The 144179-nt window shown below is 38.8% G+C and overlaps 1 protein-coding gene, 1 non-coding gene and 1 pseudogene across 3 annotated transcripts; 1 reads left to right on the forward strand and 2 right to left on the reverse strand.

Annotated features, from left to right (window-relative positions):
• Positions 1 to 12516: 12516 nt before the first annotated feature.
• On the reverse strand, positions 12517 to 88346 carry HEPH (hephaestin). 2 transcript variants are annotated; one of them, XM_069463036.1, is made up of 21 exons: positions 88129 to 88314; positions 82024 to 82225; positions 81063 to 81307; positions 79839 to 80051; positions 78923 to 79105; positions 77514 to 77768; positions 75221 to 75389; positions 73871 to 74007; positions 71793 to 71924; positions 68852 to 69063; positions 67770 to 67920; positions 65214 to 65426; positions 57284 to 57497; positions 55535 to 55674; positions 54569 to 54700; positions 25216 to 25322; positions 23912 to 24137; positions 21320 to 21459; positions 20258 to 20420; positions 17306 to 17350; positions 14428 to 14904 (listed from the first exon to the last, which is right to left on the reverse strand). In XM_069463036.1, exons 2-21 carry the CDS (start codon positions 82197 to 82199, stop codon positions 14672 to 14674), a joined length of 3486 nt encoding a protein of 1161 aa, XP_069319137.1. In that variant the 5' UTR covers positions 82200 to 82225; positions 88129 to 88314; the 3' UTR covers positions 14428 to 14671. The 2 variants fall into 2 exon arrangements, with proteins under 2 accessions (XP_069319138.1, XP_069319137.1); XM_069463037.1 differs by lacking the exon at positions 82024 to 82225 and having other exon boundaries at positions 12517 to 14904; positions 88129 to 88346.
• Positions 88347 to 94283: 5937 nt separating this feature from the next.
• LOC138379304 (U6 spliceosomal RNA) lies at positions 94284 to 94389 on the forward strand. The gene has a single exon (XR_011232076.1). It is a non-coding gene; the product is annotated as a U6 spliceosomal RNA (small nuclear RNA).
• Positions 94390 to 96492: 2103 nt separating this feature from the next.
• LOC138379132 (acyl-CoA-binding domain-containing protein 5 pseudogene) lies at positions 96493 to 99925 on the reverse strand (annotated as a pseudogene).
• Between the last annotated feature and the right edge of the window lie 44254 nt (positions 99926 to 144179).

Consider the following 144179-nt stretch of genomic DNA (forward strand, 5'->3'; position numbering starts at 1 on the left):
ATTAAACAATATTAAATTATTGAAGAGAACTCTGGTATCACCAGAGATTAAATATGCAGATACAAGACACTCATTGAACACTAGGAAGATTCATAGCAAATAGGACATATCTGAGACACGTAGTCATCAACCTGGCCAAAGTCAAAATGAGGAAGAAAATTCTACAAGCTCCAAGATGAAAGCAACAAGTAAACTACAAAGGAAAAACCATCAGGATAATAGCAGACTTCTCAGCAGAGACTTTACAAGCCATAAAGGATTGGGGTCCCATTTTTAATCTTCTTAAACAAAACAACTGCCAGCCAAGAATTTTGTATCCTTCAAAAGTAAGTTTCCTAAATGATGGAGAAATAAAGGCTTTACAAGACAATCAAACACAAAGGGAATTTATTACTGCTAGACCTGTCCTACAAGAAATGATCAAAAGTGCATTATGTATGCAACAGCACAATAGATACCCACCAGTGTAAAAACACTCAAAAGTGATAGTTCACAGCTCTTATAAAACAATAGCACAAGATGGTAAACAAAACAATAAAGTATCATCCAACATAATGAACAAAACAGTATCTCACATATCAATACTAACACTCAACCTGAAAGGTCTGAATGTCCCACTCAAAAGACATAGACTGGTTGAATGGATGAAATAGCACAACCCAACCATCTGCTGTCTTCAGGAAACACATCTAAACCACAAAGACTCACACAGACTCAAAGTTAATGGATGGAAAAAAATATTCCACACAAATGGAAACCAAAAGCAAGCAGGTGTAGCCATTCTGATATCAGCTAAAATAGATGATGGTAATGGTAAATCGATAATGGTAAAAAAATATAAAGATGGTCATTTTATAATGGTAAAGGGAGTAATTCAACAAGAAGTCATGATAATACTAAATATATATGCACCTAACACAGAAGTTCTCAGTTTCATAAAGCAAATTCTTCTAGACGTAAGCAATGAAATAAACAGTAGCATTGTAATTTCTGGGAATCTCAACATCCCATTGACAGAACTAGACATCAAAGCAGAGAATTAATAAAGAAACACCAGACCTAAACAAGGACTCTAGAATAAATGGATCAAACAGACATTTACAGAACATTCTACCCTAAAACTACTGAATATACATTTTTTCTCATCAACACATGGGACATTTTCTAAGATTGCTTATATCTTTGGCCACAACACAAGTCTTAGCAAATTAAAAAAATCAAAATCATAACATATATCTTCTCAGACCACAGTAGAATAAAGCTAGAAATTAATTCCAAGAGAAACACTAAAAACTACAGAAAGTCATGGAAATTAAACAACCTGCTGCTGAATGATCCCTGGGTCAATGATGAAATTAAGATGAAAATCAAAAGACTCCTTGAACTGAATGACAAAGAGAACACAAGCTTTCAAAATCCATGGGATACAGCAAAAGCAGTCATAAGGAGAAAATTCAAAGCTTTAAATACATACATCAAAAAGACAGAAAGATCACAAATTAACAACCTAATGTCTCATCTGAAGGAACTAGAAAAAGAAGAACAAACCAAACCCAAAGCCAGCAGAAGAAAAAAATAAGAAAGAACTAAACAAAGTGGAAACAAAGAAAAAGCAATACAAAGGATCTATGAAACAAAAAGTTGATTCTTTGCAAACATAAACAAAATCAATAGACCATTAGCCAGATTAACCAGAAATAGAAAAGACTCAAATAACCTCAATCAGAAATGAAAAATGAGACATTACAACTGAAACCACAGAAATACAAAATATCATTCATGAATACTACTAAAACCTCTACACAAACAAACTAGAAAACCTAGAGGAAATGGACAAATTCATAGAAACATATAACCTCCCAAGCCTGAAACAGGAAGAAATAGAAATCCTGAACAGACCAACAATGAGCACCAAGATTGAAGCAGTAAGAAAAAATCTCCTAACAAAGAAAAGCCCTGCACAGCCAAATTCTACAAGACCTACAAAGAAGAACTTATACCTATCCCACAGAAATTATTCCATAACATCTAGAAGTAGGGAATCTTCCTTAACTCATTCTATGAAGCCAGTATCTCCCTGATACCAAAGCTAGAAATGGACACACAAAAAAGAAAACTACAGACCAATATCTCTTATGAGCATACATGCAAAAATCCTCAACAATATACTAGCAAATCAAATAGCACATCAAAAAGATAATCCACCATGATGAAGTGAGTTTCATCCCAGGGATGCAAGGATGGTTTAACATACACAAATGAATAAATATGATTCACTGCATAAACAAAAACAAAGACCCTATGATAATCACACTAGATGAAGAAAAAGCATTCAATAAAGTCTAGCACACTTCCATAATAAGAAACCCTTAAAAAACTAGGCATAGAAAGAACATACTTCAAAATAATAAAAACCACATATGACAAATCCACAGACAACATCATACTGGATGGGGAAAAGTTGAAAGCATTTCCCCTAAGAACTGGAACAAGACAAGGGTCCCACTGTCATCACTTATATTCAACATAGTATTGGAAGCCCTAGCCAGAGCAATCGGGCAAGAGAAAGAAATGATGGGCATCCAAATCGGGAAAGAGGAGGTCAAATAAAGGAATAAATAGCATTCACAAAGAAAATAAAGCCACAAAGAAAATAAAATACCTAGGAATATGCTTAACCAAGGAGGTGAAAGATCTCTACAAGGAGAGGCACAAAACACTGATGAAAGAAATCACAGATGACACAAACAAATGGAAAAAAACAACCCTTGCTAATGGATTGGTAGAATCAACATTGTTAAAATCCCCATACTTCCCAAAGTGATTTACAGATTCAATGCAATCCTCATCAAAATACCATGTCATATTTCACACATCTAGTGGGAAAAAAAATCCTAAGCTTCATCTGGAACCAAAAAAGAGCCCTATTTCAGCAAAAAGAACAAATCTGGAAGAATCACATTACCTGGATTCAAATTATTCTACAAGTCTGTAGTAACCAAAAAACAAAAACAAAAACAAAAAACATGGTACTGGTATAAAAGTAGAGACATAGACCAATGGAACAGAATAGAGAACCCAGAAATAAAACTATCTACCTACAACAATCTGATCTTCGAGAAAGCAGACAACAATATACATTGGGGAAACGAATAAATAGTGCTGAAAAAATTGCATAGCCACATGCAGAAGAATCAAATAGGACCCCTATCTCTCACCATATACAAAAATTAATTCAAGATAGATAAAAGACTTAAATTTAAGGCATGAAATCTTAAAATTCTAGAAGAAAATAGGAAAAACTCTTGTAGACGTTGGCCTAGGAAAAGACTTTCTGACTAAGACCCAAAAGACAAATACAGCAACAACAAAAATAAATAAATGAGACTTAATTAAAAAGCTTCTGCACAATGAAGGAAATAGTAAACAGATTGAACAGACAACCTACAGAATGGAAGAAAATATTTGCAAACTATACATCTAACAAAGGTATAATATCCAGAATCTACAAAGAATTCATGCAAATCAGCAAAAAAGAAAAGAAAAACAAACAATCCCATCAAAAAGTAAGCAAAAGACATGAAAAGAAGTTTTTCAAAAGAAGATAGACAAATGGTCAACAAACATAAAAAAATGCTCAACATCACCAATCATCAGAGAAATGCAAATTAAGAATACAATGAGATACCACTTACCCCTATCATAATGGCCATCATTAAAAAGTCAAAAAACAAATAAATGCTGGTATGGATGCAGGGAGAAAGGTACATTAATACACTGTTGGTGGGACTGCAAAACAGTATTGATACTCCTCAATGAAATAAATGTAGACCTACCATTTAACGTAGGAATCCCACTACTGGGTATCTACCCAATGAAATGTCACTTTATCAAAGAGACACCTGCACTTGAATGTTTATTGCAGCACAATTCACAATAGCAATGATGTGGAATCAACCTTAGTGCCCATCAATTCATGAGTGGATAAAGAAAATGTGCTTTATATTATACACACACACACACACACACACACACACACACACCATGGAGTACTATTCAGCCATAAAAAAGAATGAAATAATGTCATTCACACAATTTGGATGGAACTAGAGACCATTACCCTAAGTGAAATACCTCAGGAATGGAAAACCAAACACCATAGGTTCTGACTAAGTGGGAGCTAATCAATGGGTACATTTGGGCACAAAGCAATGTAAAGCATGACAGAAAGCAAGAAAGAGGTAGGGTTAGAGTGGAGGTCTGGGATAAAAACTTAACTATTGATTACAATGAACACTATTCTGGTGACAGGCACACCAAAAGCTCTGACTTAAGCATTATACAAGGTATCCATATAACAAAAACACTTGTATCCCCTTAATTAATATTTTGAAATGAAAAAAAAAACCATCATAATGTTCAGCAATATTGTATTGAACAATATATTATATTTAATAACAATATTATATTGAACAACATATATGGAGAAAGTTTAGAACACCTGAGTTTGTTTAGAGATTCTTTTTCCATGAAGCCTCGGTCGCCAGTCACTAATTAATCCCTTCTTTATTCTACCTCCCCAGCCTCTTGTATTGGATGTGTTTCTAATTCACATTAATTGAACCTTCCTAGCTCTAGTCAAAAAATCCTGTAGCAGTGATTCTTAACCTTGGCTTTATACTAGAATTATCTGGAGCATTTTGAAAATACTGAAGCCTAGACCTGACCCCTAGAGATTTTGATTTAATTGTCTGGAGTGCAGCCTGGACATAGGAGAGTTTTAAAAAAAAATCTCCCCAGGTGAATCTAATGAATAGCCAGGGCTAAGAACCTCTTCCCTATAGGAAACTTTTCCCTCTTACTAACGGCCTTTTTTTTTATATCATGGCCACAGGTAACCTATTTACTCTTGTGACTCGGGGGGAATGGGCGGGTCATGGGCAATATATATAACCTGAACTTTTGTACCCCCATAATAAGCTGAAATAAAATAAATAAATAAAAAGGAAAAAAAGTCCCTTAAACATCCTCCAATTGTCTGTTTCCTGCCTCCCCATCTGCAGGCAGAAGCCAAGAGATGAGCCTCCATAGTATTATTGGTTTCCCTTCTCTTACCCTTGGCTTCTGAGAGTGAAATCTGCATTCTTCTTAATCTGTATTAAATGGTCCCTTACAAATTATCCCAATTATAGGGTCAGGTATAAACTTAAGCTCAAATGCAGATGACTTCTAATATATGCCAGCTTTCTAGGCAGAGTCCACAGGCTGTCAAATCAAGCTATATCCAAACTTATCTCATAAAAACAAATTATAGGCTTTAGGTTCCAGACCAAATTGGAGTAGATGCACTTCTCTATTCCCCCTGCTAAGTGCAGCTAACATTCCTGAGTATTATATATAAAACAAATATGAGAAGGCCCTAAAAGATAGAGAGAAGGTAGACTATTCAGGGGGCATGAAACCTGATGAAAAACACATGAGTTCCCTGGTTCTCTTTTTGCCTCATGCATCTCAGATTGGGTGGGAGAAAAGCCAGCAACACAGAAATGCTAACAAGTATAGAACAAAAAATCCCCAAAGAAAAGCCTGCGCTCCCCAGCCAAAAAGAAAGGAAAAGGGCAATCTAGCAAGACAGAAACCTTTTAGACAGTAACTTCCCTACTCTCAGCCAAACAGTATGGAAAAACCATGGCTCCATCCCCATCCTTGTCAGTAAAAGCAGCATGGAAAGCCAAGACTTCCACCCTTGCCCTGCTTTAATGAGGTGTCCCTTCCCCTTCTGTCATGGTGGTATCAGAGATAGACGAAATGAGTACTGGGGACTTTTATTACTACCCTGTGATAACAAGTATACCTCTATGGTAACAGTGGAGAGCTCTTGGGAGTCTGGGATTCCACTTCTACCCAGTGGTGACAGGGCACTCCTCCCACTCCCCACCCCCCAGTGTCAGTGGAGGCTGAATGAGCCCCAGAATATTCATTACCCTCCAGAAGTAACAAGGCATCTTCCCACACAAAGATGTCAGTGGAGACCACATGGGCAGCAGTAATAATGTGCTTCTTTTCCTTCTAGCCATGGTGGCATTATTAGAAGCCTAGCGAAGAGCTGAAACTTTCACTTTTGCCCAACAGTTAGAAGGCACTCCTCACCTCTGGGCTGTCAAGGAAGGTTGAATGGGAGATTGGATTTCAATCCCCCACCTGGCAGTAATGATAGGGTGACTCCCCTCCCACCCCTTAGTCCACAGCAGAGTCCCAAAAGGAAAGATCAGAGCCCCGTTCCCTGTGGATGCCTCCAGGTGATGGCTAAATTGTCTCTCTTGGCAGTGGCAGGTAGGGAAAATGAAGGTGAGAATAAAGGACTAGGCAGAACAAGGACTGCACATCAGTCATCTCTGACCCTCTCTCTGGGAGGCTGTCCAACCATAATGACTGTTCTCTGGAGTCCCGCAGATCTCCTGGGATTCACTGGACCCCCTGTGGCTCCTGCAGTCTGAGTTTGAGTTGGGAAATGTCTATATGAGGATAAGCAAGATGTACCCTGAGGAGTTGAGGCCCCCCCAGGGAGGAAAATGGAGCCCAGTGGGTAGAGACGCAATATAGCACCTGCTGACTGGCTTGGGTCTGTGGGGCAGGAGGCACTGCAATGGAGCTGGGAGCCTGGTGCCCTGTCCTCAAGAGGCTCTTCACTCACTGGCTGCAGCAGTCTCTGGGCTGGTGTCAACAGGTCTCTCTGGCAGCTCAAGAGCCCACCAGCAACCCTAGATGCAAAGGAGTGAAATTTTTACTGCTCCACCTACCCTTCTTGCTTGTCTCCAAGCCTCTTGGGGCTCAATCCCTGCTGATGCCTTTTTCCTGCCAGTTCTGCTCTGCAACCTCTTCCCATGGAGTCTCCTGTAGCTTAGGCACCCTTCCTTCCAACCCTCATTCAATCTATGTTTATCTGTCTGCTATTTCTCTTTCATCCACAATTTCTCCTTGCAGAGACACTCCGGTTGGTGATGTTTCTTGTCTGCCATCTTTTCTGGGCCACCCATAATTTTCATTAGAGTTTATTCTTGATGTTGTATAGTCTACAGGTTTTGACAAATGCATAATCACATACATCCATGATATATTATCATACAGAATAGTTTTAATGAGATAACAATTCTCTGTGCTATGCCTATTAATCTTTCCATTCTTACCAACCCCTTGCAACCTCTGATCTTTTCATTAACTCCACAGTTTTGTCTTTTGCAGAATGTCATATAGTTGGAATCATATAGTGTATAACTTTTTCAGATGGGCTTCTTTCACTTAGTAATAGCATTTAAGGTTCTTCCATGTTTTTTCATGGCTTGATAGCTGATCTCTTTTTAGTACTGAGAAATATCACTCTTCCTTGATATACCCACAGTTCATTTCCCCATTCACCCACTGAAAGACTTTTTGGTTGTTTCCAGGCTTGGGAAATTATGAATAATGCTGCTATAAACAACTGTATGCAAGTTTTTGTGTGGAAATAAATTTTCAACTCATCTGGATAAATACCGAAAAGCACAATTGCTAGATGATATGGTAAGTGTATATTTCATTTTCTTAAGAAACTTCCAAACTGTTTTACAAAGTGGCTGAGTTGGGTTGGTACCAACTTGTCCTAAAGGGTATCTGGGCCCTGAGCCCTTAGAGTTCGCAGTCTCCTGGAGTGGCTATGATCATTGTCCAAGTCCATGTTTTGGTTATGCCATGGGGGTGGTGTTGAAAGATGTGTCATGTGTGGGTGGGAGTGGGATGCCACCAATACTAATGATCTATTGGCACACAGAGACACAACTTACCAATTAAATACTGAAGTACATCCAATATGGGTGGTAAACAGGCACTGTCTTGAGCTTATCCAAGTGTCCTCCTGAGGCTTCCCCATGATCAAGAGTCAATTGGTTAATACCTGGCCTGGAAGTGATACTCCAAGACCCTGCACAGCCTCTAGCCAGCACCTTGTTAAGTATTTTTGACATCATTCAACATTTAACATCATATTCAATGTTGTATTGCCTTTGATCCTTTGTCAAAGATGTTGATATTTATGTGGGTCTATTTATGGCCTCTATATTGTGCTTCAGTGATCTATTTGTCTAGTCTTTCACCAATATCACACTGCCTTTATTACTGTAGCTTTAAAGGAAGTCTTGAAGCCAGGTAGTATCAGTTCTCCAACTATATTCTTTTCCTTTAATATTGTTTTGGCTATTCTGTGTCTTTTGCTTCTCCATATAAACTTTAAAGTCAGTTTGTTGATATCCACAACATAACTCAATGTAATTTTGAGTGGAATTGCATTAAATCTATATATAAACTTGGAAGAACAGACATCTTGACAGTACTGAGTATTCCCATCTATCTCTTTATTTATTTAGTAGTTCTTCGATTTCTTTTATCAGAGTTTTGTAGTTTTCCTCATATATATCTTGTACATATTTTGATTGATTTATACCTAAGTATTTCATTTTGTGGGGTACTAATGTAAACAGTAATGTGCTTTTAATTTATATTTCACTTGTGCATTGCCAGTTTATAGGGATGTGACTACTTTTTTCTATATTAATCTTATATCCTGCAACCCTGATATAATTGCTCATTAGTTCTAGTTTTTTTTTTTTTTTTGGTCTATTCTTTCAGATTTTCCACATAGACAATCATTTCATCTGTGAACAAAGAGTTTTATTTCATCCTCCCCAATCTGTATAACCTTTATTTCATTTTTGTTTAATTGCATTAGCTAGGACTTACAGTATGATGTTAAAAAGGAGTGGTGAGAGGATACATCTTGCCTTGCTCCTGACCTTAGTGGGAGGGTATCTATTTTCTCAGCATTGTGATGTTAGCTATAGGTTTTTATAGATTTTCTTTATCAGGTTAAGGATGTTTCTCTCTATTCCTAAATTGCTGGGAGTTGGTTTTTTTTAATCATGAGTATTGGAATTTTTCAAATGCTGTTTCTGCATTTATTTATATGATCATGTGATTTTTTTTCTTAGCCCATTGATGTGATGAATTACATTAATTGGTTTTCAAATGTTGAATGAGCTTTGCATACCTGGAATAAATTCCACTTGGTCAGGGTGTATAATATTTTTTGTATGTTGTTAGATTGATTTGGTAATATTTTGTTGAGGATTTTGCATCTATGTTCATGAGAGATAGTGAATGGTGTGTAGTTGTATTTTCTTACAATGTCTTTGTCTGGTTTTGGTACTAGGGTAATGCTGGCCACATAGAATAAGTTAAGAAGTATTCCCTCTTCAGAAAGAGATGGAGAATTGGTATAATTTCTTCCTTAAATGTTTGACAGAATTCACCAGAAAATTCATCTGGGCCTAGTGCTTTCTCTTTTAGAATGCCATTAATTATTGATTCAATTTCTTTGATATAGGCCTATTCAAATTGTCTATTTCTTCTTGTGTGAATTTTAGAAGATGTGTCTTTCAAAGAATTGGTACATTTCATCTAGGTTATCAAATTTATGGGCATAGAATTATTTATAATATTCATTAACTATCCTTTCAATACCTTTAGAAACTGCAGTGATATCCCCTCTTTAATTTTTAATATTAGTAATTTGCATATTCTCTTTTAGACTGGCTACTGATCTTTTTGAAAAACTTATTTTTGGTTTTGTTGGTTTTCTCTATTTCATTGATGTATGCTTTAATTTTTATATTCATTTTCTTTTGCTTTCTGTTGATTTAGCTGGCTCTTCTTTTTCTAGTTTGTTAAAGTGGAAGCTTAGATTATTAATTTTAAACCTTTCTTCTTTTTTTTAAAGCCAGTCAAATTTGGTGGTGGAGCATATATCAACTTTAGTGACCCTAATGTCGGTAAGTTCTGATAACTCACTACCATCATACCAACCCTTTTCTTCTTTTATAAAAGATGCTTTCAATGCTATAATTTTTTTCTGAACATTGCTTTTGCTGCATCTCACCAAACAATACATTCAGATTCAGCACTTATTAGAAGCAATATATTGTAATGGAAACAGCACTCATCAGTGCCAGAAGAGCTCAATTTAAGTCCCACCTTGGCTTTGTGTCCCAAGAGGCTTTGTGTCTCTTTGAGTCTCAGTTTCCTCATCCATAAGAATGAAATTTATTAGTAGTTACGTAACAGTTCAAAGCAGTGGATTGTAAATAATAAGTGAATACTAACCATTTTAAGACATTTTAGATCACTGTGAAATGGAATAGTCATGAGGATTTCTGGAGGGAACAAGGCTTGATCTTTTCAAATAAAAGAATTTTAGTTCTAAAAATATTCTCTTTAGCACTGCTGTGGCTACATCTCACAAGTTTTGGTATGTTATATTTTAATTTTCAATTAGTTCCATGTATTTTTAAATTTTCCTTGAGACTTCTTTGATCCATGGATTTAGAAATGTATTTTTTTGAAATTTATGATTGTTAAAGATTATCCTTCTCTCTTCTTGTTACTGATATCTAGTTTGGCTCCCTTATGGTTGGAGAACACACATTCTATGATTTCAATTCTTTTAAATTTGCTGATGTTTGTTTTATGGTCCAGGATATGATCTATCTTGATAAATGTCCCATGGTTGTTTGAAAACATGTGTACTCTGCTGTTCTTGGTGGAGTGTTTTATATATGTCAGTTAGGTCCCATTGATTGACTATATTGTGCAGATCTTATATATCCTCTTTCTCCCTTATTTTTTCTTTTTTCTGTTTCTTTTCTTGTTTTTTTCCTGATATTCCGGGACTTTTTCCTTTGTCATCTTTTCTGTTTGAAGAACTTTCTTTTAGCCATTCTTTAAGGGTAGATCTGAGAGTAAAAAAAAACGTTATCTTAGATTTCCTGAGTCTGAGAATATCTGTATGTTTTCTTCATTCTTGATGGATAGTTTCACTGGATATAGAATTTGTGATTCACAATCCTTTACTTTCAACACTTAAAAAATGTCATGCCACTTCCTTCTTCCAGGGCTTTATATAGATACCCACTGTCATTCAAATTGATGTTCCCATGTAGGTAACGTTGTTGGGGGGGATTGGTTGTTTTCAATTGTTTTCTGTTTTTACTTTTTAGAATTCAAATATGCTGTGTCTGAGTATATATTTATTTAGGTTTATCCTATTTGGGGATTACTCAGCTTCTTGAATCTGTAGGCTTACACCTTTTCTAAGTTTGGGAAGTTTTCAACCATTATTTCTTCAAATATTCTTTCAGTTGCAACCTCTTTCTCCTCTTCTGAGCCTCTTAGACTCTGTTCATTCAGCCTATGTTGCCTATTGTTTGGATTCAGTAAATTCTACTGATGTGGCCTCAAGTTCACTAATTCCATCTTCTCTTACCTCTACTATTGATCTCATCCAGTGAATTTTTTAGTTCAGTTATATTTTCCAGTTCCATACTTTTTTATACTTTACTTTTTTCTTTTTTTTTTAAACTTCTATGACTTTGTCGAGATTTTTATTTTCTCATTTGTTTCAAGAACATTTATAATTGTTTGTGGAAGCATTTTTATGATGGCTGCTGCTTTGAAATATTTTTCAGGGAATTCCAACATTTGATTTATCCTGGCATTTGTGTCTGTTGATTGCCTTTTCTCACTCAAGTTCTTGTTTTCCTTGTTCTTGGTATGATAGAACTCTGGGGCATATTTAATTAATCTATTTTAGCAGGTAATCACCCTGTTTAGGTTTGGCACACAGGTCCTGGCATAATTTTGTGCTCCAATGATGACATAATTTTCAGAGACTTTGATGTGCTGTTTTGTTTCTCTGGTGTCACCAAGGCTCCTTTTGATCCCTGCCATAGCCAGTTGGTGACTCTGGATAGGGAAAGGTATTCTCCACCTTGAAGGAACAAAGAGTGCTTCCTGGGTTGGACAGCTTGCTGTGTTGAAGTTCCTCTTGGCAGGTGCTATCTGGTGTCTTGTTGGGGGTAGGGGGTGGGGAGGCTGACTAGCAGAAATGAAGAGCAGTTGCACTGGCCACTTAGTATCATCAAGGCTCCTTCTCAATCTTCCTTTCCAGCACTGTCAGACCCACCTGGAGTTGTCACTAGGACTCCCCTGTCATCTTGGGATGCCTTTTGCTAAGCTGGGAGATGCTGGGCATGAGTCACCTTCTGTTTCTGGGTGGAGGGTCATAAGATGCCAAATTGCTGTGTTGCTCTTTCAGTCCTGTGTCCCTAGCCAATCTGCCTTCATCTTTCTACCTTTTAGAGTAATTCTATTGTTTCTTTCATGATTTATGGGGACAGACAGGGAGAGACAAGTCTATGACATTTTGTCCAAACTAAAAGCCTAATTTATATTCTCAAAACATCACTTTTCTATGTGAAGAATAAATTTTAGGGGCCAGAGAGAGAGAATGTGAGGAAAGTAAGCAGGAGGCTACTACAGTAGTCCAGATAACAAATGGTTGTGTTTTAAACTGAAGTGATAGCAATGGAGATGGAAACAAATGAATGGATTAAAGATATTTGGAGGTAAAACAAACAAGACTCACTCACATGTTGGCACTAGGAATTTCTGGCTTGAGCAATTGAATAGATGGCAGTGCCACTTAACTGTCAAAATATCTCTTTATGTTCCCACATGAAGCAAACCTACCACAAAAATACATCCCTTTCTTAAATATGCAGGTATTGAACTTTCATTCCTTGATCCGGAGGCAGGATTTCACACTAAGAAGAAATCCATCCCATCCTATCTACCACTCCTAGTCTGTCAGATTCATAACTGGAACTAAGCTAAGGACCTTCTGGTTGCATATAAATTATAACCATTAATTGATTGGAGTCATTCAAGTATACTTGGTTTTCATGAGCCTCCATGTTAACTGTAGGCCTAAAGGGCTCTGCTGATATTAAATGCATTGATTCTGCAATGGCTTAAATACTAACACTTTGATAAACTAGAAATCTAAACGCCTCCTCTACCCTCACTGTGTTTCTGAGATTTCTAATAAAACTCTCCAGAAAGCCACTGACTGTGGTAAAACAGATGAATGATAGGCTCTGGCTTGTATTTCCTCCTCCAATGTTCAACATTATATGGTAACTAAATACCAGCTCTGTGGGTTTCTACATTTGATCAGAAAGGGTTGCTAACTAGGCAGACAGGGTGCTGGGCAGACAGAAAAGTTGGAATCAATACAGGTGAGAAAAATGGGGATTAGTGGATTTTTCCATGACATAGGAGGATGAAACAGGTATTTGGAGTCAAATAGATGAATACTTAAATCCCTGGTCAACTTTCTAGCTGAGTGGTCTTGGATAAAATTACTTAATGTCTATGAGCCTTTGTTTACTCAAATGTAAACTGGGATATCACCCTAATAGAAATGAGTTAAGTCAAATGCAGTCAGGAATTAGGATGCTTTGTAAAGTGTAAAACACTATGTACTTCAGTTGTCATCTTTACCTTTCCTGTTTCTCCACTTGTCACGTGGTACAGTATTGTGGAGACTGTAGTGGGGGGATCTTCTTACTCTGTACCTAATCTATCACTTGTTTGCACTTTCTGACCGAGGTTTCACAGAGGCTCAGACTTGCAGGTCACAAAGGAATACTGCTATATGTACCCAAGAGAATGGCTCTGTCGTATAAAGAGGTTTCCAAAGTTGCAAGTAGACTTTTCATATCCCCACTACCAAAAAAGGACCACAAGCTGTGTTCCCACCTCTCCTTGCCCAGTAGACAGGTTTGAGTCTTTTCTCAGACTTCTATTTCCCTTTGGCACCTTTTCTTAGCAATCAGGAAATTTTTGTCACCTATGGGATAGCTCCTTTTCTAGGATGGTACCCATCACTCCGACTTTGAGGCTTCCTTTGGGACAGTTTCCTCATCTCCAAACCACAAACTTGCAGGCTCCAAAAAGGAGAGACAGATCCAAACTATACTTTCCCACTGTCCAGCCTCAAGTGCTTTCTGTTTTAATCCCAGTCACACCTCCCAGAAGCCACAGGTACCAGCAAAGTCACGAAACTCAGTCTTTTTGTGTTCTAACAAGTACTTTAATAGACAGATTTTGCTGCCTAAAACATGGAAAGGCCACTTAATATTCCCTTTAGTGCCACTGTGTAGTAACATGGAGGACTGGCTTTCTGAGGAGCTTCTGGCTCCAGAGGTTATAGGTGCCCATCCACCACTTCCCCAAAGTAGTTCACTGCCAAGGAGAGTCAATATTCAATTTGAATTCCCAATTCCAACCCTACCCCCAATTTCCCAACATGACTATGTTCTGAGTCCTTTGTTTAGCTCACTTGGCTTCAGTTCAAAGTGAACTTGCCTGGAAAGCAGTAGAAACCTAATCAATGAAGTTTTTTCTTAGTATTTACTTTGTGAGAAGGATCAGTTCCTAGGAATTTTCAGACCTTCCAAGTGTGAGATGGTGATATAATCTAGCCATTGAAATTTGAAATGTAGGATACTAGGGTACCCACTTAGCCCCAGGTGCCCAAATGGAATAAAGAAACTGAAGAAAAAGTAAAACCATATAATTTCCATGTAAATAAATAAATGAAGAAATACCCAGATAAGTTTGATTCCTTTCTCTGCCTCTCCACTACTCATACCCCTTTGACAGTGGGGTTAGATGCTAGTCCATGGCCTGCTGGGAGTGCATTTCAGATGTGTTTCCTGAGGATATCCCCAGGTTCCAGCTGTTACTGCTTGAGAGACAGAAGCTTGAAGCTGTCATCCAGGATGGACCTCCTATTGCGTCGTAGCTTCCTTTGCCGATGCTGGTACCAAGCTACACCACCAAGAGCCACAGCAATGAGCAGGAGGATGACACCCATGGCAAGCAAAACAGAAGTCAGCATCTCAACATTCTTTATGGGGATCTGCATGCCCAGCATCCTCACATTGCCTTCTCTAATGTCTCTGGAGATCGCTGCTGAAATGGAAAAAAAGGAAAATGGGCATCCTGGGGTAGAGAATCTTCTAAAGGGCTGCCTTTTTCAGTTATCTCCCAGAGAAAAAAATCCCATTCAAATAAGACAGCACACCTGTCCCTGTCTTTCAAACAACACTCTAATGAAGACAGATTCAGAGGTTACAGAGAATCAGAGAAACATGATGCTACAGCTGAAAAGGTCCTTGAGAATCAATGTGGTTCCAGTCCACCCATGGAAAGAGCTATGTCTCAGAGTGGGAAGGCCCTTGATATATTTCCTCAAATATCTAAAGGCCTAGATGTAGGAAAAAAGGAAGAATTGGACTTGGTCTGCATGGTTTCAGAGGGTAGAATTGAAAGCAATAAGGAAAACTCCAGAAAGAAGTTTGACTCAGTCATCCAGCTTATCAATGTTAATTTTGACCACTATATCATGACAACACTCTGACACTGTGCTGTACAGTCTCTCATATCTTTGGGTCATATTAACACTGATGTCACATAGATCTTTCCAGGTGAAATATCTGGTTGTGTTAGTTTCTGGCATACAAACTTTTGATAGTTCCCAACTAACCTACAGAGTAAAGCTCACACTCTTAAGTCAGATATTCCAATACTCATAATCAGGGTCTAGGCTACCTTTCTAGTCTTATCTATTATTCTTCAGCCATATCAACTTATTCTTTGTTCTCTAAAACAGGTGATCCTCTTTCAGGCTTTGAAGCCTTTGCTCATGTTACTCATTTTGCCTGAACACACTCTTCCTTCTCCTTAGCCTCAGCTTAAATGTTACATGTCTCTGCTAAGTTTTCTTCAACTTAGTTGGGCAATTAATGGTCCTTTCCTCTATGTTTCCAAAGTGCTGTATTTTGTACTCTCACAATTTACTTACTGTGTGACCTTTGGCCAAGTGACCTAATCTCTCACTCCCCATCTAATCTCAGTTTCTTATTTTATAAAATGGGGATAATAATCATACCTAGCACAGAGGCTTATTGTCATATTTAAGTGAGTTAATACTTATAAAATATTCGGCATAGCACCTAGAAGACAGCAAGCACACAATGTTTGCTGTTACTATTGTTTGCCCATTTTGTGCAACACATAGCATCCAGCTTTGCAATTATTGTTTTGGTGTCTCATTCCAATTTTAGACACTAGAAAGTAGCAACTATGTCTTACTTGTTTTGGTAACTGTGATACTTGACAACTGATGAATGTATAACTGGATGAATGAATGTTCTAACAGAACTGAGAAAAGGTGGAATTTAATGTGTTCAAACAGAAGCTGGAAAACATCCTGGTTCTGGTTTACATTCTACCGCTTATTCCTTTTGTGACCTTGGACAAATCACTTTCCATCTCTCAGTTTCTTGTGTAGAAAATTATTGAGTTTTATCAGACCAACAGTTTTGAGGGTTTTTTCCCCACTGTGGAAACTTTTTAACAAATGAGAGCTTATGAGGAATGTATGCATGTACACAAAATATATATGTACATATACAAATATACACACAAAGTATGTATGTGCGAACATATGTGTATATATACACATGTATATGTGTATATATACACATGTATATGTGTGTGTATATATATATATACACACACACACACACATATATATAAATAAAATAATTGAGCTGCTTGGGTTGCAGGAAACATGGCCTGAAGCTCCATCCATTCAACTTCACCTTACCTCTCCCCATCCCCTCAAGGACATACCTTGGACCCCTGCTTAACAGTTAATTAGTTACTTACATCATTAGGACTTCTCCAAACATAGCTGAAAAACCTCCAGACTAAACTGATGATTTCTAATGTCCCATTTAGCTCTCATAAATTTCTGAATCTTTCCTAGTCCAGTTATAAATGCGGTGGAGAATAAAAACACTATTTAGACCTAGGCTGGATAAGATAATAATCACTATTTTCTTGAAAGGGAAAAATGGCTGGTTCAACTGTGTGATATCCCATAAATGAAGGAGAAAGAGGCAAGAATAAAAATAGCTATTGAAGACCGTCTGGTATTTGTTCTAGTCTCACACTGTCCCTGTGGGGAATCCATGTCTGTGCTACAACCCTTTGATGCCCAACCCAGCAGGGCCTAGGATATTCCTCCACTTTATACATTAGGTGGGAGGCTAAGACAGCAGCCTCCAACTGAGGATGAGACTGTTTTGCCCAACTCAGGAGGTTGGGGTTGGGAGCCAGAGAGAATAAACCTGCTAAGGAAAGCTGAACCTTGGTTCCCTGGCTTCTAAAGTCTTACAGAAATCTCAGATTCTTTCTGCTAGTATGGTGATGCTCACATTTCAGTCATGTGAGTCCCATCTGCTAGAGGTACCCTCCCCCACACACACCACATCTAACTACCCAGTCTGTGCATCATTCTACCTACCTTTTTCAACCTCTTTGGTGATGGTGGTGATAGTGCTTAAGTATTCTGGGGGGAAAAAAGACAAGAGGTTAGTTAGCCCTTTTATTCTTCCTGCCAATCCGTGGGTTCCCTGTGGGAGGTCAGCATCGGTTGGAGAAATTTCTCTGTGATATAGTAAACAAAATGAAGTTGGAATCAACTACTTTATGATCAAAGTCAGTATTGGTATGTTCATTTGATTTTTAGCAGTGACATAATGTATGGGCTTAGGAGTCCAAGATTTAAGTCACCCCTCTGCAATTATTTATATATTTCTTGGCACTTCTTCTCCATCCTCCCTTCAGGAAGCCTCTGCTCCTTGTTGAATGTACTCCTTGTCAAATGTACCTAGCTATGCCTTCAACCTCTTTTCAGAAACACTTCTTTTTCTCCTTCTTTCAATGAGACTGATCTCTTCCGAGGACTGTGCTTTATTTCACCCTCTTACAACTGCTTTGAGAGCATTGTTCCTCCTTTTTTGTAAAGAGCTATTTTGAGGCTTATATTATTTGGCTAGAAAAATCACAACCACTTTTTGTTACTGTTACCTAGCAGATCTCTTCATTCATGGAAGTCTTTGGACCTGGCACAGTCTTCTTCTTCCTCAATTCCCACCATGGGTGTTGATTCATCTAATACTGAAGCCTCACAGTTTCTGGACCTCTTAACTCCAATGACTTTCATGTCTACCCCAATTTTATCAACTACTCCCATGGTCACATTGGACTTATTATCCAGAATCGTTCCATCTCAGAAATCTAAAATCTAACAACCTCCTATCCTTTCAGTGCCTTAATACTCTTTATTTCAAAGTCCTGTTATTTCCCCCTTCATGATATCTCTAGATTTTAAACTTTTTAACTTTTTCCCAACTTACTAGCTTCATCCTACCTTTTCTGCCATTCCTGGCCAGGTTAGACTCCAGGGTCTATCACTTCAACTACTAACTTACCAAGAGTGCCGCAATCATCTACTGAAACCCTAGTAACTGTACTGTCCCTGCATTTTGTCTGGTATGCTGAATGCTGACGGAGAAAAATCACACAATTTTAAAGATTAATATTCTTTGTGTCCAACTTCAACTAAGTCCTCAATGCTGCCTGGTAATAATTAACTGTTTCCCACCCCCAAGAGTGGCTATTTCAAACTTTTGCCTACTTTCCTTAAGCCTATCACCTTCCTGTAACTGTCAGCACATGACTCTGTCTGCCCCATCACAGAGGAAACAGTGACCATAAGGCTAAAATTCTTTGTCTGTCAAGCTCTTGCCTGCAAACCTACACAATGATCTTAATCTTTTCAGTCTTCTCTCTTCTTATGGTAGAAGGATGACTTTCCTCCAGTCTTTCACTAATCTTTCATCTTAGCTCTGACTCTCACCCCCTGCTGCCTCATCAGAAACCTTGTTCTAACAATTAGCCATTTCCTCCCTATCAATCTACAACTCTTCCTTCTTGTTGGACTGTTAGCAAATATGGGGTTAAAGCAATATGAAATTAGACCATAATGAGGTATGATAAACAAAAAGGCAAATTTTTAAGATTTATGGGCTGCCTCATTGTTATAGAGAGATATGAGCTATCCTTGCTCATGGAAATGCCCTGTGAGATGGTCTCATATATTGGATGGCCTATAATTGGGATGATCCCTCATACAATATGAAGACAACCTATTGTCTTGGATCTATAGCACCCTGATGACACATCAATTGATCACTTGACTTTTATTCTAAAGACTGACAGAACACAACAAAGAATTCTGTACAACTATCTGGGTGCTAGGAAATAGTACTTGAATAGTAGAAATCACATTCTAGCAGTATGTGTTGCCAGAGAAGAAATCCGTTTAATGATACAGGAAATCATAATAAACAACCATTTGTCTCCTTCTTTAAAGGTAAACAGCATAGTTGTATTCGCTCCCTTGGTTTTCTGAATCTGTTTGAATGGTCAAAGACATTTTCCCACTCTTTCTTCCTGTTGATGGAGTGCCAGTGGCTGACAACCCCAGAATATCCACTTCAATAGTACACATTAAATGGTGGCAGTATGATATAGGAAATGCACAGGAGGAAAAAAAAACAAGCTTTATTCCTGAGGACTCCAGGAGACTCTGTAGAGCTTCTTGGAAGGGAGATAATGCTGGGGGCTGGACTCAGTTAAAGAGGCTTAAGAAGTGAGACATTTAATTCTTTAATGACTCAAGGACAAAAAAGCCAACACAGCCTATGCTTCTACATTCTTAGTGAAGAACAAAGAGTTATTGGTAAAGAAACAGCACCAGCTATTCCCTCTCCATATAAAAAATGAAAAGAAAAAAGTTTTTACACCCTTGGTAGCAACTCTGAAGGCCAATATGTCTTTCTAGCCTTAGATGGAGTTATTCTCAGGACAGAAAGAACTGTCTTTCATGATCCTCACAAAACAAATCAATTAAGGGGTGATTGTTAGAAGTATCTTTTTATCTTTAAAAAGAGACTCATTAACAATATTCTTTGAAATAGTCCTTCTAATGTATTCTAAATAATACATTTATATGTGTGTGTGTGTGTGTGTGTGTATAAATCAGTGCAGGTTTGCTTCCTTTGAAATTTTATATTATATTTATTTACATATATATTTATGTATATATGTATAAAATTTCAAAGGAAGCAAATCTGCACTAAGCATTGATGCATAGAGCCCAATCAGTTTCAGGCTGGGTCAAAAAAGTGAACTCAACAAGTATCAAAGTAATTAGGAAGGGACAGTTGTCGGGGGGCAATGGAAACTGAGAAATATTGGTTGGGGGAATATTTATAGGGGGACCGTGCTCTGTCTTAAGACCTGGTTCTTCTGGGATCAGAAGAGATAAAGAGGTTTCTTGTTATTACATTGTTCCTATAGGCTAGATAAAGTGTTAGAAGATGATCCATCTTGGGTAGTTAGGCTTTACCTGTTTGGGACAAAACAGTGAAGAGCGTCTCCATGCCAGCATGAACATGGTCAGTCACATGACAGTGCATCAGCCATGTCCCAGGGTTGCTGGCCACCATCTCCACAACCTCAAAGGTCCCTGGGAACAGATCCACCACATCTGCCCGGTAGCTCTCTCCATTCTGCAAGAGAAATTAGGAGTGGAAGAGAAGAAGTGAAGGGTATAGAGCTTGTAGGAACTAAAAGTTTGTGATGTCTACATCAAGGATATAGGACTCTAAGATTCCTAGACCAAAGAGCAGCTTTAAAATTCTACTTTATCCATCTCCCCTATGAACCCACCCACACAAACTAAATCAACAGGAGACTAAGACTGATTCTCTCCTCCTTTTTCTTAAAGTGTCTCAAAGTAAAAGACATTTCAAATTCTGTAGATGGCTCAAAACTAGGATCTCCATACTTTCCTGCAGGCTATAATCTTGGGAATTTGGCTTAAGCCTTGACCCCTAGGAATGAGCCACATATTTCCTTAAGAAATGCATTCAAATTATGTTCTCTTCCTTTATCAGCACTTCTAGATATCTATGTCTATTTCAATGCCTCCATATCTGCCCCCTTTTCCTAGGACTAAATCTCAAGCGCTCTCTCTCTATATATATATCTATATATAGATAGATAGATATTTCCATGCATATTCAATTCCTGAATTGAATTTCTTCTTATAATGTATTAAGGACTTTCAGAGATTCTAAGAAGCCACTCTGAAATTCCTTGCTCTTAGGATTTATCCTCATTGAGTCTCAAGTTGTTGACCTGATTACATTGGTTCCTTCAATCTTCTTACCCCACAAATGAGCCAATTCTTCTCTTCCATATCAGGAGGAAAAACTAAGGCCTAGAGAGAATTGACTTATCCTAGGATATAAAACCAGACCAGAATTCCCCACTAATGCTCCATGTACTAGACCTTTGCTCTTTTAACTGATCATTATCTTGTTTCTTGCTATCCCCCTCTTTCTCAATGACTGTCAAGGCACCCCTGTAATCACCCTTGAGGGACTCAGCCCTTTTTCCATCTCACCCGATAGAGGAAGCTCTCTGCATGAAAGTGGACAGTGTGTAGGTCAATATCTTGGCCCATGGCCAGCATGTACCAGGCCACTCGTTCTCCTTGATACATGGTAAGACCCCTGAGGTTGGCATAGAGCTTCCCATTGATGGCTGTAAAAGAAGAAGAAGTCTCTTACACCTCTCCTTTTGACTCCCAATCACCACTGTCCAGATCTGGTCCCTATCATCTATGATAGCAATAGGTTTCTAACTTGTCTCAACTTTATTGATCTGTCCCTTTCCAGTATATCTTCCACATTGATGTTATCAGAATGATCTCTCTAAATAACTATCCTACCATGTCATTCTGCTGCTTAAAATATTTTAATAGCTCCCTCCTACCCAATAGAGTAGGTCCATGTCTCCTTAGCTCAGCCAACAAGGTCCTTCAAAATATAGCTCCAAATCACCTTCCCAGAGACATCTCCCACTATCCAACACATCTACTCCAATTAGGGTGATTTCTTCACCATTCCCTATATGGTCCACACATGTTCTTTGTGTCTTTATGTTTATATGCTTCCCTCCCAGTAATCCTGCCTCCTTTAATCTATCTTTTCAAAGCCAAGTTAAATATTTTACCTTCTCCAAGATTTTCCTGATTTCCTATCTCCTCTCCATACCACTCATTCCTTGCATCCCCTTCTATCTCTGTATTCCCCCAGTACTATTTGTATGACTCATTGGAACTCACCAGAAACTGTTTTCTACATTTACCTATCTTTTAATGTATGAAAGCTTACATCCCAACTAGACTATAGGTTATTAGTAAGCAGGAAACAAATGTATATACTACAGTACTATAGCTTCCTGGTATTTTTTTAGAACACCCATCAGACATCTGAGCCTACAATAAATGTTTAAAAGATTTGTCATATTAGTAGAATTAATAATGACATTAATGCATGGGCCTCATGATCTATTTTTTCCTGAGCCACATCCTATGCTCCAAGGACACCAAACTACTCATTGCCATATCAATTCACACTGTTAGGACTTTGCCCAGGACAATTTCCACCTGCTTCTTGTGTTCTCACAGAGGAAAGGTAATTTCCACTTTACTCCTTAAGAGGGGAAACAATCATTTATAGTCTGTCTCTATGTGTACCCCCACCAAATTGTGAATTTAAGAGAAGAAACTAAACATGATCAACTCATCCTTTTCTGGATCTTCTCTCTCTCTGCTCAATCCAACCACTGAAAGGGGTGAAAACTGATCCATTATTTCATTGTAAGATTCTGCCTCTGTCAAGGGGGAGAGCTATTATTCATCTAAGTCAATGACAAGGTGGAAAAATCTATACATGGCAAGAAGAGTATTAGCAAGCCCATTTAGTTGTAGAACTGAATGCAGTTTTTCAATTAGCCTTCTCTGTAATAAAGCTCACATTTGATCTTAAGTATCTCTCTTTCTCAGTTGGTTCAGGAATCTTAAAGGGAAGGGAGGAATATTATTTATTTATCCCCTCAGATCCCAACATTATTTATATCTCCAGTGCTAGCATTTCAGAAATGCTCAACAAACACCTGCTATATGGATAGGAAGATGGACTGATACCTGAAGAGTTTGGATGAATAGATATATAAACAAACAGATGAATGTGGGCATTAGTCAAACTCCTGCATTAACAGGACCTAACTCTGCCCTCATTCCCTTTGTGTCCTGAGCCATTTCTCCAATCTGACAAGAGCTTAAAAGTTCACCTTGTAAAGTTTGAATTATCTGTTCTAATGTGAATCACTCATCTCTCCATAAAGGAGAAAGAGCTAAAATCTGTGGGACAATGAAATACTACTTTTGAGTTCTGTTAGAGTCACCATCAAAGCTACACTTCATCCTCAGACCAAAGAAATCTTGGGCTAGAAGGGATGGTGAGAGATCACTTCGTACATTCTACTGCACCAAAGCTCTCTCTTTCTCTTGTTTTTGAAAAGCTACAGCTACAGAGATCACAGATCTCTAGAGCAAAGGAAGGCTTGATGCATAATTTCCCTCCAAAATCTATTCAAGCATCAAAAAATTTTCTCTTGCATGTCACATAAATCTAGTATGCTACTCTCTGAGGCTCTCTTCCCCAGTTCCTCAATCTGTAAATTGAACCTTTGTATTAAAAACAGAATAAAAGATAAGCTATCTTCATCTTTCTATATAGGAATCCAGTGAGAAAGCAGATCCCAAATCCTGAGTGGTAAAAAGAATATATATATGATATTGGGAGACTAATATTACTAGGTACATTAAGGGTCATAAATGTCCATCTTGCCTTCTCTAATACATTAAAATTTGCAGTGTTACCACAGCAACTTTATTACATCAGCTTCCTGCTTTCTGGGGAACTGATCTAATCTGGACCATATATCCGCTTTGTGTGTGCATGTATGTGTGTGTATGTATGTGTTTGTGTGTATAAAATAATAGTAAATATTTCTTCCAATTTGTCCCCATTCCACCTTCTCATCTTTTTTTGAATTATGCTCCCTTAGGTGGTAATGGGCCTATTAAATATCCCCATGCAACCAGCAGGGACTTCATTGGAAGAGGAGTAGGTTCATTTCTACAGACCATGCATTTTATTGCTCTCCAAGAAATTTTCATCCTGTAGGTTAACACGGCTTCGCTCCCGGGGCCCATGGGTTGCCACGTTTTCCTCCAGATACCAAGACTGGTTCTCATCAAAGATCAAAAATAACAATGCAAATTCCCGGTCCATGTCTCTCCGTCTTCCATGGGGCTCCAGGATTCCCTTTCGGCAGATGGCTAAGGGCCCCACCAGGCCACTATACATGTCCTGAAGAAGGGAGGAAGTGGCAGAGAAAGAAAGAGATAGGGTTGGTACTAGGTAGCAGCTCTTTGCAGGGAGCCAGGCTCTTATACAAGCCCATTGTACCCCTCATCATTTCATAATTTCTCATATTTACAAGCACCCCGCTATGTTATATGAATTTAGCCTCATAACCATCTTTGGACTTTGGTAGGATATGTTATCTAAACTATGCCTTAGCTAGGCTGAACTACCCATTGATCTCCAAATCAACTAAGCACTTCCACAACCCAGTGTCATACTGTTTTCTCTGCCTGCAATGCCCTCCCCTTCACCATATCCTTTATTTGATATCATACTGTTATACATTTCAAGGCCCAGAGTACGTATACCTTCTATTGTGATGCCTTTTCCAGTTTCCCTCTTCCTCAAGTAGACCATGCTTTTTGAAGGTGGAAAATTTTTTTTATGTTTTCTTCATTTAAGCACATTACAGGAGCACAAAGGTTTAGGTTATACATATTTCCCTTGCCCCATCCGAGTCAGAGCTTTAAGCATGTCCATTTCCCAGATGGTGTGCACTGCACCCGTTAGATGTACATATACCCTTCCCCCCTCCTCCTCTTGAAGGTGGGAAATGTTATCTTACATCTGTACCATCTAAAGCACCAAGTAAAATACCTAAAATGTAGTAGGCACTCAATAAATGATTGCTGATGGCTGGCTGTAGATGGGTGGCTAGATAAATAGATAGATTTACTTTCCAGATGAGTAAATACAGGCAGAATGACTTGTCTGAAGTCACTCCAAAGGCATGCTAGAACGAAATTTGGGACTAGAACCCCAATCTCAAGACAACAAACCCTAGGCTTTTTTTAGTGAGACCATATTGCTTTACAGTATGCAAAAAGAAGAGACAAGGAAGAAAATCATCAGGACAAATATCCAGTGCTACCCATTCCCTTCATTTCTCCATTTGAAGAATTTTCCCCAAACCTTAGGCTCTAAGGGGTGGGCTTCTTACTACATCTCGTTAATAGCTTCTTTTTGCCAGGCAGTTTGCCCATTTCTGAGACTCAACTCCAAGAACAAACTTTGTCTTTACCTTGATTGGATCCACTGCAGAATAATAGATCCAGGAAACACAAGCAGAGTCATTAGGACCAGGGCCAGATCTCTCTGGTATGTTCCATTGATAAGTGAGCACTTCACCTAGGAAAGGTAACAGGAGACCTCCAGTTGGACCAGATCAGAAATTTCTCTCAACTCCCAGGTCTCCCCAAAGGGCTGTTGTGGATAGATCCCAGCACTTTTATAATCTTTCTCCATCATTCCTATAATAGTCTACATTTTATTTTTGTGGTCTTGCTCTTCTCCCTCCTAGGATAACCTGAACCTCTCAACCATTCTCTTCTTCTCTCCCAATCCTTAAAGGCTCAGGTCTAATCCTCCGGTAAGGCAGCCCTGCTATTGTTTTCTCTACTTTTAATGTCCTCATTTTTGGCTCTATTTTGGTCTATTTTTCCTGCTGCTGCCTTCTAAATGCAGTTGTTTCCACAAAGCCCTGTCTTGTTTTCTTATTTTCAGTCACTTTCTGATGTAAATTATGATCTATGCATTAATGACTCTTAAATATTTAGCTCTAGCCAAACATCTTTTGTTACTAAGCTCCAATCCCATATTTTCAACTAGATACTAGGCATCTTTTAAAGATTGTCCTGGCAACACCTCAAAAGCTGAAAGTGTTATGAATTCACCTTCCTCCTTTGAAAAACAACCCTGTTTCTTAATCTGTGCTCCCAGTATCTAGAAATAACATTATCACTCTCCTACTTACCCAGTCTCAAAATTTTAGTCTTCTTTGCCTCCTCACCTTCATACATTCAACATCCAACCAAACGACAAGTCTTATTGATTCTACTTCTATAATATAGTTTATAGCCATCCTCTCCTCCTCCTAAATCCCATTACTCCTGTCCTAGTTTAGACCCTTTATTCTCAACTGGGCTATTACAAAACCTCCTAAACATGTGTCTCTGCTTCTAGCCTTGCCCTCTCCAATCTATCTTTCAATTGATGCTATATTAATCTTTTTTATATCAACTTGATTGAGATATAATTCACATACCATACAATTCACCCATTTAAAGTGTATAATTCAGTGTTTTTAGTATATTCACAGAATTTTGTAACCACAATCCATTTTAAAATATCTTGTTACCACCAATAAAAACCCCTTTACCTTTCTCACTCCCTAATCTACCTACTCACACCAAGGTAATCTCTAATCTACTTTCTGTCTCTATAGATTTGCTCATGCTGAACATTTCATAAAAATTGAATTATACAGTACATTTTCTTTTGTGACTGGATTATTTCATTTAGCATAATCTTTTCATGGTCCACCCATATCATAGCATGTATCAGTACTGAATTGCTTTTTATTGCCAAACAATATTCCATTGTATGAATATATTAACACTATAATATTTTAGTCATTCATTATTCAGTTGATGGACATTTGGGTCATTTCCACATTTTGGCCATTATGAATAATGCCGCTATCAACATCTGTGTCCAAGTTTTTGTGTGGATATATGTTTTCCTTTATCTTGGATATATATCTAGGAGTGGAATTCCTGATTTATATGGCAATTCTGTTTAACCATCCAGGAATTGACAAACTGCTTTCCAAAGCAACTGTATCAGTTTGTATTCTCATCAGCAATACTGTGAGGGTTCCAATGTCTCAACATCCTCATGAAAACTAGTTATTGTCTGCTTTTTAATTTATTTATTTCAAGATATTATGAGGGTACAAACGTTTTGGTTACATTCTATGTCTTTGCCTCACCCAAGTGAGGTTTAGAGGCTTGCCCTTCCCCTCTACTATGCACACCATGTCCATTAGTTGTGAGTTTACCCCCCTCAACCCCCTAATCCATGGAGAATATTACTACCATGTGAGCACCATAGTGTTGATCAGTTAGTGCCAATTTGATGGCGAGTACATGTAGAGGCTATTCCTCCGATCTTGTGGTACCTCACTGCGGATAATGGGCTCAAGCTCAATCCAGGAAAATATAAGAGGTGCTAGATCACTGTCGTTTCTTATAATTGAGTAATATTCCATTGTAAACATATACCAAATTTTAGTAATCCACTCATGGATTGACGGGCACTTGGGTTGTTTCCACATCCTTGAAATAGTGAATTGTGCTGCCATAAACATTCGGGTGCAGATGTCTTTATTATAGAATGTCTTTTGCTCTTTTGGGTAGAGTGTTATTGCTAGATCGAACGGTATTTCTATTTTTAGCTCTTTGAGGTATTTCCAAATTCTTTTCCACAGAGGTTGCACCAATTTGCAGTCACACCAGCAGTGAAGAGTGTTCCCATCTCTCCAGATCCTCGCCAGCATTTGTTGTTTTGGGATTTTTTGATAGAGGCCAATCTCACTGGTGTTAGGTGATATCTCATTGTGATTTCCATTTGCATTTCTCTAATGATTAGAGATGTTGAGCAGTTTTTTTATATGTTTGATGGCCATTACTCTGTCTTCTTTTGAAAAGTTTCTGTTCATTTCCTTTGCCCATTTATTGAAAACTAGTTATTGTCTGCTTTTTAAAAAATTTTATTTTAGTTATCCTAGCAAGTGAGAAGTGTTATCTCATTGCAGTTTTGATTTACATTTCTCTGATGGCTAATGATGTTGAGCATCTTCTCTTATACTTATTGGCCATTTTTAATATTTTATTAGGAGAAATATTTATTCAGATACTTTGCCCATTTTTAATTGAGTTATATTTTTGACAGTAAAACTGTCAAATAACAATGACATTGAGCTATAGTTCCTTACATATTCTGGATACAAGTCCCTTATCAGATATATGAATGCCAAGTTTTCTCACATGCTCTGTGTTGTCCTTTCACGTTCTTTATGGTGTCCATTGAAGTACTAAAGTTTTTAATTTTGAAGTAGCTCAATTTATCTATTTTTTATTTGGTCAATTGTGTTTTTGGTGTTGAATCTAAGAAACCATTGCTTAATCCAAAGTTATGAAGATTTACTCCTTTGTTATCTTCTAAGAGTTTTATAGTCTTAGCTTTCACATTTAGGCCTTGTTCTATTGGAGTTTATTTTTTTATATGTTGTGAGGTAGCAGTCTAATTCCAGTGTTTTGAAATATGGATATCCAGTTGCCCAAGCCTCATTTGTTGAAAATATTATTCTTTCACCACTGAATGGTCTTGGCATCCTGGTTGAAAATCAATTGACCATAAATGTGAGCATTTATTTCTGGACTCTCAAGTCTATTCCAGTGATCTATGTCTATCTTTATGCCAATACCACACAGTCTTCATTATACTGTGCTTTGTAGTAAGTTTAGAAAATACTAAGTCTGAGTTCTCCAAATTTGTTTTTCTCTTTTTAATTATTTTGGCTATGCTATATTAACTCTTCCAAACCTTTCTTTGCTCATGTCATTCTTCTGTTCAAAAATTTTGATGACTTCCTAATATTTAAAGAATAAACTCCAAACACTTCCCCCAAGCATCTAAGTCCTTCCTAACTCAGCCCTGAGCTACCTTTTCAACCATGTCTCTTACTCTTCCTATTCCTGTAAAATATACACTGACGGAGAGATAAGATCGAGATGGCTGACTAGATACAGGTAGTATGTGCCTCCTCCAGAAAAGGAAATCAGAATAGTAAGCAGATTCTCACATTTTAAACAGATCGTCTAGGACAGAATACTGAGATTCACCAGGGAAGTGATAGGAAGCACCAAAGTGGGTAAGGAGAGGGTTCACAGAAACTTGCCCAGCTGGGGACTGGCTCACAGCTGGGAGAAGCTCCTGGACAGAGGCAAACAGTAAGAAATCCCAAGGGCTCCACTCACTGAGATGGGCTTTTATGATCTTGGCTACAAGAGAATCCCCTGACCCACACAGGTCTCAAGCCTAATATGGGAAGCTGCTTGGATATTGCACAGAGATGTTTTTACAGAAAGGGAACTCACGTAGAATCCCACAGGCACCTGAGCCTAGAGCAGCTTGAGCAAGGTGCCATTCTGAGAGCATAGAAACTGGGGAACTGTAGACACACTTGCAGCCACTGTGTGGCACTGAGGAAGGATAGAGGAGCCCAGACACTCCCATGCATCTCTGGGAAGGACCACACTGCCTTGATGTGGGGTACTATCGAGGCTGAAACATGAATGGACAACATTTTCCACAGTATCTCACCCATGCTGCCTGCCTGGGTAGGGCCCCAGCCTTTCCAGTTTCAAGCCCAAGGTACCATTTTGAAAGTTTGACACTGGTCTGTGTGCCCCACCCTAAAGACTAAGTTTGGGCTTGATATGGCTGCAGCTCCTGCCTGCCTGGGAAGGGACAGGGAAATCAGGCTTTCCAGCAAACATCTGGGACAGTGTCCACCATCCTGCAGCCAGTTGCTGTGGGACCAAGTCTCAAGAAAACCGTGCTCCTCACAGTTTCTTGCCAGTGCAGCCACCTGAGAAGGGCCCCACCCTTTCTAGTCAGAGGCCCAGGGCACGATTTTGGGAGTTTCAAGCCTGACACCATCCCATCCTTGGGATGAATTTGGGCTGATGCAGCCATAACCCCACCCAGACGATGAGGGACAGGGAGCCCAAGCTCTCTATCTACTCCCAGGAAAATTCTGACTGCCCAGCTACAAGCTGCAGTGAGACTGAGATATGAGCAGATGGCACTCCATCCAGCATCTTTTCCATGCTGTTGGCCTAGAAGTGGCCTCATACTTTCTGGTCACACGTCTAAAGACACCATTTGGGGAGTTTATATCTGGGCAGCACCCCATTCTCAGGCTGATGCAACTGAAGCCCCACACAGCTGAAGAGGAGCGGGGAAGCCTACCCTCTCTTATACACACCTAGGACAATTTCTACCATCCTGTTACAGGGACCTGTGAAACAGAAGTGAGCAGACAGGACTCCCCACAGTTTCATTCCCATGCAACTTACTTAAAAGGGGCCCTGCCCTATTTGATTGCAAGCCCACACCTGGCAACATTTTGAGACTTTAACACTGGGCCATGCCCTGCTCTTGGGCTGAGTTCAAGGTAATGTGACTGTAGCTGCCACCTGGCCAGGAAGAGACAGGAAGACCAACTTATCCTATGCACACTTATAAAAATACCCTCTACCCTGTTACAGGCAGCTGTGGGACTGGGGAGTAGAGAACCTGCCCATACACTTGGTAATCTGCTCCAAATGCTAGCTTCTGCAAGCCACTTTAAGACCCAAGAAATGTCCCCCTAGGAAAAACTAACACTGCTGCCAGTATAAGTGCTCTGAGGGCTAAAATCAGGCATATTCAGCCCACTGCTTCCACCACTGGGGTCCAAAGACTGGCTCAGCTGCTTTTCAAGTCCCCAGCAAAACTTCACCGCAGCCTCAACAAATAACCATTCCCTAAACCACCAAGGAAATCACAGATGCCACTGATCCTTGTGTACTGCCCAAGAAGTCACACTACTACAGGCACCCAGAATCAAAGCCAAAGTTTCCTACTCAACCAACAACATATATACACCTTCAGGAAAATATTCTTCCCTTTGAAAACAATTCCAAAAAATTAGAATAGGCAAGCGCTACATCAAATGTGCAGATTTCAAAGGAAGGACACGGGAAATGTGAAAAAGCAAGAAAATATGATACCACCAAAGGATCACAACAATTGCCCAGCAATGCATCCCAATCAAACTGAATTCCTCTCTGGGCGCAGTGGCTCATGCCTGTAATCCTAGCACTCTGGGAGGCCGAGGCAGGAGAATCGCTCGAGGTCAGGAGTTCAAGACCAGCCTGAGCAAGAGCGAGACCCTGTCTCTACTAAAAATAAAATGAAATCAGCTGGACAACTAAAAATATATAGAGAAAATTAGCCAGGCTTGGTGGCGAGCACATGTTGTCCCAGCTACTTGGGAGACTGAGGCAGGAAGATCACCGGAGCCCAGGAGTTTGAGGTTGTTTTGAGCTAGGCTGATGCCACGGCACTCTAGCCTGGGCAACAGAGCAAGACTCTGTCTCCAAAAAAAAATGAATTCCTCATAATGCCAGACAAATAATTCCAAATATTAATTCTAAATAAGCTCAATGAGAAAGACTGAAAGCTTCAAGAATAGACTAGATCAATTCTCCCAGCACCATTTATTGAATAGAGACTCTTGTCCCCAGAGTATATTCTTTCCTGCTTTGTCAAAAATTAGGTGACTATATGAGGATGGTTCTATATTTGGATTTTCTGTTGTGTTCCACTGGTCTGTGTCCCTGTACTTGTGCCAATACCAGGCTGTTTTAAGAACCACGGCCTTGTAGTATAGTTTGAGGTCTGGCAAATTAATACCTCTAATTTTGTTTTTGTTGCTTAAAATTGCTTTTGCTATACGGGGTCTTCTCTGATTCCATACAAAGTGTATAATTATTTTCTCTACGTCTGTGAAGAATGATGTTGGTGATTTAATAGGGATTGCATTGAATCTGTAGATCACTTTGGGTAGTATAGACATTTTAACAATGTTGGAAGACTGAAACAGGACCCACAGCTTTCACTTCTCACAAAAATCAAATCACGGTGGATAACAGACTTAAACCTTAGGCGTGATACAATCAGAATTCTAGAAGAAAATGTAGGAAAGACTCTTACAGACATTGGCCTAGGCAAAGAATTTATGAAGAAGACCCCCAAGGCAATCACAGCAGCAACAAAAATAAATGAATGAGATATGATTAAATTAAAAACCTTCTGCACAGCCAAAGACACAGTCACCAGAATAAACAGACCACCTACAGAATGGGAAAAAATTTTTGCATACTACACATCAGATAAAGGACTGATAACAAGAATCTATTTAGAACTCAGGAAAATCAGCAAGAAAAAATCAAACAACCCTATCAAAAAGTGGGCAAATGACATGAATAGAAATTTCTCAAAAGAAGATATAAGAATGGCTAACAAACATATGAAAAAATGCTCACCATCCCTAATCATCAGGGAAATGCAAATCAAAACCACAATGAGATATCACTTAACCCCAGTGAGAATGGCCTTTATCAAAAAATCCCAAAACAACACATGTTGGCATGGATGCGGAGAGACAGGAACACTCATACACTGCTGGTGGGACTGCAAACTAGTGCAACCCCTGTGGAAAGCATTATGGAGGTATCTTAAACAGATTCAAGTAGACCTGCTATTCGATCCAGCAATCCCATTATTGGGCATATACCCAAAGGAAAAAAGGTCATTCTGTAACAAAGACACATGTACCCGAATGTTTATAGCAGCACAATTCACAATAGCAAAGATGTGGAAACAATCCAAATGCCCATCAATACATGATTGGATTAGTAAGCTGTGGTATATGTATACCATGGAATATTACTCAGCTATAAGCAATAATGAAGATACGACATCTCTATGGTTCTCCTGGAGAGTTGGAACCCATTATATTAAGTGAAGTATCCCAAGAATGGAAAAACAAGCATCACATGTACTCACCAGAAAATTGGTTTCCCTGATCATCACCTAAATACACATCTGGGAACGACACCAATCGGATATCAGACTGAGGTGGGGGGTGGGGGAGGGGGTGGGGGTATGTCTACACAATGAGTGCATTGTGCACCGTTTGGGGAATGGTAACGCTTGAAGGTGCTGACTCGGGAAGGGGGGTGGGGAAGGGAGGGATATATACCTACATGATGGGTGCAACGCGCACTATCTGGGGAACAGACACGCCTGGAGCTCTGACTTGGGGGGAAAGGCGGTACATGGGCAACGTATGTAACCTGCAATTCTGTATCCCCCATAACAATAAGATGAAATAAAAAAAAAAAAGAATAGATTAGATCAAACAGAAGAACGAATCTCAGAACTTGAAGACAGGTCTTTTGAAATAATCTGGTCAGGTAAAAATAAGGAATAAAGATTTAAAAAGAATGAGCAAAGCCCTTGAGATGTCTGGGGCTACATAAAGTGACTGAAGTTACAAATTATTGGTGTTTCTGAGGGTAAAGAGAGATCAAAAAGTTTAGAAGAACTATTTCAGGAAATAATTGATGAAAAATTCCCTGGGCAACCAAGAGATATAGACACTCAGATGCAGAAGGCCAAATCCCAAGGCAAATACATTGCGGAAAGGACTTCACCAGGGCATACTGTAGCCAGAATGACAAAAGTCAAAGTGAAAGAGAGAATTTTAAGGTTAGCAAGAGAGAAGCATATAATCATATATAAAGGAAACTCCATCAGGCTAATAGGAGACCTCTCAGCAGAAACCTTAGAGATCAAAAGAGAATGGGATGGCATTTTCAATGTGCTGAAAAAAAAAAGTCAACCAAGAATTTTATATCCTGTGAGAATAAGGTTCATAAATGAAGGAGAAATAAAATCTTTCCCAGACAAGCAAGTGCTGAGAGAATTCATCATCACTAGACCAGCCTTACAGAATATACTCAAAGAAGTCTTAAATATGGAAATGAAAGGTCAATATTCACTATGATTAAAACACACAAAAACATAAAACCGACAGGTCTTATAAAACAATCACAGAAAGGAAGAAGAGAAAAGAATTAAATGGTAACATGCCAGAAGCTCAGCAAACTGCAAAGACAAAGAGAAAAAGAAAGAAAGAAACTATAAAACAACTAAAAATCACCTAACAATATGACAAGAACAAAGCTTCCCATATCAATATTAACCTTAAATGTAAATGGATTAAATGCTCTACTTAAAAGATACAGATTGGCAGGAAAGATAAAAAAACATGATCCAACTATATGCTGCCCACAAGAAACTCAGCTAACCCATAAAGACACATACAGACTGAAAGTAAAGAAGTGGAAAAAGATATTCCATGCAAATGGAAACCAAAAGTAAGCAGGAGTAGTAACACTTATATCACATAAAACAGTATATAATCAAAAATAGTAAAAAAAAAAAAGACATAGAAGTTTATTATATAATGATAAAAGGATCAATTTGACAAGAGGATATAATGATCTTAAGTATATATGCACCCACCATCAAAGCACCCAGATTCAGAAAACAAATATTATTAGACCTAAAGTAAGAGATAGATAGCAACACAATAATAGTGGGAGACTTCAATACCCCACTCACAGCACTAGACAGATCACCAAGACAGAAAATCAACAAAGAAACATTGGACTTAATTTGGACATTAGCCCAAACAGATTTAACAGACATTTACAGAACATTCAATCCAACAACTACACAGCATAACTCTTTCCAACAACACATGGAACATTCTCCAAGAAGACCACATTTTAGGCCACAAAACAAGTCTTAACAAACTTAAGAAAAGCAAAAACAAAATAATATTAAGTATCTTCTCAGAATAAAGCTAGAAATCAAAATGAAAGAAACTTCAGAAACTACACAAACACGTGAAAATTAATCAACATCCTCCTAAATGATCACTAGGTCAAAAAAGAAATAAAAATATAAATTAAATATTTTTTTGAAATTATTCTACCAATCCATGAGCATGATACGGATTTCCATCTGTGCACACCTTCTACAATTTCTTTTCTCAGTGTTTTGTAGTTCTCCCTGTAAATATCTCACCTCCTTCATTAAATATATTCCTAAATATTTAATTTTCTTTGATGCTATTGTGAAAAGTGTTTCGTGTTTGATTTGATTTTTGGCTTCACTGTTATTGGCACATATGAATGCCACTGATTTGTATGCATTAATTTTGTATCGTGAGACTTTACTGAATTTGTTTATCAATTCCAAGAGTCTCTTGGTTGAATCCTTGGGATTTTCTAGGTATAACAGCACATCATCAGCAAAGAGTGAGAGTTTGACCTCTTCTGCCCCCATTCGCACACCCTTAATTCCCTTCTCTTGTCTGATTTCTCTGGCAAGGACTTCCAGCACTATGTTGAATAGAAGTGGAGATAGTGGACAAAGTTGTCAGGTTCCAGTTCTAAGCAGGAATGCTTTCAATTTTTCCCATTCAATATGATATTGGCTGTGGGTTTATCATATATGGCCTTAATAATTTTAGGGAATCTATGCCTATTTTATTAAGAGTTTTTATCATACAAATGTGCTAGATTTTATCAAATGCTTTTTCTGCATTTATTGAGAGAATCGTATGGTTTTTGTTCTTGCTTTTATTTACGTGGTGAATTACATTTATAGATTTGTGTATGTTGAACCAGCCTTGCATCCCTGAGATAAAGCCCACCTGGTCGTGGTGAATTATTTTTTTGATGTGCTGTTGGATTCAATTTGCTAAAATATGGTTGAGGATTTTTGCATCTATATTCATAAGGGATGTTGGTCTGTAGTTTTCTTTCTTTTTGTTGTGTCCTTTCCTGGCTTTGGTATCAAGGTGATATTGGCTTCATAGAATGAGTCGGGGAGGATACTATCCTTCTCAATGTTTTGGAATGATCTCTACAGTAAACGTATAAGTTCTTCTTTGTAGGTTTGGTAAAATTCAGGTGTGAACCCATCTGGTCTGGGACTTTTTTTTGGAACATTATTGCTGCTCCAATTTCTGTACTTGCTATTGGTCTGTTCAGGAATTCTATTTCCTCCTGATTGAGCTTAGGGAGGTTGTGTGTTTCCAAGAATTTGTCCATTTCCTCCACATTTTAGTGTTTTGGGGCATATAGATTTTTACAGTATTCAAAGATAATGTTTTGTATTTCCATGATGTCTGTAGTGACCTCTCCTTTTTCATTTTTGATTAAGTTTATTAAATTCCTTTACTTTTTAGTTCTTGTCAATATGGAAAGAGGGCTATAAATTTTGTTTATCTTTTTTAAAAAATGGCTTTTGGTTTTATTGATCTTCTGTATAGTTATTATGTTCTCAATTTCATTTAATTTTGCTCTGATATAAGTTATTTCCTTTCTTCTGCTAGGATTAATTTGTTCTTCCTTGGTAAATCAATATTGTTCAAATGCCCATGCTAGCTAAAGTGATCTACAGAATTAATGCAATCCCTATCAAAATTCCACCATCATTCTTTACAGATTTAGAAAAATAATTCTACACTTCATATGGAACCAGAGAAGACCTCATATAGCCAAATCAATCTTAAGCAAAAAGAATCCATTGGGAGGCACCAGTCTGCCAGACTTCAAACTTTACTACAAGTCTATAGTAACCAAAACAGCATGCTATGGCACAAGAACAGAGATACAGACCTTTGGAATAGGACGGAGATCCCAGACATAAAACCATCCTCATATTGTCATCTAATCTTCGACAAAGCAGACAAAAGAATACGTTGGGGAAAAGACTCTCTATTCAATGAGTGGTGCTGGCTGGGGAAAAGAATCTATTTTTAATAAATGGTGCTGGGAAAACTGGATAGCTCCATACAGAAGATTGAAACTAGATCCTCACCTCTCACAAAAATCAATTCAAGATGGATAACAGACTTAAACCTAAGGCATGAAACCTTAAGAATTCTAGAAGAAGATGTTCGGAAGACCCTTTCAGACATCGGGCTAGGAAAAGAAGTTTTGAAAAAGACCCCCAAAGCAATCACAGTAGCAACAAAAATAAATAAATGGGATCTGATCAAATTAAAAAACTTCTGCACAGCCAAGGAAACTATCATTAGAGTGAATAGACAGCCTACAGAATGGGAGAAAATATTTGCTCTCACACATCCGATAAAGGGCTGATAACAAGAATCTATCTAGAACTTAAAAAATCAACAAGAAAAAAATCAAACAATCCCATCAATAAATGGGCAAAGGGAATGAACAGAAACTTTTCAAAAGAAGATAGAATAATGGCCAGCAAACATGTAAAAAAAAATGCTCAACATCTCTAATCATTAGAGAAATGCAAATCAAAACCACAATGAAATATCACCTAACCCCAGTGAGATTGGCCTCTATCAAAAAATCCCAAATCAACAAATGCTGGCGAGGATGTGGAGAGATGGGAACACACTTATACTGCTGGTGGGACTGCAAATTGGTGCAACCTCTGTGGAAAAGAATTTGGAGATACCTCAAAGAGCTAAAAATAGAAATACCATTCCATCCAGCAATAACACTATTAGGCATCTACCCAAAAGATCAAAAGACATTCTATAATAAAGACATCTGCACCTGAATGTTTATGGCAGCACAATTCACTATTTCAAGGATGTGGAAACAACCCAAGTACCCATCAATTCATAGTGGATTATTAAAATTTGGTACATGTATATGATGGAATATTACTCAATTATAAGAAACAACAGTGATCTAGCACCTCTTATATTTTCCTGGATTGGGCTTGAGCCCATTATCCGCAGTGAGGTATCACAAGATCAGAGGAACAGCCTCCACATGTACTCACCGTCAAATTGGCACTAACTGATCAACACTATGGTGCTCACATGGTAGTAATATTCTCCATGGATTAGGGGTTGAGGGGGGTAAATTCACAACTAATGGTCACAGACATGATGAGCATTGTAGAGGGGAAGGGCATGCCTCTAAACCTCACTTGGGTGAGGCAAAGACATAAAATGTAACCAGAAGATATTTGCACTTCAGTGCTTATTACAGCATTATTCAAAATGGCTAAAATGTGGAATCAGCTTAAGTGTTTATCAAGGAACGAATGGATAAAGAAGATGTGGTATATGTACACAATGGAATATTTAGCCATGAAAAAAGAAGGAAATTTTGTCATTTGCAGAAACATGGATGGAACTGGAGAACATTATATTACGTGAAATAAACCAGGCACAGAAAGACAAATATTGCATTTTCACACTGCTATATGGGTCCTAAAAAAATTGATCTCATGGAGGTAGTGAATAGAATGGTGGCTACTAGAGGTTGGTAAGGGTGGTGGGAAGGGGTAATGAAGAAGTGTTGGTTAATGGGTAATACTGCTAAACAGAAGGAAAAAGTTCTAGTGTTCAATAGTGCAATAGGGCAACTATAGTTAACAATAATTTATCATATTTCAAAATAGCTAGAAGTTTTCAAATGTTCCCAACATAAAGCAATGATAAATATTTCAGTTGAATCATATCCCAATTACCCTGATTTGATCATTCTATGTTATATGCTTGTACCAAAATATAACATGTACCCCATGAATATGTACAGTTATTATGTATCAATAAAAAATAAATAAATAAATAAATAAAATGACTGGTGCTGGGAAAAATGGATAACTGCATGTAGAAGATTGAAACTGTATCCCCTCCTCTCACCTCTCACAAAAATCAACTTAGTTACATTGGATAACAGACTTAAATCTAAGGTGTGAAACCTTAAGAATTCTGGAAAAAAATGTTGGGAAGACTCTTTTAGACATTGGCCTAGGTAAAGAATTTATGAAGAAGACCCCTGCAAAGCAGTCACAGCAGCAACAAAAATACACAAATGGGACCTGATCAAATTTAAAAGTTTCTGCATAGCCAAGGAAACTGTCATTAGAGTGAATAGACAACCTACAGAATGAAAGAAAATGTTTACTTTCTACACATCCAATAAAGGGCTGATAACAAGCATCTATATAGGACTTAAGAAAATCAACGAGAAAAAATCAAACAACTCCATCAATAAATGGGCAAAGGACATGAACAGATACTTTTACAAAGAAGATATAATAATGGCTAGCAAACCTATAAAAAAGTGCTCAACATCTCTAATCATTAGGGAAATGCAAATCAAAACCACAGTGAGATATCACCTAACTCCAGTGAGAATGGCCTCTATCAAAAAGTCCCAAAATAACAAATGCTGGTGTGGATGTGGAGAGATTGGAACCCTCTTACACTGCTGGTGGGACTGCAAATTAGTACAACCCCTGTGGAAAGTAATTTGGAGCTACCTCAAAGAGCTAAAAATAGAACTACCATTTGATCCAGCAATCCCACTACTAGGCATCTATCCAAAGGAAAAAAAGACATTCTACAATAAAGACATCTGCACTCGAATGTTTATGGCAGCACAATTCACAATTGCAAAGATGTGGAAACAACCCAAGTGCCCATCAATACCTGAGTGGATTAATGAAATGTGGTATATATAGACACCACAGAATGCTACTCAGCTACAAAAAACAATGGTCATCTAGCACCTCTTATATTATCCTGGATAGAGATTGAGCCCATCCTTCAAAGTGAGGTATCACAAGGATGGAAAAACATGGACCACATGTACTCACCATCAAATTGGTACTAACTGATCAACACTAAGGTGTTCACATGATAGTAATACTCATTGGGTGCCAGTCAGGTAGCGGTGGGCTGGGGGCAGTAAACCCACAGCTAATGGAAATGGGGCACACTGTATAGGGGAAGGACATGCATGTAGCCCTGGCTTGGGCAAGGCAAACACATTTCATATAACCAAAATGTTTGTACCCCCATAATATCTTGAGTTAAAAAAAACAAATTTGCATCCAAAATCTTTGAGGAAAAACTACAATTGGAAAGCTTCCATGGCCTTTGGGACACCTCTATTCTTCAAAGAGAATGAACCAGAAATGCCTATATTAATATGCTTCAGAATGACATATATAGACCTCAACCTGAATTCAGTACAGTAAAGGAAGAGATAATGGTAAAGAAGAGAGAAAGTGCCCAGGATTTTAACTATATAGTCTGCAGTATGTGACCATTCCTATTGCCAAATATCTGGAGATCATTGTGCCAGTTCCCACTGACTGACATCATCAGAGCCAGAGGATTCTGCATGGAGAAATCCAGTGAGGGCTACATTTGTATCAACAAAATCCAGCATTCTCACTGAGAAATATTTATTTACTTAAGGTTTATTTTTTAAGAGACTTTCTAGAATTGAATGTACAAACTTTAAAAACTACTTAAAATATATGAATCACTGCTATAATGCTTTATTTATGGTACCTTCCTTGATTTTCAGAACTATATGATGTGAACACTAGCATTATTTTGATTGTAAAGACATAGAGATCATAAAAACAAAGATGTTAACTGATCTTGTCTCAATTCACATGCTGGGTAGGGGCAGTGTGAAGACTTAAACTTGGGTTGGCTGGATACAAACAGAGTACCGTTAGAATTACACTACAATAACAGCTATGTTTTCAAATAATTTATACCTATATTTAATTTGTTTTTATCACTTGTCATTTTATGTTTTTTGTATTTTATAATGTCATTTTTGTGGTAAGCAGTTTCTATATTGGTGTAAAATTTTCTATAGACCAATATTAAGTATGAATAAAGTTTCAGAGATCTTAATAAAATGTAATACACTCATGTAAGGGTGGGGAACCTATGACCTTGTAGGTCCTTAAGTGAGGCCTTTTGAGTGAATCCAAATTTTACAGAATAAATTTTTTTATTAGATGCTGTGCCCCAGAGAAAGATGAAGCTTTTCTTGCCTCCTTTGGTGTTTATAAAAGAGCAATCTTGAAATCAGAAGGCCTCAGTTTCCCCACCCTTGACTGGCAGAAGGATCCATTTGCTGTCATTTTAGGAACAAAAATATAATGGCATCTACCAAAGAAATTATTGGGACATATTACTTTGTCCCTGACCTATGAAACATGAAACATTTTCTGTGATAAAATAGTGTAGCATAGAAGGTAAGTTATTATTAATTTCAGGCTAAATGCTTATCTCTTACTAATGACTAGGTTAGGTGCAACTGTTAGTAATGAAGTGGGATCTATGAAAGATATTAAAATGCAAGAGACTAAGATACATGGAATCTGGAAAATATGAAACCTTGTGTAATGTATATAATCAAATAACAGGAAAATGTATTGTGAGCTTGGGATTTATGTTAGTACCTAATGAAACCAGAGGAAATAACACAAAATACATTTGGTCCTGATAACTTTTTTCTAATATCCATAATTATAATATTACCTTTCCCTCCAGTGTGTTCCTAACTTCGAGAGAAAATGCAGTCTCACCACAATCATCAGATCACAGACAGACATTTCAGTAGAGATAACAATTACTAGCTCCATTAAGTGGATCACAGACCTATATTTAAATAAAAATATTTTATTCCAGATGCAAAAAATAAAAAAATAATACAAGCAAAATGAGAATCAAAGTACCGCTTTTTTAACAGGTGAGCCAGTGTCCACTAATCCCTATTGTAAAACCCTGATAACAGAAAAGTTGAAAAACAAAGTTTAGACTTAAAGGCATAAGCGAGGCTTTCTCTTCCCAGCCCCATTAAACTAAGATGGCTAGATCTGCAGTATAGGCCCTATCCTGACTCAGAAATCCAGCTCACCCAGCTGCAGGCACAGGTAACTTAACACATGGAAGTAGGTAGTGAAATAGGGAGTGGTGAAGTAAGAAAAACAGTAACCCTTCCCACTACTAAGACACTGCCCAGCAAACATCTTAGGTTCTGACTAATCAGATTAACATCTCCCTTGCGAGGAACTGGTAAGGAAGGAGGTGGAAGGCAGAAGTGTGGAGATAGTAATGGAGTAGTAGTACCTGTATTCCCACTGCTCTTGAAAAAGGTAGAAGCTTGGGTCTATTTCAGGAATTTTTATTTTGTTCTACTGATTTTTTTTTTACAGTACTATGTTTCTTTAATTATTGTACCCTCATAAAATGTTATTTGGTTGTGCTAATCTTCTTTCATTAATCTTTTAAAATATCTTCTTGGCTCTTCTTTCCCAGGTATTATTTATTTTTCCAAATGAACTTTATATACAATCATTTCATTTCAGTACAAAAATATCCAATTGTAATTTCAATTAGAAGTCCTTTAAGTCTATAAATCATTTAGGGTAGATTACCTCCTCTTAAATAATGGTATATTCCAAAGTGTCACTATTAGCTCAATGTTATTGTCACTCTACACATAATCTTACAAAGTGATCATATATATTAATCATGATTTCAACTATCATCTGCTGTAGCTACCAATGATTGTTAAAGCTCTATATCTATCCCAGATGTCTCTTCCAAGCTAAATACCCATATTTTGAACTGAGTATAATCTTCTATCCTTATGGCTCTCTTATTTCCACCTGGATGTCTTGCAGGTACCTCACACTCAAGACATTTAAAAATAAACTTAAAAAATAAAATAAAATAAATTAAAAATAAACTTAATATTTCCCCCCTAAATAAAAAACAAAAAACTGCCCCCTTCTTCCTACATTTCTTATCTTGTTTGTGAGTGGCATGAACATCCAGGTGCTTAATCCAAAAACCTGCTCATGAACCGTGACTCTACCATCTCTATTAATACCTTCAACATCTATTCAATCATCAGGTTCTATTGATTCTACCCTAACATCTCTCAAATGCATCTAATTCTCTCCATACTCATTTCCTACCACCTTTATTAAAGGCATTATCATCACTTGTATAGATCATAATAACTTTTTAACTGGTTTCACTACTTCCAATGTATCTCTTCTCTCCTTTTTGGTCACTGGTTGATGATTTTAGTACCTGGATCATCATCTTCCATCCCACTCAGTTCCCTCTATTCTTCTGAGTGACTACAAGGTGAATGTGGATTATTAATCCAACATTCTGGCCTATCAGTCCTTAGATCTCCTTAACTAAAATGTCCTCCTCCTCCACTTTACTTTGGCCTTTCCACACCCCCAAACTTCTCATTACCTGAAATTGCTCTGCCTAAGTCTTAAAATTAAACCACACTAACTGTTCCCATTCCCACATCTCCCAATTACTTTTTAATACATTACAATATAGCTTTACCTACCAATTTATCAGAGCCATCAGCCACTCCCCTGTTGCTATATCCCATGGGCAATTTTCTGTTCTTATTTTAACCTCTCTGAAGCCGCTGAAACTTTTGACTACTTCATCCTTAAAATGCCATTGTTTTTAACAACTGTAGTACTATATTCTCTTGGTTTTCCTCTATCTTGCTCAATTTTTCTCAGGCCCACTTTTCAATCAGTGCCTCCCTTAAAAATTGGTCTTCCTTCTTCAAAAGCACAGGTAATAAAGGCAAACACACACACACACAAATGGAGTTATATCAAACTAAAAATCTTTTACACAGCAAAGAAAATAATTAGCAGAGTGAAAGACAACCTAGAGAATGGGAGAAAATGTTTTTAAACTACTCATGTGACAGGAGATTAATATCCAGAATATACAAGGAACTGAAGTCACTCAGCAAAAAAGAGCAATCCAATTAAAACATGGGCAAATGATCTGAACAGACATTTCTCAAAAGACATAAACATGGTCAACAAATATACATTACAAATATATATTTAAAATGCTAACATCACTAATTATCAGGGAAATGCAAGTAAAACCACACAATGAGGTATCGTCTCATTCTAGTTAGGATGGCCATTATTATCAAAAAGACAAAAAATAACAGATACTGGCAAGGAAGTAGAGAAAAGGGAACTAATACACTGTTGGTGGGAATGAAAACTACTATAGCCCCTATGGATAACTGTATGGAGGTCCTTCAATAAACTACAAATAGAACTATCTATCGTATGAACTGTAAGTCCCACTACTGGTCATTTATCCAAAGGAAAGGAAATCATTATATGGGAGAGATATTTGCACCTCCATGCTTACTGCAGCACTACTCACAGTAGCCAAGATATGAAGTCAACCTAGGTGTTCAACAACAGATAAAAGGATAAAGAAAATATGGTATAGATGGAGGAAAAAAATGGCAGATGGTAGGTGGCCTGCCAGCTCACTCCTCCCCAGGGAAGGAGGTGAAGAGTACAGACAACTGCCTATGTATGGATCGCTTGCTCCAAAGGCAGTGTTGTGAATTCCCAGAGAAGCAACATGGGACACTAGGTGTGGGAAAAAAGATGATGGGGAAATACATATACAAAGATCAGAGAACAACAGAGAACAAAGCGCAGGAGGACCACGCTGGCCTTGCTGGTGCAGTGTGATCTGACATGCAGGAGGACACCTACCACCTGCATAGACTTTCTACCCACTCAGATGGGGACAAGCCTGGAGTTGGTGCAGAGCCATTGATCTAGACAACAGGATCTATGGAGAGGAGACAACTATGGGGGCCATCCTGAACTCTCAGGTATACCCTGCCTGGACTACACTGGACTGGGGAGGGACTAGAGTGATTTTCAGCTTCCCTGAGCTGTATCCTGACATTTGGAGCCATGCATTTACCTCTTGGAGCTCAGTGGGACCACCGCACAGAGACTGACGGTAGAGTGGCAGGCGTCGACCTAAGAGGCTCTAGGTGACCACTTGGGCAGGTCCTGGGACCCTTGTGCCTCAGAAGTAGACTGTAGCCTATTCATCTGAGCCCACCCTCCAGGTCCTAGCCGCCTCTTGCCTGCCTGGCCCTGACTCCACCCTCAACGTCAGGGTGGCCCGCCAGGCTCTGGGTTGGGGGAGGAGAGCTGCGTCCTCTATGCATCTGACCAGCATCTGGGGGACCCTTAGTGCCTAAGAAGCAGCCTGCAACCTATTCACCCGATCCTACCCTCCAGGTCCTAGCCACCTCCTGCCTGCCTGGCCCTGACCCCACTCTCCAGGTCTGGCTAGTCACCATCTGCAGGGATATTTGCTTGGAGGCCCTGATTGGAAGCCTGGTTTCTGGCTCCAGCCCCATCCCAGCTGGGGGCCTCTCATACTAGGGCACAGCAGGCTCTGCCCTGAGAGACCTCAGGCAGCTGCTTCAGTGGGCTCTAGGAGGGGCAAGGAGAGCTGTATCCTCTAGGTGAGTGACCTGCACCTGCAGGACACCTGTGCCTAAGAAGTAGACTGCAGCCTGTTTACCCCAAGCCTGCCCTCCAGACACCAGACACCTCCGGCCTCCTGGGCCCTAAACCCGCTCTCCATGTTGAGTTGGACCAACCATGTGCACCCTCCTGATCAGCTGGAGAGTCCTTCTACCTACAAGAGTCCAGAGACTGCTGCTGCCAGTGAGTGAGGAACTTTTTGCGGATAGAACAGACAGAACACCAGGTTCCCAGCCCCGCTAAGGCACCTCCCCCCCCACATCCCAGAGCCAGACAGCAGGTGCCATATTGCTTCTCTACCTACCAGGCAGCTTTGTCCTTCCCAGGAGGCTTCAACTACCCAAGTTCCATCTTGCTCATTCCCACATAGACATTTCTCAACTTTGGTGCAGACTGCAGGAGCCACAGGGGTCCAGTGGGTCCTGGGGTATTCTGCATGACTCCAGAGCCCAGACATTCTGGGCAGACTGTCTCCCAGAGAAAGGGTTGGACATAACCAGAGGGTGGTCTTTCCTCTACCCGGACTCTTTCTCCCCTTTCCCCACCCCTCCTACAGCTGCAGAGAGAGACAATTGAGCTGCCACATGAAGGCTCCTACAGGGAGCAGGGCTCAAACCTTTCCTACTAGAGTCCTGCAGCAGACTGAGGGGTGTCTGGACTGTGAGCTCCCTGCCCACCAGCCCTTCCAACTGCTGCTTCCCTGGCAGCCCCATTAGAGCAAGACAGGCCCCATGGCAAAGGGACATAGAAACACTGGGGCACCCAGTGGGTGATGTGGGACCAGCATCCTTATTCCTGGCCTAGTCAGGGATTGATCTCCGGGGCCCCACAGGCCAGATCCCGTACACCCAGGTCTCAAGTGCAGTGCCCGGTGGCACAGAGGGGATATTTGTGAACTAGTCTTGGGAGGTATGGTTGCCTGTGGAGGCAGATCAGGGGGGAGAGTGCAGTGTGGGTCCTAGCTGCGGTGTGTTAGTGGGGCACTGCTCCTCCCAAGGGAGGGCTGTGCTCCCAGCTCAGGCTGGGATCCTGGGCAGGGAACCTCCCTGCCTGCACAACAGTCATGGCAGAGTTCGGCTGACTTGAGGTACAGCCAGGAGGCAGAGGCCTGAGAGAAACGGAGACATAGGGGAGGGTTGAAAGGAGTGAGGCCTGCTCTAAACTGTCAGATTGCAGGTCTCAGATGGCCCAGCCTCAACATGAAGACTTTTGGAGTCACTTCAGTTTCTCCCAGGCAGATTTACCCAGAGGCAGGGAATGGACTTTTGACCCCTGCATATTCCTTGCAAGGATTTGTGGAGCTTGAGGGCAGGCACACCCAACCTAACCCTGCCCAGCCTCATTCCCCCACATGCCTCTGCTGTAGTGGAGAATAAAGGACTCACCTGGAAGTTCCAGGACCCCAACCACCACCTGATGCATTAGAGGGCTTCTCATGAGGAACTAGAGCCAGTCACAGGATCCAAAAACAACACTGCAGCTTGTTCCCTCCTGAAAACACCACCAACTAATAGGGAGGCCAATGTGCACACTGTAACAGCATTTACTGACCCAGTCATAGAGGATGTGTTTGATTCTCACCCACAAGCAACACCTACTGACTCAGAAATTAAACTGGGAATGTCCTGGCATGGGTGGGGCAAATGCATTTCATGTAACCAAAATGTTTGTACCCCCATAATATCCTGAATTTAAAAAAAAACTGGGCATGTCATTATCTAAACAAAAGAAAATTCAAAAGTAAAAAGCTACAGCTGTACCATATGAGAAATAATCAGTGAAAGAACTCTGGAAGTATGAAGAATCAGAAAGAAAGGAAACAACAGCTCCCTAGCAACGAATACCATCCAAAACCAGAATATTGAAATGACAAATGAAGAATTTCAAACGTGGATTGTAAGGAAGCTGAATGAAATGCAAGATAAAATAGAAACCCAACTCAAAGAAACCATAAAAACAATGTAGGAAATGAATGAAAAAATCACTAAAGAAATTGAATTATTAAAGAAAAATCAAACAGAACTTCTGGGAATGAAAAATTCATTCAAGGAATTACAAAACACAGTGGATAGCCTTAAGAGCAGGTTAGATCAGGCAGAAGAAAGAAGCTCAGGCCGGGCGTGGTGGCTCACGCCTGTAATCCTAGCACTCTGGGAGGCCGAGGCGGGAGGATCGCTCCAGGTCAGGAGTTCGAGACCAGTCTAACCAAGAGCGAGACCCCGTCTCTACTAAAAATAGACAGAAATGATCTGGACAGCTAAAAATATATACAAAAAAAAATTAGCCGGGCATGGTGGTGCATGCCTGTAGTCCCAGCTACTCAGGAGGCTGAGGCAGAAGGATTGCTTAAGCCCAGGAGTTTGAGGATGCTGTGAGCTTGACACCACGGCACTCTAGCCTGGGCAACAGAGCGAGACTCTGTCTCAAAAAAAAAAAAAAGAAAAAAGAAAAGAAAGAAGCTCAGAGCTTGAAGACAGCACCTTTCAATTAAACAAATCAGTCACAGAGATAGAGCACAGTAAAAAGAGGAACTAGCAAGGTCTACAAGAAATATTGGATTACATAAAGAGGCCTAACATAAGTATCATGGGCATCCCTGAGGCTGAAGAAGAAAATACACAAGGGTTGGATGATTTATTTGAGAAAATAATTGAGGAAAATTTGCCTGGTCTTGCTAGAAATCTAAATATTCAGATACAAGAATCTCAAAGGATTCCTTGGAGATTCATTGCAAAGAGGCAAACAACATGATACATAGTTATCAGACTGGCCAAAATAAACACAAAAGAGGCATTCTATTCCATGAAACAAAAGCATCAGGTGACTTACAAAGGAAAACCCATTAGACTAACTGCAAACTTCTCAACTGAGACCTTACAAGCCAGAAGAGTTTGGTGCCCCACTTTTAGTCTTCTTAAACAGTATAATAGCCACCGGCCTAGAATGCTGTATCCTGCAAAACTAAGTTTCACATATGAGGGGGAAATAAAGTCTTTCTCAGACAAGCAAACACTGAGGAAATTCATCAAGACAAGACCTGCCCTGCAGGAATTACTCAGAACTGCATTATTCATGAATCAACAGAATAAACACTCACCAGTGTAAAATCACCCAAAAGCTAAAGGTTAAAGAGCAGATACCACAATGGCTCAAGAGATAAAACAAAGCCACAAAGTTCAACTCAACAGAATAAACAGAAATCCACCCCACTTATCAATTCTTTCAATAAACTGTCCACTGAAGAGACATGGGCTGGTCAAATGGATAAATATACAAAGGCTAAGTACCTGCTATCTTCAGGAAATACATCTAACCCACAAGGATTCATGCAGACAAAAGGCATATGGATGTAAATAATATTCCACTCAAATGGAAATCAAAAGAAACCTGTATAGCAGTTCTCATACCAGATTTCTTGGTCTTCAAATCAACAAAAGTAATGAATGACAAAGATGGTCATTACATAATAATAAAGGGAACAATTCACAAGAAGGCATAGCAATCCTAAATACTTATGTACCTAACACAGGCTTGCACAGATTCATAAAGGAAATCCTACTTGATCAAAACAAAATAATAGACAGCAGCTCCATAATTGCTGGCGACATCAATACACCACTGACAGAACTGGACAGATCCTCCAAACATAAAAAAATCAATAAAAAAACAATGGACTTAAACAGAACTCTAGAACAATTGGGCCTAACAGATATTTATAGAACATTATACCCCAAAACCACCAAAAATATAGTCTTCTCATCATCTCATGGGACTTTTTTTAAGATTGATCAAATCCTAGGATACAAAATATGTCTCAACAAATTTTTAAAAACAGAGATTATACCACACAACTTCTCAGACCACAGTGGTATAAAATTAGTAATCAACTCCAACAGAAACACTCATCTCTATGCAAAGTCACGGAAACTAAAGAACCTACTGCTGAATGACAGGTCAAGTAGGAAATTAAGATGGAAATCAAAAGATTCTTTGAAATAAATAATAATTGGGACAAAAATATATCAAAATCTTTGGAATACAGCTAAAACAGTCCTGAGAGGAAAATTCATAGCCATAAATGCCTACATCCAAAAAACAGAAAGATCACAAATCAACAACATAATGAATTGTCTCAAAGAACTGGAAGAGGATGAGCAAACTGATCCCAAACTCAGGAGAAGAAAATAAATAACCAAGAGCAGAGCAGAACTAAATGAAATCTATAAAAAAGAATTATACAGAAGATCAAAGAAACAAAAAGTTGGTCTTTGAAAAGATGAACAAAATTGTCAGACCTCTTGCTAGGTTAATTAAGAGCAGAAAAGAAAGGACTCTAGTAAGTTTAACCGGAAATGAAAAATTACAGCTTATAACAGAGAAATGCAAAATATCATCTCTGAACACTATATAAATCTCTTTGCACATAAACTTGAAAACATGGAGGAAATGGACAAATTCTTAGAAACATAAAGCCTCCCTAGGCTCAATCAGGAAGAAATAGAATTCCTGAACAGACCAATATCAAGTACCAAAATTGAAGCAATAGAAAAAAAAAAAACTTCTTTAAAAAAAAAAGTCCTGGACGAGATTGTTTCACACCCACATTCTACAAGACCTACAAAGAGGAACTAGTGCCTATCCTGCAGAAATTATTCTACCACATTGAGAAGAAAGGAATCCTCCTCAACATGTTTTATGAAGCCAACATCACTCTGATACCAAAGCTAGGAAAGAACTCAACGAAAAAGAAAACTACAGACCAATATTCCTTATGAATACAGATGCAAAAATTCTCAATAAAATCCTAGCAAATCAAATTCAACTGTTCATCAAAAAAATAATCTATCATGACCAAGTGGGCTTCATCCCAGGAGATGCAGCGATGGTTCAACATAAGCAAATCTATAAATGTAATTCACTACATAAATAGAAGTAAAACCAAAGACCACATGATACTATCAATAGATGCAGAAAAAGTATTTAACAAAATTCAACACCCTTTTATGATAAGAACGCCTAACAAAATAGGCATAGATGGGACTTACCTCAAAATGATAAATGCCACACATAACAAACCCACAGTCAGCATGATACTGAATGAGAAAAAATTGAAAGCATTCCTGCTTAGAACTGGTACCAGACAAGGTTGCCCTCTATCACCACTTCTATTCAATATAGTGCTTGAAGTCCTAGCCAGAGCAATCAGACAAGAGAAGGAAATCAAGGGTATCCAAATGGGGGCAGAAGATGTCAAACTATCACTCTTTGCTGATGATATGATCTTATATCTAAAAAACCCCAAAGATTCTGCCAAGAGACTACTGGGATAGATAAATAAGTTCACCAAAGTCTCAGGTTACAAAATCAATTTACACAAATTAGTAGCATTCATATAAACTAACAATAGTCAATATGAGAACTGACTCAAAGACTCAATATCTTTCACAACAGCAACAAAGAAAATAAAATACCTAGGAATATATTTAACTAAGGAGGTGAAGGATCTCTACAGGCAGAATGATGAAACACTGAGGAAGGAAATAGCAGAGGAGGCAAACAGATGGAAAATCATACCATGCTCTTGGATTGGCAGAATCAACATTGTTAAAATGTCTATGCTACTCAAAGTGATCTACAGATTCAATGAAATCCTTATTAAAATACCAACATCATTTTTCACAGATCTAGAAAAAATAATCCTATGCTTCGTATGGAAATAGAGAAGACCCCGTATAGCTAAGGCAACCTTAAGCAAAAAGAACAAACTGGGAGGCATCAATTTACCAGACTACAAGCTATACTACAAGGCTATAGTAACCAAAACAGCATGGTACTAGCTCAAGAACAGAGACATAGACCAATGTAACAGGACTGAAAACCCAGATATAAAACCATCCTCATATGGTCATCTAATCTTTGACATGGCAGACAAAAACGTTCATTGGGACATAATCCCTTCAATAAATGGTGCTGGGAAAATTGGATAGTTATATTTAGAAGACTGAAAGAGGATACAGACCTCTCACCTCTCACAAAAATCAACTCACAGTGGATAACAGACTTAAACCTAAAGCATGATAACCTAAGAATTCTAGAAGAAAATGTTGGAAAAACTCTTATAGACATCGTCTAGGTAAAGAATTTATAAAGAAGATCCCAAAGGCTGTCATAGCATCAAGAAAAATAAATAAATGGGACCTGATCAAAATAAAAAGCTTCTGCAAAGCCAAAGAAACTCTCACTAGAGGAAATAGACAATCTACAGTATGGGAGAAAATATCCGCATGTTACACATTCGATAAAGGGCTAATAACTAGAATTGGTATAGAACTCAGGAAAATCAGAAAGAAAAAAATCAAACAACCCCATTAGGAAGTGGGCAAAGGACATGAACAGAAACTTTTCAAAAGAAGATACACTAATGACTAAGAAACATATGAAAAAATTCTCAACATCTCTAATCATCAGGGAAATGCAAATCAAAATCACAATGAAATATCACCTAACTCCAGTGAGAATGGATTTTATCAAAAAGTCCCAAAACAATAAATGTTGGCATGGATGTGGAGAGATAGAAACACTCATACACTTCTGGTGAGACTGCAAACTAGTACAACCTCTATGGAAAGTTATATGGAGATACCTCAAAGAGCTACAAGTAGAACTACCATTTGATCCAGCAATCCTATTACTGGGCATCTACCCAGAGGAAAAAAACGCATTCTATAAAAAAGACACCTGTACTAGAATATTCATAGCAGCACAATTCACAATTGTAAAGATGTGGAAACAATCCAGGTGCCCATCAATACATGAGTAGGTTAACAAAATGTGGTATATGTATACCATGGAGTACTATTCAACCATAAAGAAAAATGATGAACTACCTGTTGTATTACCCTGAATGGATCTAGAGCCCATTCTTCTAAGTGAAGTATCACAAGAATGGAAAAACAAACACCACATGTACTCACCATTAAGTTTGTACTATTTGATCAACACTGATGTGCACATATGGGAAGCACCATTAATAGGGTGTTGGGCAGGTTGGAGCAGGGAGGAGGGGGTGGATAAATCCACACCTAATGGATGTGGTGTGTGCTGTCTGGGGTATGGGCACGCTTATTTGGTAGTGCAAAGGAAATTTATGTAATTTATGTTTGTACTCCCGTAATACTCTGAAATCTAAAAAAAAAAAAAAAATGGATTAGGCTTAAAAAAAAAAAAAGAAAATGTGTTATGTATACACCATGGAATACTATTCAGCCATAAAAAGAATGAAATCCCTGTCATTCACAGCAACATGGATGGAACTAGAGGACATTATATAAAGTGCAATAAACCAGGAACAAAAAGTTAAACACTACATGTTTTCACTCATATGTAGAAGCTAAAAAGAAGGTTGATCTCATAGAAGTAAAAAGCAGAGTAGAGGATACTAGAGGCTGGGAAGGTGGGGGGAAGGGAGGGACAGGGAGAGATTTGTTAAAGAACACAAAATGACAGCTAGATAGGAGGAAAAAGTTCTAGTGTTCTATACCAGAGGTCCCCAATCATTTTGGCACCAGAGACCCATTTCATGGAAGACAATTTTTTCATCGACTGGGGAGGGGGGATAGTTTGGGGATAATTCAGGTACATTACATTTACTGTACAGTCAAACCCTCTCTGCTAATGATAATCTATATTTGTAGCCACTCCCTAGCACTAGCATCAGCACCTCAGCTCCACCTCAGATCATCAGGCGTTAGATTCTCATAAGGAGTACATGACCTAGATCCCTCACATGCGCAGTTTACAGTGGGATTCATGCTCCTATGAGAATCTAATGCTGCTGCTGATCTGACAGGAGGTGGAGCTTATGCGGTGATGTGAGCCATGGAGAGCAGTTGTAAATACATTTGAAGTTTCACTCACTGGCCTGCTGCTCACCTCCTGCTGTTCATCCTGGTTCCTAACAGGCCATGGACCAGTACCAGTCCATGGTCCAGGTGTTGGGGACCATTGTCCCATACCACATAGGATGACAATAGTTAACGATAATGTATTACATAGTTTCAAATAGCTAGGAGGAAGATATTAAATGTTCCCAATGCAAAGAAACAAATGTTTGAGATGATGGATATACTAATTACCCTGATCTGGTCACTGTACATTCCATGTATCAAAACATTACCATGTACAATTTTTGTCAATTAAAAAAATAAAATAAATTCTAAAAAAATTGGTCTTGTTCAGGGTCTCATCTTAGGACTCTTACTGTCTCATTTAATATACTTTTCTGGGGTGGATATGTTCATTCCTATGTTTTTAAGTACTATCTGCGGATGCTTCCCACATCTATTCCTTCAGAGTATACCTTTCTCCTGAGCTCCAGATATTTATGTCTAAGAGATACCTGTATTTGGTCATCTTAGAGATATCCCAAATCCAACAACTTCAAAAGTGTACTTATCATCATCCAATCCCCCCATTTCAAGTCAGCTTCCTCCTACGTTCCCTATCTTGATGAACATTATCACTATTTACCTGCTTGTCTAAGCCAAAAATCTAGATATTATTAAAGAATTTTCCTGCAAAAACATGGGTGTCATTCAAGAATCCTTATCTCTCTCACCTTCAATATCCAATTAATGACCAAATCCTATTTATGTTACCTCATTGATCTTTTTAGAATCATTCCTTTTCCTCTACTTCAACTTTCATCTCTTTTATCACTGGGCCTTTATGCATTGCATTGCCTGCATCTAGAATTTCTTTTTCCCTGCATTTCTTCTACACTACCCTTCATTCACATGCCTCCTTCTCATCCTTTAGGTCAGTTGTTCTCAAAGTGTAGTTCCTGAACTAGCAGCATGAGCAACACCTGGATACCTGTTTGAACTAACAAATTCTTGAGCCCTATCATAGACCTACTGAATCAGAGACTTTGGGGGTTGATCCCAGCAACCTGTATTTTAGCAAGCCTTCTGGGTGATCCCAATGCATGCTAACATTTGAAAACTACTTTACTAAATTGATTTAGGTCTCAGCTGAGATATCTCCTAATCTGGAAAGCCATTCTTGATGTTAGATTAGGTACCCTCTTCTACATCTTTCTATCACACTATAAGAAGTCCTATTTAAAACATATCACACTGCATTGGAATTTCCAATTTACTTGTCTGTATCAGAATAGCACAAGTTCCTTAAGGGTAGGAACAAGTATTCGCCACTGCATGTATAGCTTCTAAAGTTGTCCGTGTCAACCAATAGGACTCCAGTAAAGTATTTATTCAATGAATAAATTAATTAATAGAAGAGAATGTAGCCAACATAGGGTCACTCTACATTTAGTATTAGGAGCTTAGTATGTGAGTGGGGTTAGAATTAAGTTTGTACTAAGGAGACAAGAACTTTATCTGTGGCAGGGGTTAATGATCAGTCTGGGGTCTGGGCCAGATCACTCTCTAGCCAAGATTAGGTGCTTAGACTACAGCCAAGGGTATGCTCTTAGACATCTGAAACAGGAATATTAGCCAAGACTAAGCCACAGCGTATTCTGGGAATGAGAGAATGAGTATTTCATATAAACTCAGGCTATAGCTTAGTTTTGCTAATATTCCTGTTTCAGGTTTCTAAGAATATACTTTTTTAAGGAGCAAGCCAGAAGACTGAAGCAGAGGTACTGCATATCCTTCATCCTTTTACTAAGTGTCCCCACTCACCAGGCTCAGCAGCCAGTGGCCAGCCAGTACTAGATTCTAGCACACCATGAGCATGCACAGAGTAGGGGCGGCTGGCATTATTCTTGAACACCACAGTCAGGATATCACCAACTTCTCCTCTGATAAGTGGACCTAATATAAGCAAAAGAAGTAAAAGTCTCATTAGTAGAAGAGTGGAACAGGAGGCATTAAAGAAAGGGACATACATGGCAGCCCCATAGTATTAGGAGTTTGCCCTGAGAAAGGATCCTATGAAGACTGAAAGTCATGGCTAGCTCCACTTTTAGATTCAGAAGCCCTTAAAGTGACACTGCTACCCACAGGATGAAAGTAGTTCAATAACAGGCTTATGCCTTCAATTACCCCCACTTTTCCCATCTTGACCCTCTATCTATAATAGCCCAAGGCTGTAGAGAATCAGGGCTCTGTGGAATCATTGATGATAAGGAGAATTTGGCACAGAATACAGAATAGCTGGGATCTCTTCAGGATCCAGTCAGGCCCTTCTGTGCCAGGATGAGAATGAAGAATCCCATTGGTCCCTACAATGGTGAAAAAATCTACAACAATATCTGAAGGGTATATCCCAGGAAAAACATAAACTACAGCAATAATTAAACTGGGGTGCAGCAGTAAAACTGTTTCCCTATGTCATTTTTTTTCTACTTTTGTCTGCTCCTAAGTTCTCCTGCCTCTAGTACCTATTAAAATCTATCATGCTCAGAGACCTCCATACTTCAAAGGTATAAAAAACCTAGAAAAACCTCATTTAAGTTGCAGCAGAATTCATGATTCACTTCTTCCCTTTTCAGTGCTTATTTTCATGGCTGTTTTATAAAATATGACCATAATTCCAGTACATCATAAGGTTGAGAATGGGGAATGGGAGGCTTTCCTAATATGACATAGCTGCCCTACAAACAACTCAGGCTGCTAGACAATAGGAGGGAAGTAGAATTCCCTTACCCAAGATTCCCAAGTGTTCCTCTGGTCCAGTCCTTGGCCGAGGGATCCTGAATGTACCATCAGTGTATTCCCTGAATACAGCTTTCTTGTATCTGGAACCCAGGAGCCCATCCTCGTTGCTCAGGAAAATGTGACCATAACTAGAGGAATCCAAAGAATGGTATCAGTACCCAGCCATCAACCCCTCATTTTCAGATATGAGGAAGCTAAGTCAGAACCACCTTCCTGTTACTGATAAAAGAAGAAGGGGACCTATTCTTTCTAATGTCAGATTGCTCATACATTGGCTGCATAACTACAATTAAAGATAGCAGGGTTCAGTATCTAATTATGTTTCTTGTTTGCCATCATTCAGATAGGAATTTGTTATACAATTAATATGGCAAGATCACTGGGCTAAGAATCAGAAGCCCTGGGCTCCAGCTCCAGCCTTAATGATGTCTTAGATGGAATTAATTTGATGAAAGGACAAGGTACAAGGTGGCAGGAAAGTATTAATTTCTGCTGCAGCTGGAGGATAAAGAATAGTGAGCAGTAGGGAGGAAATGAAATGTTACAGATTTCTCCTTATGGGATGCTTTCCAGTTTACAAGCAGCTTTATCATTTATTTTATCATTTGACATTCCCAATTGACCCATGAGGTAGGTAGGTAGGTAGGTAGGTCCCAGAGGTATACTCAGTGGTCCAGAGGTGTCAAGATTTATTGACAGTGACACCCTCAGCCAGAAAGGGAGCCAGGACTTAGATTCAAGCCTGCTGCTCCTTCCCTCCCTCCTCTCTATTCCTGTTCTTTCAACTATACCACATCACTTTAAAGATGACTAAACCCAGGCTCAGAGAGGGGAAGTCATTTTCCCTAACTTCCAGAGCAAGTTAGCAAGAAGACTTCAACCTTCAACTAATATAAAGGGCAAGAATTGGCAAAGGACAATAAAAGCACTGAAAACAAACTAGTGGAAACTGCTAATCTGCACCTCAGTTTCCATTTTCTCCTCCTTCCTCTTTAGTAATAGAATCACCTAAGTTTTAGCTGAGCACATGGCTACCTAACCAGAGATTACATTTCCCAGATTTTTTTTGTAGCTAAGCATAGCCATATAAGTTCAGGATAATAAGTTATGTGATAAAGTGATGAATACAACTTCCAGGTCATCTCCTTACAGACAACAATGCTTTCCCTGGACTTCTTTCTCCCTTGATAGCTTGGAGTGCCTACAACAGGAATACGCATCTTCGTCCCAGAGATAAATGTAAGTGTTGAGGGTGACACAGTTCACCTACCAGCCCTGGGCTGCTCGTGTCTGTACTATTATGTGAATAAGAAATAAAATTCTATCTTACTTAAACTATGCCATTTTGGAGTTTTTCTGCTACACAGCTTAGTCTGCTTAATGAAGGCAATGCCATTTTGTCAAGGGACAGGTGAGTTTGGGGCATTCAGTCCCTTGAGTAAATTTTTTATGAAATTTACTCCCAAGGTAGGTACTTCCAGCTAACTCAAGGAAGAGAGGCACATATTAAGAGGATGAAGGTGTGGGCAAGGTCTTTTACTTCAGCCCCACATTATACCAATATAGAAGAAGCACTGAGCTAGAATTCAGAAGACCTGCATTCTAGTCCCTGCTCCCAGATCTGTTGGTATCATATTAGGCGACCTTAGATAAGTGCCTCCTCATTTCAGGGTTTTAGTATCCTCATCTGTAAAATGATTCTCTGAAAACGGGATCTCTCCTTTTCTGAAGACGTACCTGCCCTTCTCAGACTGGTTGTGCCATTCCAGTTCCCAGCTCCTGTCAGGGCAATAGTCCCACTCCACCTCTTCTGCCATGATGTAGTAGATTCTTGCAGCTTGGTAGCGTTGGCGAGGGGTGGCTTGGCGTCCAGGACACTGGGAGACATTATAAATTGCCCTCATCCCTGCTTCTCGATGGCTGCCTGCCTGACAGTAAATTTCAAATGTCCCTGAGGGAGGATCAGAGAGCAAAAGCTGAGTCAGAACACCCCTGGGCAGTGCCTGGGGGATTTCCTGCCTCTCCCCAGGCATGCTGCAGAGAATGGATAGTCTCAGATAAGGCTTTTCTATTCACTAGATAAAAAGAGTATAACAAGTTTATTAAGACTAATGAACACAGACGTTAAGAGCTCCAGATCCAAAGATGCATTGTTTATAATAATCTACTGTACATTTCAAAATAGCTAGAAGAGGAAAATTTGAATGGTTCTAACCTAAAGAAAAGACAGATACTAAAGGTAATGGATATCCCAAGTACACTAATTTGATATTTACAAATTATATGAATGTATCAAATTATCATGTACCCTGAAACTATGTATGTTTACTATACATCAATAAAATAAAAAATTAAACTCTACCACTGGAATGATCAACTCCTTTCTGTTTGTCCAGGGCATTTCTAATTTTAGCACTATAAGTACTATTTCCCTGGTAACTCCTCAGTGCTGGGCAAAGTGGGATGGGGTAACCCTATCTGTCACTTATCACTGATATATATATAAAACCTCATGACAATTTCTAAACCTGTGTATGTTTCAATTCCCTCATCAGTAAAACGAGGATCATTTTACTCACTTCATTTGGTTGTTTTAGAATCAAATACAATTATGTGTGTACAATGCTTAGCACAGTACATAGTAAATGTTCAATAAGTGAAGCTATAAATAATAAAGCTGTAATAATTTTTCCAAAAAAGGCAGTGACCTGTTGTGTCCCTTTTTTTTACCAAGTACCAAAGAAATAAAAGTGGGATTAAATAGGTAGTTTTTAAAAAGAAAAAAGAACTTCTTAATGTAAGACGTGACACCATAAAAATTCTAGAAGAAAACAGGACAAACTCTTCTGGACATTGGCCTAGGCAAATAATTTATGACAAAGACCCTAAAAACAAATACAACAAAAATAAAAATATATAAATGAGACTTAAACTAAAATGTTTCTGCACACCAAAAGAAATAATCAACAGTGTACATAAACAACCTACAGAATGGGAAAAAATATTCACAAACTATACATCTGACAAAGGACTAATATCCAGAATTTACAAGGAATTCAAATCATCAAGAAAAAACAAATAACCCCATTAAAAAGCAGGCAAAAGACTTGAACATTTTTAAAAGAAGATATACAAATGGCCAACACATCTATGAAAATGTAAATTATTAATAAAACCACAATGAAATACCACCTTACCCCTGTCAGAATGGCCATTATTAAAAAGTCAAAAAGCAATAGATTTTGGCATGGATGTGGTGAAAAGGGAACACTTATACACTGTTGATGGGAATGCAAATTAGTACAACCTCTATTGAAAACAGCATGGAGATTTCTCGAAGAAGTAAAAGTAGATCTATCATTCAATCTAACAATCCCACTTCTGGGGAATCTACCCAAAGGTAAAGAAGGCATTTTATTAAAAAAAAAAAAAGACATCTTCACCCATATGTTTATTGTGGCACAATTCACAATTGCAAAGATATAAAACCAATAAAGAAAATGTGAGATATATATACACACACCATGGAATACTATTCAGCCATTAAAAAGAATGAAATAATGTCTTTTGCAGCAACTTGAATGTAACTGGAGGTCATTATTATAAGTGAAGTAACCCAGAAACAAAACACAAAATACTGCGTGTTCTCACTTATAAGTGGGAGCTAAGCAGTGGGTATGTATGGTCACACAGAGTGGCTTAATGGACACTGGAGACTCAGAAGAGGGGAGATAGGAGGGGATTCAGGTGACAGGTATATTAAAAGTCTTTCCTTCTCCACTATGCAATTCATCCATATAATGACAAACCACTGTACTACTTCTTGATCACAAGGATGCTTACATAAGAGAGCTTTAGAAGTGACTTTGCTCATTTCTTTACATTAGAATGTTCAGGTATCAGTCTTGAATGTCTGTACTGTGTAGCTGCCTGGACTAGGTCTCAAGCTCCAGGTGTTTATGCCAAGGACACTCAGACTCAAAGAATGTTGATCAAGAGAAGCTAATTTTCTTAGAACACTACTCTCATTGTTCCCTTATCTTTGCTGCCTATTGCCTATCCCAGCACTACAATTCTTTTTCCTGGCTTTCAAAGCCTTCTACCAGCTGGCCTCAAACTCAGTCCCACTTCTCACATATTATCTCAAACTCAACCAGTGCTCCAACTAAATCTACCTCTAACTACTTCTCTCAAACATCTCATTTCTACCTTGGCATTTTTACTCATGTTGTTACCCTCTGTCTGGAAAGTACCTGCCCACTCTACCCCCATATATATCTATGAGAGCTCACTCATTATCCAAGACCCAATTCATTGCTTCTTCTCTTCCAGAAAGCCCTCCATGACTATTATGGCCCAAATTGACCTCTACATTCTTAGCTTCTCCACTCCTAATGCACTTTACTGAATTGCATCACATGGTTAAGAACTAAGTGTTCCTCTCTTCTAAAATGGTCCCTTCTACTAGTTTATGGACACCTTGAAAGAAGAAGGCAACTCCTTTCTTTCCATATCTACTTCATAACTTTTCTATTTCCCTTACCCCACCACATCTATTCCATCAGTAAATCCTATCAGCAATTCCTTCAAAATTAGTTTTCATTTCTACTGCCACTTCTCTAGTTCAAGCCACCATCTCTTACTTGGAAAATTGCAATAGACCCCCCAACTGTCCTTTCTGCTTCTTCAATTATTATCTACACAGGATACAGGATGCTCTTTAACAGATATAATCCAGAGCACATTGCTCCCTTGCTTTAAGTGTTCCACTCATACCCAAAATAAAATTCAAACTCCTGACTATGGTCTACAAGGCCCTACATAAATGACTGTTACCAACCTCTATGACCTCATGTCATGTCAGTCTTCCCCTACCTCATAACACTCTAACCGTACAGGCTTTCTTTCTTTTTTTTTTTCTTTTTTATTTCAGCATATTATGGGGGTACAAATGTTTGGGTTACGTATATTTCCCTTGCCCCACATGAGTCAGAGCTTCAAGTATATCCATCCCCCAGCTGGCACACACTGCACCGATTACATGTGTATATACCCATCCCCTCCACCATTCGGCCACAAAAAACAATGGTGATATAGCACCTCTTGTATTATCCAGGCTTTCTTTCTGATCCTTGAACAAACCATGCTTGTTCCCACCGTAGGGTATTTGCTCCTGCTGGTGGTCCCTCTGCTTAGAATGCTCTGCTCAGAGATTTTCATATAGCTCCCACTTCATTATTTAAATATCAGTTTAAATGCCACATTCTTAGAGAGACCTTCCTGGAAAACCTTGTCTAAAGTAATACCTCCATTATTTTACCACATTTCTGTATTTTACTTCATTCATAACATGTATCACTATCTGAAATTATCTTATTTATGTGTTTATTGAGGCTATCCAGAGAGCAAAGAACATGTCTGTTTACCTTGCTACCTGTCTTTGTACCTAAAAGATGAGCAATAGATACGTGTTGAGTAAATTAATGTGCATTTGAAGGGATGGTTGTATACACTGTCCAAAAGTCATGGCTCAGGGTCTGGTGTGAAGAAAGTCTGATGATCACTTGAGGGGATGGGTATAAGTTGAAGACATTCTGAGAGAGTCATGTAAACTTGGGCTAGTCATATTACTTGAATTTTCTCATAAAGACACTATTGTCCAAGCCACTTCTTTTTCAACATGACCTCTTTGACCAATCCTTTGCTTTCTCTTTATTCTAGATTCTCCTTTCCTTCCTACCTCTTAAATGTTGATTTCTGCCTTAAATTTTCTTTCCTATCACTCTACATGGTTATGGACTTGAACTATGAGAACACCTAAATATCTCTCTTTCTCTCTAGCCTGGGAGTCTCCTCCAAGCTTTAGATTTCTACCCACAACTACCTACCGTGAACTTCCCACCAGCTGGATTTCACTAGGAACTTAAAATGCCCCCAGATGAATACTTTTTTATCCAAACCTTACCATCCTGCCCCTGCTTCTGTATTTGCTTATTTGGTTGATGGCACCACCATCCACCTAACATACAAGCTGGAAACCTCAGGCTTCTTTTTGCTCAGCCCCTCAGCAACAACTTGTCACTTCTCTCCCAAATATCTTTTAACTCTGTCCTTCTCTCTATTCCCACTGCCTCCACTCATTGGCAGGCTCTTATAATCTCTTTTGAGAAGCTTCTGCTGTGCCTTCCTGGTTCTGGTTCCTTTTGACTCAGGGCCATTATCCATACTATCCTGTAGTAAACTTACAAAAATGAAAATCACATCCTGTCACTCATCATCTTAATAAAAGAAACAAAATCTTTTCTGGCTTCTTATGACCTAGAAGATAAAGTCCTAACTCCTTAGCAAGGCCTTTCCTCTTTTCCTAACTCATTTCCTATGTCCCTTAAACACTACATCTTGGTGTTCCTTAACAAGGGTACAATTAGCAATTTGAGTGGGATTATCCTTTGTTACGTAGGGCTGTCCTACATATTGCAGAAAAGTTTTAGCATCTTTGATTCCTACCCTCTAAATGTCAGTATCATCCTCTCCACACCCCCGGTCATTGTGACAACTAAAGTTCACAGGCCTATCTCCCTTTCACATGAACCGTGGCTGCCTCATTGACCCTTACATTCCCCAACACCTAAGCCAACAAGTGGAAGAGAACAGGTATCTACTATGTTTTGAGAAAATGTAATAGAAAAAGAAAATTTTAAAAAATGAGGAAGAAAAAAGGAGAAAAACAGAGGAATACAAGGAGAGAGGAAAGAAAAAGTACAGAAATAAGGAAAAGGAAAAAGAAGAAAATAAAATGAGAGAAAGGTAAAGGCAAAAGAAGTAAATGTTAAAAAGAAAATGGATAAAAGAAGATAAAGAAAAGAAATAGAAAGAAAGGAGGGAGGGGATGGAGAGAAGGGAAGCAAAAAGGAGGGAAAGACAAAAAAGAAAGAAAATAAGGAAAGGAGAAAAGAGAGAGAAGGGAACAAAAAGAAATAAGGTAAAATAAGAAATGGAAGATAAGAGAGAGAAAAAGAACTGAAGGAGGAAATGACAAGAAATGAAAGATAAAGAGCAATATGGGAATCAAATGGATGGAAGAAAAAGAATGAAGGAAGGAAGGAAAGAAGAGGAGGAAGAATAAATATGAGAAGTATAAAAGGGGAAAGAAAAAAGAAAAAAAAGAATGAAAGAGGAAGGGGAAAAATAAAAGAAGGGAGGAAAAAGGAATGGAAAGAAAAGGGGAAAGGGGGAAAAAGAGGACAATAATAAAGAGCTCCAAGAGCAAAATAGAGGGAAAAAAAACCCTAATAAGGGGCCAGGAAAGTAATACATATTGTCTTTCCACCTAACATGAATTAGGTGGAAAATAACATGTTAGAAGCTTTAGCCTTTTTATCTACCACTTTCCCTGGCTAGTAAAGATCTAGTACCAGTAGTGCTATTGGAAGAGCTGAGGCATATTATGCAGGGTGACATTTTAAAATATGTCATTTTCTGTTATATATAATACAGGACTATTAAAATTTATAGCAAAGAAAAAAAGAGGTGAGGATTAAAACATTACCAAGAGACCTACACAACTCAAACTCTTAACATTTTGCTGAATTTTTTCTGGGAATTTTTTCTATTTTTTAAAAACATAATTATAAGTATCCAACACTTAGCACACTGAATCTCCACGGTGATGTTTTCAAACCATCTGCATAGCTGCTCAAGCACATATGTATATTTACTATTGCCCATCACTACCCCTCTCTCCAGAATTCCAAAGCCAGATTCTGGTCCTGACTCTTCCATTAACTCAGGTACCTTTGCTCTGTCTTTGGAGAGGTGGTCACATTGGTTTCTCTCAATCTTAATCAGAGAGCAAGTCCCCAGGGGCAGAATGTAGAGTTTAGATTCAAGAAATCATCTCGGAATAAGAATCAATAGAATTTGATAAAGAAGGAGCAAAAGAGAGAAGTGAAAAAACAGAGCCAATATTTCTAACTGACCTAATCATTTTCCCTCTCCTGGTCTCTGTCCCTTCCCTCCATTAGTAAAACAAGCGAATTGAGATTATCTCAAAGGAAATCTACCAGTTTCAATGTTTTATGACTCAGATCTCTTCAGAAAAAGGAAAGAATTTTAAAGGTCTGGAAATGCAAAAGTAATGAAGGGTTTGTGCTTTTGCTAGTAAGAAAACTTGGGAATCTTCACCAAGGGTAACCTTTGAAGCCTTTACTTTTATAAACCTATTCTCCTCCTTTCTCTCCAGACTACACATCAGAATGTTTTTAAGTCATCCACTGCCACCCTACTTGAGCCTTAGTATGGCACAAAAATAATTTCATTCATCCAAAGTAAGAGTGAGCCCTGGGGAGGCATATAGACCTGGCTGGGGAGTCTGGCTGGTTTTGCAGGAAAAAGATTATAACTGGGATTTTGCTTTGGGGCTAAGGCTACAGAGTAGGGTCTTTCTTATTCAGAAGTTCCTGACAGCACATAGAAAGAACTTGTTCCTCTTGTTTCTTTCAGCTCCATTAACTGATGTTTGTAATTTGCTAACAACTCTCCCTGACCAAGAAAGTATCCTGGGTAGATGGGCAGAAATGAGGACCTAAAGAAATCTAGGGAGACTCCAGCTTTATGTCCACTAATTGTCAAACTCAGGGACAGGCTGAAATGATTAAATTATCAAAAAGGTTTGTTTTAAGGATTTTTTCCCTAAATATGAATGGAATTTACAAACCAAGATAATAGTTTAGCAGGAACTGCATGGAACTGACAGATTTTTCTTACAAACACTATTGCCACCTACTGTCTGGAAAAAGAATACACCTTAGGGACCGAAGAAAAAATAATGCATTATTAAATGCCAGAAATAGATGGCATCTGAAGAAGTATTCTCAAATATCTTGCAAGGGTAGGGAACCTGCAGCCCTATAATTTCAAGATTCTTCTTTTCTAAGCACCAAAGGAGGGAAGAAAAGCTTCATCTTTCTCTGCTGCACCCCTTTTAATAAAAGAATTTGTTCACAAAATTTGGGTTCGGTCAAAAGGCCGCACTTAAAGACCTAGAAGGCCACATTTTGCCTTAAGGCCATAGGTTCCCCACCCCACTAGACCAATGTTACAGAGCAAGTTAATGAAAGCCTGGACCAGGGCTCCTGTGTTCTGATTCCTGGACTGAAACTGTGATAGCAACACACACACACACACACACACACACACACCTGTGTGCACACCCACACATACCAGAAGAGAGTTTGCAGAAATCTTTACAGAATATCAGAGTTGAGAGTGCTCATAAGTACATCCCATCAACCTCCCTCCCAGTATAAGGAATGCATCTATAAAATCTCTATGTGGTCAAGGGGCTATGTGGCCAAGTCTACTCTCTGCCACATTAGAACTGCCCTGAAGCTGAGCAGCATCCCTACTTCTCTCCTGTTGTTTCAGAAAAGAGCTTCCTCACTCTTCTACTCACTCTATTGTGCTTCCATATGAGGAGAAAATCCAAATAAACAGAACATGGAGAGCACATTGAAGAGGGAAAAGACAAGAGTGTTTTGAAAACTTCCCCAGCACTCTCAACATGCCTCTTCTTTTCTCTGTACCATCCCTCCCTCTTCCCCACCCCATCCCCAGCCCCATACCCAAGGAAGCCTCTGAGCCTAGGGCCAGCTGCTAAGGTACTTACCAAGGTTGTCGGGCTGCATGATGGCCATGACAAAGGTGTGAGGAAAGAGCATGGCTGCACTCTTCCTCATGCCCTGAAGCTGCACGGTGTTGCCCTCAAACATGACCCCATGCACATCAGTCTCTGTACCTAGGCTGAGCAGGTGCCAGGCCACCGTGTCACCCTTGCACATGTCCAGCCTGGGCAGGTTAGAGAACAGAAACCCATTAATGGCTGGAAAACAAAAACACAAGACAAGATAGGGAGATGAGACCAGACTACTCAGGCACCAGCCAGCAGCATGGCATCAGCACTGTACTGTGGTTGTACAAAACTTGAACCTGTTGAGTCATCCTCAACTCTACTGCCTTCTTCTTTAAACCACTTTAGTTCTACTTGTGAAGATCTGTGTCTTTAGGATGAGGGCTCAACTGGCCTTTCTGGCCTCACCACCTACGCCTCCCCTCCTCTACCATGCTCCATATCCTGACAACACTGAACTACTCTCCACTACCGTAACACCTCCCTACCCACCAATCTCCACACACATACACAACACATACCAATCTCTCCTATCCCCACTCTCTTGAAACTCTTCTCCCTTGGTTTCTGTGGCACTACACTTTCTGGTTCTCTTATAACCTCTCTGATTGTTCCTTCATCTTGTTCTCATTTTCCACCCATCCATAAAGTGTTGGGGTTCCCTAAAGTTCCATCCTCAGCTCTCAATCTGTCTCCTCTTCTTCATCTTCACTGATACCGCCCTGGTTCTTGCCTGAACTGCCATAGCCTCCTCCCTGGTATCCCTACCTACAGTTTGTCCTCCCACCCGCTTTCACACACACACCATTATCCTATGAGCTCTGTCTGTGCATCCCCAAGGCTTTAAACATAGTATATGCTTAGAAAACATCCATTGACTTTTCATATACTGTTTGCTCTTCCTGGAATAAACTTCCCTTCTAGTCTCTCTCTATGGCAACCTACTACTCATCCATCATGTCCCAGCTCAAATATCACCTCTTCTGTGAAGCAGAGTTATTGCCTCCTCTTTGATTTCCATGAACTTTTACCCTAGAAATTCTACAATATCACTTACCACAGAGTCTAATGATTTACTTAGAAATCTTATTTCCTGCACTAGATTGACCTAGCAGGAAGCATATCGTTTTTTTCTGTATCTACATGACTGCCTGAACACCTAACACATTACCTGATATCAATTAGATGCTCAGTAAAATTTAAACTGAAGTGAACCTGGTTCACAAGACTGTCTTACTTTTATTCCAAATAATAGAACTAACTGGTGATGGGAACGAAGAGATGGAGCCAAAATACAACACATTCATTCTTGTCCTCCTCCCACTTTCCATGCTCTCCCCTCCCTTCCCCCAAATACAGGAAGACATGCTTGATGCTGACCTCTTTTCAATGCCCTCACATCCACTGGAATCAACTTTAATGAGGCACCCAGTTTGATAAGCTCCTGGAAAGCTGATGCAAACATTGCTAAGCCCTGATTCTGCTTCCCCTGTCTATAATGTCTTGGTTGCAAACCTATTCACTCTTCAAGCCCTAGCTCAAGCACTCCCTTCTTCCAAGAATCTTTTAATTTGATTGCTCCTCATCAATTTTCTCCTCTTATGTCTCTTGAAAGCTGCTCCACACAATTCAGTGCTTAATTATAGTCTATCTTGGATTATTCTATAATTATTTTCATGGGTGCTATTAGTCTCATCTCATTGCAAATTGCTGGGAGCTCCTTGCAAACGGGGACCATGTCTTCCCCTTCATTCACCTACCACTCATCCACCAATTCATCTGGTAGTTCCCTAATTCAATAAACATTATGTATTAGACAGTGTAGAGGATACAGAGATAAACAACATACTATACTCATCTTTAAAGAGACTATACTGTAGCAGAAGTCAAAAGCCATATAACAACTATAGTATTGAGAAGTATATGGATCTTTCTATTAAAATGGTCTGATCAAAATGCAATGGCAGTTCAGAAGAGGGTGTCATCACCCTGGGTATGGATGACAAAAAGATGGTCACATGAAGGAGATCTGAGTAGGACCTTAGAGAATGGGCAGAATTTCCACAGCCCGAAGACAAAGATGTAAGGAGTGACATTTCAAGTGAAGGGCATAGCATTGCAAAAGCATGAAATCAGCAAAGTATAAGATATGTTCATAGAGAGAAAAATAGCCCCACTTGGCTGGAGTTTGAGGTTGGGAATCAAGGGTGGTAGGAGCAAGGGGAGAGGGAAATAAGTCTGGAAAAGTATCACCCAGTTTATTCTTCATACTCTCTAGTAAATCTACTTGTACACAGTTCTTCTCTCAAAGTACTTTCTTCCAGTGCCCCCTGTAGTGTGTAACACAGGACACAGCAAAAGAAGGTACTAAGCATAAGATCTATTGTCTTAGGTTGAATACCTCAGTCTAGCTTGTATCTTGGACAGAGCTGATCAATGAAATCAGTGTTTTCAGGATTGGTCATGATTATGGTTAGGGTTAGATTTTACTTGGGACCTCTCAGTTGTAGCCCAGGGAAAAAGTACTCCCCATACCATGCATCCGATTGGAGTCTTGGAAGCCCTTGACATCCTCTGAGAGCAGTCGGAAATCCAACATAGCGGCAGCTTGATTGGCATTGCTGTACCAGCTTTTGTTCTCATCCAACACAGTGAAGAGGAGAAAAAATTCTTTATCCACCCCTTTCTGCAGACCCAGTGGAAGAAAGTAGGAGGAGGAATAACAATGGTTTCAACAGTTTCAGACTGTGTAGCTGTAGACCCAAGGATCCCTGGTTCTTTCCCATTTCCTTTTCCAGACTCAGAGCCAAGCCCATACCTCCTGCCCAAAGTTTTCATTGTCACTAGGCAGTTTTTCCTCGGGTAACCACAAATTACAGACGGAAGAAAGAGTTCAGAATAAAATGGCAAAACTGGAGGGGAGGAATTTATGAAAGGGGGTATGGATAAAGCACAGAATGAGGGCTGTAAGAGGTACAGAATTTGATAGAGAGCCTGGAGTCACTCGGGGAGAAGAGTAGAGAGGAAGGTGGCCAGAGAGTAGGGGAGGGCTCTAGAGGGAAATTAGAAAATAAAAGTAATAATACTAATAATAATTATTATTATAGGTAACATTTACTGAGTGCTTACTATGTGCCAAACACTGTGCTAAGCACTGGATTATTTAAATTAATCTTCACAGAAACCCAAGGTACCTTCTTACACTGTAAACCCTTTTTACACAGATGAGAAAACCAAGTCAAAAAGAGGTTAACTAGCCTTGCCCAAGGTTACACAGCTAGAAATGGTGGACTGAGTACAAAAGTAGACAAGCAAATACAAGGGTTAGGGGCCACTGAGGTGAGAAGAAAAGAAAAGAAAGAAGAGAAAGAAAGAAAGAAGGGGAGAGAGAGAAGGAAGGAAGGAAGGAAGGAAGATAGACGATGATGGGAGGATATGAAATAGAAAGAAATAGAGGTTAAGAAAGATGTTTACGGTCACCAACTATTAATTTCTGATGCAACAGCTTGATTATTTTTTCTTCTATTCCCTCACCCAGTTCCATGCTTAACTCCCACCCAGCAACACAGCTTCATCCTCCTCTCAGTAGGCTTCCCAGCTAGACATCCTGGCACTACCTGCTTGCCATCTGCACCCAAAGCACCAGCCTTGCACACCAGCAGGGGGCCCACCAGGCCAGAATTTGTATCTCTTATGGGATCCGTGGCAGAAAAGTACATCCAGGTAAGACAAGCAGGATCCTGAGCAGTGGGACCAGCATGAGGGGGGACTGTCCAGCGGTATGTTACTTTCTCAAACGGCTTGGCCACCAAGCCAGGGTGGGATGATCCTGCCGGGAAAACATGAAACTCATTACTTACATTAACTAGAGTGAAGACTATCAGCTCTAAACAATGGGATAAAGATTATAAACTACAAAGGCATTTTGGAGCACCAGCAGCAACATGGAATATTGAATATTGTAGAGAACACTGGTCTAGGAGTCAAGGGACCAGAATTTGGATTCTGGTTTTTCCATTGCTTGCTATATAAACTAGGGCAATTTAACCTTCTCTGTTTCAATTTTCCAAAATCATAGGATCACAGGACTAAAAGGAATGTTAAGATTTATTTGGAATACCCCTCACTTAAAAAATACATCGATCTGCTCTTATTTCCCCACTTCTGCTTAAAACTCTCCAGTGATGGTAGATTTGCTACCTGCCATTACAATCTACTTCATCTTTCAGCAGCTATGATTGTTGAGTACTTTTTCCTTTCTATATGTATGAATGTATGTATGGGTGCATATAGGTTATATATGTCTATGTGTATATATATGAAAAAACACTAAGGCTATAATTTCTAAAATGGATGCAGGACATTGTCAAGCAATTCACAGAAATATATTTTCTTTTTAATTTTCAAGCCATCAGTAAACAAAGAAATGCAAATAAAAATATCTAGATAACTTTTATCTATTCAATTAGCCAAGATTTTATAAATTATAATAATCAATGACGGTGAAGAGTGGTTCAGATGGCATCTACCCCTCTCACTCACCTATAAAAATGGTAAGTATAAATGAGAATAACCCTTTTGGAAATAATGTTGACAAAATTTATCAAAAGCTATTTATTTTAAAAGTTCATGTCCACAAATAAAGATATGCACTAAATATTGAAAAGAATGTTCAACCTAAAGTAATCAAACAAATGCAAATCAAAACAACAGTGACTTTTATTGATATTATTCTTTCCTTACAAGACTATCATTTTGATAAGATCAAAAAGACTGCCCCAGTGCCGGTGAGGTTGTGAGAAAAAGGGTCCTCAATGATTCCAAAACCAAATTGATAACACTACAAATCTCTCCTGAGAGCAATTTGAATGTAGGTACCAAAAATTTTAATGTGTGTACCCTCTAACACAGCAATTCCTTCTCTTTTTTTTTTAATAGAGATGGGGTCTGGCACCATTGCCCAGGCTGGAGTACAGTGGTGCAATCACAACTCACTGCAACCTCACACTCTTGGGCTCAGGTGATTCTCCTCCCTCAGCTTCCTGAGTAGCTGGGACTATAGGCATGCACCACCATGACTGGCTAATTTTTCTTATATTTTATAGAGATGCAGGTCTCACTCTGTTGCCCAGGCTGGTCTCAAACTCCTGGCCTCAAGTGATCCTCCCACCTCAGCCTCCCAAGGTTCTGGGATTACAGGTTTGAGCCACTGTGCCCAGCCAATTCCAAATCTTAAAAATATATTGTGAAGAAATAATCATAAAAGTATGCAAAGAAGCATATACAAGAATATATTTTATAATGTAGATTAAAACAAAGGGGGGTATAATTTGGGATGGTTTTAACCTGTCTTTTCTATTCTATTCTTTTCTATTTCTAACTCCTTAAAGTTTCAAACATACAGAAAACTTTAAAGAATAGTACAATGATCATCCTACCATCCAGAGTCTATTGTTAACATTTTTCCATCTTTAATTTATCTACATCTGTGTATGTATATCTACACACACACCCATTTTTGTTTGTTTGCTTTTGTTGAATCATTTGGAAGTAAAATGCAAACATCGTGACATTTTACTGCCAAATACATCAGCAAGCATCTACTATGTTACTATAAATACCATTATGACTAAGAAAATTCCCATCATCATCTAATATCCAGTCTACATAAAACATTTTCTAATTATCTTCAAAATGTCTCATAAAGCTATTTCTTATCACCAGAATCAGTTAAGGTTTGTAGGTTGCATTTGGTTGTTATGTCTCTAATCCCCTCCACTCTGATTTCTTGAAGAGACTAGACCAGTTGCCTTGTAGAATGTTCTTTCATTTAGGATTTGTCTGCAAGTTAGCCCTTTATGCTTTCAGTATTTTTTATATTTTTGGCTTAGAATTAACATGTGTTAATAGTCTCGGAGAAAACAAGAAAGAATTACTCAATAATTCCACTTCTAGCATTCTTTCCTGAAATAATAATCTGAAATGTGAACTAGGATGTATGCATTCATTCATTGCAACCTGATTTACAATATTCAAAAATACTGAAAAAACTCACATGTCCAAACAATAGAGGATAAAGTAAATAAACTATGGCAAATCCATGTGATAGAGTATTATATAGTCATTAAAATGTTTATAAGATTTTAATGGCATGGGAAAACAAACACAATAGAATGGTGAGAATAGTAGGATGCAAAACTGTACAAAGCATATGATCTCATATCTATCTATACTTTATAAGCATGGAAAAACATTAATAGGTATATCAAAATGTACATGGCAATTTATCTGTAAATGATATTTATTTTGTAATTTTCTATATTTCAAAATTCCATAATATACATATTTTATAATTAGAATATATTTAAATATATTTAAAAGAAGTTTTATTATTGATCCCAGCTCTGCTTTGCTATTATTTCACTCATTCATTCAACAATGTCCACATGTAGCAACTAAGTCTACCTCCTTCTCCCTCCCCATCCCTCATTTATTTGTCCTCTAGAGACACCTGCTACCACCTGGAACCCACATTTGTTAGGAACCCTGCTGGCTCACCATCATTGTACACGGTGCCCTCATAATCTTTCTTATAAAAGACCCCATGAGGCTGCATGCTGAATGGCTGGGAGGCACGGTTGTAGAAGACCACCTGGATAGTGTCACCCACCTCTGCCCGGATCACTGGCCCTGGAAAAAGGGAAGGAGAGTCAATGAGAATGAAGATAGAGATGAACAGGGAGGAAGGAAATAGAAGAGGGAGAGAGAAAAAAAGGAAGTGAAAAAGATAGAAAACTTTTCTTTACAATAAAAATAATAATACCTTACAAATACATTTCAATTTATAGTTATAAAAAGGACCATAAAATCCATTATCTCATTTTGACCATCAAATATCATTCTAAGGCATACAGGGCTGGGGTTATTATTTCCAGTTTACAGATGAGGAAACTTCAGCTCAAAGAGCTACAATTTATCTACCCAAATTTAAATGGCTTATTAGCTGCAGAACCAGGACCTGAGGCCACAACTTTCTCTCATTCTACTCACTGTCAGGTCCAATCCCATGTCCCCTAACTTTATTGTCCCAGATCCCATAGATGCATCTCCTACTGGGACCCACCTAAGATCTGAGCTCACCTCAATCTGAAACTAATTCTGAGCAAAGAAAATTATTATATCCTCTATCCAGGCCCTAGACTAGGCAATCTAGCCACAAACAACAACTCCTGGACATTTCTATGCTTCACTACCCACCACCTCTAACCTAGCTTGAGATACCTTTGATGCCAACCAAAAGTACCAAGACTGAGCATTTATGCTGGTTCTAACCCTAGGTCAGAGTTTCTAGCTTGGTTTCCTACTCAATTTCCATATCTAATGCTCACCTCTGCTCAAAGACTAGAGACCCATATGGAATCTCGGCCAATGATAACTCCTTCATAATCGCCACCATCCCTCTTTCCTAAGGTAGTTTGCTCCTCCTAATATCTTTCTATCCAGCTGATATAGGTCCTATTCTCCATTTTCAGATCTAGAATCAACTGACATATATCTATCCCTAGAATATGGTCCATTATGTTACTTTCATTTCCAAATCTTTTTTCCCATCTCATCTATTTTATTTCCTGGTTCCACCATGTTACTAAAACACATGTAACCTTGCTATACTTTTTTTTTTTAATTTCAGCATATTATGGGGGCACAAAAGTTTAGGTTACGTATATTGCCCTTCCCCACCCACCCAAATCAGAGCTTCAAGCATGGCCATCCCCCAGATGGTGCGCACCACACCCATTATGTATGTATACACCCATCCCCTCCCCCCCATATCTGCCCGACACCCGATTAATGTTATTCCTAAATGTGCTCTTAGGTGATGATCAGTGAAACCAATTTGATGGTGAGTACATGTGGTGCTTATTTTTCCATTCTTGGGATACTTCACTTAGTAGAATGCGTTCCAGCTCTATCCAGGAAAATACAAGAGGTGCTATATCACCATTGTTTCTTATAGCTGAGTAGTACTCCATGGTATACATATACCACATTTTATTAATCCACTCATGTATTAATGGGCACTTGGGTTGTTTCCACATCTTTTGCTATACTCTTTTAATACTGTGCTTTAGACCTTCTGGATACTGTCTCCAAGGTCAAACTTTAAGTCTGGCTCTGCTTTGCTCACCATAGCAACCATGTCTGTATGTCATGCCAATCTGCTCCTGGCTCCAGAGTGTCAAGAACCTGGGAAGTCTTGCTTCCTTATATAGTCCTTCAAGAATACTCCTAGAGAAGCAATTTTAGAAGTATGAACTTTACAACAATGGTACTGGAAGATGTTCACCAAAAAAAAAAAAAAAAAGGTTCAACGGGGATTCATGACGCATAAAAATAAATCCAAGGCTCTCAGAAGCCCTACAGCAAAGAAACACTATTTGACTATTTTTAATCTAATGTTTTTCAAACACATTCAGACCCATAACTTTTTTTTCACAAAACACTTATCTCTTGGGACTCACTTTGAAGATGCTGTTCTACAGTGTGCCCCTAAGCCATGTCTCAGCTCCAATTTCTAAGTCCTCCTCATTCTTCTGGCTCTAGTCAATGAATTTTATAAGTTAAAGATTCCTCACCCAGGATTCCAAGATGCTTATCTTCTTCCAGCTGCACCTTCTCTTGGAATGTCTCATCTTGGAAGGCTTCATATCGGACTTTCCAGTAAGTGCCTCCAATTCGGCTGGAACTCTTCTGGAAGAACTTATCTGAGTCGCTGGTATATAAGGAGGCAAATGTCATATGATTTTATTGGTTATCAAGTAGACTCCCATATCACCCTCAGTCTCATCAAGTTATGGATCTTTATGGTCAGGAAGGACCTCAGAGATCACCCTGGTTAACACTCATCAGTGAAGATACATCCTTTGTTGACACTACTAGTAAGTGATATACAGCTTCTGCTTGAGCCTTTCCAAAGGCAGAGAACTCATTTTCAGAGGAGGAAATTGCTATTACTGTTGAATAGTTTTAATTATTGAAGTTCTTCTTTATAGTATGCTGTAATATTCTTGCTTGAAATTTCCAGACACTGGGACCAGTTCTGCCCTCCAGAATTATACAGTGTATATCTGTCCTTAAACATCCTTAGTTATTAATGATCTTAATGAAAGCCCACTAAGTTAACAAGCCCAGTTGGAGATTCTAGAAGCTATGCTGGGACTCAAGAGTCAACTTTCCTAAGTTTTCTGTAGATTCATTCCATTATGTCCTGCTGCAAGGATAAACATAATGAGTGCCCTAGTATCTTCCCCTCTCCTAGTCATTTACTAATGGCCTCTTCTGTAAAAGACCCAGCATCACTGATAGCCCAGTGAGTTAGTATAACTTAACACCTAGCAAATGAGCAGGGCACTAACCTCCTGCTCTATCCTGTCCACATCTGGGTCACGGATGAGGCAGGAGAACTTGGAGAAATTCCTTCTAAAGGATGAGCATGGAATAGCCACAGGGCAGGTTGCTTCTATTCTTCCTACATTTCTCAGAGTGGTTTTTCTTTCAGAGTGATTTTTAATACCCCCGCTCAAATGCTTCATTCAGGCTATGGAAAAGAAAGGAAGGAACAAGGATGTAAATGGGTAAAATGAAGAAAAGATGGAGAAAAGCCAGTTCAACTGATGCAAGAACTGGTCCCACCTGGGATTTCCTTTCTGAACATGGCCAGTAATTATAGCAGGACCAACCAACCTCAAACTCTGCTTAGACACTTTGCTGGGGATATGACAAACCCTACAAAAAGTTTTGCTCCTTATAGCTCCCCAAGAGCAAGCCCTCTAAGGGGCCACATGAACTTGGCTAACACTTGTCATGTAACACCAGCCAGAAAATGATTCAGACCCCCAAGTGAGGTGAGAGATTTCTGGGAGGGAGATAATAAGGTGTTTGGACCTGGGCCCAGGAATAGGGATAGGGAGTCCACTGCCTCTTACCTGCCCGGTTCTCTCAAACTCTTCCCAGTACTCCCATCATGCCCCATTGGGCCATAGTCCCACTGAATCTCATGGGCCTCAATGAAGTATTGCCGAATGTTGCCTGTGAGCAGGTCCACAGAAGGGGCCGTGGAGCAAGACGTGACTTTGTAGAGTGCCTGCATGCCATCTGAAGGAATAAAATAATGGCTGGCCCCATTGTACCCAATAGGATTTCTACCCAGAGGACTCACCTTCCTCCTTCTTCTAGTGTTTCCTCCTCCCACTCTCCACTAGTCCTTTTATCCCTGCCCCGAAATTGGCTACTTTCTCTCACTCCTAAAGAGCCTGACTGGGAAAGACAGGGAATTCAAGTGGGAATTCAAGTACCTCCACCTGTTCATCACTGACTGGTTATCCTAATTCCTGCCATTGCAAAAGGCTCACATTGTAGCAATACCACAGAAAATGACGACAGGAGACCTGATTTCAAGCCCAAGCTTTACCACTACCTGTAGGACCTTAGGCAAGTCACTTCCTCAGAGTGAGCTTCCTTCTTTTGTAAATGGGGAGAATAGGAAAATCCACTTCATGGGGCTGGTAGGAGTATCAAATTAAAGATGAGTAAGTTATTTAGAAACTGGGAAGGTCCCAAAATAATGGAAAATCTTCTATCAATGAAGATGAAGTTTCAGACTTCTGACTGTCAGGAAAATGTAGATTCTAAGTAATGTCTTCAAATGTGGAAGATACTACATTGAGGCATAATGACAATAGATGAGTGTTTTATATTTGTTTTGCAACTTACAGAGGTCATTCAGCTACATTATCTCATTAGAGTCCCACAACACCACGGGGAGATTCAAAATTTATAAATTAGAAATCTGAGGTATGAAAGAGGAGGGAACATGTGTTATATCATATGCCAGGCCCTGTGTTGGGTGCTTTACATATGTTATTTCTATCAATATTCACAACCATTGCATGAAATAGACTTTTAATGGCCTCTTTTGTAGATGAAGAAAACTAAGGATCAGAGAGGTTAAGTTGCCCAAGATCACACAAGTAGTCAGCAGTGGATTTGAGACTTAAGCTCCCATCTTTAAACTACAGATAAGTGATCATTTTCTTCTCTTATATCCACTATCTTGGTCACATCATCCCCCTAGTCTCTAAGATTCAAAATCACATTATCTCTTTAAATCCTCATTAGAATTTTATGAGGTAGGCATTACTATTGCTATCATCAGATGAGGAAACAGAGACTCAGAGAAAAATGACATGATTTACCAAAGGTGACTAAGCAAGTGGTGGAACCAGGATTTGAATCCAGGCTTGTCTGGCTCTAAGGTCCGTGCTTGTTACACTATCAAGCTACATCCCTGACCCTAATCCATATTCATACTCACTTACCTGGAAGCTTGGTGGCTGAGGACAGATCCTGGATGATGGAGCATAAGTAACTGTCCCCTATTAGGTCAAACCTAACATACATGACTCATTGTCCCGCCAGTCTATAACTCCTCACCCATTGAAATCTACTTACACATATATATCACTTTTCTTACACCCTTCTACATACATCAAATAATTCTACAAAGTGAGAGCTAAAGAGGATTTTAGAGACTATCTAGACCAACTCCCTATTTTATAGACGTGGCAAATGAGGCCTAGAAATGGGAAGAGACTTGCCTGAAGTCATTATAGTGAGTTTTTCACAAAGCTGAGACCACAACTCAAACCATCCAGTCACTTATCTAGTGCTCTTTCCATTGCCTCATATGTTCCTTCTCCCCTCTGCTGCTCCTCAATGCATTGCTCTGCAATGCCATTACTTTAACTTTTTTCCCCCTGAAAAAAAACCTTCTACTCCTACTGCTGTTGAATTCCAACTAGAGTGTCACTACTTACCCACAATACTCAATGATCTCCTGCAGAAACCATACTCTCCTTTAACTAATCTCTCCTTCACTCCTTGTTCAATAAGATGAAAATACCTCCAGGTCTTAATTCCTTAGAATTCTGAGCAAAAAAAAGGCAGCTTAAAAGTCTACCTATTCATCTCTAGGCCATTTTATGTTTGAAATGGGAAGATTAAACCCAGAGAGACACACCTAAGGTTACCCAGCAAGTTGATGGCAGAGCCAGGAAAGAACCTGGGCCCCCAACTTCTAGTCTAGTGTTTCATCCTTTATACCAAGATTCCTCACCTGGAAAACCTATATTATGGCTCTAGGCCAGAAGTCCAGGCTCCTGGTGACCATTATTGACACCTCTCTCCTACACCCCAAAAATCAGAAATGTTGGACCTCACCTTGAAAGTGACTGTTCACTTGACAGCTAATTAACCAGGTGCCCAGTTCCTGGGGCACCATCTCAGCAGTCACAAAGGTGGCTGGAAAGATGTGAGCCACATCAGTGCGGTGTCCACGGGTGGTCAGTATCTGTCCATGGAAAAAAGCTGTGTGGACATCCACTTCATTGCCCATGCCAAACAAGTGCCAGGCCACACGCTTCCGTGCACACATGTTCAGCTCTGGTAAATTCCCAAAGACAAAGCCATTGATCGCTGCAAAAGAAAACCCAAAGAAAATATCAGAGTTAGGAAAGTGCATCCCAAAGGGAGAAGCCTTACCATCGGACAAAAATAACAGGTAACATTTAGATGAGGCTTTAGGAGCACACTGTGCTGACCCATATGCATTATCTCATTTAAATCTCACAAACAGCCCTGGGAAATAGGCAGATATCATTAGTCTCATTAAAAAAAAATGAGAAAACTAATGCTCAGAGAGGTGAAGTTACTTCTCTCCCAAGTCCACAGAACTATTAAGTAGTTAAAGCCAATATTCCAAACCAATAATCTGAGGAAGCTCTCTAAGGAATGAGGTTACTTTGTAGGCTATTATTTCCTTTTAGGCAGGTTTCTTCTGAAATTTCCATGGGACAATTGTCAAATTAGCTGAAATAATTAATGTAGCTATTATAATCAATTGGTATAAAACTCAAGGGAAATTTGAGCTGTCCAAGCCATTCTTTACATCTTACCTCTGAATGTTCATCTCCCCTTGGGACAATGTGGCTTTGAGCCCACCCCTGTCACCAAAGGTAAATAAATCACTTCCTTAATTAAACAAAAACAAAATCAACTTGTTTCTATTCCCAAAATTAATTCTCCACTAATGCCTCAGGGCCTCCACTCATGCCTTTAGTTTGTTTTTAATTTAATTATTATGGTCAATTCCATAATGGATATAAGCCCAGAGTAGGCAAGGGGATATAAACAAGGTAGCTTGAAAGCAATGATTTTTCTTCACAAAGTGAATAATTCTTCCAACTTACCTCCTTTTTAAAACAAAGCAGTGTTAATTAATTATATCAGTGGACAACCCTCACCAAAGTGATTGAGCATATAATGTATAACTCTGGAGTCATCAGCTGTGTTACTCCATATTATGAGATAGGATAGCCTAATGACAAGGGCACAACCTACATAGTTAGGGAGATCAAGGTTGGAATTTTACCTGTGCCATTTATCTGCTGCATTGTGTTAGGAGCCTCAGTGTCCTCACAGGTAAAACAGGGGAAAGCCATCTACTACTCTTGGTCCTTATAAATATTAAAAAGGACCAGGTATGTGAAAGCACCCACCAAATAGTAGGACCAGTGGAGACCCTCCATCAGTGTACACTGTCACAATGTGGCCGCCTCCTCCCAGCTCACCATGCATCCTGTTGCTCTCCTGAAAGGCCTCATCTTCTTTGTCCACTGAGGCAGGATCTGAGCAGTAAGTGGCAATGTTTTCATCAAGATGCCAGCTAAGGTTCTCATCTATCACACTGAAGAGCAGAAAGAAATCGTGGTCCACATCCTGCCGCTGAGGAGGGGAGTTCCCATTGAGGGCTCCTGGGGCAAGGAAGAAAGATGTTCTTGAGAACCTCCCTTCCTTAGCAACAGTAAGCTGAAAGGGGTACTCATAAGAAAGGACTAGGAAGAGAAGGGGCCTTAAGAATCCATCAGCAACAGAAAAGCAGATATAGCCTTCTGGTGCTAATTTCTATTTCCAAACCCCCTAGATAAAATAATCAATTCAGTTAAACCTAGGACTTAAAGGTGGGACACACAGGATCCAGAACAATTCCCTTCCACCACCACTGCCTATGTATTCAATCCAGGGCCTAAACCTGACCACATTCCTGCAACACCCTGGTGTTATAGGCCACCCTGGTGGCCTGACTATTCCTTGAACATATTCTATTCCTAAGTCCTCAATCCTCACCAAACCCTTATGGCCACACTTTCCATCTTGTCCATACCTAAACTCATACCGCACACCTTACTTCAATGTGTCCTGACTCCCATCCTGACTAATTTGAGATTTAAAGGTGAAATAATAAAAAAAAGAAAGAAGAAATATTGTTTTGTTTTTTGTCAGGTTTTTTTTAGGAATAAAAGTAATGAAATAGAAAAAAAAGTAGTGGAAAGGGAGTTTGGTAAGGTCTATTCCTGCTAATAAAGAAGGTTGCTGAATTAACACTCCTTGGGCTGCTTCCCGATATGTAGGTGGTTCAATCAACCACATCACTGCTTCCCCAGATATCCCAAACTGTATCTCATAGCTCATTCCTCGGGCCTTTACCTCTTTTACAGGTGATAAGGGGTCCAATCAGGCCAGTTGCAATGTCTCGTGGAGCATCTACATGAGAATGGTAGATCCAGGTGAGGCACGCTGGGTCAGCATTGGTAGGTGCATGGCCTTCTGGAATGGTCCAGTTGTAGATATGGCTGCCCCCCGGGGGAACAGAGTCATCAGCTTTCAGCTGTCCAGAGGAGCCATCTGGGTATAGAGAGCCTAGAAAATGAAATTGCACATGCCCAGTCCTAGAATGAGTGAGAGGGAGCATGGCAGATATAGAAGCCAAGAGAGGGGTAATATAGGGGACATCTAGGCCCAGTCTCATAAAACATAGTGTTCTAAGGTCCAGCACAACATTCCTCACAATGTGAGAATACAAATTCAGCAAATATTTAGCCAAAACAAACAAACAAAAACCCAGTCCTCACATCAACCATAGGTGGAGGTAGGTTGCAGCCACGGGGAAAGAGCTGAGGCCAGGGAAAGTGCTGCTTGGCCTGATCTGGTAGTATGCTAGTGCAAAGCTGGTAGCATAGAAGCAAGGGAGAAGACAGGATTCCCTCCCTTCAAGCACTTGCTTTGGAAAACAAAAAGCAGAAAATCAGAATTGCAGTCTAAAGTGAACTTAATGATTAGTTGATCTACTTCCCCCATTGTATGAAAGAAAAAACTGAGGAAAAGTAACTTGTCCAGTGAAGGTCATACAGGGAGTTAATGGCCAAGCTAGAATCTTCTGACTTCCCTCTCTATTCTCCTCACTCACTGTCATCAGTATTATAGACCATTGGGCCAGGGATAATGGGAGTTACACATAAATAAGCTGAACTCCCTCTTAGGAAAAAATATGGAACTTTCTAAAGACTGTGACATTAGAATAAACAATCCTTTCCATTCACTACACTCTCTTTTCTTTTCAAAGCATATTAAAATATCCTATGGAAATGTCATTCAAGTAGCTCCTTGTGATAAAAGGCAGATTGTATCTTCACATTCCTGATAAGGAATCTGAGGCCCAGAGAGAGGCAATGACTTGCCCAAGTCATGCAGTATATGAATAGCAGAAGTAATACCAGGACCCAGCCATGTTTACTCTAAGCAGAGTCTTTGTCACCTCAGATCAATAAAGAAGAAAAGACAATCCTTTCTCCCAGCTCTTCTCTCTCAGATACAGTAAAGGAAACATGATGTTTGTTGGGAATTGGAGAAAGAAGAAGTAGAATGGTTTACCTTCAGAGTCTTTCTCATAGAAAACACCATGGGGGTGGATGGTATAGGGACGAGTGGCAAAATTCTTCAGATGGATAAGGATGACATCCCCCACCTCAGCCTGCAACACTGGCCCCAGGAAGCCCAACCACGCAGGCTGGGCCACTTCATCATTGTACGAGTCATCCCTGTATTCTTTATAGATGGTCTTCTTGTAGCTTCTCCCTATTCGGTTCTTGTCAGACTTTAGGAAGCTGGAAGCTACTCTGGGAAAGACAAAAAGAGAGCATCACAATTTTGCTACCATCTTCAAACCTCTGGAAGTTTCTTTTCCAGAGGAGGTTGACCAAAAGTACCCTTTTTAAAGACAAAACAAGAAGAAATGGGATTGTACTAATCAAAACATGAAATCTTTAGTTTTAACTGTTAGAAAATGAGAAGCATAAGAAATTGCTAATATTTGAACATTTTTAGCCTACAAAAAATAAAGGCAATTTCACATGGTGCAATGCAATATATAGTAATGGGAAGGCAACCAATTGTGGACTCTTTTTAAGTGGTCAACTCCCCATTGATGTGGCCTGACTTAGCATTGTCCTGTTATATATGGGAGGCCTTTGAGCATAGTGGTTATGACCATAAGCTCTAGAGCAAGGCCCCTTGGATTAAATGCTGACTCTGCCACTTCCAAATTTGTGGCATATTGAACAAATTACTTAACTTCTCTGTGTACAATTTTCCCATCTGTAAAATGGAGATAATCATAGTTCCTAACTCAGACAGTTGTTATTGGTGATGAAAAGAATTAAAATACATAAAGAGCTTAGGACAGAGCCTGGCAAATAGTAAAAGCTCAATAAATGTTGACTATCATTTCAAAATATTAGGAATAATTTCATTATCCCCTCAAGGACAATTTTAATAAAAGGACTCTGTGACTCTAACACTAGATAGATTAAACCTAACTAGAGATTAAACCTACGTGTCATTGTCCAGAGGCTGGTTTGTGATGACATTCCTTCCCTTGGGAGCATAATTCCATTGCACATCCCGGATGCCCAGGTAGTAAACTCGAGTGGTACCATCAGTCACTTGGGGCCACAAGGATTGCATGAATAGGAGAGCCCAGAGGAGGTGGCCTGGTTCCATGGCCCACATTACTCCGGGAAACAGGCAAATGAAAGCTGATGATGTGGAAGAAAGAGAACAAAGGGGTTTTGCATGTGTCTAGAAAACTGAAAAGGCAAGAGCCACATAAGTAACTGAGAAAGCAAATCCCAATTAGTTCAGTTTCTTTAACTTACCTGATTCCTTTCAGTTCAATAAGTGTTAAATGATCTCTGTATATCAGACTTTGGAGGGCAAAGTTAAAAAGTCAGCTGTGCTGATAATTGTATATCACTTCCTCCAGAAGAGAAATCTAGATCCAGTTCCTCCAGCAGTGTAGAAGGAAGAATGTGCTCTGGTCCAAGAATCAGGAAATGGACACCAGAAGCCTGATTGGGCCGCTGACTCACTCTGTGCCTAAATCAAGTCACTAATTCTCCCTTTGCCTCTATTTTTCCATAGGCAAAAAGGGAAGACTCATTTTTGCAACTTCTCCCCCTTTATAAATTGTATTTTCAAACAAATGAGAATTCAACAAAAGACATTTACTAGAATATTCATAAACCCAAAATGCAAATAGCCAAAATGTCCATGAATACTCAAATGAATGAGTAAATTGTATTTTATTCATATAATGTAATTCTATATTGCAATAATAATGAACAAGCTACAACTACACACAATATGGGTGCCTCTCACAAATGTAATGTTGCAGAAAGAAACCAGACACAAAGGAGTACATAATGTATGATTTCATTGATGTAAAGCACAAAATCAGCCAAGGTAATCTATGCTCTCAGAAGTAAGGATAGTGTTTGCCCTTGAAGTAGGGCTCAGTGACTGGGAAGAGAAGAGGAAGAAGACTTCTAGGTGATGTTTTATTTCTTGATCTACATGCTGGTTATGTAAGTGTATTCAGTTTGTGAAAATACATTAAACTATAAATTTAGAATTTGTGCTTTTCTAAATGTGCATTATATTTCAAAAGTTAAAAGTGAAATAAAAACAAATGAGAATATTAGAGGGAAATATTTTGAACTTCTCAGAAGAAATGTCCTCTGATTCCTAAAGCTATGCACAAACTCATTTCACAGGTCTAATCCTGAGTCAGAAACAGACCCAAGACCTTAGCCTCTCATTTCAGTACATAAGCCAGGAGGTTAGACTTCATGGGGCTGGGCTGAAATAGTCATGCCACACACAGCTACAGTCAAACCCAGAAACACAGACTATATCATGTAAGCACACATATGCATATGCTTGCATACACAGGCACCCACAGTCTTACCTAAAAGCAGAGATGTACACACTTTCATTTGCACATAGAACCACTCTATCACACAGATCTTTAGTCATTTCAGAATAATATTAATAAATTTATATTTATTGTGTGTGCGTGGTGCACCCATTCTAAGTGTTTTACATAGATTAAATCATCTATGTAAAACATCTATCATCTCACAAGCACCCTATGAAGTAGATGCCATTTTTATCCCCATATTACAGGGGAGAAACTGCAGAACAGACGTGTAAAGTAATTTACCCAAGGCCATTTAGTTAACAATTGGTAGAGTTGGGATTTGAGCCCAGGAAGTATAGCTCCAGCATCTATGATCTTAATCACTGTGCTATACTACCTTCTACAAAAACATATTTGCCTCTTCGCATGTATATACACAGACAACATGTATATGCCCATAGCTACGGCCATATTTAGGAAAAAACACATACACTCTGAAACATGAAATTACATATGGTTATGATCACTTTAAAAGCAGACATACATGCTCAGATAGGCAGAGATATACCTAATGGATTACATTTATGATGATCATGATGATCATGATAGCTACCATTCATTGAGAGATTACTACATACTAAACACCATGTTCAGTGCTTTATATAAATTGTTTCACTAAATCTTCAACCCAAGCACATTAAATAGGCACTATTAATCAAAAATAGAGAATCAAACTATGTGCACATTCACATATAGATGGGAAATCCTCAGATATTTACACCAACTAGGCTCAGATATTTACCCTGATTAAGAAACAGACCCATAAACTTCCTTACAAACTCTCAGGCCCTTCCATACACAGAGGTGACTCAAATGCTAATCCCCAGTTTCCATATTACATTTGGCAGAAAGCCCTTGATGTAAGGAAGGACCTGTTTCTGTGTTCTTGTTTCCAAAACCTGGCTCTCCCACTGACTGGTTGTATAGCCCCAGGTATTACTTAACCACTCTGAACTGAACTACTCTGAACTTGTTTTCTTAAGTGGGTATGATAATATTAGGCTTGGAGAAATAAATCAGAAAGTTTACATTAAAGAGTCCCAGTATAATCAGTGTTTGGAACATAACAAACAGTAACTTTTAGTTTCCTTTCTCCTCCTTCTCCCTCCTAGCTACAGTTTATTAATTTATTTTTATAGTCTCCCGCACACCATACTTTCTATATTTCTAGTCAAAGGGAAAACTTAAATCTCAACTGCTCCAAAAAGGCCAGCTCTAGCCTCTCCATATCACTGTCCTCTGAAGAACTGCTTATTCCCTATAGCACCCAATTAGATTATGTCAGACTTTGTATTATTGTTATCTTTCTGTCTCATGAGCTGCCTTGTGAACTGCATTTATTTCCTGGATTGGACTATAGACTCTTTGAGAGGATATCATGTCTTAGGGGTCTCTGTGTATCTATTACCAGATGCGGTGATGAGAGTCTGGTGGGTGGGCCATAACAGATACTGTTAAAGTGACATAAAGAGGCACAAGCATACATTTTCCCACCTGTTGGCTCTAGTTCAAGTTCTGCCACTGATTCAGAGTGACTTTAGGAAAGTTTATTAACGTTAGTGAGCCTTAGTTTCCTCATCTATAAACTAATGGACTATATAGTTCTTGCCATTTGGGGTCACAGAAGTTTGATAATCTAATGAAATGCACAAGTGCAGAACTACAAAATGTGGTATATAAAGAGCTCTCAAAGAGTCCTTCCTGTTCTCACATGCTGCCAATATGCATATTCACTGATGAATCACAGGTACAATCATATGCACCTACATACAATACTATATATGGTCACACAAATAGCCATCCATGTCTTGGAACCCTCAGCAGGGAAGGAGTGTCCTTGGTTCATTTCAAGTCTGAATGCAACATAAACTTCTTTCAAGCTTCCTTCTCAGAGAGGTGTCAGCAAGGCAGTTGTACCTTGAACTCATCTATCTAGATAAAAAATTGTCCCAGGTAAGAGTTCCACAATTAGAGAAGCACATGGTAAACTTGGAAATGTTCCTGGGAGAGACTAGAACAGTCCTTCAGTATACAATGAGCAAGTATTCAAAGGTGGTGACTAGTGGCCCAAAGGGTCTTAGACTATAGAATATGGGAGGTGGGAGGAGCTACTTAGTATTCTCCTAGCAGAAAAGCATTTATCAATGTGTTTTTCCTATCCATCATCTTATTTAATTCTCAAGATCTTGAGAGATAAGGATTGTTTTCTCCATTTTGCATCCACGGCACAGGCTTTGGAATTAGGCTATCTAAATGAATCCTGGATCCAGTTTTCCTAACTGTGTAACTTGGAAAACTTCTTCATTTCTCTAGCTTTAGTATCTCCATCTTTAAAATGGAACTAATACTATTAACTACCTTATAGAGTTGTCGTGAGGATTAAATAAATTCAGATCTATAAGTGCATAAAACACAAATGAGTGCTTAAGTGCACAAGTGATCAAAAAGTATTAGTGGCTATAATTATTACAGATGAGAAAATGGGTTAGAAATGAAACATCTTAGGGTCATAAACATTTTCCATTTTATGTATAGCCACAAACATATATAACACTCATAAGTTTCCATATACAGTGACACAGACTATGTATACAGACATATGTACATGGGTATGAGAATGAACACATCCCAGGCTGAGATTATTCTCTCATTGGAAACAACATGGTATAACATAAAGAACCAGAACTTTTGAGTCAGACAAATTTAGGTTTGAGTGCTGTATTAAGCTGTGCTTAAATGAAATAAATTTACATAGCATCTGGGGACTTAGTAGCACCTGATAAACATTAGTTTCCCTGCCTTCTAATTACTGACCTTCTTTCTTTCCTCTTCAAAGCTGAATTTGTGATTGCTATTGCTGTTGTTATTGCTGAATTTGATTTTAGCATACACCATAAGAGCAGAAGAAAAGGAGAATCCATGAAATTTCTTTATAACCACTTAGATATTTCATGGCAAAGCAGAAAGAGTTCAGGCACCAGAAAAAATAGATTCTAGCTCTGGATTCATCATTTATTGGTTATATGACCTTAAACAAGTCACCTAAATTCATGAGCCTCAGTTTCCTCATCTTTAAATGGGGATTATCTCTAGGCCCCTCATTAGTTTATTGTGATCAAATGAGATGAAAGATGTCAAAGCCCTGTGTAAATGTTTCACTTGGGCAAGGATATTTGTTTCTCAGCTGAGCCCACAGAGAAGAGCAAGACTGAAAAGGAAATGTAAAGAGAAAGGTAGGGAAAAGAAAAGGAAATGTAAAGGATAAATAAAATAGGTAAGATGAGCAAGAACCCTGGGGAAAAGTAAAAAGGAAATTTTTTAAAAAGTAAAAAGGAAGGCAGAAGGATGAGACACTCAAAGGAAGGAAAAAAAGAAAATTTCTGGACTACTTGGAATTAGACAGTTTAGTTAATGTACACTGAGACCTTTCTCCAACCTGGAGAGAAGGTTGGCCAGCATTAAGTCAAGCCTCCCCTGCCTTTACCTTACTTTTCTGTCTTCCCAATGTAACCTGGACCTGGTCACCATCATCAATGACAATTTGCCTCGCTGTTTCTGCTAGAATTTGCAAGTAGTACATTTAAGGTGACAATGCTATTTTCTCTCCCTCCATCTTCCTTCTTTCTGAGTTAGGCTACATTGGACTAGACAGGTTCATACTAGACAAAGGACTATTCAATGCAATAAAGGAATGCTGAGCTATCCTTTGGGCCCTGTCTCCAATCTCTCAGCAGCTTTCCTAATAGAACCCTCCATCGAGATTCACCTTTTGGTCCTCTGCTTTATTAACTCTGTGATACAAAACATACTGGTGTGAAGTTAAAGACCTTGATTCAAATCCTATCTCTTGCCTGTAATAGTTGTATGGCCTTTCAATAAATCATTTTGCCTGAGCCTCAGTTTTCTCATCCAAAAAAATGGGGATGATATTTATTTCACAGGATCATTTTGAGGCACAAACAAAATAATGGATGTTTAAGCCCCTAGCAAAGGGCTTGCTTGGCATATAATAGATGATCAGTAATGAAAAAATGAATGCGTTATAGATTCACATATCCACAAAACCTTTAGAAACCATCTTTTCCACCACCCTGATGTGATATACAGAAAACTGAGATGAGAGAGGTGCAGGGGTTTGCTCAAAGTCAGGAGGACCTTTACTGGCAAAGCCGGAATTTGAACCCATGTTTTCTAAAGGATCCCTGCTATTTAGATACAGAGTGAAAAAAAATAACTCAGATGTTTAGCTTGATTCAGCTAGCATTTATTGGCTTTCTCTATACCAATCTAGTCTCAAAATATGAAACAAAACATGGCTGTTTTTAAGTGTTTGAGCCTCCCATTTATGTAGTCCTCAGATCCATTACCTCAATAAACTCCTTAACCTGTGAAACAGAAGATGAGCAAGCTGTTTCAACAGGAAATGAGCTATTCTCCATGACTCCAGGATTGGCCCTGAAATAATCAAGCCACTGTGGTCCTGGCCATTTTGGGGAGAGAAACAAAAGGAGGCTATTGTTTCACTTAACTTTCCTGCACCCCAGCCAAACTTGCTTTAACTTCTTGGCCACTGGCTTTCTCTCCCAGTGTCCAGGACTCCCCTAAACCCAGCTGAATAAAGTTATTTTTACACAGGAAGGTATGTGAGGTAGGTTTGAAAAAAGAGGAAACAAAGCTTACCTTTGCTAGAGAAAACCCTTCCATATTCATGTCAGAGGTCCATTGATGCTGAACTGCAGACCCCAGCCTGAGCCTTCCAGCCCTGCTCAGTCAGTATCCTGGATTACAGGGCCTTTCTCATAAATTAAGTCCGGGACTCAAATTTGGTGGGGGTTAATGTGGTGGGTGAGTGGGGGAAGGGTAAGTGCCCTCTTTTCCAGAAACTAAACTACAGGAATGTCTTGTTCCTTCCAGGACCTGGTTTGGTACAAAACCCGGGACGGGACGGTTCTTTGACCATATCCGGGTGTTTTCTAAATCCTGGTTAGGATCTCAGGAGGAATTACAACGGGGTGGGTTTCACTTCTGTTATCGCAGCTTGCTAGTTGGTCTGTGCTGAGATCCGGAGGAGAATGCACTGTCAACGTGGCCAACCAAAGCTCACAGGCAGATTTCAACAGCCCCATTTAAGAAATGGGGCCCTTTGCAAGAATTACTAGAAGTAGGAAGAGCTTTCATCCCCACCAACTCTTTCCCTTCTTTCTCTGAAGTATAATTATCAGCCCTGCCTGTTTTTCGTAGGTCATGGCTGCTTGGTGATAGATAAAAAATAAAACTGGCAATAAAGCAAGCAGCTTTTTTTCCTACATGCTAGCCAGGCCCCATGTTAACCACTTTACATGCATTCTATCATTTAAGTCTCACAACTATCCTCTGAGATGGATACTCTAATTCTCTCTATTTTATAACTAAGGAAAAAAGGGCTCTGAGAGGGGTGGTAACTTGTTTAAGGTCACACAGGAAGTAAAAGAGGGGAGAATTGTGCTGGGTCTGTCTAGACTTTTAGCCACAAAACTACCACACTGTTCTGCTTAGGAGAGAAACCCAGAGAGCCCTTTTGAGGTAGGGGAAGGGACTTCACAATTACTGAGTTGCTACTGTCCACTAGTCAGTGCTAGATTTTTTAAATATACATTAACTCTGCCTCTGTAACTTCTAGCAGATTCTACAGTAAAACCCTGGGCCTGTATTAACATTTTCCATCTGAAGAAACAGGATGCAGCTAGAAGATGGTCTATATTAACACAGGTCAACAGCCTAAAATCTAAGAAGACACAGAAGAATAGGAAATACAAAGAAAAAAAAAAAAGCAAAATGGGCCCTCAAAATACAGGGAGAAATTGGCATCTGTATTTTTTTTTAAAAGCCAGAGGTCATCCCTGTTCCTGCTGTAAAGACAGGGTAGTGAAAAGTCACTGACCTGAGTCAAGTGACCTAGGTTCCCACTCCAATTGCTCTGGCAGTAATTGGCTGTGTGGCTTTGGCTCAGGCCCTTCCCTTCTCTGGGCCTCTCTAGATTTGTAAATGAAGACCTTGAACTAGATGTGGGACCTCTCATCTCTGTAAATTTACATATATAGAACCCATGAAGAAAGTACATTCTACAGATTAAGGGTAGATGAGAAAGAGGTTTTAAAGACACAAGTATAAGGGAAGAACAGTTGGAGAGTAATTAATGGTGATAAGGCTGAGAAAGCTATGCCTCTTTGAAAAGGACTGTATCTACCCACCAGACCCAGGTATAGGAAGAGAACAGGTTTGATGGCAGTTCTGCCGCCTGATATCCTTACTTTGCGACGAGGAGATCTTGGCTAGGAGTGGATGCTGTTCTCCAGGCAGGCTCGACACATTTTTCTCTCCTTGATTTAAAGCATCTGAAGCAGACTCCAGGGAAGAAAACTTTCAGAAGACTGAGCTGGTGGGGCAAAGTCTAGGTCATAAACAATGAGAGGTTCTTTAGGGTACTCAGACACTTAGGAGCTGCCCCACAGACTACAGCCCAGGCCAAGCCAAGTAGAAGCACGAGTAAGGAGAAGGGAGGAGCCACCAGCCCTGGCTCCCTCAGAAATGGTCAGTGGTCAAAGAAAGCTAGATCAGACCATGGCAACTCCTGGGGAAATCTGCCTGGCACAGATGTGAACCTTGAAGCTAGAGGAAGAAGGTGGGGACCAAACTCATTAAGCTGGGATCCAAGTCCAGGCTCTAAGTCATTTATGACAGGGAGGGGAAGAGATAAGGCCTCTGCTCTGACTCATGAAAGACAACAAGAAACAGGTCATTATAGACTCATGTGAGGCAACATTGTGAAGACTACAGGAGGCCAGCTAGGCCATGTTTCCAGGCTTGTATTATTTATTCACCAATTTCACTAAGAGGATACACATTCACCACCTCTTCATCAAATTCTGGGCACATTTCTGGTGCCTTCTCCCAGGGGTCACTTGGAAAACATTTTAAAGTTGATGCCTATAGACCAGGGTTGGCAAATTTTTTTCTGTGAAGGGCCAGTTAGTAAATATTTTATTTGCAGGATATACAGTTTCTGTCTGTCATAACTACTCAAATCTGCCATTGTAACTTACAAGGTCTATCTATATTCCAATAAAAATTAATTTATAGCCAGGCACGGTGGCTCACGCTTGTAATCCTAGCACTCTGGGAGGCCGAGGCGGGCGGATCTTTTGAACTCAAGAGTTCGAGACCAGCCTGAGTAAGAGCGAGACCCCGTCTCTACTAAAAAAAATAGAAAGAAATTAGCTGGACAACTAAAAATATATATGAAAAATGAGCTGGGCATGGTGGCGCATGCCTGTAGTCCCAGCTACTCAGGAGGCTGAGGCAGGAGGATTGCTTGAGCCCAGGAGTTTGAGGTTGCTGTGAACTAGGCTGATGCCACAGCACTCTAGCCTGGGCAACAGAGTGAGACCCTGTCTCAAAAAAAAAAATTAATTTACACAAACAAGCAGCAGGTCAGATTATAGAGTTTTTTTGTAATATAGACATTTTTAAATATAGTATCATTATTAAGAGTGTGGAAACTGGAATCAGACACCACGGATTGAAATCCTACCTCTGCCATTTCCTGATTCTGTGACTACAGTACTTTTATCTTTCTAAACCTCAGCTTTCACCTCTGTAAAATGGGGTTAATAAAACTACCCATTTCATAAGGCTGTTATGAAGACTTAAGGTTATAAAAATAACTATTTAGCACGGTCACTGGAACATGGTAAAGATAACAAGAGAGTCATTTTTTTAATTTTAATGAAAAAATCTAAACTATTGTTTTCTTATTCTTATAAGTTGTATTAATTCATGGCAAAAAAGAAGAATGTTTCAAGAGTTCTGGCTTTACATTCTAGTTATGCCACTAAAGAGCACCTAATGATCCTGAACACATCTTTTTGCCTTTCTGGGCCTCAATTTCTTCACCTGTAACTTGGAAAATATTGTCTAGGTTTGCCCTTTTCAAAAATTAATTTTGACAGCAGAACCCTTCCCCTGAACAGTATCTTAGTAAACACCTACTATCTATGGAAGATGAAAATAGAGCTGTTCTAGATAAGGCTGGGAAGGAGACAGGAAATAGGCAAGGCTGAAGGGACCCAGGGAACTGTGAACTGGACATGCCTACCCTCACAGAAAATGTGGTTAATGCTGGAGCACCAGCAAAGAACCTCTAGGGCACTAAAAACAAGTTTGAGAAGCACAAAACCAGAATGTCCTTAATGGGGCTTCAAGTCTTAAATTCTGTCACTAACCCATTCTTTCATTCATTCATTTAGTCAATCAGTATTTCCAGGTTACCCGTGTATTCACTATCACAAGGGCATGGCCCTGTGATGGCTAAAAGGATGAGAGAATCCCAGGGACCCTCATATTAGGGGCAACATAGTCTAGTATGAGACGTATGGGATTTGGAGTCAGGAAGAACAGAGTTTGCATCCTGGCTGGCTTTTTCTGAGCTGTGTGACCTTGGGCAAGTCACTTAACCTTTCTGAGCCTCTGCTCTGGTTCCTCATCTGTAAAATGGAAACAATAATACTTCTACAATTGGAATATTGTGAGGATTAAATAAGCTGGCATTTGTGTGAACCCTTAGTAATCAGCATGTTGGAGATATTCAATAAGTGTTCTTTTCCTTCTCATCTTCCCTACAGTAGAATTTTGTGACAGTATCAGATACCTGATGAAAATAAAAAGCCAGGGACAGTGCCCTGGCATAGCCAATCTAACTGATTTATCTCAGGATCTTCTGATGAGTTTGCCCTTAGCCATTTTTAAAAAGGGCTCTAGGAAAAGGTGGAGGGGTGAAGGGAAGAAGGGGATGTATCCCTGAGACCACACTTCTAAATCCACAGCCCTCCCTTTTCACTCCCCAGACTGCCACTTCTGATCAGCAGACTCCCTCATGCTTTGAAAAGGTTACTCTGCATTGCTGTAATGTGTGACTATCCTGGGCTCACTCTGGGGATATTGGTTCTTGAACTCTGGTTCCTGAATTGCACTTGCTGCCTTCTCCAGTCCTCCAAGGTAATAGGGCTCAAACTTGAGCATGTGCTAGAATCCCTTGGACAGTTTGTTAAGACACTGAGTTTCCGTTTCCATAAATCTTGGGTGAGGCACAGGAAATTGCATTTCTGACAAGTTCCCAGGTGATGCTAATGCTGCTGGTCTGAGGACCACACTTTGAGGGCCACTGCTCTAAGGCACTGTTGCTCTGAAGTTCACCCCCACCAACTCACTTGCATCTGCAGATTGATCCTTGAGCTCCCAACTCCCCTAGTCTTGAGGCATCCACTCACAGGCTCTAGCTCAAAAATATATTTTCTTCATCCTCCTGGTACCTCATTCATGAGGAGTCTCCCTGAGAGTCCTCCCAACACCTTTGCCCCAGACCCTTCCTGCCTGCCTGGGGGAAGCTACCTCTCCTCTCCCTGTTCAGTGAACATGTCTTCCTTTCCAGCTACCTGCCCAAAGCAGGTCTATAAATGTTGTCAGCTCCTTCTTCCAACCGTTCTCTACTTTCTCATTTGGCTTCCTGATAATGGATTCTGGGCATGGACAAGCCTGGTTTAACTCTTGGCTCTGCCTCGCCCTAAAATATGTAATCTTGAGGAAGTCACTTGAGTTCTTCAAGCCTCAGTTTTGTCATCTGTAAAATTAGAGTGTGAAAAGAAAATGGAAGAATGTTTGTAAAAGTGCCTAGCACAGCACCTGTCACATACTAAGCAATCAGTGCATGTTAGTCTTATTTTTTTCTTGTTCTGCCTTCCTCACACATGCCTACCCATACCCACACTACTAAGGAGGTCACAGCAAATAAGAAGGATAAAACAATGCATGAATAAAATACTTCATTAGTATCAAAAGACATGGTAAATGAGAGAATATAGGTCTATATAAAATGGTATAACATTTCAGATGGGAGAGAGGTTATTATAAATAGGTGGGTATCAGAATAAGTTTCATGAATGACTAAATAACATCATTATCACAAAGACTCCACTCTTTTTCATTTGTTAATTTTTGGGTTTTTTTTTAAATTTTACTTTTGAAAATTTTTAAAATGTTTTAATTGTTATGGGAAGATAATAGTTGTGTATCTTTATAGGTATATGTGATGTTTTGATACAGGCATACATACAATGTGAATTAATCAAAACAGGGTAATTGGGGTATTTATCATTTCTTTGTGTTAGGAACATTCCAACTGCACTCTTTTAGTTATCTTAAAGTATACCATAACTTACTGTTTATTATAGTCACTTGTGCTATCAAATATTGTTCATTCAATCTAACTATATTTTTGCACCCATTAACCATCCCCACTTTATCCCCCAGTCCCCACTACCCTTCCCAGCCTCTGGTAACCGTCATTCTACTCTCTATCTCCATGAGATCAATTGGTTTTAATATTTAGCTCCCACATATGAGTGAGAACATGTGAGATTTGTCTTTCTGGGCTTGGCTTATTTCACTTAACATAATGTATCCAATTCCATCCATGTTGTTGCAAATGGCAGGATTTCATTCTTTTTGTGGTGATATAATATTACATTGTATATGTGTACTACAATTTCTTTACCTATTTATTTGTTGACGGACACTTAGGCTGATTACAAATCCTGGCTATTATGCCTAATGCTGAAATAACCATGGAAGTGCAGATATCTTTTTTAATATACTGAATTCCCTTCTTTTGAATATATACCCAGCAATGGGATTGCTAGGTATGACTCTACTCTTGTCCTCCATAATCTGCTCTTCAAATAACAGCCAAAGCTATTTTTGCCAAAAACACAAATGTGATTGTAAATCCTCTTTGCTTAAAATAGTCCAGTAGTGTTTGCCTTATTGACTGAAATTGGAATAATAGAGAGATTAGTATTGCCCCTGGGTCAGGATGACATTCATACTAATGAAATATTCCTTTTTTGTGCATGTGTGAGTGCACATATGGAAATATCTCAGAGATATTTCATTAAGTAAAAAGCAAGGTGCAGAAGTGAGCAAGTTGTGATTGTTTATATGTATATAGATAATATAGGTAGATATCTTCTTATACATATCCTTATATAGATGGATAAAGAATTTTTCTTCTGGAAATGTCATAAAATATTCTTAATAGTGGTTTCCCTTGGGGAAAGTGACCTGGTTTGCGGGGGAGCATGACTTTCATTTTTCGTTTTGAACTGTTTGGATTTTCAAACCTCATTCATTAGTTACTTTATTTTTTTAAAAAAGGAAAGGTTAGCTGGAAAGTATGAACTCACTTTTGTTTTCTTCTTTGTATTTCTACTCGTGAGAAAGAAACTCATAACTGTTATATTAAGAAAATTAATGGCTTGTCATTTCACTGGGGTAAAGATCAAACTCCTTAACATGGCCTGTAAGGCCCTTTGTGGCCCGGCCCCTCCTAATCTTTCTAGCTCACTTCTTCTGCCCTTCCTCATCTCACACTCTAGCTCCACCTATGCCAGAGTTCTGTCAGTTCATCAATTTCCAAGGTGCTACATGCCCTCTCTTCCCTCCAAAACTTCTTTTATGTTTGAGCCATCTGGATCAAACACTTTTCCCCCCTATTCCTCAATCCACTTATCTTTTGTGTCTCAATTTAGAAGTCCTTCCTCTAAGAGGTCTTTTCTGGCTTTCTGTTGCTTCTCGGTAGGGTGCTCCTATAATGTGCTGTTAAGTCACCCTGTACATCTAACCACAATTTATTGAAATTGCTTGTTTAACTGCTTCTCTCCACAGCTAACAATGGAGGCTCTGTGAGGTCAGGGATTATATCTTTCTTGCACCTACTGTAGTCTCAGAGTCTAGTACAGTCCTGGATACAGAGTTGGTGCTCAATAAATATTTGCTGGATGAATTCGTGAATAATGAGTGAAAGAATGAATAAGACAGGTTTCATGGTCAACAAGATCTTACTAGGAAAAGAAAAAGCTGCATTCATGACCTTCACGTTTGAAATGACTTAGGTGGGCTTTTCCAGTTTTAAGGTTGGTTTTATTGTACCTGACAGTTTCACTGTTTGACCAGCAAGTCTGTTTCCAAAAGGTCTGTGTGCAGGTCACTGACAGCCCCTGTGCTATTCCAATTGAGTCATTATAACTAGCCCAGCCCTATTCCTCTAAGCCTTTAATCCTCAAATTCTCTTTGGCCACCTTGGGTTAGAATAATAGCAAGCAAAAAGAGGCTTCAGATGGCATTGAGAGTATTTGCTTTCAGATTAGGTTACTTCACAAAGCTCTTACAGGGGCTGAATTTACCTGTTTTATATTCTTTTTTATTTATTTCAGGATATTATGAGGGTACAAACATTTTGTTTACATTTTATGTCTTTGCCTCACCCAAGTGAGGTTTAGAGGCATGCCCTTCCCCTCTACAATGCACACCATGTCCATTAGTTGTGAGTTTATCCCCTCAACCCCCTAATCCCTGGAGAATATTATTACTGTGTGAGCACCATAGTGTTGATCATTTAGTGCCAATTTGGCAGCGAGTACATGTGGAGGCTATTCCTCCAATCTTGTGATATCTCACTGTGGATAATGGGCTCAAGCTCAATCCAGGAAAATATAAGAGGTGCTAGATCACTGTCGTTTCTTATAATTGAGTAATATTCCATTGTATACATATACCAAATTTTAATAATCCACTCATGAATTGACGGGCACTTGGGTTGTTTTCACATTCTTGCAATAGTTAATTGTGCTGCCATAAACATTTGGGTGCAGATGTCTTTATTATAGAATGTCTTTTGATCTTTTGGGTAGATGCCTAATAGTGCTATTGCTGGATAGAACGGTATTTCTATTTTTAACTCTTTGAGGTATCTCCAAATTCTTTTCCACAGAGGTTGTACCAATTTGCAGTCCCACCAGCAGTGAAGTGTGTTCTCATCTCTCCACATCCTTGCCAGCATTTGTTGTTTTGGGATTTTTTTTTTTCATTTCTCATTAACCTTTTATTTTTAACTTAGTTTTACAATAAAGAAACAGAAAATAAGTCGATCATTAAAAACATACCATAGCTGTCACTTTAAAATTTAAAATGAGGTTCTTGTTAAACAAAGCAGAACACTATACCCTATAATTACATCTTTACTTTTATATACAAGAACTGTGTGCAAAGTGCTTTTCAAACTGCAAAATAAGACTTTGGAACAGGATACAAATGGTTATCCCTAGGATTTAGTTACCTCTTCCTGCTCGTAATGATTCACAACTGCTTACATTCTTAATTTGCATTTGATGTATTTATACATTAAGAGAAAAGCCAGCTTTTCTGACAGCAGATTTATATCTAATTTTTGAAAATATCTGTGATCCACAGGTCTAAACTTTATTTTTACATAAGTCAGTTACTTCCTTCATTTTTTTTCTAAATAGAGGACCGTTACTTAAAAACAAATATTGGGAGATCCCTTTAGACAGACTAATTTTAATCAATATGGGATGCAAAAGTAAAAACCACCAAGTTACATGAAAGAAAAAAAAAGGAAAAAAGTCTGGGAAAAGCAAATTATATTCTTATACTTTTTTTTTCAGGCAAACAAAGAACCATCCCGTAATATTAGAGACGGGTAATTCTTTCCCTCTTATTTAAAACACTCTGAATACATGATGCTAAACCCAACATCATACATACCAAGACTGCTTAAAAATTATTTGTTACAAGCATCTGAATCAAAGAAATCTTCGAAGCACAAGGTACATCTATCTAAGTGAGCAGGGAGTTTTAGAAGATATACAAGAATGATTTTCCAAACAAAGTCTTCAAGGATCTAAATTATAGCCTTCCTTTTGGTTTAAATGTGAGAGGTGGGGTAGAGGGACTTACACTTCCATCAGTTGGTCAGGCCTTATTCATGTGGAAGCACGTGGCCTACGAGCTTGCGAATCCTTCCAATACCCCTGCAAAGTAGGTATATCTAAAATATTGTAACCCGAAGGAGAAACTGAGGCACTAAGAGGTTAAGAGTCCAGTCTATATAGTTCACCAGTTGCAGAAAAGTGATTTTCTTCTGTTTCTTTTTTGACCTTTGTAAAAACAGTATAAATAGGTTTTCATTTTATATTTCAAAGCACCCTAGGAAGCAGACACTAGAGATCCTCAGTTAAAGAAAAATGATTACAAAGGAATAAATGTACATGTTTGAATAAAAATCATATCAATCATTTGCAGGCTCAGAATATACTTTTAAACCTACATAACGCCCAGTCTTCAACATTTCCATCAGCAGGTTATGTGACTTCCGTGAATCATTTGTAAAAACTAAGCCTACTACAGAGGGCTCTGCTTGTTAGTAACGATGCCCGAACACCAAACTCAGGGCTGCGAATGCCCAAAAAAGGTCTTGGGCAGCCCACAAAATGAAGAAGATTCTTCCAGCAGTTTTCTACTACTTGGCATGGCAATTGAGTGACTAAGATATAAAGTTGATTTAATGTCATTTGAAATACACTCCTGGTTTGCATTCTTTCTTGTATTTAATTTAGAAAATTAAAAATACCCACTTATAAATCTGATCTCATTATCACAACTGTGCCTTGGAAAAGCAGCTTATATTTCTCTATGGGTGATAATCAGGTAAACGTGTTACCAAACGATAATTAATAATTTAATGTCCTTCAAGTTCAAGGGTAGGGTAAATCTATGTATGCGACTTATAACCTAGTTGAAATTGATTATTCAAGTATCAGTGATATTAGTCCTTAAAATGTTATCATTTGTGTAGTGCAAAATATGTATGTATTTATGTACACAAACCAAACTACTGGACAAGAAAAAGCAATGTAATCATCACAAACTAAGATTTTCTTGTGAACGCCACAATCCAATTCATTCTGAGGTCATCCGGGCCCAGCACTCTTCTTGAGTAAAACACCGTTTTCTTCAGTTCAGTTTTCTTCTCCTTCTTTGATAATATAAATGCACCAGCCACTGGGCAATAAAAGGCCATACGATAGCAAAAGTTAGTGCACCAGGAGATATCTCAAAGGGCCACCAAGATGGTCTCTGTGAGGAGGACTGATTACTAGTCTGCAATGTTGATGACTTTGCCTGCGAAGCGGTCAGTGTTTCCAGTTTGTGGAGTCTCTGGAGGACGCTCTGCATGTCCTCCTGCAGTCGCAGGAGCACCAGGGCGATCTGCTCGTTGAGGCTCCCTCTGGACCCTCGGTCCGAGCCCCAGCGCTCCCCGTCCCCTCCGCTCCCCACCTGCCGACCCTTGGCTTCTTCGCTGAAGTGTTGCATCCGGTGCCCTCTCCCCCTTCTGACGTTGGAGAATTCCTCACTTTCTCCGCCTCATTTCTCTCGGTGAGGTGCCCCACTGTTATTCCTGCCATCCTCTCCTCCGTGCTTAACTTCACCTTTTCCTTCCACTGCTCCCACCGGCATACTCCCAACATCGCCATTTCCAGGAGGTACTTGAACATCTTCAGGAAAACCAGAATTTTCCATGGGCTGACTGAGATCACCTCCCAAGTAACACTGAAATGGTCCATTGTTTGATGCAAAGCTGTCCAAAGACTCTTCTTGTCCAAACTGCTCCATAGAATCACAGTAAACTTCACTGTCTGAATCACTTGTCAAATGCTGAATTCCTGTAACATCTTCAACATGATCATCATTTATATCTTGGTGAATGCAGACAGCAGTTTTTCCAGTTTGCTCCAAGTGTTGATCTATAGGTTTTACTTCTTCAGGGCTTGTGCCACTCAGGGAAGAACTGGCATGAATGTCATTCTGTATATCCTGAACAAAGCCATCTTTATCATAGCCATTAGTGACAATGATTTCCAAATTCTTATGATCTGCTGATTTCTTCATCATTTTCTTATCATTGTCACTTTGTTCTGCTCCTTTCCCTTCTTCTTGGGCCTCCTCTTCCTCAGACTCAGCCCCACTGTCGCTGCTCTCGGCTTTGCCATTAACCGTTTTGGCATTTGGAGAAGTCGTCAGAACACTACCAAGATCTGAGGTTACATCAGAACTCCTGCCACTCTTTTTGTCCTCTACAATTTCATAAAATGGACCTATGACATGCAGCAATTCTTCAACTTTCTCAGTCATTGGCATAGTCTCAAGAATCTTTTTCATTTCTTCAACATAGGCAATCACGGCTTCCTCTTTGGTCATATCACCCAATGAATTCCAAGCATCCCATTTATATCTTCCAATAGGATCCCAGAATGCAGGCCTTGAAAGTTTACAGGGTCCTTCAGTTGCCTGTTTATAGAAGCTATAGAACTTAAGCATCATTTCATTTGTTGGCTGGAACGAACCATTTTTCGGCAAACTCTGGATCACCTTCACGGCCGCCTCGAACCTGGTTTCGTGCACGGATCTCTTGTCCGCCATCTCCAGCTGCCAGCGCCGGCCCCGGTCCCCAGGTCTGTCGGCGGGAATCAGGCAGCAGCAGCACCAGCTTTCCCAGGAGCCTGCATGAAACTTGGTATTGCCGGGCAAGGCCCGTCCGGTAAGGTCCCCGACGCCCGCCCCTCGCCCTGCCCCGCGGGCTTGTTTTGGGATTTTTTGATAGAGGCCAATCTCACTGGGGTTAGGTGATATCTCATTGTGGTTTTGATTTGCATTTCTCTAATGATTAGAGATGTTGAGCTTTTTTTTTTTTTTAATATGTTTGCTGGCCATTATTCTGTCTTCTTTTGAAAAGTTTCTGTTCATTTCCTTTGCCCATTTATTGATGGGGTTGTTTGATTTTTTTCTTGTTGATTTTTTTAAGTTCTAGATAGATTCTTGTTATCACCCTTTATCGGATGTGTAGAGAGCAAATATTTTCTCCCATTCTGTAGGCTGTCTATTTGCTCTAATGATAGTTTCCTTGGCTGTGCAGAAGTTTTTTAATTTGATCAGGTCCCATTTATTTATTTTTGTTGCTGCGGTGATTGCTTTAGGGGTCTTCTTCAAAAATTCTTTGCCTAGGCTGATGTCTGAAAGGGTCTTCCGAACATCTTCTTCTAGAACTCTTAAGGTTTCATGCCTTAGGTTTAAGTCTGTTATCCATCTTGAATTGATTTTTGTGAGAGGTGAGAGGTATGGATCCAGTTTCAATCTCCTGCATGTAGCTATCCACTTTTCGCAGCAACATTTATTGAAAAGAGATTCTTTTCCCCAGTGTATATTTTTGTCTGCTTTGTCAAAGATTAGGTTACCATATGTGGATGGTTTCATCTCTGGATTCTCAGTCCTGTTCCAAAGGTCTATGTCTCTATTCTTGTGCCAGTACCATGCTGTTTTAGTTACTATAGCCTTGTAGTACAACTTGAAGTCTGGTAGACTGATACCTCCCTGTTTGTTCTTTTTACTTAAGATTGCTTTGGCTATACGAGGTCTTCTCTGGTTCCATAGAAAGCGTAGAATTATTTTTTCTAGATCTGTAAAGAATGATGACGTGTACCAAAATTTCTTTATCCATTCATTTGTTTATGGACACTTAGGTTGATTCCAAATCTTGGCTATCGTGAATAGTGCTGCAATAACCATGTGAGTGCAGATGTCTTTTTGATACACTGAATTTTCTTTGGGATATATACCTTGTAGTGGGATTGCTGGGTCATATGTTATTTCTATTTTCAGGTTTTAAGGAAACTCCATATTGTTCTCCACAGTGGTTGCACAAATTCACATTCCCACCAACAGTGTCTGAGCGTTCCCCTTTCTCCACATCCTTGCCAGCATTTGTTATTGCCTGTCTTTCTGATAAAAGCCATTTTAACTGGGGTGAGAGCGTTCCCCTTTCTCCACATCCTTGCCAGCATTTGTTATTGCCTGTCTTTCTGATAAAAGCCATTTTAACTGGGGTGAGATGATATCTCATTGTAGTTTGATTTGCATTTCTCTAATGACTAATGATGCTGACCATTTTTTCATATACCTATTGGCCATTTGTATGTCTTCTTTTGAGAAATGTTTATTCAAACATTTTTTAATCAGATTATTTGATTTGTTTCCTATCAAGTTGTTGAAGCTCCTTATATATTCTAGTTATTAATCCCTTGTCAGATAGGTAGTTTGAAAATATTTTCTCCCATTTTGTGGGTTGTCTCTTCATTTTTTTGATTGTTTCCTTTGCTGTGCAGAAGGCTTTTAGCTTGATGTGATCCCTTTTGTCCAATTTTGCTTTGGTTGCCTATCCTTTGAGGGTATTACTCAAGAAGTCTTTGCCCAGACCAATGTCCTGAAGTGTTTCCACCAATATTTTCTTTTAGTAGTTTCATAGTTGTAGGTCTTAGATTTAAGTGTTTAATTCATTTTTATTTGATTTTTGTATATGGCAAGAAATAAAGGTCTAGTTTCATTCTTCTGCATGTGGATATCCGGTTTTCCCAACACCATTTATTAAAGAGATTGTCTTTTCTCCACTGTATGTTCTTCATAACTTTGTCAAAGATAATTTCACTGTAGATGTGTGGATTTATTTCTGGGTTCTCTATTCTGTCCCTTGGTCTATATGTCTGTTTTTATGCCAGTATTATGCTGTTTTGGTTACTACAGCTCTGTTGTATAATTTGAAGTCAGGTAATCTGATTTTTCCAGTCTTGTTCTTTTTGCTCAGGATGGCTTTGACTATTCTGAGTCTTTTGTGGTTCCATATAAATTTTAGGATTATTTTTTTCTATTTCTGAGAAGAATATCATTGGTATTCTGATGGGGATTGCATTGTATCTGTAGTTTTGGGTAGTATGGACATTTTAACAATATTGATCTTCCAATCCATGAGATGGAATATCTCTCCATTTTTTTATGCACTCTTCAATTTCTTTCATCAATGTTTTATAGTTTTCATTATAGAGATCTTTCACTTCTTTGGTTAAGTTTATTCATAGATATTTTATTTTATTTGTAGCTATTATAAGTAGGATTACTTTCTTGGTTTCTTTTTCAGATTGTTTACTGTTGGCATATAGAAATGCTACTGATTTTTATATATTGATTTTGTATTCTGCAACTTTACTAAATTTGTTTATCAGTTCAGTAAAGTTTTTCTGTGAAATCTTTAGTTTTCTCCAGATATAAGATTATATCCTCTGCAAACAAGGATAATTTAACTTCTTCCTTTCCAATTTTGATGTCTTTCTTTCTTTCTTTTGTCCGATTGCTCTAGCTAGCACTTCCAATACTATGCTGAATAACAGTGGTGCAATTGGGCAACCTTGTCTTGTTCCAAATCTTAAAGAAAAGGCTTTCAGTTTTTCCCCAATTCAATATGATACTAGCTGTGAATCTGTCATTTATGGCTTTTATCATGTTGCACTAAGTTCCTTCTATACACAGTTTTTTGAGAGTTTTTATCATGAAGGATGTTGAATTTTATCAAATACTTTTTCAGCATCAATTGAAATGATCATATGGTTTTTGTGTTTCCTTCTGTTGATATGATGTATCACATTGAATGATTTGCATATATTGAACCATCCTTTGCATCCCTGGCATGAATCCCACTTGATCATGATGAATAATCTTTTTAATGTGTTGTTGAATTCAGTTTGCTAGAATTTTGTCGATGATTTTTCCATCCATGTTTGTCAGGAATATTGGTTTATGGTTTTCTTTTCCTGTTGTGTCTTTTTCTGGTTTTGGTATCAGGGTGATATAGGCCTTGTAGAATGAGTTTGGGAGTATTCCCCCCTCCTTGATTTCTTGGTATAGTTTAAGTAGGATTGGCATTAGTTCTTTGAATGTTTGGTAGAATTGAGCAATAATGCCATCGGGTCCTGGGCTTTTCTTTGATGAGAGATTTTTTATTACCGCCTCTATCTTATTACTTGTTATTGGTTTATTCAGGTTTTAGATTTCTTTCTGGTTCAATCTTGGTAAGCTGTATGTGTCTAGGAATTTATCCATTTCTTCTAGGTTTTCTAATTTATTGGCATACAGTTGCTCATAGTAGTCTCTTATTACTAAGTATTTAATTTTTATTGCTATTGTAAATGTGATTGTTTTCTTAATTTCCTTTTTAAATTGTTCATTACTAATATATACAACCATTACTGTTTTTTACGTTTATTTTGTATCCTGCAACGTTACTGAATTTATCAGTTCTAAAAGTTTTTTTATGGAGTCTTTAGAGTTTTCTATATATAAAATCATGTCATTAGCAAAGAGACAATTTTACTTCATCCTTTCTTATTAGGATATCTTTTAGTTCTTTTTCTTGCCTAATTGCTCTGTCTAGGACTTCTAATACTATGTTGAAAAGAAGTCGTGAGAGTGGACATCCTTATCTTGTCCCTGATCTTAGGGAAAAAACTTTCAACATTTCACCATTGAGAATGGTTTTATCTATGGGTTTGTCATATATAGTCTTTATTGTGTTGACGTAAATTCTCTGTATACCTAATCTTCTGAGTATTTTTATCATGAAAAGGTGTTGGATTTTGTCAAATGCTTTCTCTGCATCTATTGAGATGGCCATGTGATTTTTAGCCTTCATTTTGTTGATGTGGTATATCACATTTATTGATTAGCATATGTTGAACCATACTTACATCTAAGGGATAAATCTCATTTGATTATGGTGGATAATTCATTTAATGTGTTCTTGAATTTAGTTTGCTAATATTTTGTTGATCACTTTTGCATCTATGTTTATCAGGAATATTGGCCTATAATTTTCTTTTCTTATAGTGTCTTTGTCTGGTTTTGGTATCAGAGTAATGATAGCATTGTAAAGTGAGTTTGGAAGTATTCCCTCTAATTTGATTTTGTGGCAGAGTTTGAGAAGAATTGGTATTAGTTCTTCTTTAAATGTTTAGTAGACTTCAGCAGTGAAGCTGTCCAGTCCTGGGCTTTTCTTTCGTGGGAGACTTTTTATTACTGATTCAATCTCCTTACTCATTTTTCGTCTGTTCAGATTTTTCTATTTCTTCATGATTCAGTCCTTGTGGTTTGTATGTGTTTAAGAATTTATCTATTTTTGTCTAGATAAGCTAATTAATATTGTGAAAATGTACATATGAGTCAAAATGATCTGCAGATTAAATGCAATCTCTATCAAAATTCCAATGTCATTTTTTTACAGAAATGGAAAAAACAATCCTCAAGTGTGTATGGAACCACAAAAAACACTGAATAGCTAAAATATCCTTGAGCAAAAAGAACAAAGCTGAATGTATCACACTCCCTGATTTCAAAACATGTTATTAAGTGATTGTAATCAAAACAGCATAGTACTGACATAAAAATAGATACATCAACCAATGGCATAGACCAGAAAACCCAGTAATAAACCCACTCATTTACTGTCAATTGATTTGAACAAAGATGCCAAGAACACCCAGTGGGGAAAGGACAGTATCTTTAATAAATGGTTCTGGGAAAACAGGATATCCACATCCAGAAGAATAAATTGGACTCTTATCATACACCACATACAAAAATCAACTCAGAATGGATTCATACAAAAATCAACTCAGAATGGATTAAAGCCTTAAATGTAAGATGCAAAATATAAAATTACTGAAGAAAACATGGGGGAAATCTCCACAACATTTGTCTGGGAAATAATTCTTTGTATATGACCCCAAAAACACAGGCAATAAAAACAAAAATAGACAAATGATATGGCATCAAACTAAAAAGCTTCTGCACAGCAAAAGAAATAATTAATAAAGTGAAGAGACAACCTACAGAATGGGAGAAAATATTTTCAAAGCATGTATCTTATAAATGGTTAATACCCAAAATATATAAGAAACTTGAACAGCTCAATGGCAAGAAATATAACCTGATTAAAACATGGGCAAAGGACCTGAGCAGAATTTTCTCAAAAGAAGACATACAAACGACCAATAGGCACATGAAAAAAATTCTCAACATCACTATCATTAAAGAAATGCAAATTAAAACCACAATGAGCTATTATCTCTCATTTGTTAGAATGACTTTTAGCAAAATGATGAAAGGTAAGTGTTGGAAAAGATACAGAGAAAAGGAAATTCTTATACACTGTAGGTGAGAATATTAATTAGTACAGCCATTATGGAAAATGATGTGATGTTTCCTCAAACAAATAAAGATAAAACTACCATATGACCCAGTAATCCTACTTCTGGCTATATATCCAAAGGAACTGAAATAAATATGTCAAAGGGACATCTGCACTCCCACATTCATTCCAGCATTATTCACAATAGCAAAGATATGGAAACAATCTAAGTGTCCATCAGTGGATGAATGAATAAAGAAAATGTGATATATATGCATGATGAAATATTACATAGCCTTTAAAAAGGGGGAAATCCTGTCATTTGCATGAACATGGGTGAATATGTAGGACGTTATACTGAGTGAAATAAGCCAGGCAGAGAAAGATAAATATGGCATGATCTCACTTATATGTGGAATCTAATAAATTGGAACTCATAGAAGTAGCGAGGAGAACGATGGTTCCCAAACACTGGGAGCAGGAGAGAGGAAATGAGGTGTTGTTGATCAAAAGGTACTGCGGGGAGTTAGCTATGCTCCCTGCAAAGAGGTTTTTCTCTTTCTTCCGATCAGGTCTCTAAGTTGACTATGCCAGTTTGCAGGGAGTTAGCTACGCTCCCCGCAAAGAGGTTTTTTTCTCTTCCCGGTCAGGTCTCTCAGGCAGGCATCATCGCAAAGGATGAAAGAATAGTAGGAAACAGAAATAATAATAATAATACACAGAGCCAAAGATATAGTTTATAAAGTAAAGGTTTATGAAAATAGACAAAGGAGGAGTCTGGATGGATATATTTCTTCCCACAAAAATATATCAAAGACTGAAACTCCACACAGGTATTTTATAGGGTAGATACAGGCTCCCATTGTCAAGGGCAATGGGATTTATATACTAACAGGCAGTTTGGTTTAGGGTCAAAGTCTTCTAAAAGGCTGCTACAGATTCTTTAACTAACTCTATCTAGGGGAACAATGAGTTACAAAATCTTCTTAGGGCAAACTTCTAAGTTTTATGATAAGGCTATTACTTTAGCAAAAAACAGAGACATCTTGGCTCTGGTGATTGTGTTCTTGGAAACAGAGAGGATCTCAGAAGCCAACATGAGCTGTGCCTTGTGTTAATTACTTTAACCGCATGGTTCTGTCTGGGCCCGGCTTGGGCATTAGCATATCTATTTGATCAGCTCTCATCTCTGGGGGTCTTTGGGTCCTTGTTGGTCAGCTCTAGCAACCTTTTGGTCCTAGGTGAGGCCTGTCTTGTCTTTCAAAACAGGTGAGAACCATAGGCTCAGTTTACAGCTGTCTCTTTGAAGTGCAGCTGTTACTGACCAATGAGACGCCCTCCTGAGGTGAGGCAGCTTTTGAACTAACACATTTATTTTTTTTCTTTAAGGCAAAGCCTTATTTGACTTCTGAAATCAAATATTGTCTCCAGAAATACAGGGGGCATTTCTATAACTCAGTATTCTTAGGCTCAACAAGGTACAAAGTTTCAGATAGATAGGAAGAATAGGTTTTGAGATGTATTGAATAGTATGGTGACTATAGTCAATAATAATGTTATTGTGAGTTTTAAAACAACTAAGAGTAAATTTCAAATGTCTCATCATAAAAAATCATAGGTAAGGACTATGATGGATACACTAATTGGCTTGATTTAATCATGCTACATTTTATGCATATATCAAAATATTGCATGGTACCCCAGAAATGTATATGATTTATCAATCAAAATTTTTAAATAAATAAAACCTAAAAATATTAAAATTATATGTTACATATATGTGTATGTATATGTATGTGTGTGTATATATATAGAGAGAGAAAGAAAGAGATAGAGACAGACAGATATATAAAATCATTCTCTCCATTAAGAACCCACACTATCTGTGGCAGGCATGATCTGTGAGTATTTACTGCTCCTTACCACCAACCCTTCCCCAAAGGATCCCTTTCATAATACTTGGGCTAATACTTGGTATCTAGCCCTCAGAAGACAAGAAAGTGTCCCTTTTATCTCTAATCAAACCTATGAAATGATTAAGTGTTAAGGCTCTGGAGACAGCCAACCTGGAATTCAATCTTTCACTTATACTTCAATTTTCTGTCACTTCCTAGGTGTGGACATTAGGAAGTTATTTAAACCTCATTGTGCTTCAGTTCCCTAATTTATAAAATGGAGATAACAGTAGTACCCACCTCAGAACGTTGTGAAGATTACATGAATAGTACATGGTAGGCATGTAAAAGAACTCCTAGCACATAGAAGCTTCTCAATAAAGGTCATCTGGCATTATCTGTGAAGTCTGCATAACTTTGACCAGTAGTTCTGACTGCTATGTTTTAGTCAAAGGAAGCCATCATTTCTACTCTTCTGATTCATTTCAGTTTTTACAAGAAATCTTTAGGATACTTTTCATTCTTAGGCAATGGTCAGATATAAAAATAACGTAAGGCAAAAGAACATTATAGATGCCAAAAAGCAATGTCAGTTTATACCGAGAGCCTAGTTTAGGAGGATAAACATGTTTGCCCACCATCCCTATCCCACTTAAAATGTTCTTCTCCTCAATTTCCACTAATCTAAATCCTTCCTATCCTTCAAGGATAAATTGAAGTCCCACTTTGTTCAGAAAGTTTTCCCTGACTCCAGCTTTCATGAACTGCTTTATCCTCCAAATTCCTAGAGCATTTTTTACTAATGCCAAGTAGCATAGCTTTTAGTCCAATAACATTTCATAAGTAATTCAGTTTGGGAGTTTTGTCTTAAACGTGAGGGTGATCTAGCCATCTACCACCTCCCTAATCACCAGAACTGAGATACGTAATTCACATAAATGTTTACCTTTCCTTCCTTAGTACCCCTGGTGGTAGAAAGAAGAACAGTGGCCATTGCATACATACAGAAGTCTGATTTCTAAGCCCAATGTGAATGAGAATATATGAATATTATTTAAAAACAGGATTACTGGGATCTCTTAAAATCTGGCATAATGTTCTAAAGAGGGTAAACATCTGTTGGATGGATGGACCAAGGAATAGTAATGCTGGCACACAATACAAAACATATAAAGTAGATCCACTCAAATCTAATGGTCTAATGAATGCTTAAATTAAAATGGCTATGACAGCAAAAGGCATGGTTTTAGGGAATGCAAAGACTTTGTCTCAGTTTTTAAAAACAAAACGTTTTACTAGATAAATATTGATCAAGAGAGAAGTTTTTGATGGATACAGTAAAATTTCTAGAAGTGGGGCTGAGCCCCTTTTATGTAGTATTTTTGACCAACCAGGGAACTTTCTAGAAAGAAGAGTCCTGTTATGTGATCTGAAATATGAAGGGTAATCAGTGTAAAATACAAAATCAAAATTCACATCATTCATAGAAATGACTTAGTACTAAGCAACACATTCCATTCCATTAGTAGGCTAGAGAGAAAAACAGTGATGTAATACTTAAATACATGTAACCATGACTTGAATTTTTATACTAGTTTCCTTTCAAGTCCACTGTAAATTCACAAGCCCCCTGTAAATTTTCCTTTCAGAGCTCTCAGGCATAAAAAAATTAAAGAAAAAGGTTGTAAACTCTGAGCATCCTAAATAAGTCATTTCTGTGAGATAATGTGTTTAAAGGGCTTTGTATATTTAAAAGTGGTAACTTAGAGGACTTCTGTTAAAATTCTTCCACTGCTCACCATCCCCAGTCACCTATATTACCATTCTATAGCCATGGTTATGACCACAACTTAGTGTCTGATTACACAGTTCTATGTCTGAAATGCATTAAAAAATAAAAATAAAAATGACCAAGATTACCTCTTTTTGTGTGTTCCATAGTTCTCCTACTTAAAAAAAATATTTTCTTCCTTCTCCATCTGTCTTCTCTCCTTTTTCTCATTCATTCCTCTCTCCTACTAATTTCATTTCTTTGCATTACTTTCTACCCACTTTTTCTTTTCTGTCTTTTTCTTTCTCTGCTCCCTCATTCCTAAATCACATTTTCTCTTTCTTCTTCAACTTTGTATGTTATCTCACTCCCTTCTCTATCATCTCTCATCACTCTTTCCTTTTTCTATCACTAGTTTCTGCATATGTCTCTGCCTCTGTTTCTCTATATCTTTGCTGGCCTCTCTGTCTCTGTCTTTCTTTATTTGTCATTGACTTTCTCTTTAACACAACTCCAACTGAGCTCAAATGCTAGGCTACTCACTGTAAACTACGATCTCCCAACCTTTCTAAAATATAACTTTTCATCAGTTTGTAGTGTTTAATGGCAATCTCCATTCCTCATAGAGCTACATCCTCTTATTTATGGTGATTTTTAAAGGATTTCTCCCTAAAAAATTAATTTTGTATTTTTGCAAAATTGGTGACACTAAAGGAATTGCTCTGGATGTCACAATAGCCGGGCAGGAAATAGCTGCCCAGGATGAACCAAGTCATCGAGGAAGATTGCTTCAAAAGACTGAGCAAACACTAAGAAATTATTATTCTGTGGATTTTCTGCTTCATTTCTCTTCTCTGTGACATGACACTATAGTGGGAAGTCAGGAGGCCTGGATTTAGTCCTGGCTTTGGCACTATTTTCTTCTCTTTATGACTTTAGAACTTTCATTTAATAGTAATATAGCCTTGCAATCCTCATCTGCTAAATAAGGAATAAAAAATCTTGACCACCAGATCCACATCCTAGAGTCTCTCAAGATCAAATGAGATAATTTGAATATGAAAGTGTTATAATGCACAAGACTTTTATATAGAGGTTCAGGTTCTTCTGAACTCTGATAACTCACTCAGCTGAGAAAGGATATAGGATCCTTACTTAAAAGCTTAAGTTTTACCATCATAAAGAGTGAAAGGATTTGGAGATGGAGCCAATGTTGAACTGTAAGTTGAACATATTTTTCAAGCCTGAATCCACGCCCAAAGCTGGAATGCTGAAATTCTTTCTGATGACTTTGCCTTTGATGAATTGGCTGTGGTTGACAAATGCTTCCTTAAACAGTTATTAGAAAGTAAATAAGCCTTTGGTCTTTTTTCTTCCTTACCCCTAATGTGTGTTAACATCATCATCATTAAAAAGTAACAATTAAACACTTTGCTCTTCCTGGTACTATGTCAAGCCTGGTACAGATGTAAGTGCCCTCTGATCATTTACAATCTAAGACAAACAACAAAAATGAGTTTTAAAAAATAATATATTGGCCAGGCGTGGTGGCTCATGCCTATAATCCTAGCACTTGGGAGGCTGAGGTGGGAGGATCGTTTAAGCTCAAGAGTTTGAGACCAGCCTGAGCAAGAGCAAGGCCCCATCTCTACTAAAAAAAAAAAAGAAAGAAAAGAAAGAAATTATATGTATAACTAAAAAAAAAACATATAGAAAAAACTAGCTGGGCTTGGTGGCACATGCCTATAGCCCCAGCTACTGGGGAGGCTGAGGAAGTAGGATTGCTTGAGCCCAGCAGTTTGAGGTTGCTGTGAGCTAGGCTGACGCCACGGCACTCTAGCCCAGCCAACAGAGTGAGACTCTGTCTCAAAATAAATAAATAAATAAAATAAAAAATATTGACATTTGAAGATATTAAGTAATGTAGATGAGAGAGGCAAAATGGATTAGTCAGAAGGGCTAAGAGTTCAGATGCCTAGTTTCTAGTCCTGATGCCATTTCTGATTTGTTGTATGATTTAGAGCAAGTCTTATTATCTTTTTGAGCCTTGGTCTTCCCTCTTTAAAATTAAAGAGTGAGGCTAGATTATGTAAGAGCCTCTTCTGCTCTGGAGTTCTATGAGTTAATGACAAGATGAGACATTTTAGTTGAACTGTTTTTTGGTTTTCCTTTCAGATCTTGATGCCTACCAATTATAAAGGTATAATGGAACAATTTTTCCTAGAAAATAGTGAATATAACTTCCTGTTCTGCCAAGATGGAATAACCTATTCCTCCTAGGCCCTCCCATTTACAACTAAAAAATCCTTACCATAACAACAACAAAAAAAAAACCATAGGAAGTCTCTGAAATGTTGTAACAAAGAAGACAGGCTACCTAGGGACCTCAGGACTTGAGGAACAACAAGGCAATGAGTTCCCTGCGTTTACTTATTGCCCCCCATACATATATCCCACACAAGACACTCCAAAATCCTCCTACTTAGAACTATCAATAGGCAGACTAAAAAAAGCTCCAAGAAAAGTCCATTTCCTATATCCAAAGGCCTGAGGAAAGAATGGCCTAACAACGGAAAGTCTTTCTGGCAATTCCTACCCCACTCTAGCCAAACACTGATGGAAAAAAAACACAGCCACACTTCTAGCTGATATTCAAACTCAATGCACCCCCCCCAATTCCTGCCCCAAAGAAGCAAGTGACATTAGTGAAGCCAAACAGCGAGCTAGCTAATCTTCTATCTTCCACCAGACAGAGGCAGAGGAACTTGGATTCCCCCCAACAGTGCTCTAGTGCTGTCAGTAGGGCCCAGCAGCGAGCTGATCGTCCATTCCTGCCTGAAAGAAGCAGTCAGTGGTCTGATTGCCTCAGGAAGGTAGTGTCAATATCACCCAGAATCAAGGAGGCAGAATGAGACAGGGGAAGTTGAGTAGCAGTAAACAAGCTGAAAATTAGATTAGAGAACAATTCCATCTACAATAGCATTTTAAAAATCCCTTAGGAATTAATTTAACAAAAGAAGTATAAAACTTATACTCTGAAAGAACAAAATTTTGTTTAAAAAATTAACCAATACTTCAATAAACAGAAAGACACCCATGCTCATGGATCACAATCCTTAATGTTTTAAGATGATAATATTACCCAGAGTTGACCTACAGATTTAACTTAGTCCATTTGTGCTACTATAACAAAATACTTAAGACTGGATAATTTATAAAGAACAGAAATTTATTTCTTACAGTTCTGGAAGCTGGGAGTCCAAGATCAAGGCACCAACAGGTTTGATATCTAGTGACAGACTGGTCCCCACTTCCAAGACAGTGCTTTATTACTGCACCGTTATTACTCCAGAGGGGAGGAATTCTGTGTCCTCTCATGGTGAAGGGATAGAAGGGGCAAAATGGGATGAGAGGCCCTCAATCAAGCCTTTTTATACACACACACACACACACACAAACATATATATATATATATATATATATATACACATACATACATACACATATATATATATATCTCCGGTTGATTTTTGACTGGTGCCAAGAAATTTCAACAGGGAGAGAAATGTCTTCACAATGAAGGTTTCTGGGACAACTGGATATTCACATGCAAAAGAAATAATATGAACCCCTACCTTATACCAAGTACAAAAATTAACACAAAATGAATCAAAGGCCTAAAGATATGAACTAAAATTAAAACACCTATAAAAGAAAATATAGGTTTAAATATTCATGACTTTGGGTCAGTCAGACATTTCTTAAATATGACAATAAAAGCACAAGAGGCAAAAGAAAAAAATAGATAAATTGGACTTCATCAAAACTAAAACATTCTGTGCTTCAAAGGACACCATCAAGAAAGTGAAATGACAACCCACAGAATGGAAGAAAATTTTTACATATTTGACATTTTAAGATCTGATAAGAGACTTGTATCTAGAATATATAAAGAACTATTACAACTCAATAATAAAAAGACAGAAAAATAATGCAGTTGAAAGATAAGCAAACGACATGAATGGACATTTCTCCATAGAATATATACAAATGACATTACATATATTAGTATGCAAATCAAAACCACAATGCTATGAGATATTACTTTACACCCACTAGCATGACTATAAATAAATGAAACATAACAAATGTTGGGAAGCATATGGAGAAATTGGAACCCTCATACATTGCTGGTGGAAATGCAAAATGGTGCGGCCACTGTGAAAAATAGTTCAGGAGTTATTGGAATAGTTAAAGATAGAGTTATCATATAACCTAAAAATTTCACTAATAGGTATTTACCCAAAAAAGGAGAAAACATATGTCCACATAAAAATTTTTGTGTGAATATTTACAGAAGCATTATTATTAATAGCAAAAAGGTAGAAGACACTCAAATATCTTTTACTTGATGAATGAATAAACAAAAGGAGGTATACTCACACAATGGAATATTCATGCACTATATTCATACAATGAAGAGCTGTACAACAATGAAAACAAACAAAATATAACTACTTCCAACAATATAAAAATTCTTAATAACTTATGTTAAGCCAAATAAACCAGACACAGGAGTACATACATTTTTATTAATCTATTTATATAAAATACAAAAACAGGCAAAATAATGCATGGTGTTAGAAGTAAGGATAGTAGTTACCCTACAGGGCAGTAGTTATTATAATGGCACACAAGGAGGACTTCTGGGGTTCTGGAAATGCTGGAAGTATTCTGTTTCTTGATATGGTGGCAGTTATACACGTTTGCTTTGTGAAAATTTATTGAGCTTCACACTTATGATACACACCATGCATTTTTCTGAATGTATATGTCAATACATTATTTTGTTACAAACAACCAAAAACAAAAGAATAAGTGTTTTCTCAGTCCAATAAAATAAACTCTGATCCTCCGAAGTAAGGAACACAGGAAATTCCACTTAGGTCAGTATCTAACATCTCCCCAGTCTGGCCTACTCTCAGAACACCTGATTTTAGTTGGTTTGTCAATTGTATTCATCATATTGAATTGAGTCCTCTGGATACAACTCTCCTAAAGATTCCATAGTACTTTTTTCCAAGTAACTTAGATATTTCCTGGCTTTATAATAGTTAAATGTAGTATATGTATATCAGGGAGTTCTACTCAGCCACAAAAAACAATGGTGATATAGCACCTCTTTTATTATCCTGGATAGAGCTGGAACCCATTCTCTTAAATGTACTATCACAAGAATGAAAAATAAGCACCATGTGTACTCACCATCAAATTGTCATTAACTGATCAACACTTAAGTGCACATATAGTAATAACATTCATCGGGTGTTGGGCAGATGGGAGTGGAAAGGAGGGGATAGCTATATACACACCTAATGGGTGTGGTGCACACCATCTGGGGGATGGACACGCTTGAAGCTCTGACTTGGGTGGGGCAAAGGCAATATACATAACCTAAACATTTGTACCCCAGTAATATGCTGAAATAAAAAAATTAAAAAATATATATAATAGCTATTGAGGTTGGATTAGGGAAAATATGAAGCTAGAAGTTGTTTGACTTCCTGTAGAGCTCCAATTTAATCTTGAGTCACCCTTGGAGTTTCCAGTCCACATTAAAGAGAACTCAGTCTTCTAGGTTAGGAACTCAGGCTTTGGAGTCAAAAAGATCTAGAGTAGAATCTGCTTTCTATATTGCTGTGATCTTGGCCTAAAAATTCTTTCTGAGCCTCAAAATTTTCACTTAGAAAGTGAAAATAAGGGAGTAAAGTCAACAAGATGGTAGTATAGGAGCTTTATGTGTTGTCCTCTCACAGAAATACCAATTTAAACAACCATCCTTATATGAAAACACCTTCACAAGAGATAAGGAGTGACACCTGGGTGGAGCACAGAACTAAGAATTGATGTGTTGAAGAGATAGGGAGGATAGTTTCACATTACCCATTTCACCCTTCCCCCAAGCCCATGCAGCACACTGCAGAGAGAGATACACTCCCCCTGGGGGAAGAAGAGGAAACTGAACACCCAGCTTCACCATGGATGCCTGCACCAGGAAGGCAAGCCCCAGAGAACTGCAGCACCAGGTCAGCCCCCACAATCACAGGCTCCAGACCTACCTCAGTGCCAGGCCAGCTTCTGTGGACCTAGCCTCTAGGCTGGCCCCCATGGATCCAGGATCCAGGCCCACCCCAGATCCAGGCCAGCCCCCATAGTTCTAGGCTCCAGGACAGCCTCTGCAGACCCAGGCTCCAGATTGAACCTAGCACAAGGCAGGTACCCATGGCTCCAGGTAATAGGTTGACAGTGTGGACCCAGGACCCAGTTCTACCCCTGTGGACCCACATATGAGGCCAGTTGCTGTGCTGTGGAATCAGGCCCCAGTCCTTCCCCTGTGGACCCAGACACCAGACTTACCCACTATTGACACAGGTACCAGACATCCTGAAGATCCCAGCAGGAAGCCCTCTTATGGACTCCACCAACCAGCCCACACATAATGTCTGGATAGGCTGACTAGTAAAGTTATTTCACTGCCACAGCCAGTCTGTAAAAACTGGAAAAGGTGCCTATTTTCTCAAATGTGCAGAGAATACCACAAAGATCACAAAAATCAGGAAATATGACACTGCCAAAGGAACAAAGTAAAGCACTAGTAATGAACCCTAAAGAAATGGAGATCTATGAACCTCCTGACAAAGAATTCAGAATAATCATCTTAAGAAGCTAAATGAGATACAAGACAACACAGATAGAAAGTTAATAAAATCAGGAAAGCACTCGATAGAAAAATAAAAAGTTCAACAGAGAGATAAAAACCATAAAAATGCAAACAAATTTTGTACCTAAAGAACACAATGACTGAAATAAAAAATTCCTTAAAGAACTTCAATAGCAGACTCAACTAAGCAGAAAAAAAACAATCAGAGATCAAAGATAGGTCATTTTAAGTTACTCAGAGGGACAAAAAGTAAAAACTATTTTATTTTATTTATTTTTATTTTTGTTGACAGACTCTTGCTCTGTCACCCCAGGTAGAATGCAGTGGTGTCATCATAACTCACTGTAACTTCCAACTCCTGGGCTCAAGTGATCCTCCTGTCTCAGCCTCCCAAGAAGCTGGGATTACAGGTGTATACCACAATGCCTGGCTAATTTTTCTATTTTTTGTAGATACAGGGAGGGTCTCACTCTTGCTCAGGCTGGTCTTGAACTCCTGAGTTCACGCAATCTTCCCACCTCAGCCTCCCAGAGTGCTAGGATCACAGGCATGAGCCACTGCACCTGGACATAAGGATTATGAAAGAGTGAATAAAGCCTACAGGACTTATGGGACACCATCAAGTGAACCAATTTATACATTATGTGTGTCACAGAAGAAAAAGAGAAAGAGAAAGTGGCAGAAAAATTATTGAAACAGGTAAGGACAAAAATCTTCCCAAACTTGTAGAAGGAAATGTACATCCAGATTCATGAGGCCAAAATAATTCTAAATAGATTAAATATAAAGAGATCTTCACCAAGACGTTATAATTAAATTCTTAAAAGTTAAGACAAAGAGAAAATCTTGAAAGCAGTAAAGGAAAAGTGACTTAACCACATACAAGGAAACATCCATAAGATTATCAGTGAATTTCTCAGTAGAAACCTGGTATTCCAGAAGGGAATGGAATGATATATTCAAATTTCTGGAAGAAAAAAAAACTACCCAGTAAGAATACTATATTTAGCAAAGATGTCCTTCAGAAATGAAGGAGAAAGAGAGATTTATGAGACAAATAAAAGCAGGAGTTTACCACCACCAGACCTGTTTTTATAAGAAATGCTTAAGGGAGTGCTGTAAGTTGAAACAAAAGAACCCTAACTAAAAACATAAACACACATGAAAGTATAAAACTCACTTAAGATAACAATATAAATAAATTGAGAATAATACTGTAAGAGTGGTACATAAATCACATTTAACTCTATTGCAATACTTAAAAAACAAAAGTATTAAATTAAATTATTAATAACTACAATAATTTAATTGATTTGCTATATAAAGATGTAAATTACAACATCAACAATATCAGATGTTGAGAGAGAAGATGGTATAGAGTTTTTGTACACAGTTGAAGTTAAGTTGTTATCAGTTTAAAATACACTGTTATAAGATGTTTTATGTAAGCCTCATGGTAACTTCAGAGCAAAAACCTGTAGTGGATACATAAAAGTAAAGAGAAAAACCAAAGCATACCACTGCAAAAGAAATCATCAAATCACAAAGGAAGACAAAAAAAAGTAAAACAAAGGATTAAAAGAACTACAAAACTATCAGAAAACAATTCTTAAAATGGTAATAGTAAAACTTTATATAAGAATAATTATTTTAAGTATAAATGGATTAAATTTTCCAATATAAACATAGGAGTGACTGAATGAAATAGAAAGCAACATCCAACTATTTGCTGCCTATAAGACTTGCTTTAGCCTTAAGGACACACATAACCTGATAGTGAAGGGATGGAAAAATACATTTCAGGTTAGGCGATGCAGCAATCTGGGCCTATGGCTCTCACCTGTTTTGAAAGACAAAGCAGGTCTTGCCTAGGCTCTCACCTGTTTTAAAAGACAAAGCAGGTCTTGCCTAGAGCCACAGGATGCCGGAGCTGATCAACAAAGACAGGCCACCTGAGATGAGAGCTGATCATAAGATATGCTGCCTGAGCCGGGCCCAGAAGGAACAATGCGGTTAAAGTAAATAGCATAAGAGAAAGCTCATTCTTGACTTCTAAAATCTCTGTTTTAATACACAATAACCAGAGCCATGATGTCTCTGTTTTTGTTAAAGTAACAGCCTTATCATAAAACTTAGAAGTTTTCCCTAAGAAGATTTTATAACTCATTGTTCACCTAGATAGAGTTAGTTGAAGGATCTGTAGTAGCCTTTTAGAAGACTTTGACCCTAAACCAAACTACCTATCATTATGTAAATCCTGTTGCCCTTGGCAACCAAGAACCTGTATCTGCCCTATAAGTATCTGTGTAAAACTTCAGTCTGCATTGCATTTCCATGGAAAGAGATGTAACCTTCCAGGCACCCTGCTATGTCTAGCTTCATAAATCTTTACTTTATAAACTATATCTTTGGCTCTGTGTATTATTTTTATTTCTGTTTTCTACTATTTTTTCATCCTTTGCAATGACCCCTGTCTGAACTTTTGCGGGGAGCATAGCTAACTCCCCACATTATATAATGATAAAAGGGTAAACTAATCAAGAGGATAAAAGCAATTGTAAATATATATGCACTCAACATCAGATACCTAAATATGTAAAGCAAATATTAACAGAACTGAAGAAATAAATAGACAGCAACATATATAGTAGGAGACTTCTATATCCTACTTTCAACAATGACAGAAAATCAATAGGGAAACAATGGACTTGAATACTACAGACCAAATGGACATAACAGACATATATAAAACATTCCTTCCAGAAGCAGCAGATCACACATTCTTTTCCAGTGCACACAGAACGTTTTCCAAGATAGAGCATATGTTAAACCACAAAGCAAGTATTTTCCTTGACCACAATGAGACTAAAAATCAATAAAAGAAGGAAAATCGAAAATTTCAAATATGTAGAAACTAAACAATCTACTTCTGAATAACCAGGAGGTAAAAAAGAAATCAAAAGAGAATAAAAAATATATTGAGACAAATGAAAATTATAACACAACATACTAAAACTTATGAGATGTCGCAAAAGCAGTCTTAAAAAGAGAAGTTTATAGCATTAAACAACTACATTAAGAAAAAAAAGAAAGATCTCAAATAAACAACTTAACTTTATATCTCAAGGAACAACAATCACAAAAGAACAAACTAAGCCCAAAGTTAGAATGAAGAAAATAATAAAGCTCATGGCAGAAATAAATTAAATAGAGACTAGAAAAACAATAGCAATTAAATGAAACTGAGTTGGGTTTTTTTTAAGAAAAATAAAATTGAAAATCCTTTATCTAGACTAAGGAAAAAGATAAAATATTCAAATAAAATCAGAAATTAAAGTGCATATATTAGAACTGATACCATAGAAATATAAAGAATCATAAGAGACTACTATGAGCAATTATATGCCAACAAATTGGATGACCTAGAAGAAATGGATAAATTCCTAGACACATACAACCTACCAAGACTTAATCATGAAGAAATAGAAAATCTGAGCAGATCAGTAATGAGTAAGGAGATTTGAACAGTAATCAAAAACTTGCCATCAAAGTAAAGCCCAATACCTGATGGCTTCACTGTGTGAATTCTAACAAACTTTTAAAGAAAAATTAATGCCAATCTTTCTCAAAGTCTTCCAAATTACTTAAGAGGAGAAAATGCTTTGAAACTCACTTTACAAGGCCAGCATTCCCTGGTACTCTAGCCAGACAAGGACACTACAAGAAAAGAAAATTCCAGTACAATATAAGTGATAAATATAGATGAAAAATCCTTAATAAAATATTTTTTTCTTAATAAAATATTAGCAAACCAAATTCAATAGGACATTAAAAGAATCATTCACTGTGATGAAGTGGGATTTATCCCAGGGATATAAGGGTGGTTCAACATATGCAAGTCAATAAATGTGATACACCATATTAAGAGAATGAATGATGAAACTCATATGATCATCTCAATAGATGCAGAAAATCATTTGACAAAATTCAATATCATTTCATGATTAAAAACTCTCAACAATTAGGTACACAAGTAAAATATTTCAACATAATAAAGGAATTTATATGAGAAAAGCACAGCTAACATCATAGTCAATAATGAAAATCTCAAAGTTTTCTTCTAACATCAGGGAATAGACAAGGATGGCCATTCTTGCTAGTTTTAATCAATATATCAATAGTACAGGAAGTTCTAGCCAGAGAAATTAGGCAAGAAGAAGAAATAAAAAGTGTCTAAATCAGAAAAAAGTAAAATTATCTGTTTGCATAAGACATGATTTTATATATAGAAAGCCCTAGAGATGTCACCAAAAATCTATTAGAACTAATAAAAAAAATTCAATGAAGTTGCAGGATACAAAGTCAAAATACAAAAATCAGTTGCATTTCTATACACAATAAACTATCCAAAAAAATAAGAATATGATCATATTACAATAGCATCAAAATCAATAAAATATTTAGAAATTTAACCAAAAATGTGAAAGATCTGTATACTGAAAACTACAAAATATTGATGAAATGTTGTAGAACACATAAATAAATGGAAACATATTTCCATGTTCATTGATTGGAAAAATTAACATTTTGAAAATATCTATACTACTCAAAGCAGTCTGCAGGTGTGGTGTAATTCCTACCAATATTCTAATGGCATTTTCAAAGAAAGAGAAAAAAATCCTAAAATTCATATAGAACCACAAAAGACCCAGAATAACCAAAGTGATCTTGATCAAGTAGAACAAAGCTGGAAGAATCATACATACAGATTTTAAAAATATATTACCAAGCTATAGTAATCAAAACTGTGGTGCTCACATAAAAATAGGCATATAGACCCATAGAACAGAATAGAGAGCCCAGAAATAAATTCACACATTTATGCTAATTGGTCTTTGACAAAGCTGTCAAAAATACACAAAGGAGAAAAGATAGTTTCATCAATAAATGATACAGGGAAAATTGTATAACCACATACAGAAAAATCAAATTGGACACTTATCTTATACCATATATAAAAAATCAACTCAAAATGGATTAAAGGCTTAAACATAAGATCTGAAAATATAAACCTACTAGAAGAAAACATAAGAGAAAACTGCTTGACATTGGTCTTGGCAATGATATTTTGGATATGATTCCAAAAGCATAGGCAACAAAAGGAATAATAGACATGTGGAATTACATCAAACTAAAAAGCTTATGTACAGCAAAGGAAAAAATCAACAGAGTGAAGAAACAATCTACAGAATTAGAAAAAACATTTGTAAACTGTATATGTCATAAGCAGCTAATATCAAAAAAACTAAGGAACTCAACTCAATAGCAAGGAAACAAATAACAAAAGCCCTAACTTCAGTATTACTCAATTCATCCATGTAACAAAAACACTTTTACTCTATTAATATTTTGAAATTGAAAAAATATTGGCAGAGGACTTGAATAGACATTTCTCAAAAGAAAACTTACAAATGGCCAACAGGTATATAAAAAAATTCTCAACATCACTAATCATCAGGGAAATATAAAGTAAAACGACAATGATACATAACCTCAAAACTGTTAGAATGGTTATTATCAAAAAGACAAAATACAATGGGAGACATGATGGCGGAGTGGTGGTGACAGCCTGGATTCACGCTCCCGGTGAGGAAGACATGGATCTGGACCTACCACAACGCTAGAGGACCACTCCCACACAAGAACAGCGGTGTGAATCCACGGAAAATCAACGTGGGACAAACAGAGCGAGTGAGGTCTGAGGTGAACGGAAAATAAGATCGCGAAATTCTGCAGAGTGTGGGACAGACAATAGACAGCGGAGCGTGGGTCGGCTACACCCGCCTCACCTTCGAGTGGGGTGGGGGCAGCCTCCTAGGAAAGCGGCTTGCTCTCCTCACTGACCTCCACACCCAATTATTTAGAGACCTGCCTCAAGCCAGTGCAGAATCACCGAGGGAGACGTGGGGCATTGCAGACAGGAGGCTTTTTCAGGAAAACAGCGTAGACCCTGAGGGTTCTCAGCTGAGACCGCACTTAGTGAGGAGGGATGGATCTGTGCCAAGGCGGAAAACTGCAAAGGGTTCCCGAACAACGAATTTCATTGTACCTCCTTGCTGCCTTTTTCGGCGGTTCTCCAGCCGGTGGCCCCCGGTGAGCGTCTTTGCCCGCCAAACCCCTGGCAGCAGCGGTGTCTGCCTGCTGAAATGCCAATCCCCTCCAGCCCTGGAGCTCTATGGGCGCGTGGGCGCCATCTTGAAATCCAAAGTGAAACCGCTCGGGAGCCATAAGGTGCCAAGCGGCTCTCTGCCGGGCGCCCTCCGCTAGTCTCTGAACCCACACCAAGAGCGTGGGATATACATAAGCACAGTGGGCAAAAGACAATACCGGGTAAACAGCTTGGACCCTGGGAGAATCTCCGCCAGGCCGCACTCGGCGTGAAGGGGCGGAGCTGCGCTAAGGCGTAAAAAAAAAAAAAAAAATAGGGTCGCCGAACTATATATTTTATTTTTGGTGTATTTTTTCTGGGTTTTTTTTGCAGCGGCTCACGAGCTGGACAGCCTCAGTGGCCATCTTTGCCCTCCAGACCTCCGGCTGCCGTGTCTATTGAATGTGGAATGTAAATCCCCTCCAGCCCCGGAGCTCTGTGGGCGTGCGGGCGCCATCTTGAAATCGAAAGCGAAACCACTTGGGACCCAAAAGGTGCCGAGCGGCTCACTGTGCGGTGCCCCCCGCTAGTCTCTGAACCCACGCCAAGAGCGCGGGATATACATAAGCACGGTGGGTAAGAGACAATACCAGGAAAACAGCGTGGACCCTGGGAGAATCAACGCCGGGGGCCGCGCTCGGTGTGAAGGGGCGGAGCAGCGCTAGGGCGTAAAAACAAAAACATAGAGTCGCCGAACTATATACTTCCTTTTTGTGTATCTTTCCATTTTGCGGTGTGGTGTGGTGTTGTGTAGTTGTGTAGTTTTGTTTTTGTTCTTTTTTGTTTGTGTTTTTGGTGGTTTTGGTTTTTTTTTTTCTTCTTCTTTTCTTTCCTTTCTGTTCTTTTCTTTTCTTTTCTTTTCTTTCTTTCATCTCTCTTTTTGCCTTCTAGCTGGGGAGCCATGGTGAGCTTCGGAACTGGCCAGGCCCCTGGCTCTGGTACATACCGGAACCTGAGCAGTCACCCCCAGCGCCGGCGATCTACGGGCGTGCAATCGCCATCTTGGGGCCCACAGCCAAGTTACTGCAGAGCAATAGGGTGCCAAGAGGCTCCCTGGATGGCCCCCTCCCCTGGTCCATGGACCTTATATAGGGGCCCCGCCCATGTGTAAACACTGAATACTTCTCCAGAAGCCAGAGTGTGGAGCCTGGTCCCTGGGGACATTGGGCCAAGACAGACTTTTGCCCGTGGGAGCTGCAGCAACTGGGGCGCTGAGCGAGCGAGGACACCATCCACTCCCCATAGCTAGTATCTTTCCTGCGGATAGAGACAGAAACCACCCCTATAGAGGAAGAACCAAAGGGAAACAAACAAACAAAGAGAATTTCAGTCTACTACTAGTGTGGACCCTGCCTGCCTACTGAAAGACCACAACACAGTGTTCTAACTCGCCAAAGCAGTCTTGGATCACTCCAATCCTCTAGGGATGGACCCACCAGAAGCAGTCCCCCAACCGAAATAGAAAAAAAACTCTAAACAATACACAACAGTCTCCTCCTCTTGCAAAAGGAAGCAACATACCTAGACTGATTCACAGCCTAAGAACAGAGTACAAAGAGTGCTGTTAACCAGACTAAATCTATAAGAAAAGATCCAATGATAAATCTAGATGGGAAGGGCCCAGCGAAAAAACACAGGGAGCACAAAGAATCAAACAGAAATCTCACCCCCAAAGAGAAATACCAGCTCTCAACCATTTGACACAAACCAGACTCAAAATACCAACATGTTACAGGAAGAATTCCAATTATGGATTATAGACAAGCTGAATAATATACAAGAAACAATGGATAACCAACACAAAGAAACCACAAAAAAAAAAATACAGGATTTGGAGGAAAAATTCACTAAAGAAATTGAAATATTGAAGAAAAACCAAACTGAACTCCTAGAAATGAAAAATTCACTCAGAGAGCTACAAAACACTGTGGAAAGTCTCAAGAGCAGGGTAGATCAAACAGAGGAAAGAATCTCAGAGATTGAAGATAACTCTTTCCAACTAAATAAGTCAGTCACAGAGATAGATCAAAGAAGTAAGAGAAACGATCAGAGTCTTCAAGACATGTGGGACTATGTGAAGAAACCTAACTTGAGAGTTATTGGCATTCCTGAGGGTGAAGAAGCTACTAAGCAAGGGTTGGACAAGCTATTTGAAGACATAATTGAGGAAAATTTTCCAGGCCTTGCTAATACCCTAGACATACAGATTGAAGAAGCTCAAAGGACCCCTGGGAGATTCATAGCAAATAGGAAAACACCACGCCACGTAGTCATCAGGCTGACCAAAATATCCACTAAAGAGTCCCTTCTCCGAGCTGTAAGGAGAAAGAAACAAGTAACATACAAAGGAAAACCCACCATAATTACGCCAGATTTCTCCGCTGAAACCTTACAAGCAAGAAGAGGTTGGGGCCCCATTTTCACTCTTCTGAAACAGAATAATGCCCAGCCTAGAATCTTGTACCCAGCTAAGCTAAGTTTTCTATATGAAGGAGAAATTAAGACAGTCTCAGATAAACAAAGGTTGAGGGAATTCACCAAGACAAGACCAGCCCTCCAAGAAGTACTCAAAAGAGAGTTACACACGGATCAGCACAAGAAAGACCCACGAATGTAAAACTACTCAAGAGCTAAAGATCAAATTCCAGATACCACAATGGCTCAGGAGAGAAAACATCGCAATGAAGTTCTACCCAACAAGCTGAACAAAAAACTCTCTCACTTATCAGTTTTCTCAATAAATGTGAATGGCTTGAATTCCCCGCTCAAGAGACATAGACTGGCCCAATGGATAAAAAAACACAAACCAAGTATCTGCTGTCTTCAGAAAACTCACCTAACCTGCAAAGATGCATTTAGACTGAAAATAGAAGGATGGAAATTGATATTTCAAGCAAACGGTAGCCAAAAGAAAGCTGGTGTGGCAGTCTTAATTTCCAATAACTTAGCTTTCAAACCAACAAAAGTAATAACAGACAAAGATGGTTACTATATACTGGTTAAAGGCACAATTCAACAAGAAGACATGACTATACCCAATATATATGCACCCAACCTAGGTGCACCCAGATTCATAAAGCAAACCCTACTTGATCTGAACCAAATGATAGATAACAATACTGTAATAGCTGGAGACTTTAACACCCCACTGACAGTACAGGACAGATCCTCTAAACAGAAAATAAACAAAGACATAATGGACCTAAATAGAATGCTAGAACAAATGGGCATGGCTGACATCTATAGGACATTCTACCCAAAGTCCACAGAATATACATTCTTCTCATCAGCTCACGGGACATTCTCTAAGATTGACGATATCCTAGGACATAAAGCATGTCTTAAAAAATTCAAAAAAACAGAAATTATACCATGCATCTTCTCAGATTACAGCGGAATAAAAGTAACAATGAACACAAACAGAAACCCTCACTCTTACTCAAAGTCATGGAAGCTAAATAACTTTCTCCTGAATAATTATTCTATAAAGGAAGAAATCAAGATGGAAATCAAAAGTTTCTTTGAATTAAATGACAATGGAGATACAACTTAACAAAATCTATGGGACACAGCTAAAGCAATCCTGAGAGGAAAATTCATATCCATAAATGCCTATATCAAAAAGACAGAAAACCTGCAAATAGACAACCTAATGAATAGACTCAAAGAGCTGGAGAAAGAAGAACAGACCGACACCAAACCCAGCAGAAGGCGAGAAATTACTAAGATCAAATCAGAATTAAATGAAAAGGACAACAAAGAAACTAGAAGGGAAATTAATAAAACAAAAAGTTAGTTCTTTGAAAAGATAAACAAAATAGACACACTTCTGGCTAGACTAACCAAGAGCACAAAAGAAAAATCTCTAATAACCACCATTAGGAACATGAAAGGAGAAATCACAACCGATGCCACAGAGATACATGATATCATCTATGAATTCTACAAAAATCCTTATGCACACAAACTGGAGAATGCGGAGGAAATGGACAAACTTTTAGAAACACATAGTCTTCCCAGGCTCAACCAGGAAGAAATAGAGTACCTGAACAGACCAATATCAAGAACTGAAATCGAAACAGCAATAAAAAACCTTCCCAAAAAGAAAAGCCCTGGTCCAGATGGGTTCACACCCGAATTTTACCATACATACAAAGAAGAACTGGTGCCCATCCTACATAATCTATTCTCCAATATTGAGAAGGATGGAATTCTCCCCAACACGTTCTACCAAGCCAATATAACATTGATACCAAAACCAGGAAAGGACGCAACAAAAATAGAGAACTACAGACCAATTTCTCTCATGAATATAGATGCAAAAATTTTCAAGAAAATACTAGCAAATTGAATCCAAGTACTTATCAAAAAAATAATCCACCACGACCAAGTGGGCTTCATCCCAGAGATGCAGGGGTGGTTCAACATACGTAAATCTATAAATGTAATTCACCACATAAATGGAAGCAAAAATAAAAACCATATGATCCTCTCAATAGATTGAAGAAAAAGCATTTGACAAAATTCAACACCCTTTTATGATAAGAACGCTTAACAAAATAGGCATAGATGGAACCTACCTAAAAATGATACAAGCCATATATGACAAACCCACAGCCAACATCATTCTGAATGGGGAAAAATTGAAAGCACTCCCACTTAGGACTGGAACCAGACAGGGCTGCCCACTGTCCCCATTACTTTTCAACATAGTATTGGAAGTCCTTGTGAGAGCTATCAGGCAAGAGAGCAAAATCAAGGGAGTCCAAATAGGGAAAGAAGAGATCAAACTCTCATTTTTTGCTGATGATATGATGCTATATCTGGAAAACCCCCAGAATTCAACCATGAGACTCCTGGAATTGATTAACGAATATAGCAAAGTCTCAGGCTACAAAATTAATATACACAAATCAGAGGCATTTATATATGCCAATAACAGTCAATCAGAAAAGAAAATTAAAGACTCAATACCCTTCAAAATAGCAACAAAGAAAATAAAATATCTAGGTATATATCTAACTAAAGAGGTAAAGGACCTCTATAAGGAAAACTATGAAACACTGAGAAAAGAAATAGCAGAACTTGCAAATAGATGGAAAAATATACCATGCTTGTGGATCGGAAGAATCAACATTGTTAAAATGTCTGTACTACCCAAAGTGATCTACAGATTCAATGCAATCCCTATTAAATTACCAACATCATTCTTTACAGACATAGAGAAAATAATTATACACTTTGTATGGAATCAAAGAAGACCCCATATAGCAAAAGCAATTTTAAGCAACAAAAACAAAATGGGAGGTATTAATTTGCCAGACCTCAAACAATACTACAAGGCCGTGGTTCTTAAAACAGCCTGGTATTGGCACAAGTGCAGGGACACAGACCAGTGGAACACAACAGAAAATCCAAATATAGAACCATCCTCATATAGTCACCTAATTTTTGACAAAGCAGGAAAGAATATACTCTGGGGACAAGAATCCCTATTCAACAAATGGTGCTGGGAGAATTGGTTAGCCACTTGTAGAAGACTGAAACAGGACCCACAGCTTTCACCTCTCACAAAAATCAAATCACGGTGGATAACAGACTTAAACCTTAGGCGTGATACAATCAGAATTCTAGAAGAAAATGTAGGAAAGACTCTTACAGACATTGGCCTAGGCAAAGAATTTATGAAGAAGACCCCCAAATGTTTATAGCAGCACAATTCACAATAGCAAAGTTGTGGAAACAACCCAAATGCCCATCAATACATGATTGGATTAGTAAACTGTGGTATATGTATACCATGGAATATTACTCAGCTATAAGGAATGATGAAGATACGACATCTCTATGGTTCTCCTGGAGAGAGTTGGAACCCATTATATTAAGTGAAGTATCCCAAGAATGGAAAAACAAGCATCACATGTACTCACCAGAAAATTGGTTTCCCTGATCATCACCTAAATACAAATCTGGGAACGACACCAATTGGACATCAGACTGAGGTGGGGGGTGGGGGAGGGGATGGGGGTATGCCTACACAATGAGTGCATTGCGCACCGTTTGGGGAGTGGTAACACTTGAAGGTGCTGACTTGGGAAAGGGGGGGTGGGGAAAAATATGAAACTATTGTTTTTAACTTGCACTGTTCACTTAATAATTTATCATGAATATTTCCCATATTATTTCATATCATTGTACAAGAAATAATGTATACATTATGAGAAAAAAAATATGTAAGGAAGCAGCTTTAGACTAAACTTAACTTGATACCACTAAACTAGTGTATTGGTCTAAACTTCCTCATCTCAAGCAAAAGGTTAAACTATTTTTTTCCCAATGTCCTTTGTGTCCTCATTAATAAAATATTAGTTTTTTATTTATATGTACCTCAAACTCAATATATTCAAAAGCAAATGTCCCAGCCTCTCTTCCACCCCCTGTCCTGTGGCTCAGTTGTTGACTTAGGGGCATCTGGGACTTCTCCCTCCCATTCTCTCTGGTCAGGAGCCACATTCTGCCAAATCCAAGTCTCTGATGCTCCCCACACCTGCTGAATGCTTGTGCCCAGACCCTCATTGCCACTGGCTGGGATTGCTGAGACTGTCATTAATTAGCCTTCCTGCTGCTGGCTTGTGTCATTTTTCTGTCCTTGCTATTCACTGCTGTCAAAGGTCTCACTCTAAAATGCCCTCAGAAAACTAACACCAAATATGGAATATAATCACAAATCAACAATTAATCACTGAAGACCATCTACAACCTGGCCCAGCATTCCCACCTTGTTGACATTTCTCCCTGGGCCCCACACACTGCCCACTTTGGCCACAGCGGGCATGCGCTGCACTTCTCTCATTTGTGCTCTGGCCACTCCCTACGATGCCTCTCCTGCTGTCTTCTTTACTGCACTTGAGCAGCCACTGCTCAAACACCATGTCCTCCAAGAGAATTTTCCAGAGCCCTCGATTTCAAAATAACCCTTTCCAACCCTTTCATTTGATTATGTTTTAGTTGCAACCATTCTATAGACCTATCTAGTACAGTAGCAACTAATCACATGTTGCTATTGAGCACTTATAATGTGGCTATTCCAAATTGAAATGTACTACAAGTGCAAAACGCAGCCTGGATTTTCAAGACATATTATTTAAAAAATTAAAATATCTCAATAATTTTGTATTGATTACATATCAAAATGATAATATTTTGGACAATATTTGGAATAAATTTGCCTACATAAAATATAAAAAAAAACGAAATAGCAGAACTTGCAAATAGATGGAAAAATATACCATGCTCATGGATCGGAAGAATCAACATTGTTAAAATGTCTATACTACCCAAAGTGATTTACAGGTTCAATGCAATCCCTATTAAACTACCAACATCATTCTTCACAGACGTAGAGAAAATAATTATACACTTTGTATGGAATTAGAGAAGACCCCATATAGCAAAAGCAATTTTAAGCAACAAAAACAAAATGGGAGGTATTAATTTGCCAGACCTCAAACTATACTACAAGGCCGTGGTTCTTAAAACAGCCTGGTACTGGCACAAGTACAGGGACACAGACCAGTGGAACACAACAGAAAATCCAAATATAGAACCATCCTCATATAGTCACCTAATTTTTGACAAAGCAGGAAAGAATATACTCTGGGGACAAGAATCCCTATTCAATAAATGGTGCTGGGAGAATTGGTTAGCCACATGTAGAAGACTGAAACAGGACCCACAGCTTTCACCTCTCACAAAAATCAAATCACAGTGGATAACAGACTTAAACCTTAGGCGTGATACAATTAGAATTCTAGAAGAAAATGTAGGAAAGACTCTTACAGACATTGGCCTAGGCAAAGAATTTATGAAGAAGACCCCCAAGGCAATCACAGCAGCAACAAAAATAAATGAATGGGACCTGATTAAACTAAAAAGCTTCTGCACAGCCAAAGAAACAGTCACGAGAATAAACAGACCACCTACAGAATGGGAAAAAATTTTTGCATACTACACATCAGATAAAGGACTGATAACAAGAATCTATTTAGAACTCAGGAAAATCAGCAAGAAAAAATCAAACAACCCTATCAAAAAGTGGGCAAATGACATGAATAGAAATTTCTCAAAAGAAGATATAAGAATGGCTAACAAACATATGAAAAAATGCTCAACATCCCTAATCATCAGAGAAATGCAAATCAAAACCACAATGAGATATCACTTAACCCCAGTGAGAATGGCCTTTATCAAAAAATCCCAAAACAACACATGTTGGCGTGGATGCGGAGAGACAGGAACACTCATACACTGCTGGTGGGACTGCAAACCAGTGCAACCCCTGTGGAAAGCATTATGGAGGTATCTTAAACAGATTCAAGTAGACCTGCTATTTGATCCAGCAATCCCATTATTGGGCATATACCCAAAGGAAAAAAGGTCATTCTGTAACAAAGACACATGTACCCGAATGTTTATAGCAGCACAATTCACAATAGCAAAGATGTGGAAACAACCCAAATGCCCATCAATACATGATTGGATTAGTAAGCTGTGGTATATGTATACCATGGAATATTACTCACCTATAAGATAATGAAGATACGACATCTCTATGGTTCTCCTGGAGAGTTAGAACCCATTATATTAAGTGAAGTATCCCAAGAATGGAAAAACAAGCATCACATGTACTCACCAGAAAATTGGTTTCCCTGATCATCACCTAAATACACATCTGGGAACGACACCAATCGGATATCAGACTGAGGTGGGGGTGGGGGAGGGGATGGGTGTATGCCTACATAATGAGTGCATTGCGCACCGTTTGGGGAATGGTCACGCTTGAAGGTGCTGACTCGGGAAGAGGGGGGTGGGGAAGGGAGGGATATATACCTACATGATGGGTGCGACGCGCACTGTCTGGGGAACAGACATGCCTGGCACTTTGACTTGGGGGGAAAGGCGGTACATGGGCAACGTATGTAACCTGCAATTCTGTATCCCCCATAATAATAAGATGAAATAAAAAATAAATAAATAAATAAAGACAAAATATAACAAAAGTTAGTGAGGGTGTAGTAAAAATGGAACCCTTGTACACTATTGGTGGGAATGTAAATTATTAAAGCCATTATGGAAAACAGTAAGGAGGTTCCTCAAAAAATTAAAAATATAACTACCATATAATTCAGCAATCCCATTTCTGGGTATATATCCGAAGGTAATGAAATCTGGATCCCAAAGACATATCTACATGATGATGTTCATTGCAGCATTATTCACAATAGCCAAGATATAGAATCAGCCTAGGTGTCCATTGATAAATAAATGGACAAAATATGGTGTATGTTAGGCAGGGATCAAATCTGCAGGTGGCGGATACAGGGCAGGAGAGCAGTTCCTAGGGGAAGAGAAGGAGGAGACCAATTAGGGGAAGGGACTGAAGGAAAACACAGAACACCTGACAATCATAGATATCAATCATCTGGTAACATCCCACACCCCCATAACCTACCCCCGACCAGGCCAATAAAAAGATACCACCTGGGAGTCCTTAACATCTTTCTCCACTTGTGGATATTGACCCGTTCCTCTCTCTGGAACATATTTTCACTTTGTATAGCTTCCTTCTTTCTTTTCTACAATTGTGTAGCTTTTTTCTTTCTTCCTTCTTTTTTTTACGATGAAAACTGTGTGGAATTGCTTCCTATCTGTGTTCACTCTATCACACCAGCCCTGCTTGGAATTCTTCTAAGCAAGGAGCCAAAGAATCAGGACAACATTTCTCTTTCAAAAACCAACCTTGACATTTTGGTACTGAAACCTGGGAGAAATATTCACGTTTCTCTCTCACTGTTTTCACTTCCTTCTTTCGGCTTCCCTGCCCCCGCTCCTCATCATTTTCATCTCTGCCACAACTTCCCAAGCCAGCCAAACTCCTACCCCGCCTGTGCACCCACTTTCTCACTTGGAGGCTGCTAGGTCAGAAGGCATCATAAATTACTCAGCCTTTAATGCTTGCCTCAAGCTTTTCACCTCTTTATTGCTTAGATCCTGGCACTAAGGAGGGGCAATCCATCCTGGCATTGCACTTCATCTCCCAGTCAGCCCCCAATACTTGTCACAAACTCCAAAAACCAAAAGGGTCCTCAGACTCCACAAGTGGAACTTTAAACCTGGCCTTTAAGGTCTCTGATAACTAAGACATGAGGGAAAGGAAGCAGAGCTGACAGCATCCCTCAGAGCAGAATGAAGTTTTTCAAATGGTGGTTATTGCAATAGGAGAGGTTTTTCAGAGATGGAGATACCTTGGAGGCTCAGGCAATAAGACACCAGGACCATGCTTTTTTCCAGGAACTGAACCCTGCCTCTGCTACAATTCTGGGTCCCTGGAATAAGAAATGCCCCAGGGAGTGGAGCTCACTGAGACTGTGCACTCTCTACAAAAGGGAGGGGAACTGAATTGGGAGCCCCCCCCCACCCAAGCTGGCATCCTTTACACCCATGAACCCTTTAGGACTACTTCAGCCTGATAGTCCTGGCTGTGAAACAAGTTCAACTTCATCACACTGGGATGGCTGAGCCTTGGGTAACTCTCTCTCTCTGTTACAGGTAAGCAAATTAACTTTTATTAACATTAGAGCCAATCACTCTGCTCTTCCTGAATTTTCAAGACCTATGTTTCCCTCTCTTTCCTATCTCCATAATTGGAGTGGGAGGTAAAATACAAACACCCTGTCTACTCTTCCACTTCCCTGCTTGCTGAGAGATCAGATCTCTGCTCATTCCTTTTTGTGTTTCACACTGGGAAAATAAAATGGTTAAGTTAGTATGCCTAACTCCTTTAACACAATTTTGTATGTGATCAAGTTGGTTATAATTAAAAAGGGAAACTCCGTTTTGAGGAAATATTTAGAGGCCCTCAGAAGGACCAGGTCTCCCAGGCCCCCACTCTCAGTCAATGGGCTGCCTATTCTTTATGGAGAGTGATATGTTTAAAGGCTGAAGAAGTGGTGGATCACTATTGGAAATTGAAAGACGCCCACAGTCATGCTCTCCACCCTGGAATTAGGAACATGTGGGTCAGACATGGGCTTTATCAAATGAGACCTAAGGGTAAAAAGGGGGCATGTACTTTGTAAGGGCAGGCCTCCATCTCCCGGATAAAGCTCTTTTAAATGTTTCATTGGAGCTCTGCAGGTCCTCTGTAAGGTAAGATGACAGAGTCTATATGTCTGGCGGTCCCAGGAACCCCTTTGGCTAAGCCAGTGATCAGCCCTTGCTTTGTGGAAGCTGGGCCAGGTATCATGGGGAGGCAAAGACAAAGGTTTGGCACCCAACCATTGAGTGGCCTCAAAGACAAAGAAATGAGGGTAGGTGGGGACGGCAGCATGTCCACCAAGGGCAGCCCTGTGCTGCCTCTGTCCCCCCAACATCCACCATTTGGTCTCGGGTGCAAAGGTTTCACTGGGGCCCTCAGAGCTCTAACAGTGAGAAACAGTATGCAGTGTTGCTGCGGTAAACCGGGACACCTAAATGGGAAGCCAGCTGATGAACCGGGCTGGGAATTCCTGGCTGGTGGGTTGGCGGTGACTACTGCCAAGCAACTTGACCTGACAGACATGGGGATTCCTAGTCCACCAGGTAGCCTACCCTCCCTCCTCCCCTGTCTCTCTTCTTTTCCCATAGAATGAGGCACAGCCTAACTAAGCAAGTTCCGTGGGACAAGGAGCCTCAGTTCCCACCAACTCTCCTCTGGAATGCCTATTAAAAAAACTGAAAGACCCTTGGACTTGACAACCTCTGGAAAAAGAAATTATTTAATAATATTTTTCTGCAAGACAGCCTGGCCCCAGTACCAGCTGCCAGAGAATCCTGGCCTGAGAACAGGAATCTTAACCCAAATACCATCTTACAATTAGACGTCTTTTTTTAGAGGGAAAGAGAAATGGTCAGAAATTCCTTACATTCAAGCTTTTATATATTAAATACCTGAGAGATAAACTCCAATATTTCAAATCCTGTGTGGAAAGGTGTCAGTTCATAGGGGACAGGAAAAAGTCCGGGAGCCTCTTCAGCTCTGGACAAGCCTCAAACTTTAGAAAAGAAATCAGGTAAAGGAGACAGGACTGGCCAACTCCTCTCTACCCCTCTCTCCCTGATTCCTTTACCAACATGGACCCTAACTTGGCAAAGGAAGCACTAGTGATTAACACCCATTTCATTAATCTTTTTCTAAAATCCTTAGGAAATTTCAGAAGTTAACATCAGAACTCCAAATAGGTACTACTCAACTATTGTCAGTGGCCTCCACTGTCTACAACAACCAGGATCCGAAAATAACACAGAGGAACTGTCAAAAGGCTAAATTGTTGGGAGTGGCTATTGCTGCGCAGGCTCACCCAGCTACTCAGGAACCCAAGAGGTGGTGGCAAAACCTGTTAATGGTGTAGTTCTTAATAATTATATTGCCCTGGATTATATCTTAACAAAACAAGGAGGTATGTGTATTAACAAAACTTGTTACCCTTACATTAATAATGTGTAATAGTGGAAACAAATGTAAAACAACTATTTGAATAAGCCAAATGGCTATCAAGCCTAACCTGGTTGTTGCCACTCCTGGGGCCAATAGTCTCAATCTTCCTACTCCTTCTATTTAGTCCCTGCATTTTCAATTTGCTTAAGTTTGTCTTCTAGGCTCCAATAATTCCACGTGATACTTATGTTGGCCTGAGGATTCCACCCTATCCTGGGACAAGAGACCTCATGACCTGTGCAACCAAAACCTCTGGAGCCACTTGACTTCACCACACATCTTCCACCTATAGCCTTTTTTATTACGGAGACCATGGAACCCAAGAAATACATCATCCCTGTTCAGCTTGAAGCAGTTACAGAAGATGGGCCTTCAGACCCAAGCCCCAAAGTTTTTCAGGCTCCATATCTTTCAGGGCAAATGTTAGGCATGGATCAAATCTGCAGGTGGCCGATATAGGGCAGGAGGGCAGTTCCTAGGGGTTAAGAAGCAGGGAAAATCAGGGGAAGGGACTGTAGGAAAAGGCAGAACACATGACAATCATGTATATCAATCATCTGGTAACATCCCACACCTGCCCTGCCCCAGACCAGTTCAATAAAAGGAAACCACCTGGGAGTCCTTAACGTCTTATTCCACTCATGGAGACTGACCCATTCCTCTCTCTGGAAGGTACTTTCACTTTGTATAGCTTCCTTCTGTCTTTTCTAGAATTGTTTAGCTTTCTTATTTCTTCCTTTTTTACAATGAAAGCTGTTTGTATGGAATTGCTTTCTGTCTGTGTTAACTCCATTGCACTGGTCCTGTTTGCAATTTGTTGAAGCAAGGAGCCAAAGAACCAGGACATTTCTCTTTCAAACACCAACTCTGACAGTATACATCTATAGACATATGTAAATATAGATACATACACAAAAAATATTATGTAGACTTATAAAAGAAGGAAATCCTGTCATTTGTGACAATATGGATAAACCTGGAGGATATTATGCTAAGTAAAATAAGCTAGACACAGAAAGACAAATACCTCTTGATCTTGCTTGATTATATGAGGAATCTAAAAAAGGTGAGCTCATAGAAACACAGTGGAAGGGTGGTTGCCAGGGCTTGGGGGTGAGGGAAATGAGATTTGGGGCAAAGGGTACAAATTTTCAGTTATGCAAGATGAAAGAGTTTTGGAGATCTAATATATACAGCATGGTGACTATAGTTAATAATACTGTATTGTATACTTGAAATTTGCTAAGAGAGTAGATCTTAAATGTTATACCACAAAAATGATAACTGTGAGGTGATGGATATGTTCATTAGCTTGATTGTGGTAATTTCACAATGTAAAAGTATAACAGATATACTTTAAATATTAATATATAAAACTTTTATTAATCATACCTCAATAAAGCTGGAAAAATTTTATCTAATACCAATATTCCTTCCTTATATATTTGTAACTCTCCTTAAAATACTACTCACATTACCTTCAATATATTTATCCACTTGTTTAAGCAAATTTCAGAATTGCTAACCCATAGCATAGCAAAAAGCAAACCTACTAGTGTTAAATATTTTTTAAGCTTTTAAGATAAAAATTATATGCAATAAAATGTACATTTCATTTTTGAATAAGCCCTTGAATTATTTTCCCTTGTTGATTTTGTTCTGTGTTTGGCAGAACTAGAGGGATTGCAGGTTTCAAAGTTATGAGATAGAATGAAATGTTTGGTGTTACATTTTTGTGTAGGTATGAAAACTTAATTCTAACTACAGCATAGTTGCAAATATAACCTGAGTTTTTCTAAATATGCGATAACTTTTTCATTACTAGAAAAAAATGACCAAATTGTACACTTAAGAGTTGTACATTTCATTGCATGTAAATTTTAACATACTACAAACAGGTTAAAAGGGTCTACACTACCATGCCCAAAACAGGCCAATTCTATAATCTTGTCCAATCAATTGCTACAGATCACTCCAGGATCTTGACATCAGGCACCATTCTTCAAGATGAGCTAAGTGACCCAGTGACACCCACCCAGCTAGATTTTTCCAGTATTGACAGCCTTGCATTCTACTTAATTCAACTCCATAATATTCCAGGCTCTCTTTGTTGGGTTGAGTGGTATTTCCCATAAATTTACATCTGCCCAGAATCTGCAAATATGATCTTACTTGAAAATAGAATCAATGCAGATGTAATCAAATTAAGATGAGGTCATACTGTAATAGAGTAGACTCTAAACCAGTAACTGGTGCCTTTATAAGAAGAGGGAAATTTGGTAGACAGGCATACAGAGAAGAACACAATGTGAAGCCAGAGGTAAACATTAAAGAGATGATGGATCAACAAGCCAAGGTATACCAAGAATTGCCAGCAATTACCAGAAGCTAGAAGAGAAAAGGAGGATTATGCCCTAGAACTTTCAGAGAGGGCATGGCCCTGCTGACACTTGATTTCAGACTTCTATCCTCCAGAACTGTGAAGAATACATTATTATAAATCACCAGTTTGTAGAACTTTGTTACAGCATTCCTAGGAAACTAATATACTCTCTCTTCTCAATAGTCAACAGTATTGCAAAGAAGTTTTACTGGCTGCCCTTGGTAATCTCAGTATTGACAATACTACACTTTTAGACAATGAATAATTAGTGAATTTTTTTGCATTGGAAACCCAGTGTGTGTGTGAGTGTGTGTGTGTGTGTGTGTGTGTGTTAGAGAGAGAGAGATAAAGAGAGTATGTGTGTTGTGTGGCTCTCACCTCAATCACTGCTATGGAAAAAACTTCCAGAGACATAATTAAGTCCCTGAGAAAAATCAAACTATTCTTTATTATTACTATCCTTTGAAAATATTATGGGGGTAAAATGGTTTTGATTACATGGATCAATTTTTTTATACTTGAGTCAGGGTTATAAGTGTGCCTATCACCCAGACAGTGTTCATTATACCAGCTAGGTAAGTTTTTGCTCATCCCCTACTCCCCCAGCTTCTCTGCTTAATTTCCACTGAGTTTTACTTTTCTGTGTGCACACTGGTTAGTTCCAATTTAATAGAGAGTATATGTGGTGTTTGTTTTTCCATTCTTTAGATACTTCCCTTAGGATAATGGTCTCCAGTTCCACACAAATTGTTACAAAAGGCCTTAATTCATCCTTCTTTATGGCTGAGTAGTATACCATAGTATACATATACCACATTTTGTTAATCCACTCATGAATTGATGGGCACTTGGGTTGATTCCACAACATTGCAATTGTGAATTGTGCTGCAATAAACATTTAAGTGCAGGTATTTTTGTTTTTGTTTTTGTTTTTTGATAAAATGACTTATTTTCCATTGGGTAGATACCCAGTACTGGGATTGCTGGATCAAATGGTCTACTTTTAGTTCTTTGAGGAATCTCCATACTGTTTCCCACAGAGGTTGTACTAATTTGCAGTCCCACCAACAGTGCATAAGTGTTCCTTTCTCTCTGAATCCATGCCAGCATCTGTTGTTTTTGGACTTCTTAATAAAAGCCATACTAACTGGAGTAAGATGATATCTCACTGTGGTTTTAATTTGCATTTCCCTGATATTTACTGATGTTGAACATTTTTTCATTTGTCTGTTAGCCATTTGTCTATCTTCTTTTGCAAAGATTCTGTTCATGTCTTTTGCCCACTCTGTAATGGGGTTGTTTCTTACTGATTTGCTTCAATTCTTTGTAGATTCTGGTTATTAACCCTTTGTATTCACTTGTGAATATTTTCTCCCATTCTGTATATTATCTATTTGCTTTTTTATTATTTCTTTCTCTGTGCAGAAGCATTCTAATTTAATCAAGTCCAATTTATTTATTTTTATTGTGGCTGTGATTGCCATTGGGGTCTTTTTCATAAATTCTTTACTTAGGCTGATATCTAGAAGAGTTTTCCAAAATTTTCTTCTATAATTCTTAAAGTTTCGTGGCTTACAGTTAAGTCTTTTTATCCATATTGAATTAATTTTTGTGAGTAGTGAGAGATGTGGATCCTCTTTCATTTTTCTGCATGTGGCTATTTAATTCTCCCAGCACAATTTATTGAATAGGGCTTTTTCCCCAGTGTATATTGTTGTCTACTTTGTCAAAGATCAGTTGGCTATATATGGATGGTTTTATATTGGGGTTCTCTGTTCTGTTCCATTGGTCTATCTTTGTACCAGTGCCATGCTCTTTTGGATACTATAGCCTTGTATTATAATACGGTTTGAAGTCTGGTAATGTGATGGCTCCAGATTTGTTCTGTTAGCTTAACATTGCTTTGGCTATTTGAGCTCTTTTCTGGTTCCAAAGGAAACTTAGAATTATTTTTCTAGGTCTGTGAAACATGACCTTGGTATAATGATGGGGATTGCATTGAATCTGTAAATAACTTTGGGTAGTACGGACATTTCAACAATGTTGATTCTACTGATCCATTTCTTTGTGTCATTTGCAATTTCTTTCCTCAGTGTTTCATAGTTCTCTTTGTAGGGATCTTTCACCTCCTTGGTTAATTTATTCCTAGGTATTTTATTTTCTTTGTGGCTATTATGAATAACATTGAGTCTTTGATTTGAATCTCAGCTAGACTGTTATTGGCATATAGGAATACTACTGATTTGTGTACATTGATTTTGTAACCTTAGACATTGCTGAATTTATTTGTCAATTCCAAGAGTTTATTGGTGAAGTCTATGGGGATTTCAAGATATAAGATTATATCATCAGCAAAAAGAAATAGTTTGACCTCCTCTTTCCCAATCTACATACCCTTTATTTCTTTCTCTTCCCTGATTTCTCTGGATAGGACTTCCAGCACTATCTTGAATAGAAGTGATGACAGTGGGCACCCTTGTCTTATTCCAGTTCTTAGGGGAAATGCTTTTAACTTTTGCCCATTCAGAATGATGTTGGCTGTGGGTTTGTCATATATGGCTTTTATAATTTTCAGATGTGTTCCTTCCATGTCTAGTTTGTTGAGGGTTTTTCTCATGAAAGATTGCTGAATTTTGTCAAATGAATTTTCTGCATCTATTGAGATGATCATATGGTCTGTCTTTGCTTCTTTTTATGTGGTGAATCACATTTACTGATTTATGTATGTTGAATGATCCTTGCATCCTTTGGTCATGGTGTTTTGTTTTGTTTTGTTTTGTTTTTGATAAGTGGTTGAATTTGGTTTCCTAGTATCTTATTGAGGGTTTTTGCACCTATATTCATAAGGGATATTGGCCTTTAGTTTTGTTACTGTTGTTATTTCCTTTTCGGCTTTGATATCAAGGTGATACCAGCTTCATAGAATGAGTTGGGGAGGATTCCCTCCTTCTCAATGTCATGGAATAACTTCTGCAGTATGGGTACCACCTCCATTTGTAGGTCTGGTGAAATTTGGCTATAAATCCATCTGGTCTGAGGATTTTTTGTTGGAAGATTTTTTATTACTACTTCAATCTCATTGCTCATTATTGGTCTGTTCAGGAGTTCTATTTCTTCCTGTTTGAGTCTTGGGAGGTTGTGTATTTCTGGGAATTTATCCATTTCCTCATGTTTTTGAGTTTATGTGCAGAGAGATTTTCATAGTATTCACAGATGATATTTTGTATTTCTATGGTATCAGTTGTAATAGCTCCTTTTTAATTTCTGATTGAGCTTATTTCAGTCCTTTATCTTCTATTCTTGGTTAATCTAGCAAGAGATCTATCAATTTTGTTTACTTTTCAAAGAACCAACTTTTTGTTTCATTGATACTTTTATTGGTTTTTTTATTTCCAATTTTATTTAGTTCTACTCTGACCATAGTTATTTCTTTTCTTCTGCTACCTTTGGATTTGGTTTGCTCTTCTTTTTCCAGTTCCTTGGGACATGTCATTAGATTATTGATTTGTTGAATTTTCCCTTAGGACTGCTTTTGCTGAATCATATAATTTGATCACTTGTGTGCCCTTTGTCATTCAGTTGAGGAATTTTTTGATTTTCATCTTAATTTCATTATTGACCCAATAATCATTTTTTAATGTCTATGACTTTGTATAGAATTGAGTGTTGCTCTTGAAGTTGATTTCCAGTTTTATTCCAATGTGGTCATACAAGATACATGACATGATCTCTATTTTTTTTTAATTTGTTGAGACATGTTTTATGGCCTAAGATATGATCAATCTTGGGGAATCTTCCATGTGCTGATGAAAAGAATGTATATTCAGTTTTGGAGTAAAATTTTCAGTAAATGTCTGTTAGGCCCATTTTCTCTAGAGTCCTATTTAGGTCCAGAGTTTCCTTATTTATTTTCTGCTTGGATGATCTGTCCAATTCTGTGGTGTGTTGAGATCATTAGCAATTATAATATTGGCATTTATCTCTTAGACCTAGTAGGGTTTGTTTTATGAATCTGGGTCTCCTGTGTTAGGCACATAAGTATTTAGAATTGTTACGTCTTCTTATTGAATTTCTCCCTCTACCTTTGTATAATGACCATCTTTGTCTTTCTTTACTATTGTTGATTCAAAGTCAATTTTATCTGATATTAGAATGGCTACACCTGCTTTCTTTTGGTTTCCATTTGCATGGAATATTTTTCCATCCTTTCACCTTTAGCTGTATGAGTTTTGTTTCCTGGAGATAGCACATACTTGGATTGTATTTTTTTCATCCATTCATCCAGCCTACATCTCTTGAGTGAGGCACTCAATCCATTCATGTTGACTGAAAGAATTGATATGTGGAATTCTGTTCTGTTCATCCTGGTGAGTAGTACCTTATTGCTTTGTTTTACCTCTTGTGCTCTTGTTTTATATTAGCTCTCACCTTTAGCTTTTGTCTGCAGTTTACACTGGTGGGTGTCTATTGTGCTGATCCATGTATAATGTGGTTCTGAGCATTTCCTGCAGAGCAGGTCTGATCTTGATAGATTCCCTCAGTGTTTGCTCGTATGGAAAAGTCTTTATTTCTCCTGCATATATGAAACTTCATTTTTCATGATACAAAATTCTAGGCTGGCAGTTGTTCTGTTTACAAAGACTTGAGGTGGGAGCCGAATACCTTCTGGCTTGTAAGGTCTCTGTTGAGAAGTCTGCAGTTAGCCTGATGCGTTTTCCTTTGTAAGGTACTTAATGTTTTTGCCTCATGGCTCACAGGAGTTCTTCCTTCGTGATGATTTTGGCCAGTCTGATGGCTATTTGTCTTGGTGATTACTTCGTTGCAATGAATCTCCCAGGTGTTCATTGAGATTCTTATAGCTCGATGTCTAAATCTCTAACAAGACCAGAGTAGTTTTCCCCAATTATTCCCTCAAATAGCTTTCCCAGCCCTTGTGTGTTTTCTTCTTCACCCTCAGGTATGCCTATGATTCTTGTATTTGGCCATTTTACACAATCCCATATTACTTGTAGGCTTTGTTTAGTCCTCCTAATTCTCTGTTCTTTATTTTTGACTGATTTAATTTGAAGGAGCTGTATTTAAGCACTGAGATTCTTTCTTCTGTCTGGCCTAGTCTATTCTTAAAACTTTCCACTGTGTTTTGTATTTCCTTAAATGAATTTTTCTTTTCCAGAAGTTCTACTTGTTTTCTTTTTTAATATGTTAACCTCTTTAGTGAAATTTTCATTTATTTCCTTAATTGTTTTTTGGGGTTTCTTTGACTTGTTTTTCTATTTTTCTCTTGGATTTCATTGAGCTTACTTACAATATATATTTGAAATTATTTATCTGTCATTTCAATATTTTCATTTTGGTTGGTATCCATTTCTAGAGAGCTGGTATTTCCTCTCAGTGGTGTTCTTTTGCTCTGATTTTTCATACTTTTGGAGTTCTTTTGCTGATTCCTTCTCATCTGTTGCAGCTGTGACTTCTTATTTTGGGATGTTCTTTTGCCTAGATGGGGATTCCCCCCCCCCATTTATAAAGGAGTGTCTGTAGCATATGTTGCATAAAAACCTTTGGCTTTGCTTGTGAAGTCTTTGATGGCAATCTATATTCTATATGGATGCCTTGGTTACACATATTCTTAGTGTGGTGGTATTCTCAGACGCTAGTTGTTTGAATGCTTTACCAGTGGTGAGCTATGTGTCTGGGAAGATTCCCTGTCTCTCTTTGATGAGGGAGGACAGAGATCTTTGAAATCCTTTCTCTTTCTTCAGCTCTGTGGTCGTCTTAACAATGTGAATTGTGTTGTCATGGCTGATTTAATCTCTGAGACAGTAGGGGTGCTTGTGGGAAAGAATCAACCACACCCTATTTGAATTGAGTTAGTAAATACTGTAAACAGCTGTGCAAATTAACCTCCCTGTCAGTAGGTGATGCTTGGCAGAAGGAACAAGCTGAATTTGTTTTGGGGATGTTTGACTAGATCTAGCCCTCAGGAGAAGCACTTAAATGCCTGAGGTGGTGTGTGGGGCCCTGGAACTTCCAGGTGAGTCCTTTTTCTCCACCACAACAGAGGCAGGTGGGGAGGGGAGCTGGGTGGGGCTCATTTGGGTGAGCTTGCCCTCAGGCTCTACTAAAGCTAACAAGGTAGCTGTTTCAGCAGGGGTCAAAGGTCTGCTCCTAGCTTCTGTGGAAAACCACCAGGGAGGGCCTGAAGTGGCCACACCCAGCCATAAAACCTGCTTGTGGAAGTGGGGCCATCTGAGATTCACAATCTGGCTGTCAGAAGTGGGTTTTGCTCTTATGGCCTCTACTCTGCTCCACAGTGTCCCTCTGGCATCTGCTAGCAGGCAGAAGTTCAAACTAGCTGAACTCCCCCACAATGGCATTGTGAGCTGGGAATTCCTTGTCCAGGATTCCACCCGGGGCTGAGAGCACGGCCTTCCTGTGGGGTGAGGGGTGCTCAGCAAGGGCACTATGGCTGGGACCCACATTGCACTCTCTTTTCAGTTCTGTCCATGTGGCCTCCCTCCCTTACTGAGATTAGTTCACAAATCTCCTCTCCATGCCCCCAAGCAACATAATTGAGTCCTTGGGGTACAGGATATCGTCTGTGTCCCTGTCCCCAGGTCCCTGAAGATCACTCCCTGACAATTTTAGGGAGAAGTATGCTGGTACAAGTTGTCTATGGGGTGCTAAAGCAGATTTGATGTCCCTCTGCTTCAGGGTATGCCATGCTCTGATGGAGCAGCCAGGCAAGCTGCACTGGTGAGGGCCAGTGAGCAGGTAGTTCACACTCTGAGAACCCCTTAGTTCTCTTCAGGTCTTTAAGAGGAAAGGTTTGAGCCCCTCTCTCTGGAAAGCCTTCATGTAGTGTGTGCACCAACAGGGGAAGGGCAGCAGCTCCTGAGACCCCTGGCTCAGTTGTCCCACTCAGCAGCCATGGGTGGGGGAGGGGAAGGGGAAGTAAAGACTCTGGATTGAAGAAAGCTAGCACTCTAGTCATCTCCTTACTTCTCTCCAGAAAGCAGCCCACACGGAATATCCAGGCTCTGGGGTCATGCAGATTCCCCAGGACACACTGGCCACCTGTGGCTCCCATAGTCTGGGCCAGGGTTGGGAAATGTTTGTGTGGGAATGATCAAGACAAAAATTGAGGGGCTGAAGCTGTGTGGGGATGACAAAGACACACAGTGGGTGGAGAAGAAATATGGTGCCTGTCCCAGCTCACATCTGTGGTGACAAGAAGCACCCCAAGGGGGCTAGAAGCCTGGG

Source organism: Eulemur rufifrons, chromosome 30 (genome assembly GCF_041146395.1).
Source record: "Eulemur rufifrons isolate Redbay chromosome 30, OSU_ERuf_1, whole genome shotgun sequence".
Classification (NCBI taxonomy): domain Eukaryota; kingdom Metazoa; phylum Chordata; class Mammalia; order Primates; family Lemuridae; genus Eulemur; species Eulemur rufifrons.

Coding starts and splice junctions, on each gene's coding strand:
- HEPH (XM_069463036.1), bottom strand. CDS start 82,199: ATGTGGGCCATGGAACCAGGCCACCTCCTCTGGGCTCTCCTATTCATG. Junction 81,308..82,023: donor CAGCCTCTGGACAATGACAC/GTAGGTTTAATC, acceptor TGTCTTTCCCAG/AGTAGCTTCCAGCTTCCTAA. Junction 75,390..77,513: donor AGTGAACAGTCACTTTCAAG/GTGAGGTCCAAC, acceptor TTATTCCTTCAG/ATGGCATGCAGGCACTCTAC.